This window comes from Adiantum capillus-veneris, chromosome 8, assembly GCF_014529385.1.
Source record: "Adiantum capillus-veneris isolate H3 chromosome 8, ASM1452938v2, whole genome shotgun sequence".
NCBI lineage: Eukaryota > Viridiplantae > Streptophyta > Polypodiopsida > Polypodiales > Pteridaceae > Adiantum > Adiantum capillus-veneris.
In genome coordinates, this window is record NC_140938.1 from 88,048,114 (window position 1) to 88,192,292 (window position 144,179).

General features: G+C 42.2%; 1 protein-coding gene across 2 annotated transcripts; it reads right to left on the reverse strand.

Moving 5' to 3' along the window:
• Positions 1 to 44,971: 44,971 nt before the first annotated feature.
• On the reverse strand, positions 44,972 to 87,447 carry RRF (ribosome recycling factor, chloroplast precursor). 2 transcript variants are annotated; one of them, XM_086518169.1, is made up of 11 exons: positions 87,256 to 87,447; positions 52,952 to 53,079; positions 52,826 to 52,880; positions 52,569 to 52,664; positions 52,181 to 52,278; positions 51,991 to 52,102; positions 51,680 to 51,721; positions 51,533 to 51,589; positions 50,937 to 50,987; positions 50,799 to 50,855; positions 44,972 to 45,463 (listed from the first exon to the last, which is right to left on the reverse strand). In XM_086518169.1, the coding sequence occupies exons 1-11, from the start codon at positions 87,430 to 87,432 to the stop codon at positions 45,446 to 45,448; spliced, it is 891 nt and encodes a 296-aa protein (XP_086374295.1). In that variant the 5' UTR covers positions 87,433 to 87,447; the 3' UTR covers positions 44,972 to 45,445. The 2 variants fall into 2 exon arrangements, with proteins under 2 accessions (XP_086374295.1, XP_086374296.1); XM_086518170.1 differs by having other exon boundaries at positions 52,952 to 53,019; positions 87,256 to 87,445.
• Between the last annotated feature and the right edge of the window lie 56,732 nt (positions 87,448 to 144,179).

Here is a 144,179-nt window from a genome sequence, read left to right on the forward strand (position 1 = left end):
GACATGTCAAAACAAAAAGGTCGTCCTTAAAAGCCTAGTTTTCATGCCTAGTATAAGTAATAAGGAAAAATGAAATAATAAAAATGCGAACTAGGTGGAAAATTTTGTTCTTTCCAAGCATAAACATCACTGATGAATATTATCTTAAGTATACTTAGATAGCATACATGTCTATAGAACCCGAAGCACCTAAGATCATATAAATTAAATATTATACATTGTGCACGAGAAGATGCACAAAACTTATTGGAAGATATTTACGTGATTTAATACATAAAGCTATATTATCAAGTAAAACCCATAGAGATATGTGATAATAGCATAATTAAGTAGTTTACATTTCTTCTCCTAGTCCTTATGGCTAAACTTAGGGTTGCAATTCTTTAGAAAAAAACACCCGTAGTTTTGTGAAGAATTCCTTATGGGCCCAAATCTTTTTCCTAGTAGCAGCAAGATCAAAAGTCTGATGAAATATTTTTTACAAAAAAAGTGTCTAAATAATTTTTTGAGATTATTTTATAGATGCACATTGCATTGCATTAAAATCCAAGAAAAAGGGACACGTATGTCTTAATTTGGTACATGATTGGTGCTAACAATGATACAATAAAGTCAAGTGAGAGAGCATTCACGGATGTTCTTACTCAAGTTGCTAAAGCCTTTGGCTAGCCATACTCCATTCAAATTTGATAATAAAAAACAATGCGTGCTATCATAGGGTAGATTGTGCAAAAGTAGGAGGAAAAATTGATTGACTCTTTCTTTTCTATCTAAGTTTGAAACCTCCATTGATATGTTGGCCACTACTCCAAGATTTGTGATTATACTCTCCCAATATTTTGGGTTTGTGACATTGTGCCTAGGCACAACAAAACGTTCACCCATAAAAATAAAACTTACTTTCTTTTTGACAAATCATCAATCTCACACAAAACCTCCACGGTGATGCTTGTCAAGTAGAGAATATAGCAATAGCATTGATGAACTCCTCAAAGGACTAGGCCTTAGGGGATGCAATGATAGGCACGTCCTTAATAACATTGATTACTATTCTCCGAAGTGCCCCTTTCTACTCTACATCCAGCCCGTAGCTTGAGCGTTCTAATGCTTGTCATCATAGCTTGCGAGTGTACTGCAATTGCATTGTAGAACAAACAACTTTGACAATTAAGACTCTTGCTTTCTTGCTTGAAGTTTGCAGTCAACGAGGACTCTTGAAACAACTTCGACCACTAGGACTCTTTTCTTTTAGTAGTTGTGTTGCTTGCACCTAACTTTAGCTAGAGTGCTTTAATAAGTTGGTGTGGATGCTTCAGGTGGATGGCCAAGATTCTCAAAAGTGATAGTGCAACAACCTTGAGATATAAATTGTTAATTTAGGTTGTCTCTACAAAGTCTCCATTGTAAAAGGGGCTATTGCTAAAATCTAGTGGGCTAAAATGGCTCTCAAGCATCTTGTTGTTGAATTCGCACAACAAGAGTTATGTAACAAAAGACTTTAGACTTCTAATTTATGTAAGAAGGTATGTAACCTATTTGGATGCTTCAAATTTTATTTTAGTCTTTTTAATGCTCTAACTAGAGAAGAGAAAGAGGGCCCTTGAATTACAAGGTGTGAATATTCTAATGCAAAAACCGCAAAAAAAGTATGCAATGCCACCTTAAAGACTGTTGTATCTTCTTGGCCATGTGGTTTCTTCATTTGTGCTCTAAGTTGAACTTGGATCAAACTTTTGATTTCCTTCAATTTTTTATGACGGATCATAGTGATTATTTGAAGAAGGTTTTTAAATTTGTCTAGTATATTATAAAATGATTGTTAAGCTATTGTGATCAAGGCACATTAAGAGCTGAAAACTTTTTTGGGGGCTTGAAAATATTGTAAATGGTTCATTTACTTCCATGCCATTGTTGCCATGCCATCATATGGTTTGACTATATGATGAATGCAAACAGTCTAATCAAATTCTCAAGGCATCACTCATTTACACTAATGTTGAAAGCTTTTGACTGGAACAAGATCTTCCATGTGCATGTGGATGCTTCCAGTTTTTCTATTGGATGTGGTATGACATTACTAAGGGATGGGAACATGAATTTTGCAATATGTTGTGTTAGTAGATACTTAAACACTACAAAAGATAATTCACTACCATCAAAAGGAAAGGGTTAGGAATGATTCACAGAGTGAAAAAATTTAGGCATTACTTGCTGGCTAAGAAGTTTACTTTCTTTAGGGATCATCAACCCTTATTGTACTTGATTAAAAAACTATGCACATATCAAGGAGGATAGCTAAATGATTCACCATTTTGTTTGAATTTGACTTCAGAACTATGTTAAAGAAGGGTAGAACTCATCAAAGAGTTGACAAACTATCCGAAATTCCTACTTGGGAAGAATGGGGAGGGGATGATGACCTGCCAAATCCCTATCTACTCTTAGCCAAAAAGATTGTAAAGTGGTCTCGAGAAGTTGTCACTTACGATAAATACTACTCAATTCAACATGAAGGTTTCATTGAATTAGAGCTAGAGGCTTCTTGAATAAGTTTCCACCTTGATGAACGCAGTTCAATTCAACAATTGAAGTTGGCATGATTGACTTATTTAAAAAATGGCTTTACCCATTTGTTAATAAGATCATGAAGAAGATCACTTGATGGAATCCGAATACTCCTTAAGCAAATGCACCCATGCATGCCCATAGTAACCACCAATAAAAGTCATGAAGCATAAACAATTCCCAAAAGATGGAGCATGCATCGGGTCACATATGCAGCGAACTAGCAAAATTCAAATGATCAAATTTTCATGTTAAAACGCATTTGATATAGCCATCAAAGCAAAAAATGTGCATGTTGAATCTTCCACATTTCTTATAATCATTGAGGTTATACAATCCAAGAAATGAAGTGGCAAATGCCACAATAGTATCACCAAAATTGAGATCATACATAATATGTATGTCATCCACAAACTCAAGTTCTACAAGTGTAGTTCAAAATAAAGTGTTCTTCTTGATCCTAGGTTCATACAAAGTATCCAAAAGTATGAAAGAACTACCACTTGCAGTGGTAAGGACATTCTTCCCAACTCCCTTAGCTAGATAAGAGGCATGGTTGGCACACATGACATTGGTCCCATTTATAAATACTCTAGTTGTAATACACTATGAAAGTACCACACATGATCCATATATTTTGCAATACATGCAACTTGAATAGATGGTTCATACTGACACTACCACAAAAAGTCCATTCTCCATCATGCACACCATTTGGTAAATTTTCATTTGAAGAAGCTTTTGCAATGGCTACATTTACCCCCTTTCTTATGAGCTTCTTCAGCCTTGAGCTTAGGACACTGCTTGATGGGTTGATCGTTTCCTTACAATAGTTACATTTCATATTTTGCCAGATTTCTAATACCATTTTTTGTTTCAACATTTGTAGGCTACATGCAAAAGCATTGGAGGTGGTAATAGTGGTATTCTTCTTTTGTTGTGGTACCATAAATGCCTATTCAACATCACTACTTATACTTTTTTTGGGGGATTGGGCCTCTTGAACAATATAGTGACAAGACCATCAGACTTCCCATCATCAAGTATATTGTTTTTCACAAGCCTAAATGTGGAGGTAAGAAGTTGATAAAGAATGTGGCAAAGCATCCAGAATGACCTCACAAAAATTAATGCTAATTGAGATCTTCAATCTCCCACAACAAACACATCCATATAAACCTCCTCATACATAATCTTCTTTAAGGAGTTGGACTCCAACTCCTTAAACAAGTAAAGAATTTTTGCCAAATTAAGACTCACATCAAAGGTGCTAGTCTATTCCATCCCTATTTTATTGTTCATTATGATAAAATCTATAGAGTAACGCAGTTCTTGATAGAAAGTGCAATCAATGCATGAGCTTGCGTGTTAGAATAAGACCTCTCTTGGTGAGAATGTTCTCCTAAGGTATGCACAATATGGAGGAAATCCATACACCGGGCAAACAAGCATGCGCATGTCATTCTTTTGAGCAAAAGCAAAGAGAATTGTAACACAAATTTCTTGTTTGATTAAGCACTGCCATATGTCAAGTGTAGGAAGTCCAACAAAATGGTCAATCCATAGAGGATTGAAAACTCCAACGCATATAAAGGTGATTGGTACAATATAATTTTGTATTTGATGAAGTAACATAAGCTATCAAAACTCCATGTACCCCTCTTGCAATGGCAATTGCAGGGAATCCAAAAAAACATCCAATCTAAAGATGTCTATAAACCTTAGCATGTAAAAGCCGATGCTATGATTAAACTTTGATCCCACCCAATCCCTAGAATAGATCCACTTTTGTCAGTGCGGCTTGATGCCCAAACTTATGATCTGAAGGTTCCAAACCAAGGACATGGAAATATACAAAGTACATGTTGCAAGGCACGTATGTGAGGCACTGATAGTCTCTTTTTGAAAATCATCACAAGTACATCAAAGGAATTCTACAAAGGTCACAACATACATCACCCCCTTTTGAGTAGAGCGAGGAGTGCTAACATGAAAAACATGTGATGCATTAGGCACCAATATAACCTCTCTCACTAGGTGTGCTTGAAGGCTTTTGACCAATGCTATCCTCTCATTGAAGTCTTTGGTTAATTCTGATATCCATCCACCATGCTTTCCCTCTCTAAATTTAGCATGAAAATAATTGGGATGTGTTCCACCATTCTGCCTTGGGCGAGTGTTCGTGGGTGAGTGTTTGGTTGTGCAGTTATATTATTGCCTTATAGCACAAATCCATTTTTTTGTAGCATCTCAACCTCCCATGAGAGAAGAGAGGTTCACTATTCCACAACCCATATCCCTGGGGATTGCCCAAGAGGTTTAATAATCATCTCATCAATATTCCAAGCATGGCTGTCAACTATCATTGCAAAACCATATGAACCCTTCCACAAGTCCTCCTGGTTTGGCACCCACAGCAAGATATTTTCTCCTTCCCCAAAGGCAAGGTGCAAGAACACCATTTTGCACATTATCTGAGTTGTTGTTTATAAACCTACCGCAACGTACTTTCTCTCTAGGAAGAACACCAAAACACGTCATTTTTTTATTGGCTTTGTGCATTTAATTGCCCAAACCATTTCAGGCACCTTCTTCTCTAGCCAAAACTCGGAGAGAAGGAAGCGTTGTGCTTGTTATGTGGCACACTGTAAATAGGTGTAGTGACATTAACAAACTATAATTTATGGTAGTCATCTTCAAGGGTTTTGTCAGACTCAATAAAGGGTGGCTGCGATTTTCGCACACTTTTTTTCCGTATTGTATTTCTATTCATCTCTAGACTCGGTATTTGCATTTCTAGAACTGTTGTTTGAGCTGCATCAACAACTTGATGCACAAACTAGTTGATTGCTCATAAATTTGGCTGTCATGTCTGCCATCATTGATCATGTTGAGGATTGCATGCCCTTTAAGTAGGCATTGTAATGCACACTTTGGAGAACTGCTAGTGACATATCTACAGATGTGACTTCATAAAGGCCAATGTTTCTTTTATAACCAATTGAAGCATGCATACTTGCATGTTTAACCTCAAAGGGATTTATTCTTGAGACAAAAGCACTTGATTCATCTTGAGCAACAAATTTGTCTCCCCAATGTGACACTCTAACATCCCACCATGACAAGCAAGTTTCCAATGTTGGTTGGAATCTCATCCACAACTGCATATCCCACTCTCCAGAACTGTTTGAGTTAGTCCTTGTGCAACTTGAGATGCATGTTCAGATAGTGCATGCAGCCATTTTGAAAGAGTATTTCATGCTCTTCTTGAAAAGAGGAATGAATACATTTAGCAATGTGCTACATGCTTTTTTCCCAGTGGAAAACATGGGATCTCTCTTTCTCATGCATCTTTTTTTTTTGCTCCACCAAAGTAGACAATGCAAATTGCAATCCACTATTCATTTGCCTCTTGTTCCATAAATCCTCAAAATTTGGGTTTATCAAGACTATGATCAATAACGCATTTAACACCATATTAGAGAGTCTCAAACTTTAGAGCCAATTTGGGAATCACCAGTATCTTGAAGATTTGGCCATATGGACAAATCTCAAAGTGTTTTTTAAGTCCAAAGCCTTCCACAAGGTAGTACTTGAGAATATTTTTCAATCCATGCACTCAAAACTTTGGCTAAGATTTGACCATGTGGTCAAATCTTAAGCTCTTTTTGAAAGTGGGAATTGGGAAAATCCCAAATTTATTAATATGATGTTATTATCCAAAACTCTACCTGAGCGTGCTTGTTAGTAGCTCTCTTACATATGGGTCGTAAACATGCGCCGACATAGTAGGCCAACCCTCTATATGATGCATATGATCAAAATGCACCCACATATCTTGCAAATTCCCTCTCAGGCGCATACGGTTCACCAAATCAACACCTATTTGTGGCCTCATTGTATACATCTTAAATATATGAAGATGTTGTCTAGGCCCGAGCTATCCAGGAAATAGTACACTATGAAGAAAAGGATATCTTGATTTTGCCCTTAAAGTCAAGACAGACTCCAAACCAACAGAGGTAGTTCCTTTTTATCTTTTAGTTGAATCCAAGGTCCTTTGTACATGTCACTTATCTAACAATGGGGTTACAAAATCAAGCAAACTAGAGAACTATCCATTTGTCATTGGTGAGTCAACAATAGTTGCATGAGACACAAGCTTATCGATAATGAGTTCTTCTTCTATTTTTCTTTCACATTGTTTGGCAGTTGATAGAGTGTCAATGGTAGCTCTATGCATTAGGGCATTAGAAATTGATGTGATTGCACTTTTTCTCTTCCCCTCGGCAATAGGGTGCTTGTGAAAACCCAAGTGCAATACACATATAGTGACACTGGTCTTCTCAGCAAAAAAACAATAATATATCACTTTCGGATAAGTGTTAATGCACCCTAGCATTTGGCGACAGTGAAAGCATGAAAGCCTTCCATTGTCCACATCCAAAGGTCCTTTACTTGGAGCACATGCTAGTTTGCCTTGCCACTCTTGGAAGTATGGACATTCCACATTTGCACATCTGAAATTACCTCCACACCGGCTAAAACAAATAGTACCCTAAAATAAATCATTGCTATAGGTAACATACTTTGTACAAACATGCCCATCAAATCTTTGCTCCATCCTGTACATAGCAGAGTTAACTTTTTGTGGAGGAAGGTTCAAATGCAACATAATCGTCATAGAAAGTAGGCATTTCCAAAACCTTAATCACATTCTCAATAGATGAAAGTGCAATAAATAGATTTGTTTGCAAAGAATGAGAAGGAATAACATCGAGTACACTTTTGATGCATACCAAGTCATCTTCAACTATGATTGATTAATTTTCAAGCCAACACATGCTGTGATGGTTTCTCATCGCAAAGAACTTTGTAAAATTGTGAATATTCCTGGTCAAGAAGGTAACTACTTGTTAGCATCATTGCATGCAGGTTGAAGTTTCACTTGATCACCTTGCAGTGGCAGAGGATGCAAAGAAAAGTTCATTTTCCAACTCAAATTCTCTCTCAAAGTTCATTTTCCAACTCAAATTCTCTCTCAAAACTTCTACAGTGATGGTATGATATCAATTATTGAACATCAACACAAGTTTTTGCTTATGCTTGGGATCAAATATAGTGATGTGATGACTCATAGCTCATATTTTACGACATGCGTCCATAAGCAAAACACAAACCACTTTCAACATGCAAGGAAATTTCTTGTAAAATACAATGTAAAAGTGCTTTTTTACTCGTGCTAGGAGTTCCCTTTTCGATGTCCAAAGTGAAAGACTGGACAATCTATTGGAAATACAATGTAGCACTGTTGTTTTACTTGTGCCAGGAGTTCTCTTTTGAATGTACAATGTGAAAACGTTCAAACCTAGGGCAAAAGGGCCTCTTTAAACAAAATTTGATATTTTTTCCCCTTTTGGATCTCAATGATCTCAATCTCGCATTGGGAACGGCTCTCATCCTAGTTTTCCTCCTCAATTCTAAAAAAAAATACATTTGTTAATTTTTCTTAAAACCAAAATTCCTCGTGTGATGGTCGTGCAACCCTTTCTATAAAGTCGTTCTCCAAAAAAACTTATGGGGTCATCATAGCAATAGAATGACAAAAGATTGATTAGCGCTGCAGTTGACGGCAACTTGCAAGTTAGGGATGGCTCTAAAACGACATTTGCCTACAAGGTATGCTCTTTTATTTGCTATATTTATGAGCATCTGACTAGGTTATCTGCTCTCGAATATTGTACCAAAATACACCATGCCGACGTGAGGTGTTTTAGAGTGAAAACAATGCCTGGATTTGAAGAAGAATTAGGTGTGCTATACTCAAAAATTCCCCAAAAACGAGGTGTGTTGTGTGCGGGCTGGTCTAGATGTGAAATCAAAATCGTCGAGATTGATCTTAAAATATTTGTCATCCTTGAGACACTCCCCAAATCGGGTCTCACATCGAGGCAGAAGGCTACATGCCATAACATTGCTCATTTCTTTGTGTAGGGTAGGTTATGCTTCAACCAAAATTTGTTGTTTGCCTTCACTTTGCTAGTCATGACCTATGTGATGGTTTGATTTCATCACTAGAAAACTTGGTGTAAAAAATACCACGCCAATGCAGTGTGCGGTAGGACCAAGTATGGTTTTTTTACCAATATCATGAGTTGAGAAGACTTTCGATGTTGCTCCTTGGCCTTCCACATCGGTCCGCTATGTTGAAGGTGCAAAAACAGTTGTAGAAGGATATATCAAAGAGAAGGGTGCATTCATAGTGTCACTATCTACATGTCAAAAGGAAATAACTTTGGTCACAGATATGCTTTCTTATTTTCATTTTTGTCATTTGTTTTGACTCCTACAGATACCATCATGTGACACTACTTGCCAAAGCCCGCTTACGCAATCATGGAGTATGGGCTTGCATGGCACGAATGCATTCAACATAGTTCTTCTTTCATTGCTAGTCTTGTGGAACTTTTATGTCACCGAAGGGCCTTTGGTTGGAGATTGGATGTGGGACTGCTCGAGTTCTTATAGCTTGTCTTGCTTTGGGGCTTGCTTGTGCAGCATTGGATAGTGTTGATTCTTTGATTTTGACATTTTTGTTGCCTCTTCTTTGTTCCTAGTCTAGGACAAGATAGACATGAGGCCTCGACTTCTACAGATGTGGTGGATGAGGAGAGTAGACCCCCCGCTGAGAACCCGTTCGATCATTTGTGAGCATTTCATATATTTTTCTCATGGACATGTTACTTTTTGAGTGCCTTCCCTTACTTACGTTTTGCTTTTGCAAACTATGTATGTTCATTGAAATACTTGAAAGGGCTTTTGTGATTGGCTATGCAAAAGCAGATTATGTAGGGCATGTAGACAACAAAAGATCTACTATAGGCTATGTTTGTGCATTCACTAGTGATGCATTTGCATTTACAATTATATTGTTTCCAAATTTATGAATAATCCTAGCAAGAAGAACTTAAAGGTAGTGAAAGGTATGATTACCTATTTGAATATACAAAAGAGTTGTGCATTTTCTCCAAATGCAAAGATGCTTGTGTAATCGGCTATACAAAAGCAAATTATGTAGGGCATGTGGACAACACAAGGCCTACTTTAGGCTATGTCAATGCATTCACTAGTGGTGAAATTCTCATGGAGACCTTGCTTGCAAGATTTTACATCTTAGCCTACCACCTGAGGATATTGTTGTGTCAAACAAGGAAGCTATATAGCTTACACATTTAATTTGAAATGAAAAATCAAAAGACTTTTGAGATCGAGTAGTTTGAGTTCTGAGTTATGCTATGGCAATGTAAGTAGGTCAAAAAACTTACTATTCTATCTATCTATAGTCTTTGAGAAGGCCATGGAGTTTCACTGCAAAAGGGCAGCTCTTCTCTGCATTTTGAATACCATAAAGAACTCCCTTCTATGTGTCGCCCAATAAACTTCCCTATGTACACATGCACGGACCTTCCATGTGTAAATGATCTCTGAACTTCGCGCTCGAAGCTCGATAGTTGTATGCTTGTGTGTGTGTGTGTGTGTGTGTGTGTGTGTGTGTGTGTGTGTGTGTGTGTGTGAGAGAGAGAGAGAGAGAGAGAGAGAGAGAGAGAGAGAGAGAGAGAGAGAGAGAGAGAGAGAGAGAGAGAGACCCGTTCTCTCTCTCTCTGTGTGTGTGTGTGTGTGTAGCTGTTTTAAATTTTAATAAATACACACCAAGGAACAAGACGTTCAAAAGACGACTAGCTTTAGATGACTAGGCAAAGATTTGTACAAAAATAACTCACTCTCCTAGTTGAATCATGAAGTATTTTCAAAGTGGGACTACAACAAGCTAAACCATTTTAAGTCAAGATAGAATTCTCACGTGCATCCATATAGTCAAGACAACATGTATGTTAGACTTGGCTACGTATGGTAGGCTTCAAAGAACCTATCATTTGTTATCCATGTCAAACTTAAAAATTATTAGACTAACTACTGTCCTAAATATTAAAGTAACCAAATCACAAGTATTTTCCGTATTTTGAGTACTCCTATCTAATTTGTATCAAAGAGTTATACCCTGTCAAAGCATCCCTGAGTTAAACCAAAAATATGTATGCACAACTTTGAAGTGTTTAGAGAAGCTTTGCAATGTAACTATACTCCTACTGTAAGGATCAAAGTTGAGCCCTTCAACTAGTAAAAAACCCTACTCTATTAGTGAGAGTCTTCTAAAGTCGGTTACTAGCAGTATTATAACCTTGCAACAAGAAGTAGAGACCAAAATAATTTAGGGTGCAGTCGAGGCAAGCTCAACAATCTGTTATTATGAACCACAAAAACTTAATTTTCCAAAAAAATCCATAACGGAATTCCTCCAAGGATCAACAACAAAATAGTAATATAACTTTAGTTAGGCAGAGCTAGAGAATAATGCTAGAATTTAAAAAGCATGTAGTGGTCTAAAAAGCAGGCTAGAATGACAAAACCCAGTAAGGTCAGCAAAATAGAAGTGAAAAGATCTTGCTAGGTTAGCATGACATTGATCAAAGCCATAATCAACTAGGATTATCACTAGACCATATTTAGGCCACATATCAAGAACTAGAAGTCACTGAGTAATCCAGTAGTCTGTAACAAGGTATGCACATTCATCATCACTACACATAATATCATAAAGAATTTCCTTTGAAATTAAAGTACTAGCTGAACAATCAGCCGAGAGAAGTACCAGCCAGACATCCCCAGTCAAAATTCAATCCTTACCCTTATGATTAACACCCCTACAATCATTATGTGGTTTATCATCCATCCTTGTTTACAAGACCAGTACTTGGCATGTGTCAGCATCAACATGAGCTAGGAACCTTTATTCATGAGGCAAGCAAAATTTCAGATTAAAAGGACCAGATTAAAGATAGTCAAACAAAAAGCCAAATATTAATCCAGTATTCAGCAGCATGCTGTATGTCAGATTTTGTGCAAGTCAAGGCCACCAAGGACCCTATGTTACAACATCATAACCTCCTCAGGTAGAATGTTATGCCAATTCTCAAGTAGTAAAACCAATTTTCCATAAGTTTTCATGATAGGCAATCAAAAATACTACAGAGATTGCATATATTAGATTAATAAATTCTCAAGCTCAGTAAAGTGAGTAGGACTGGAGTCCATCAAAACCAAATATTAGCTTTTTCTAGTAAAAAGACAAGCAGAAATCAGAAAAAATGCTTCTTATTTTGTGTCCAATCTTAGATTAGTTATCAACTTTTCCCAAAAAGATCTCCAACACAAAAGAGGGCAAGAGTTCAACTATAAAAGACCAGTGTTAGGAACTAGTCTCACCATTTTTTATGCCCAAGTCTTTCCCATTATAGGCATATAACAAATTCAAAGAGCAGGAATGTAGGATTTTAAGACCGGTACTTGGCATGTGTCAGCATCAACATGAGCTAGGCACCTTTATTCATGAGGCAAGCAAAATTTTAGATTAAAAGGACCAAATTAAAGGCAATCATCCAAGAACCAAAAGCCAAACATTAATCCAATATTTAGCAACATGAGTATTTTTGCAAGCCAAGGCCACCAGGATCCCCCATGTTACAATTATCATAACCTACTCAGCATGTTATGCCAATTATCAGGTAGTAAGTCCAATTTTCCATAAGTATCCATGATAGGCAACCAAAACTGCGATTATGCACCAAACAGGGACATAGATTTTCAAAAAAACCAAGATTATGAGTGAAATGTAGAACTTATGTAGCAGAAGCAATCGAAAAAAATCTCCAGAGTGTTAGGAAATAAGACGTAGCTAAATAGATAATTGAGTAGATTACTTAATGGAGAGAGACAGATTTATATACACGAGATTATAGAGTAGAGAGAGAGTACACACGATATACGTGGTTCACCCAATGTGGGCTACGTCCATGGGAAAGCAGCCACTCAATGGCTTTAGTACTTCAAAACAAGAAGTAGTTTACAAAGGGATTATACCCTTAATGGAGCTCCCGCCTTGCTTCACTCTCACCACCTCACACTCACCTTGTTGCATCAACTTCACACTATGAAATGTGTGTAGAAATGGCCCCCTTTTATAGGCCAAAAGGGCTGCCCTCTCTTATGAGAGACAGCCATGTGTAGCCGTCCTTGTGCGAATAAGTCCAAATCGGACCCTCCAATCCACCCATGTGTGGCCGCCCTTGAAAAGACAAGTCCGCTTTTGAGTTCAGCCACCGGCCATTGAATTCGGCCACCGGCCATCCAACCACCGGCCACCCGACCGGTTGTTTTCCGACCACTTTCCGGCCGCCGTCCGGCCATAATATTCCGGCAAAAAAATAAAGTCTCGGGGGCCTCCGCCCCCGAGGCCTTTAAAGTTGCCCTTGATTCTTGTCCGTGAAAATTTTGGTTTCCAGTGAGTGATTTTTCTTCACGCATGATGGCTTCTCCTCATAATGGGGGCCTTACAAATGTGCGCTTTTACCACAGAAAATTACGAGGGTAAATCAGGCTCCATACTTAACAATCTCCCACTTGGAGACTGATCTCCAAACCAAACCTGTGACTGCTTTCCATTCTGGCTTCTTATCCTTGAATGCCGATTGAAGATGAGCAAAAGCTCAACTTCTCCTTGTTGACCACCTTTGTAAACATGTCTGCAGGATTTTCACTTGTATGCACCTTTTCTAGCTTTAGTTGTCCCTCTTCCAAAAGAGTGCGTATGAAGTGATATCTCACCTCAATGTGCTTTGTCCTTGAATGAAAGGCTGAGTTCTTCGCAAGATGGATAGCGCTTTGGCTATCACTGTACAAGACACAATTGTCTTGTTTGAATCCAAGCTCTTCTAAGAATCTGTGAAGCCACAGAATTTCTTTGCTTGCCTCCGTCATTGCTACATACTCTGCTTCCGTGGTAGAAAGTGAAACCACTTTCTGCAGCTTTGAAGCCCAGCTTACTGCTGTGCCTCCAATCGTGAACACATAGTCAGTAGTGCTCCTTCGAGTATCTTTGTCACCTACCATATCTGCATCAGCATACCCTTCTAGAAAAATATCAGTTCCTCCAAAATACAAAGCATTTGTTGTTGTCCCTTTTAGATACCTAAGTATCCACTTCACAGCTTGCCAATGCTCTTTACCTGGGTTGTCCATGAACCTACTCACAACTCCCACTTCATGTGCAATGTCTGGCCTTGTCCAGACCATAGCATACATTAGAGAACCTACCGCTGCAGCATATGGAACTTTAGACATATAGGCTATCTCCTCTTGTGTCTTTGGACACATATCCTTCATTAGTTTAAAATGACCAGCCAAAGGTGTAGAAACTGGTTTTGCATTTTGCATTGCAAACCTTTCTAGTACCTTCTTGATGTAATCTTCTTGAGATAGCTTTATTGTCTTCTTCGTCCCGTCCCTTGATATTTTTATACCAAGTATCCTCTTTGCAGCACCTAAATCTTTCATTGAAAAAGATTTGGACAGCTCCTCTTTTAGGTCTTTGCATGATGTCCTGCATGTTAGCACTTGCAATCAACATGTCATCAACATACAACATTAGGATGATGAATTTCCCATCTCCCAAATTCTCCGTGTAGACGCAGTGATCCGAGTTGCATCTTGTGAATCCATGATCCAACATCCATCGATCAAACTTCAAGTACCATTGTCTTGATGCTTGCTTTAAACCATACAAGCTCTTCTTTAATCTGCAAACCATTTTCTCCTTACCTTTTACTTCATACCCCTTTGGTTGAAGCATGTAGATTTCCTCCTCTAAGTCACCGTGAGGGAATGCCGTATTTACATCCATTTGCTCGAGATTTAGATCATGAGCAGCCACAAGGCTTAAGACAAGCCTAATTGAGTTCATTTTTACAACAGGAGAAAATATTTCATTGAAGTCAATACCTTTCTTTTGAGAAAAACCTTTTACCACAAGCCTAGACTTGTACCTTTTCTTCCCACCTTCTTCTTCCTTTAGCTTGTACACCCATTTGTTTTGAAGTGCCCGCTTACCTTTAGGCAACTCAACCAACTCCCATGTTTGGTTGCGATGTAGTGAGTCCATCTCCACTTGCATGCTCTTTGTCCATTCTTCTTTGGATTCATGTTGCATAGCTTCTTCATATGATTCCGGCTCTCCAGAATCTGAGATCAAGAGATGGTTGAAGGAAGGAACAAACCTTTCTGGAGGTCTACTTGCTCTTGTAGATCTTTGGGGAATAGGTTGAGGCTCCTCATTTGGTTGACGTTGTTGCACATTGTCACCGTTTGCAGTCCTTGAGTCTTCACCGTCCTCAAGCTCCATGTACTCATCACCTGTTTCTTTTGTTTGTTTTCTTTCCAAATAATCTTTGTACATATTTTGTTCGTTAAAAATTACATCCCTACTCCTTAAGATTTTACCATCTTCAGGATTCCATAGGCGATACCCAAAGTCTCCTTCTCCATAGCCAATGAAGAAACACTTTTTGGACTTTGCATCTAACTTTGATCTTAGGCTTCTATCTATGTGCATGAAAGCCTCACACCCAAACACTTTGAGAAATGCATAATTCACTGGTTTACCTGTCCATGCCTCTTCTGGAACTCCCCCATCCAATGCCGTTGAGGGTGACCGATTGATTAAGTACACAGACGTGCTTACAGCTTCCGCCCAAAGCTCAAGCGGTAGGCCTGCATGTAGCCGCATGCTTCGTGCTCGTTCCATGATTGTCTTGTTCATCCTTTCCGAAATCCCATTTTGTTGAGGTGTCCTTGGGGTTGTCCTTTGCCTCCGAATGCCATTGTTAGCACAAAAGCTTTCAAAAGCTTGGCTGCAATATTCGCCTCCATTGTCGGATCTGAGGCATTTAACCTTGGTACCTGTTTCATTCTCCACAAAGGCTTTCCACCTTTGAAATATGGAAAATACATCCGATTTATTCTTCATGACATAAACCCATGTTTTTCTAGTCGCATCGTCTATTAATGTTACATAGTACAATGAGCCACCAAGTGATGGTGTACTTGCAGGACCCCAAACATCAGAATGAACCAACTCAAGTTTTTTATTTTTTCTTTCATTTCTTGATTTTTGAAATTTTACCCTCTTTTGTTTACCATAAACACAATCTTCACAGAACTCTAAGTCCACTTCTTTCAAACTTGGTAGAAGCTTCTTTGTTTGAAGGATTTGCATTCCTTTGGCACTCATATGTCCAAGTCGGTAGTGCCACACCGCACTGTCAACTTCTGTAGTTACTGCACAAGCTGAAGGTTGCGTGCTAACAGTACACAAGTAAAGTGTACCGACTTTTTCACCCTTGGCAACCACCAAAGATCCCTTTGAGATCTTCCACCGTTTGTTTCCGAATGCAATGTTGTGACCTTCATCGTCCAATTGTCCTGTAGAGATCAAATTTTTGCGAAGAGAAGGAACATGCCTAACATCTTTAAGCTTCCATTCATTTCCGTTAGCAGTTTTGACAGAAACTGTACCTTTGCCGACAATCTCACAAGCTTCATCATCTCCCAAGTATACATACCCAAAATTACCTTTTGTGTAGTCTTGGAAATGTTGCTTGTGTGGTGTCGCATGGAATGAAGCCCCGGAATCTACTATCCAAGAATTAGACACATTGTCTAATGAGAGAATTAGAGCATCTTGCTCTACTTTACCTGCCACATTGGCCTCCGATGTTGGCTTGTTGTCTTGAGACTCTGTCTCCTTCTTCTTCTTGGACCAGCAATCCTTCTTGACGTGGCCCTTCTTGCCGCAGTTCCAACATTCAAGAACTGACTTTGTGCGTGACTTGCTCCGCCTTGAGCGATCACGACCCTTTTGGTTTTTGAACCTCTCCTTAAGTCCTCCTCTTGTTTCCACTGATAGTGCAGCACTTAATGATTCTCCTGTGCTTCTCCTTTGCATTTCCTTGCTTAGGAGAACACCCACAACATCATCAAACTTAAGAGTATTTGTGTCAGAGATAGAATTACTTACAGCGATCACAAGGCTGTCCCAACTATCCGGTAGAGATGATAGTATAAGGAGAGATCCAACTTCGTCATCGAAATTGATTTTCACTGATCGAAGTTGACTTATGTTTGTGTTAAAGTCATTTAGGTGTTCTGCAACTGAACCATTCTCTGCCATCTTTAGATTGAACAAGCGCTTCATAAGAAATACCTTATTGGATGCCGATGGTTTCTCGTAGAAGTCGTCAAGTGACTTCATCAAGTCCTCCGTGGTCTTCATCTCCAAAACATTGAAGGCCACCGTTGACGCCAAGATTAACCGGATTGTTCCCAGTGCCTTTCGATCAAGGACAATCCATGCTTCATCTGCCATTGTTGCAGGCTTCTTCGCAAGATCGCCTAGTGGCAAATAGAGGTCCTTCTGGTAGAGATAGTGTTCAATCTGCATCTTCCAATGTTGGTAGTTTTTGCCGTTGAACTTCTCAATCTTGAGCTTCCCTTCCTCTGCCATAACTCCCACTCAATTCAAGGAATCCTTTCCTTGAGATAATTTAGCTACGAGCAAACCTTGCTCTGATACCAGTTGTTAGGAAATAAGACGTAGCTAAATAGATAATTGAGTAGATTACTTAATGGAGAGAGACAGATTTATATACACGAGATTATAGAGTAGAGAGAGAGTACACATGATATACGTGGTTCACCCAATGTGGGCTACGTCCATGGGAAAGCAGCCACTCAATGGCTTTAGTACTTCAAAACAAGAAGTAGTTTACAAAGGGATTATACCCTTAATGGAGCTCCCGCCTTGCTTCACTCTCACCACCTCACACTCACCTTGTTGCATCAACTTCACACTATGAAATGTGTGTAGAAATGGCCTCCTTTTATAGGCCAAAAGGGCTGCCCTCTCTTATGAGAGACAGCCATGTGTAGCCGCCCTTGTGTGAATAAGTCCAAATCGGACCCTCCAATCCACCCATGTGTGGCCGCCCTTGAGAAGACAAGTCCGCTTTTGAATTCGGCCACCGGCCACCGGCCATTGACTTCCGACCACCGGCCACCCGACCGGTTGTTTTCCGACCACTTTCCGGCCGCCGTCCGGCCATAATATTCCGGCGAAAAAAAAAGTCTCGGGGGCCTCCGCCCCTGAGCCTTTAAAGTTGCCCTTGATTCTTGTCCGTGAAAATTTTGGTTTCCGGTTAGTGATTTTCCTTCACGCACGATGGCTTCTCCTCATAATGGGGGCCTTACAAATGTGCGCTTTTACCACAGAAAATTACGAGGGTAAATCAGGCTCCATACTTAACACAGAGTGCCCAGGGACAGCCAAGCACATTTCTAATGTTTTCCTACTCTCCTTTTCCCCCTTAAAAAAATTCATACAACCAAGTCGACCATATCTGGTTGTTTTTGTAAGGGACAGTAAAGTAGAACCCACTACCCAAAACCTAAATAATAATCGCTTTTCCTAAATGCTAAAAGGCAAAAGACAGAAAAATACCAAGTCTAATTGAAGGGAGAAGAGCCCCTCACCTTTATAAAGAGTCGGTGGATGGGTATGTGGTAGCAAAGAAGCACGTATGCCTAAAATATGACAAGTATGGCCATACCATGCAGGCTCACCACTACGAGCAATCCCATCGAGATCGTGTACAACCCTAAAAACGAGGGGTTATCATGCAAAGGATGAGCTACATGCCGCGCCAAGCCGCCAACATCATCAGAAAGGGAAGCTTCAGTCGGGAATCCTCTTGAGTGAAAAGGGGGGAAGGGATCTGTGGCTACAGATATTGAAAAACCCTCGCATCGGTTTATGCCAAGAGGAGCCAAAATGGGAAGGGGGTTAACCATTTCTTTTCTAAGGGTTAAATCCACAAGGGATTGCTCCCACTGAGATTAGATTTTAGTGGTACTCATTCAACCATGCTAACCAAGATAGCATAGTAAGCCAGTAACAAGGAATCAAATCTCAATTCAGGGATTTCATACTCAAGGTGGGCAACCTTATGCTAAGAGTAGGCTACTTGTAATCATGTATCAATAGTGTCAAAGGCTTAGTCAACTGCCAAAAGTGTATGAGTATGTGTATGTTGGGTAAAGTATTAGCTACATACATAGTTTGGGGAGCAATATCAATAGGTTGAGTGAGTGTAACTAGAAATAGCTAGCATGGTTAGATGTTGTGACCAAGTGTGTGTGTGTGTGTGTGTGTGTGTGTGAGAGAGAGAGAGAGAGAGAGAGAGAGAGAGAGAGAGCGAGAGTCGTTGTGCAATTTGTTGAGGGGTTGAAGCATTGCATGGAGGCCTTCCTCGTTTGGATTGTATTAAAATGAAGTGTAGCAAGCTCAATGATTCAACGATGGGAGTCCAACAATTTTTTGTGGATGTCCTGCATGCATTGTGTGTGTGTGTGTGTGTGTGTGTGTGTGTGTGTGTGTGTGTGTGTGTGTGTGTGTGTGTGTGTGTGTGTGTGTACCCACATGCATGCACACTCTCTGTGTGTGTGCGTCACCACCACCGTGTGCAAGGATGCACAAAAGAATTTTGGTTTTCTTCAAGGAAATCTTGGAATCTAGCCACAATTTTGCGATTTTAGTTGGTTAAAAATACACTAAAATCCATTTTTTGCGAACACTACAAATAAATAAGGGAACAATAAAAAATCTTTTAAATTTTAGGTCAAATTTTGAATAATTGTGTGTATTTACATCAAGATTTCAACTTTTTTCGCTTTTCTTCAAGCCACTCTTGAAATCTAGCTCGGACTTTGTAATTTTATCCAATTAAAAATACATTAAACCTTGGTTTTTGTGAATATTGGTCTCAAATAGCCCCAAAATGGAATGGCATGACGGATGTAGAAGAGTTGAAGCTCAATAAATCCATAGTCACTCTCTTGCTACCCCAAGGATATGCTATGTAAAGAGAAGAGAGATGCCCATTTTATATTTGTTACACTTTCACTTGGGGCACTGAGACGAGGGTAGAGAGAGAGAGAGAGAGAGAGAGAGAGAGAGAGAGAGAGAGAGAGAGAGAGAGAGAGAGAGAGAGAGAGAGAGAGAGAGAGAGATGGATTGAATTATCGTCCACGGAGGTCAGATATGACTTATGGGATCGAAAATAAAAAAACATTACAACGGGTTCTATAAAATGAGGGGGGCTATGGGATACATCTCAGTTAAGGAGTGAGGGTCTAAAAAAGGGGGGGTAAGATAGGACGAACAAAACCTATGGAGACGGGGGTGAGGAGGAAGCCGGTTTGGGAGTTTGGAACTCTTGAATAATGGCTTTACCTCCACGATAGACAACCCATTTCCCTCTTACACATGCTTCTCACATCTTTTGGAGTTCTGCCTTCTTCTGCTTGAGTTGAGCGGGTGTGAGATCTTTTCCAAACCACATTTTGGTGTCTTTGAGAAGCCTCAATTGCTCGAGGAGTTTGATTCGGTATGCCTTGGTTTTGAAATTGAGGATTGCATGATTGGGAGCCTGCTAATGCAAACATTGAGGGCAATATCATCTTGTCATTGTCGTTCGCATAGCATAGATGCCACCCGATCTTCGACTTTGCGAGAGATTCCCTCCTTTAATTGGTTTTGGACCTCCTTTGTGAGGGTGATCTTGGCTTTCTCCTTTACCTTAGTGAAATTGACTTCCATCTATTTCATTTCCTCCTTGTAATTCTCTATTGTGGCAAGCCGGTCCTCGAGGGCTGCAGGGCCTCTATTTCAGCTCAGCATTCTCCTTGCAGAGTATTTCAACTTTGGCTTGAAAGCGGGTGATGTTGTCCCCCTTCGACGATGTTTCCACGACTCCGACAAAGCTGAGTTTACCGCGGGACGAGGCCCAGGTAGCCATGAGGACGCCCTTCTCAAGGGGAAAAACCATTCTTGGGAGGTTGCAATCTCCTTACTGTCGTTGCAGATGTTGCAGGGAAGCTATCGTGCAAACTCCTCACTGTCATTGTTGACGTTACTCCTTACTGTGCAGGTTACTATCGTAACAGAGGGCAGCATGTTGTCATGCTAGGCAGAGTTGTTGGGGCAGAACCATGTCCAAACCCATGAGCTAGGATTGTGCCAAAGCAAAGCCAAGGCTGTACCTTCAGGACAGGCTCGAACACGAGTGGAAGGTCGTCGTGCTAGGCAGAATTGTCGGGGCAGAACCAGGTCCCAACCCGTAGCTAGGGTTGTGCCAAAGCAAAATCAGGGCTCTAACTTGGCAGGATAGGGTCGAGGCCATGGCCATCCGTTTGTGGGTGATAGGCCGAAGAGAAATTTAATCTTGTTCTTAGATTTTCAAAGAGACCTTTCTAGAAGTTACTGATCATTCTAGTATCTCTATCTGACATGATGGATGTTGGTAATCCATGGTATTTGAAAATCTGAGATATGAAGCGAGTTGCCATTTGGTGTGCCTTAATAGTCTTTTTGACAGGAATAAAGTGTGCTTGCTTGCTAAACCTGTCGACTATTGTCCATATTCCCGTATTCCCATGGATAGATTTGGGCAATCCAAAGATGAAATCCATGGATATACTCTCCCATGTGAATTTGGGATAGGCAATGGCTGGAGTAATCCAGGTTGCTTCCCTCTATCATATTTGGTCTTTTGGCATACTACATATTTTGAAACATACTCTTGTATGTCCACTTTCATTGTAGCCCAATAGAAATACGTGTCTACTCCTCGAAGAGTAGGTTGAATTCCTCTATGCCCTGCATAGGGAGAAGAATGGGATTCATACATAACTTTCTCACAAAGGGAATGGGTAACACATAGCCTATTGCCGTGGAGAAGATAACCATCCTGCAAGGTGAATGGTTCCTCTTTCTTCCCCAAAGCAAGGGCTCATATTATGTCTCTAAAGTTAGGGTTAGTAGCATACTCATCTATCATAGAGAATAGATCATTGTGAGTAGCTATAGACACCGCATTAACTTTTGGTCGTCGTGAAAGTGCATCGGCCACTTGATTGTGCTTACCAGCAATGTGAGCAATATGGAAATCAAATTGTGAAATAAAATTTGCCCACCTCATTTGTTTGTCGGAAAGCTTTGTTTGCGTTATGAAATACTTGAGACTTTGGTGGTCGGTTTGTAGGATAAATGGAGTCCCCAATAGCTAGTGCTTCCATGTGTCTAGGGCATGTAGAACAACTAAAAGCTCTTTCTCATAAATGCCCAAGACTCGTTCATCCATATTGAGCCTTTGGCTCTCATATGCTATGGCATGCCCTTTATGAAGCAAAGCTGCTCCAAGGAAATCACTACAAGCATCACATTGGACCTCAAATAGCTTTGAGAGATCCGGAAGCATGAGGACTGGTTGGGAGGTTATCTTCTCATTGAGCTTATCAAAAGCATTTTTCTCCTTAGCAGTCCATACATACTTAACGTTCTTCTTAGTTAAGTCATGTAGTGGTCCTGCTATTTGAGAGAATTTAGCTATGAAGCGTCTATAGTATGCGCAATACCAATAAAGCTTCTTAGATCACGTAGATTCCTTGGATTAGGCCATGCTTTTATTACCTTTAGCTTTGATGGATCCATACGGATACCATCTTGAGAGATAATATGACCTAGGTATTGAATCTCTTGAAAGAAAATTTCGCTTTTCTTTTGGTTGAGAAGAAGCTTGTTCTTCCTCAATGCTTGAAAAATCACATGGAAATGTTGTTTATGTTCCTCCAAAGACTTGGAGTAGATGATGATATCATCAAAGAACACTCCAGTGAATTTGCGATAAGGTCTAAAAAATTTCTCCATTAGACGATTGAATGTGGCTGGTGCATTAGTCAAGCCAAAAGGCATGACTAGATATTCATAAAGACCAAACGTTTTGCGAAACGCGGTCTTTAAGATATCTTCATCCACTATCCTTATTTGATGATAGCCACTTTTAAGGTCAATCCTACTGAAGTAGGTAGAGCCTTGTAGCTTATCAAATAGATCTTCTACCTGGGGTACGGGAAATCTATTTTTGATAGTGATATGGTTTAGTGCTCGATAGTCCACACACATACGGTATGTACCATCTTTCTTTTGCACTAAAAGGACTGGAGAACAAAAGGGAGAGGAACTAGGCCTCACCATCCCTTTGTCTACCGATTCATGTACTTGCCCCATGATCTCCTCTTGTTGAGATTGAGGGACTCGATAAGGAGGCTTGTTAGGCGGTGAGCTTCCTGGAAGGAGCTCAATGTGATGGTCATCATCCCCTCGTTTTGGAGGTAAGTCCATAGGGTTATCATCGATGAACACATCTTGGAATCCTTGTAGAAAATTAGACAAGTCTAACTCTTCTTGATTCCTACCATTTACATTTGATGAAACATTAAGATCTTTTAGAGACTCTTTGACAAAAATCATGTACGCAGAAACTGAGCTCTTCATTGACTTATCAAAAGCAGGAGGATTTACAAGTAGAATAGTGCGACCACGCTCACTAGCATCGATATACATGTTCTTTTCCCTATAGGTGAAGTAGATTCTCCTTTCAGGGAACTTCATATTGGTAGCCATGCAATCAAACCTTGGTGCCCCTAGGATAGCATCCTCATGTTGCAAAGGAGAGATGAAAAAGTTTTCTTTGTCGACATAGCTTTGGACATGAAGCCTCAGCTTCCCAATCAATGGAGTAACTGAGACTTGTTGTCCCTTGAAAGCTGTGTCAACCATTACCATATCTCCCATCTTGAAAGCTTGAATGCCCAACTTGGTGGCCAACTCCGTCGATATGAAGTTGTGACTAGAGCCAGGGTCAAACAAGAGGAATGCTCTCTTACCTTTCCCCAAGCATAGGAAAGTGATGATCCTTTGCAATGAGCATCCTCTTTTGGAGCTTCGATGGTGGAAGCCCTAGGAGTCTCATTGCAAGCATTCTTCTTGGGGCAAGAACAATAACCATGTCCTTGCTCCCCACACTTGAAACACTTATGATCCTTGCGAAAAGCTTCAAGCTCTTCAGGAGAGAGTTTAAATTGCCTTTGTAAACTCCCTTCTCCTTGGATCGATTGTCGTTGTTTTTGTTGTTGTTGCAAGTGCCTTGGGAAGGATTTTGAGCATTGGTTTTTCCCTTTGCATCATTTTTATCTTTGTTTTCCATGGGCTTGACATTCCGTCTAGCCCCTTGATGGAAATTGATGCGTGAAGCAACCATGGTGTGATGGATTACTTCACTAATAGAACCAGGCCATTGAGAGTTGATGTATTTGGCCATCTCTTCAGGTAATCCCGCACAAAATTGTTGCCTTTGCTCAGCAAAGTCTATCGTTTGAAAGACAGTAGCCTTGAGATGTAAATCCCAAAACATGTCTACATACTTGTGGATAGACTCATGAGAGAGAAGCTTCAAGCTGTGCCATTCGGTAAGCCCTTTGTCCTTTGCATCGCTTGCAAGGAATTGCTTCATGATGGAAACTCATAGATTTTTCCATGTCTTTGGGGCTTCGCCATTGCCACGAAGACTGGCCCACCATTGACAAGTTGATTTATGGAAGTGCATTCGGCCATCTCTTTAGGTAATCCCGCACAGAATTGCTGCCTTTGCTCAACAAAGTCTATCTTTTGAAAGACAGTAGCCTTGAGATGAAATCCCAAAACTTGTCTACATACTTGTGGATAGACTCATGAGAGAGAAGCTTCAAGCTGCGCCATTGGGTAAGCACTTTGTCCTTTGCATCGCTTGCACGGAATTGCTTCATTATGGAAACTCGTAGATTTTTCCATGTCTTTGGGGCTTCATCGTTGCCACGAAGGCTAGCCCACCATTGACGAGCTGATTTTTGGAAGAGCATAGCTACATTGTGTAGCTTGGAGGACTCTGTGAAGCCCTCGTCTCCAAAGGCCGCATCAAATTGTTGGATGAAGGCCAACACTTTGTCGGTAGCACCAAAGGTGCCATCATAGGTGAGAAAAGAGATACTCTTTCCTCCCTCCTTGAACTTCTTTAGATTTTGTGACCTTCGCCATGCAAGATATGATTTGTGATGTCCTCCCCTCTTGTATTCTCTAGGAGAATAGCCATAGCTTTCGTCGGAAGAGGAGGAAGGTGAAGAAGAAGGAGAAGAGGGTGACCTCTTTCTAGACCTTTTCTTCCTTTGTTTCCTCTCTTCCCTTTTGGAATGACGAGGAGAAGGACTATGTGTTGATCTTTTCCTCTTGGGAGGAGTGGGCGATTGTCTAGACCACCGTCTTCGTGGAGCTACATCTTCAGAGGAACTTAAAGTTTCATTGCTTTCTTGCTCTTTGGATTCCTCCTCTCGTATGGGAGAGAGTCTTCTTTTGGGGGTCTCTTCAAGAGGCCTCCTAAGCTCTCTCTCCTCTTGGAGAGGAAGGGAAATTCCATAAGCACGAAGTTGTTGAGTAACTTCGGCTTGCAAAGCTAGGTTGCCCATAGCTTGCTGCAACCTAGTAACGAGATAATTCACAAACATGGGGGCATCATCATTAGCACCTTCATTATCATGGATGCTTGAGAGTCAGTCGTTGCCTGCATCATCGCCTACATCATCACTAGAAGGCTCTAGAAGAATCTAGAAGGATCTAGAAGATTCTAAAAACATGGAGAAGATTCTGAAAGAATCTAGAAGTTTCTCGAAAGCTCTAGAAAGTTGAAGAAGGATCCAGAAGGTTCTAGAAGAACTAGAAGGATCAAGAAGGTTCTAACCTCCTCAAGAAGAACCTAGAAAGTCCTAACCTCCTCAAGTAACCTCCTCAAGCACTAGTATAAATAGGGGTCTTGGTCCACAAGACCCTCAATCTTGCCAACACCAGTTGTGAGCCTCCTTTGAGGAAATCCCTCTTCTAGTTCTTGTCTTATGTTCAAGTCTTGTCCTTGCAATCAAGCCTTGTCTTGTACTCAAGTCATGTAATCCAAGTCTTGTACTCAAGTCATGTAATCCAAGCCTTGTCTTGTACTCAAGTCATGTAATCCAAGTCTTGTATCTAGCTCTCTTAATAAAGTATTAAGTCTTGTAATCAATATTAAGCTTATCATCAAATCCAAGTTCTTGTACATTGTGCGCGCCTTCTCTTGCTCTCTTCTAGCTCTATACGCGCTCATAACAGTTTGGCAAGACTACCATCTCTTAATCTTCTCAAGCCATCATGGAGCCGACGATGGAAGGTGTCATCAACGCATTGCAAAGCATCCAAGCTCAGTTACAAGAACTTCGCGAGAGTAACACTCAACTTCAAGCAGGGCAACCCCTAATCTTGGGACCGGCGTTGCAAAATCTTCAATGTCAAATTCAAGAGCTTCAAGAGACAAGCACACATCAAGCACAAGCTGCAAGATCTAGCTATTCTCAACAACATAAGAAAGAGCCGAACGTCAGCATGCCTAAAAAATTTGATGGGACTAGATCAGAGTTTAGAGGTTTTCTCCAACAAGTGCGCCTCTTCATTCGAATGCAACGAGAGCGTTATTCAGATGATGCCTCTTAAGTAGGCCTTATTGGAACCCTCCTCTTGGGTACGGCTCTCTCTTGGTTTGCTCCCCTACTTGAAAAAGAATCTCCTCTTCTTCATGACTTTGAAGCTTTTGTGCGGGAGTTCTTTGCAACCTTTGGGGATACTGATAGAGCAAGGGTTGCTAAAACCAAACTTAGAAATCTCCACCAAGGATCGAGACCTGCATCCGTCTATGCATCCGAATTTCAACAGTTCACTTGTGATCTGACTTGGCATGAGGATATTTCATTAGCCAATTTCGGTGGGGATTAAAGGATGACGTAAATGATCTTTTATTGACTATGCCAAAGGTTCACACACTAAGAGAGTTCATCTCTCAAGCAATAGAATGTGATAATCGACTATTTGAGAGGAAACAAGAGAGGCGTCTTGGGGCACCATTGCGACCCCAAACAAAAGTGACACATAATGGCTACACACCTCAACAGGGCCATGAATCAAGCATTGAGCCCATGCAAATTGATTCAGCACGATTTCAACCTCTCTCAGCCCAGGAGAAGCAAAGGTGATGCATTAATGGATTATGTATGTATTGTGGCGAGCAGGGGCACATGGCTCAACAGTGTCCAAGGAAGAGAAGGATGAAGGTTCATGGTGCAATGGCCTCAACGTGTTCGGAAAACATGGACGTCCATCCCCAATAGAGACCGACCGGTTGGACAAAAGACAAGCAAAAAAAGGTCTCTTTCTTCCCGCTGATTCCACTTCAAGTTTTATGCTACCAGTCAAGATCCATATGCCGGTTAGGCACATGGATTGTGAAGCATTACTAGATTCAGACGCAACGGTGTGCTTCATGGACAAAGAATTTGCAAAAGAACAAGGCATACCACTTGTGGAGAAGTCTAATCCAGCAACTGTAGAAGTCATTGATGGTCGTCCCCTAGCTTCAGGGGATGTCAGGTATGAAACTCGCCTCATAGAAGTAACATTGCAGGAGCATGTTTCAAGAATAGCGTTCAATATTATACAAAGCCCAAGCAGTCCAATTGTTATTGGGCTACCGTGGCTTGAATTACATAATCCTGACATCGATTGGAGGGTTCGGAGAATTGAACCATGAAAAGTCCAAAAGAAGAAGGGAAGGCATAATAGGCCTATATATCTTGGAGCCAAGGTCTTCATGCGTGCAGCCAAAAAGTATCCAACTTTCGTGATATTTGCAACACCAACCGACATGTCGACAACAAAAATCATGGAGGCATTGCCACGTCAATATCAAGATTACAATGATGTTTTTGAGAAGAAGAATGCAGACCTCTTACCGGAGCATCGACCCTATGATTGTGCTATAGAGCTTCAGGAGGGAACCCAACCCCCTTTTGGCCCAATATACAAGCTATCTCAAGATGAATTGGTAGAATTACGGAAAAATATTGATGAGAATCTTGCTAAGGGCTTCATACGACATTCAAAGTCCCCAACAGGAGCTCCAATACTCTTTGTAAAGAAGAAGGACGGAACTCTCCGGATGTGCATGGATTCGGGGCCTAAACAAGATCACCGTCAAGAATCGATATCCCCTTCCCTTGATCCCAGAGCTTCTTGAGCGCCTTGGCAAAGCAAGAATATTTACAAAAATAGATCTTCGTGGTGCTTACAACCTAGTCAAAATCAAAGAAGGTGATGAATGGAAAATAGCCTTTCGGACAAGGTATGGCCACTTTGAATATACCGTCATGCCATTTGGTCTCACAAATGCCCAAGCTGTTTTTCAACATTTAATGAACGATATCTTTCGGGAGTATTTGGATTATTTTGTGGTAATATATTTGGATGATATCTTGATATTTTCCAAGGATCAAGAAGAGCATGAGCACCATGTACGATTAGTGCTTGAAAAGCTTCGTGCATCAGGGTTATATGCAAAGTTGGAGAAGTGCTCTTTTCATCAATCTAAGGTGGAATTTCTTGGTTATGTAATTTTTGAAAAGGGAATCTCCATGGATCCAAAGAAGGTTCAAACCATCCTTGATTGGGAGACACCCACCTCGGTAAGACATGTTCAATGTTTCCTCAGATTTGTAAATTTTTATCGTATCTTTATACAGGGATACTCCAAGGTGGTTACAGCACTCACAAGGTTGATAGGCCATAATAAGTTTGTCTTGGACTCAGAGGCCATGAAAGCATTTCAGACTCTCAAGCAAGCTTTCACGACTGCATCCATTCTAATTCACGCAGATCCTACAAAGCCTTTCATCCTAGAAACAGACGCTTCAGATTTTGCCCTTGGCGCTATTCTATCCCAAGTAGGAGAGGATGGTCGAGTACATCCAGTGGCTTTTCATTCCTGCAAGTTCTCAACTGTAGAAATCTGATAAAGAGCTCTTAGCAATCATCCACTCCTTCGACACTTGGCGTCACCTACTTGAAGGAGCTCCTCATAAGATCACTGTCTATATAGATCACAAGAATTTGGTATACTTCATGACATCCCCCGTCTTGAATCATCGCCAAGCCGGGTGGAGTGGTATCCTATCAAGGTTTGATTTTCTTATCTCTTATAGACTTGGCCGTCAACAAGCTAAGCTAGATGCCTTATCAAGAAGATCCTACCTTGCACCTAGAGAAGGCGACACAGCATTTGATCAACAAGAGTCAGTGATGTTGAAACATGAGCAGCTTAAGCTAATTGCCACCATGAGCCAAGATCCTGAAGATTATACTTTTCTTTCTAAGGTGAAGATGCAAATTTCCAAAGACCCACTTGCTCATAATATTAGACAACAACTACAAGGACAAGAGGTTAATGAGGACTTTCAAGAAATTGATGGACTAATTTACTATAAGGGTCTTCTCTATATTCCGCCAGGACCAACACGCTTGGAGGTACTTCAGCAATGGCATGATCTTCCATCAGGCAGGGCATTTTGGGGTTAATAAGACAATTGAGCTTCTCTCCTGCGACTTTTGGTGGCCTCAAATGTGGAAGCTTGTCAAGGATTATGTAGGCACTTGTGACACTTGCAATAGATTAAAGGTCCCTTGTCATCATCCTCATGGGTTACTCCATCCCTTGCCCATTCCAACCAAACCATGGTCATCCATCTCCATGGATTTCATTGTAAAGCTACCCTTGTCACAAGGATTTGACTCCATTTTAGTAGTCGTGGATCGGTTTACAAAAATGGCACACTTCATTCCAACCACTAAAACCATCACCAACGAAGGTACAGCCAAACTCTTTCTACAACATATCTATCTTAATCACGGATTACCGGATGACATAGTTTCTGATCGAGGCCCACAATTCATCTCTAGCTTTTGGAAAAACTTATTCAAGCTACTCAGAGTACAAATCAACCTCTCCTCAGCCAATCACCCACAAAGTGATGGACAAACAGAGAGAGTAAATCAAGTTTTGGAACAGTATCTCCGCTATACTATCAATTATCACCAGGATAATTGGGTCGAGCTCCTACTACTAGCAGAATTCTCCTTGATGGGGAGGAGCTGGGAGCACAACGAAAGAAGAATACGCACGCACACACTCACGCACACACCACCATAGCCACACACAGGTTGAAGGGGGAGAGCCAACGTACTGTATGCCCCCTTTCTTTCTTCTCTTATCTTATGCACTAAGGCACAATACACATTGTACTTAGTGTTAGTGGCTCACACAAGTGTATAGCTGTACACTTAGGGTTAGCGGCAGTTAGTGATGGGCGGTCGGCCACATGGCCATTAAACCTAACATTCTCCCACTTGATGGCCAATGTGGGAGACTATAAAAATGGAAGAGCACCACTCTTCACCCAATGCCCATCAACTCACGATAGTGTCAAAATTGATGGCTGGAGAGACTCTTAGTGAGTGCATCCGCTGTGTTCTCTGGCGTAGGAATCTTCACTAAATCAAGGCTCTTGTTTGCAAGGCATTCACAACTGAAGTGATAGCGCACATCAATGTGTTTCGTTATGGAATGAAACACTGGATTGTTAGCCAAGGCAATAGCACTTTGACTGTCACAATGAAGAACTGGTGTACACTGCTCCAATCCAAGATCTTTCACTAGGCGAGCAAGCCAAATAGCTTCTTTGCATGCTTCACCCAATGCAACATACTCTGCCTCTGTGGTAGAAATGGATGCACAATCTTGCAGAACAGATCTCCAAGAAATAGCAAAACCAGCAAATGTGTAAATCCAACCTGTTGTTGATTTACGACTGTCAACACAACCTGCATAGTCACTGTCTACGAATCCCTGAATGGATGACTCTCCACGACCATAGCATAACTGTCTATCTGCAGTGCCGCTCAAGTATCTGAGAATCGACTTGACAGCATCCCAATGCTTTTTACCAGGGTTAGAGATAAATCTGCTGACAACTCCCACTACATCTGCAATGTCAGGTCTTGTAGCCACCATGGCATACATGAGACTACCACAAGCTGAAGCATAAGGAATTTTAGCCATCGCAGCTTTTCTCAGTAGATTTGGGACAATCGTTCTTGCTAAGTTTCAAATATGCAGGCAATGGAGTACTCAAAGCCTTCCCCTTCTGCATGTTGAAACGATCAAGAACCTTGTGCACATACTCTTTTTGAGAAAGGTACAACAACCTCTTCTTACGATCACGAGTAATGCGCATACCCAAAATGTGATTGGCTTCACCCAAATCTTTCATGTCGAATTGACTTTTCATCTTGGTTTTCAAGTCAGCAATGTCTTTCTTAGAATGACCAGCAATAAGCATGTCATCTACATAAAGGATAAGCATAATAAGCTGTCCAGTTGGTTGTCTTTTCATGTAAAGACATGGATCCTCATTACTGCGCTTATAGCCTAGGGAACGCATAAATGCATCAAACTTTTGATACCATTGTCTGGACGATTGCTTCAAGCCATAGAGACTTTTCAGAAGCTTACATACCAAATGTTCCTTGCCCTTGAGTACAAACCCTTCAGGTTGCTGGATATAAATCTCTTCCTCAAGATCACCATGTAAGAAAGTTGTAATGACATCCATTTGATCAAGCTCCATATCTTCAGTGGCAACCAAAGCAAGCAACATTCTTAGTGTTGTCATCTTGACCACTGGAGAAGATTTCCTGGAAATCTACACCATATTCTTGCTTGAAACCTTTGGCCACTAAACGAGCTTTGTAATTCTCAACATTGGATGCAATCTTCTTCTTGTAAACCCATTTACAAGGCAAAGCTTTCCTACCTTTTGGCAATGGAACAAGTTTCCATGTTTTGTTCTTTGCAATACTGGATAGCTCCCTCTTCATAGCATGTTCCCACTGAACCTTATCATTGGCTAGCATAGCCTCTTTGTAACAAGAAGGCTCACCACTATCTGTCAGCAACACAAAGTCCACGCCTGGAACAAACCGTTCTGGCGGATGTGAGACTCTTTCAGATCTCCTCGACTGTTCAGAGCTTGTACTAACCTGTGTAGTAATTGACTCTAGAGCTATCTGTACAGGAGGTGATATATCGGAAAACGTCACTTTCCAGAATTCAACCTCTTTTGTTGGCTGCCTATGCATCTTGGTCTCATTGAAGACAACATCACTGCTACGGATTACTGATCGACTTTCTGGATCCCATAAACGATAGCCAAATTGACCATCTACACCATAGCCAATAAAGATGCATTTCCTGGACTTAGGGTCAAGCTTAGCACGCAACTCCTTGGGTACATGTGCATAAGCTTCGCAGCCAAATGTACGGAGTTTTTCATAAGACAACTTATGTCCTGATCTCTATAGCCAATAAATGGACACTTCTTGGACTTTGCGTCTAGCTTTGACCTTAGACTTCTATCTATGTGCATAAAAGACTCACATCCAAACACTTCGAGAAATGCATAATTTACCAGTTTATCTATCCATGACTCTTCTGGAACTCCTCCATCCAATGCTGTTGAAGGTGATTGGTTGTCAAGTACATAGATGTACTTAATGCTTTTGCCTAAAGCTTAAGCACGTGTCAGGCTTGCATATGCTTTGTGTTCGATCCACAATTGCCCTGTTCATCCTTTTCAAAACTCTGCTTTGTTGAGGTGTCCTTTGGGTTGTCCTTTGCCTTCTTATGCCATTGCTAGCACAGAAGATTTCAAAAGCTTGTCTGCAATATTCGCCTCCATTATCAGATCTAAGGTATTTAAATTTGGTACATGCTTAATTTTCCACAAAGGCTTTCCACCTTTGAAATATGAAAAACACATTGGATATATTCGTCATTGCATAAACTCATGTTTTCCTAGTTGCATCGTCTATGAATGTTACATAGTACAACAAACCACCAATGGAAGGTGTAAAGTTTCTCTACTTTACCTGCCACATTGACCTTTGATATGGGCATGTTGTTTTGAGACTCCAAATCCTTCTTCTTCTTGAACCATCAATCCTTCTTGCCAGGTAGTTCCAGCATTCAAGAACTAACTTTGTGCGTGACTTGCTCCGCCTTGAGCGATCATGACCATTTTGATTTTTGAACCTCTCCTTCGGCCTTCCTCTTGCTTCCAGTCATAGTGTAGCACTTGATTGTTACCATATACACGGGTCCTAAGTGTGTGAACACACTTAGGATATGACAATCGAGGCATTTTTCCCTCACTAGGAGGTTTTCCCCCCTGTGCATTGTATATACGTCCATCACTCTAGGGCTATCTTATCTTTCCATTGCACATAAGTAAAACACTCTCTGTCATGTGCCTTGAGCTTCCTTCATCTTCTCCAAGATCTGTGTGTTTCCTTGCAACCCTAATTCTAACAATTGCTATCAAAACAGGTTGCGTCCTCTCGGGCTTAGTCATCAATGTCACCATCACACACTTGCTTACTTTCTTTGATTTCTGTGAGCTTTGGTTAGCGTCCGCATGTCAAAAAATACCTCGATAAGCTCATAGAGCTTAGTCTACTCATATATTTGATTCGAGCTCATTTCGGCCCCCGTTTCCACTACAGGCAGTGTTGTGCAAACAATTTGGTCATTCTGTATAGAATTTTTGTCAGTGTTGTTTTGTGCATAACATGTCTCTTACGGTCTTCTACGGGTTGTGCTATATAGCACGTGTTGGTCTCACTTCATTTGTCCTCTTTTCAAAAAAATTCACATCAAGTGCAGGCATTTGCCATGGCTGACAACAACACAAATGTGTTCAAGATGGGGACAATTACCCTATGTGGGCTTACATGATGCAACATGTCCTTGTGTCAAAGGGCGTTTAGAACATTGTGCAAGGCATTGATGTACGTCCTGGTTCTGTGGATACAGGCGATGTTGAGGATGCTCCAGGTTTTGTTGGCAGGATTCTTGTTGTTAGAACTGTTTTGCGTATTGTTGAGCAAGCTCGTTGGGATGTAAGAGATGTGCATGCTCATGCATTGATTGCATTGTCTGTGAAGTGCACTATTACTCCTCACATTCGTTCAACAAAATCTACAAAACAAGCTTGGGATATTTTGGTTGGTCTTTATGCAAGTTGCAAGGAGGCTAAAATTGCGTTGCTACGTAAAGAGCTAGAGTCGAAGATTATGCATGAGGAAGATGAGATGGACACTTTCTTTGCCGGTATTGTGACTAAAACTGCATTGCTACGTAAAGAGCTAGAGTTGAAGATTATGCATGAAGAAGATGAGATGGACACTTTCCTTGCTGATGTCAAGGATATCAATGAGTAACTTATTTTTGCGAAGTCAAATTTGACTATTCCCTTGTGCAAACTTTTCTCGATGCTTTGCCAGTTTCTTACCAAACTTTTGCTAGTACTTGGAGACTTATGACCCAAGGAAATCCTGAAATTGTCAATTTTGATGCATTATACACGTTGTTGTTGCAAGAGTCGCTTTCCAAAAAAAACAGGGCTAAACAACGCGTGTTGAACATGCCTGTACTGCTGCTCAAAGAAAAAGTGGTAATAGTATTGCAGCCACTTCTCATGGTTCTTCTACGGGTGCAAATTCACCTGTTTCTAATGCTTCTACGAGAAAAATTTCATCTGGAAATTTTGGTAAAAAGGGCAAAAAGAAGATGCGTTACCATTATTGTAAAGCTAATGATCACTTGATCAAGCAGTGTCCAAAATTGAAGGCAAAAGAGGCTAAGAAGAAAGAGGCTAGTTCTATTACAAATGTAGCTATTGTTGATTCTTTTGTGAAAGGAGATTGTGATGTTGATGTTGATGCAGAATGGGTTTTTAGTGTAGAGTACATTTATGATCCTTGGGTCCATGATGCATGTATGTCAGTTTTTGCAGATGCTCGTGTGATACTTTGACAATGGTGCTATAAAGCACATTACCTCTTATCGTGACTTGTTTACATCTCTCAAGGATGTCCCTCATGGGAATTCAATCACTTGTGCCAACAGTGCCTCTTATCTTGTTAAGAGAGTTGGAAAGATTGTTCTAATATTGCTGCTGCAACTAGAAGTTCTTTCACACTTGCTGATGCATTGTATGTACCTGGGATCAAGAAGAGTCTTTTTTTTGTATCTACACTTGCTAGACTTGGTCTTGTAGTCAAATTTATGGATGACAGATGTACAATACATGATCTCAGTTATGGTGATGAAATTGTTGCATCTGGCATTTTATGTCGTGGGCTCTATAAGCTCACTTTGTATAGCAAGTGTGGGTAGAATTTTGCAAATGATGTTGTGGATTCAAAGGCTGTTTAGATGCAAAACTTTGACATGCACGTTTTGGGCATCTGAATTTTTCCAATTTGCTGCGTTTGCAAAAATCTGACATGGTTGCTTCTTTGCCACCTCTTGAAGCACATGTCAAATATGTTTGTGAAGGCTGTATGCTGGGTAAGATGCAGCGTTCAAAGTTTCCAAAGGATGGTTCAGTTAGAGCCACATGCAAGTTGCAACTTGTGCATAGTGATGTTTGTAGACCCATGCAAACTCCGTCCTTGGGAAACTACGTTTACTTTGTGACTTTCATGGATGATTACTCCAAGCATGCATGGGTGTATCCACTTAAAGCAAAGTCCGAAGTGTTTATGAGCTTCAAACAATCTCTGGCTATGGCTAAAAATGTCTCGAAATGTACTATGGGCATCCTCCATTCAGATTGAGGGGGGGAGTATATGTCTCATGAATTTAATGCCTTTTTGGCTAGTTGTGGGATAAATCGCCAATGTACACTGGCGTGTATGCTTCAAAAAAATGGTGTTGTAGAGAGGAAAAACAGATCACTTACGAAAATAGCATGATGTATGGTCAAAAATCAAGCTTTGCCGCATTTTTTTTGACTTGAGGCCATCATGTGTGCCACTTATGTACTTAGCATGCATCCTACAAAAGCTTTGCAATCTACGACTCCTTATGAAGCATGGCATGATAGAAAGACTTCTATTGAGCACATGTTCATTTTTGGTCGTTTGGCTTATGCTTTGGTGCCACAAATGCAGTGCAAAAAAATGGATGATAAGGCTATCAAATGCATTTTTTTTGGCTATAGTGCTAAAAACAAAGGTTACATGTTGTACCATCCGCAAACAAAGTGTATCTTGGTCTCATGGGATGTTGTGTTTGTGGAAGATTCTGTTCAGCCCTTATTGTCATGTACTAGAGACAATAATGTAAGCTCACATGACATTTAGGACACTTTGTTGGTAGTGATGTGTGTGAACACACTTAGGACCGTCGGGGCATTTTTTCCCTCACTAGGAGGTTTTTTCCCCCGTGCATTGTATATACGCCCATCACTCTAGGGCTATCTTATCTTTCCATTGCATACTAAGTAAAAAACACTCTTTGTTGTGTGCCTTGAGCTTCCTTCGTCTTCTCCAACCTATGTGTGTTTTCCTGCAACCCTAATTCCAACATTGATGATTCACATGTGCTTCTCCTTAGCATTTCCTCACTTAGGAGAACACCCACAACATCATCAAACTTAATAGTACTTTGGCCAGAGATAGAGTTACTTATACCCATCACAAGGTTGTCCCAACTATTTGGGACAACCTTTTGATAGAGTTACTTTGGCCAGAGATAAAGTTACTTATAGCTATCACAAGGTTGTCCCAATTATTGGTAAAGACGATAGAATAAGGAGAGCTCGCACTTTGTTGTCGAAGTTGACTTATATTGGCGTTGAAGTCATTTAGGTGTTTTGTTACCGAATCACTTTCTGCCATTTGTAAATTGAACAAATTCTTCATGAGAAATACCTTATTGGATGCCGATGGTTTCTTGTAGAGAGCGTCTAACGACTTCATCAAGTCCTCCATGGTATTCATCTCCAAAATGTTGAAGGCCACCATTGACGCCAAGCATAGCCGGATTGTTCCCAATGCCTTTCGATCAAGGATGATCCAAGCTTCATTTTCCATTGTCGCGGTTTCTTTGCAAGACCGCCTTGTGAAAAATAAAGATCCTTTTGGTAGAGGTAGTTCTTAGTCTGCATCTTCCAATGTTGGTAGTCATTTCCATTGAGCTTCTTGATCTTGAGATTACCTTCCTCTGCCATTACTCCCACTTAATTCAAGGTATTCTTTCCCTAAGATATTTTATCTATGAGCAAACCTTGCTCTTATACCAGATGGTATGAATAAAGGCAAAAGTTTGCATTTCCTTGAACCACTCACCATGATTGGTCTTGTGATTTGATGCACGGGAATCCACATACCAGACATTATCACTGAATTTTGCTACATTTGCAGACATAGTGTTTAAGAAAATGTGTTGCACCACAAATAGCCTCTCAAGCTCATCCTCATTCTTGCTAGTGGTTGCATAATTGTTTTGATGCCTCTTGATTGGACAGTCACGTTCAAAGTCACCATGTCTTCCACAACCCCAATATACTATAATTTTGTGTTGACCTGCATTATCGCGTTGCCATTTCCACGACCTCTTGGACTCCTTGTGCCTCCCAATTGGCACAAAACTGGCCCACGTCAAAACTTTGACTGACCATATCTCTAGTATCTAGACTCTTATTGTCGATGTGAAAAGACCGACATCCACCTAAACTAAGCACTTCAAACCCATGCACTCACCTAATCTCTGATCATCCATCTGCACCTATTCAATGCGTCAAAATTGCAAACCACCTCTATCTTCATATTGCAATAACTTGCACATGATAGCTCTATTTGAGGAGCCGTATGGACAAGCTCGAAGATCATTTTGAAGACCACATCTTGCAGAATATTTCCAACACTTAGGACACCTTGAGGCATCAACTGGTTTGGCCCATTATGGAGCCTTTATGGCCTAAAAAACCACCATAGACATACATTTTCATATCTCCCTTGCCTACCTGAATCTTAAGGCCTACTCTAGCACCCTGCGATGCACCTGTAAGCACTCATGTCCTTGCTTGTGCCCACTCATAGCTTCAACCATCTTTGGCTACACCAGCGCTCGCAGTAATGTGTAGGTATCGTAGAGAAGTAAGACCCATCCATAGCACAATTAACATGTTAATCTTTTTGGAATCGATGGAGGCCGACTCGGATTTTCCTTATCTGCAGGAGGCATCTCTCGCATGAATTGCAATAATGGCACTGATGGCGTATTCCATGTAGCGGAATGAGAAGAGGAAAATAAAAAAGGGCTCTGATACCAATGTAAGGAAGTGGAACCCTATTCATGACCTCTTCCTCTCTGAGGGACTAGAGAAACAAAGGTAACTCCATCCAACAACCCTTATATAGGCACCCCTAATGCATATTAATGACCCATATACATTGTGTGCATTTCTAGAATAGGGAACTCCCTAGTCCCTATTCACATAGGCTCGTAGCCGGGGATCCTTATCCTTACAAATATGTTAGCCAAATGTGGTGTAATTTTAAAAGTATTGAGCATTTTTAATGAGCATCACGCTTGGGATGTGATCAACTACAACACAATACTACATGATTTGTTGATTTGTAGATTCAAAAGTGCGAAGGCTGGATGCAAGGTTTTCAGCTTCAATGTCTTTAAAAGTAGGAGGAGGTGAAATTTTGGTTGCATGCTAACATATTTTAGGAAATTCAAGGAATGGGAATTTTTTATGAGATTGGTTCAAATTCACACTAGCCATTTGACTTTAAGCCTATGATTCAGTTGGAAATTTGGAGAGCAATGCCACGAATGATGCTCACATAGCTACTAAGGTGATAATGCTTGACAAATTAGCGAATAAAATGTGGATATGCATTTATACAAGTCGAACGAAGGTCATGAGTCCTATAACCTTCACTATGGAATAAAATTAAGAAATTAGGAAACTATATGCTAAATTGAATGAGCTAGATGTAGCCCTTTGGGTGCAATGGCTTTGTCCAATGTAGCTCCACGGTATGGTCCTTGTAATGGTTGATGGGGTGGTTTATGGGAGAGAGCCGTAATGAAAGGTTAATAGATAGTCATCTTTGCAGTACCACTACATTACCTTTTAAGTTATCCAAGTTACAAAGCAATAGTTTTCTTAAGACAAGGCATCTTTTTTCAATTGTCACACATGTATTTGTATCTAAGGTTGCTTGCAATACGTTGCAATATCCTTTAGATGACTAGCTGTAACATTTAATGGCCTAAAATCTTATGTGTAGCGGAAATTAGCATGAACATAGTGAGCATTTCATTAGAGTTGATTCCTAATGAGAATTACAAGAGTGCTTGGGTGGAGAGAGCAACAAAAAGCATAACACCTAGTTAGATAGCATCGACAATACTTTCAAAAGAGAGAGCAATTAAGCTATTGACAACAGTTGAGGACCGGATTTGCATGGAGCCGGTCCCCCCTCCAAAAGGCTTTGTATTATGGTTTCTCCCATCAAGAGAGACATTGTACAATACAATTCTTTGTGTTCCTTCAAGACGAGCTAGTGCAATGAAGATGGAAGCTTCATACACCAAGCAAAACACTTAATCAAACACAACTTGAATTATCCCCGTTCTCAGACCCAAGACCTCACACACCTTCGAAGATGGTGAGAGCTAGCAGGGTATGAGAGTAGATTGAGAGGAAAAAGAAGTATCTTACGAGAAAGAAGTACATCTCCTCACATAATCACTCATATTAGCATAGCTTAGCTTAGTAATTAGCTTGGTAGAGAAGATGAGCATGCATTGAAGCTTGGCTCTTGGTTGGATTTGCATCCACATGCCAAGAGAGTGTTGATGTAGGCTTCTATCTCACAAGCTTGGAGTAGGTGATGAGCTCTCCATTAAAGCTTGGGAGGAGATAGAGTATTTTCCCTTCACACATGGTCAAGTGTGAGAGTGTGTGTGTCAATGCCAAGCAAAAATCAGCCCCCTCTCTCTCTTGGGCGAGCCCTAGCTGCTAAGTTAGTCTGGCTTTTGCCTCATTGGACCTCCCCAGGTCAAGCCAATAGGGATTAAGCAGCATAAGTGATAGCCTTCTGACATGTGTCCCCCTTTCCCCTTTTGTGAGAGCTTTAGATAATTAAATAATTAAACTAAACTCTCATTGGACCCCTTTGCCTCCTGGCCAATAGGAATCAGGCAAGCCATGGGGCTCCTGAATGCTCATTGGACCCCTTGGGAGACTGCCCAATAGTCTTCTAGGACACTTAATTCTTATTGGTTTCTTTTATTAAATGTTTTTAAATTAATTAAACTAGATTTACTCTAGCCTAATTCTCATTGGTCCACTTCAAGGGTCTTCCAATAGGAATTGGGCATACCTTGTGGGCATCTGGCCTAAGGAGCTGACATGTGTCCCTCATTCCCTTTGTGTAAAGGGAGCCTGTGTGTGTGTGTGTGTGGCTTTCTCTCTCATCCCCTAGCTTTGGGGCTCGCCCCCTCCCATGTAGGGATGTAGAAAGACTTTTTGGGCACACACTAAGCATCCAATTTTCCCTAAGGTTGACCTTTGGACACAACCTTTGAATTTTGGAACCTTAGCATTTTGGAAGTCTTAATGGGCTGAACCTTAGGGTCTTTTTAGCCCGTTGTTTCACATGGCTCTTTTGCAGATGGCCCCCCCTTTGGATCCCTATTTTCCCTCCTTTGGATCCCTACTGTGGCCGGTCTGCTAACTTAACCAATATTCTAGCTTTTTCTCCCTTGGCACTTCCCCACATTAAATGATCAGTTTAATATGAGAAAATCATTTAGGAGAATTAGATATTGATTATTATGACACTAGCCATTGCATGTTTGTCCACCTCACTATATTCACTCTACAAGGGATTCTTCATACGTGACGCTCGTATCAATACAAATGAACTTGGTTTTTTTCCTTCGGGTGTTGAATATTTGCATTGCAACCAAAACATCGATATTTGCATCAGTATGTTCATATATTGACGCGGATATCACGCCTCTATCGAGTATGGTATTAGTGCTGCATAACCATATATACCAACACGTATATTGACATTTGTAGGTACAAAAAGTTTTGTGGTGGCACGACCTCTAGGTCCTACCATCCAATTCTAAATTGACCAACACCAACTTTACCTGAAAACATTGAGGTGACACAAAATCTGAAGAGAATTTGTGTTTCATTGATACAAATGCGTTATATATAAGTGATTGTTAATGCCAAAGATAAAAAAGATTTGTTTATATTATGAAAGGTTATATACATTACAAAAATGGGTGAATAACTCAAATTGAAATGACATATAAACACTCAGTAGAATGTTTGGGTACAAAATGGGAGAAGTGTATAATCCCCAATAGATATAAGTACATAAAACTAAAAGATATGGTAGCACATGAGTTCACTACTCTGGATTGGAGGTTTCCTTATGCTGCAAGGATGATAGAGTCGGAATCTGCAAAAAAAGACTGAAAAAGTTTGAGTAATAATCATATATACAAACACATAGTTCAACATAAACGAAATTAGTGATAAAAGTTTGTATGTTTTACCTTGCCATGTCAAGTTCTCAAAATATCCATAAGCAGAGCAAGATCGTGGCTTGCTCGAACAAAGTCACCAATTCGCCATCGCCCATTTTTTAAAAGCATTAAAAGCAACACAAAAATTAAATTAAGAATTACTTTTAGAAATTAAATCATAATTACTTACAAAAATTAAATGCAACTGTACTTACAAAATCAAGAAGCTCGCCCATCCATCGCCTGGTAGCCAACATGTCGTGTATCACATGATAAAAGACTTCTATGTGTTTCGACTTGGAGTGAAACACGGGGTTCTTCACTAATGCAATCACACTACTCTAACTATCACAATGCAACATTGGAGCCTGATTAATGCCAAGATTTCCCCACTAGGCGAGCTAACCACACAACTTTCTTGCTAGCATCCACATCTTGTGCCTCTATGGTGGAAGATGGCGTACAATCCTGGAGGCATGATCTCCACCATGACACGGTTGCTCCAGCAAATAGCAAAACATAGCTAGACATGTATCTTCATCTATCCAGACAACCTACACAATCCGCATCTATGTAACCACAATGGATACATCACTATTCCCAAAGCGTAATCACTCTATAGTACCTTTTAGATATCTCAAGATGTGCTTCACTACTTCCCATTGCTTTCTGCCAGGATTTGCCATATATCTGCTAACCACTCCCACTGCAAAAGCAATGTCTGGTCTCGTGGCTACCATGGCATACGTGAGACTACCGACTGCAGAAGAATATGGCACCTTGGTAATTTCCGCTTTCTTAGCGTCAGACTTGAAAGTGTAATTCTTGCTAAGTTTTGCATGTGCTTGCATTGGGGTACTCAATGTAGCCTTCCCCCCTTGCATATTAGAACATTGCAAGACTTTGTGGATATACTTTTCCAATGACAACTCTAGTATTTCACCCTTTCTATCCATCTTGATACGCATACCAATAAAGTAGCTTGCATCTCCTTATAGCAAATTGTGTGCTAAGTGATTTTTTCAAGATGCCAATCTCATCTTTAGACATCTCGACAATTAGCATATCATCGACATAAAAACCATCGTTCAACTTTTCGATATACAAAGCAATGATCTTCTTGGCTCCTTCCATATCTTTGGGTTTGCATGTACTTGTTGAATTTCATGTACCTAAGCTTTGTCTTAGGCTACACAATACCTTATGCAATTTACACACCACGTATGCCCTTGTAGGCTTCTACGTTTGACTTCAAAACCCTCTAGCTATTTCATGTAGACATCCTCATTAACATCACTATGAAGAAATGTTGTCTTCACATTCATTTGGACCAATTCCATGTCCTCGGTTGCTGCTAGTCCAAGCACGAGATGCAGCGTACTCATCTTGACCACTGGAGAAAATATTTCATCAAAATTCCCGCCTTTCTTTTGCTTGAAACCCTTAGCAACCAATCTGGTCTTGTACTTAGAATCGAGATTCTCTATTGTGTACTTCTTGTTCACCCATTTGCAAAGCAAGGCTTGTTTGCCCTTTGGCAACTCTGTCAGCTCCCAAGTCTCATTTGTGTAATTGGACTTGAGGCTACGTCCTTAGATCTCACTTTCCAATACTCAACCTCTTTCACGGGCTATCTGTGCATCTTTGATTCATTAAAGATCACTTGTGAGCTATGAATGAATAACTCTCTGAGATTCCGGGTGCTAGAAACGATAACCCATCTCTCCATCTCCACCATAGCCAATGAACATACATTTGTGTGACTTGGGTCTAGCTTCTTTCTAAGGTCTTTAGGCATATGTGAGAATTCCTCACAACCAAACACACATTATATGTCATAATTAGGCTTCTTGCCTTAAGACGACCCAATGAAAAGCCAAGGTCGGCCAGCTTATAAAGCACACGAATGATCTACTTTACCTGTTCACGAATGAAAAGCCGAGGTCGGCCAGCTTATAAAGCACACGAATGATCTACTTTACATGTTCACAAAGCCTTGAAGATCCCCAAGGAACTAGCCAGAAAAGCCTGTTTAGAGCCCCAGTTTAGAGAAATGTTTGAAGTGCTCTTTGAGGCTCGCATAAAGAATAAATAGCCAGATCCATGTCGGTGAACACAAACCACTTCAATCTGCCATAAGTTGGTCAGAGCCAGGCTGACAAAGGGAAAGAATGACTAAGATACAAAGAAGTGGCATACATTGACACGCTATGAAGTTCAGATGCTCGACTATTGAATTATCATCAAAGAAAACACGACTTCCAACACTCCCAGCACCAGATGGTGGTCAGACCACCAGCTTGACTTATTCAAAGGCTTGAAGCAAAGAAGGCTCCTATTGAGAGAAAGCCCAAGCGAAAGAGACGAAACCATATCAAAGTAGGTGGTGGGAACTAGCCCTTACAGAGATGCCTTGCACGAAAGTTGTTTGTGTTACCTACCAGAGTTACCATCAATTACACTCTACTCTAAGACGGTACCGACCAATTAGAACCCACTGATGACTACTATAAATATGACCCATTAACTCATTTTGAGTCACGCTATGGTAGTCGCGCTATTACGCTACTCATTTGTAACTTGTACTTTGAGAGCTTAGGAACACTTGGTACCAATTATTGTATCCTCCTGTCAATCATTTCAGAGTTTTGAGTGTGAATCATTAAAAACTAAACCATAGTCTGAATCTGAATATATATTCTCAGTTTTCTCATTCTGTGTCTTGTAATCTGAGCTCTTTCCTTTCCATCCAGTTCTGTCGAAAGTCTCATACCGCATTATCTAAAGTCTGATTTTGTTAAGTCTAATCTGATCTAATATCTGACATCTGCCTCTAATCCTAACTCTCGAATAGCTGTCATGTGTCGAGCTCATTCCAGAAAGTGAAAGCTCTAAACTCCTCACATGCACCATTCAATTCAAACACATAATCAAATCAATCCCACAATGCAAGGCAGAGTAGCCGATTGCATGGAGGGGCCCAAAATTTATCTATGCCATGACTTTGCAAAACAATTGAGCTAGCCTCGATTACTATTCGAGCTTAGCTGACAAAAATCTATTGATGTGATCGATCATGATCTTTACTCAAAATCATTACTCAAAGCCAAACATTAAGTTCCTACAATTTCACCTTCCTTGAAGGCTCCGGATATCCGACATCCGGCGAGACAAAGTCGGTGTCAGAGAAGCCCACACACACAGTGGGGTAATGTCTCTCTCTCTCTCTCTCTCTCTCTCTCTCTCTCTCTCTCTCTCTCTCTCTCTCTCTCTCTCTCTCTCTCTCTCACACACACACACACACACACACATACACACACACTGGCTATGTAGCGCTGCAGAAAAGATGGCCAAAGATATGCTTTAATTATCTGTTGCGCTACCTGTTGAGGCCTTTAGGTACTGCAGCGTTGATAAATTTCAAACCTTTTGTTGCGCTATGCTGCCAGCATTATGTCGATTGCTGCTGTAGCGCTATCTACAGAGAGCTCTTAGCGTTAATCAAAATCAACGCTATATTGTTCCTTCTGTAGCGCTACCTTTGCAAATCCTCCAGCATTACGCATTGCTAATGGAGCTGAGTGCTCCAAAGAACTTCCTTCTCTGCAGACGACATCGTGCTTTTCCAGAACTGTGTAAATCCTGCTGTACAGCTTTGAGCCTTCGTTCAAAATGAGACTCGTGCACAGGCCGTTGTCGGACCCACCGCCGTGCTCTGATACCACTTGTGAGGCGGAGCGGATGTGTGCCAGTGCGGGTGAAGGAGAGTGAAATACACCACTGCTCCTTATTGCTTTATGTATCAAAGAATAAGGTTAGAGTTAGAGATGGGCAACGCCCAGCGCCCCATCAGTATGGCCTGCACCCTTACACCTGCAATGTAATCATACTTACACAAGCTGCCCTTCCCTTGTGTGCTTCATTGAGAAAAGTAGAGCCATATACCACAAACTCAACATTCTTCATTTTGAACGCAAGAAACACTTGAAGAAAAGCAACCAAGCCTTGACTCATCTAGCCCATGACCATTTCCCATAAACGTGAAAGACATCTTAATATACACCATACCACTAAATTACTTTCCGAAAAGAAAAGAGAGATTTGGGGGGTGGGGGGGGGGGGGAGGGGTTGGGCAAGGTTTAATTACACAAGTACTCTGCAGAAGAGGTCAATTTTCTTTTCTGCTTGTTCGACTCTTGAAGCCATCACAGAACTATCTTCCTTTTGGCATTAAACTTTGTGTGTCCCTTGTTACAAAAGAATCCACAATTGAATCGGAATTTCACGATGCCCAATAGGACCTAGTTGTTGCTTTTGCTAGCCATAAGTTTTCAAGAAGGCAAATATTTTTATATGCCTTCCATTTTCTTATCAATAGATTACATAACACTCTTACTTTTGTAGATCAGCTCATACTGGGTAAGCTCTCCTCTAGAAGCACACTATGACAAGTCTCTTTGAAAATATGCCCCACTACTCAAAAGCATCACAACCATCAACCAAACGAAGAATCGTAATAAGGTTCACTTTTGCATTGGCATTCTCATTATCCACCCAATTAACAAAGAAGAATAATTAGTTTCCATACATAGCAGGTAGCTCTGAGTATCACCAAGCTTTTTGTTGGTGACGACTTCCAAAATTTTTAAAGAAATCCCAATGAACGAGCAAAGCTGTAGCTACACCGTCAATAATTCCTGCAACATGAGTTTTGTAATTTACAAGAATGTTGTGTACTTAACATGGAGAAAGCAATACTGGATTATGTGAAGGCATGAAGAAACCGTGTCAACCTCAACATACTCATTCACACCCTTTAGTTACTAAGAGAACAAAAAAAATTCTACCAATTGTTGAGGCAATGACATTCTAAACCTTGGCATTGTTAAGTGTAGCTATGTTTGGAGAGCTCTAGTTATCCGTTGCCTTACAATTAGTCATTAGCCTCGATTTTCACGCACTTTTGGAAAAGCAACTTGCTTAGTACCATCTAATGATTTTTTATGACCACTGGTTGTGTTATGGATTTTCCTGGATCACGCATAGGGGCTTGAATGTGTTTTTTTGGTGGAAGTTATCAGGTTGTAGATCCTTCTATACCACTTGTATCGTGGTCAATGCTACGGAGTAGCATCTCCACCTATGCTACTTGACCATACATAGCCTCAACCACTAAATCATCGTCAAATCTTGCTTCTTAAGCAGTCCGTTGCAGCCTTTGGGTGTTTTGTGATCTAGGAAAATAGAGACCTAGACAAAGGGAATGCCCAGTTTCCAAGTGCTATAAAATTTTGTTTGCAGATGAGGCATTTTGTTCAATTCTTCCTTTTTTGTGTATCTAGTGAGCTAGCTGGCCAATGCCTAAGAGTACATACAATCTTGTAGTATAAGTTGTTAAGAGAATGTAGTTAAGAGTATAAGTTAACTCGCAAAGATAACTTGCAAACCCCACTGCTCAATGTGCGTCGTCGCTTTATGCATCATTACGCGTAAATGTTGGAAAGAGCTTGCTATATAAGTAGGACAGATAGTGAACTCATGTGGAAGCGTAATAAGATTATCTAGTATACTGAGCCATGAAGAGTTGTTTTTTTCAAGATTTAGCATTTGCTTTGTATGAATGGAGTTCTGCTCGGCGCCAAGGTTTAGAATGTCTTTGCCTCAACAATTGGCAAAAAAAAAAAAATCTCTTAGAATTGAATGAGTATGTTGAGGTTGGCACTGTTTCTTCATGCCTTGACGTAATCCGGCATTGCTTTCTTCCATGGTAAGTACACGGCATTGTTGTAAATTACAAAACTCATGTTGCAGGAATTATTAACGATGTAGCTGCAACTTTGCTCGTTCATTCAGATTTCTATACAAATGTTTGGAAGTCGTCACCAACAAAAAGCTTGGTGATGCTCAAAGCTACCTACTATGTATGGAAACCAATTAATCTTCTTTGTTAATTGAGTATCCTCTTTCATGGTGAGTGTTTGGATATAGAGAATGTCAATGCAAAAGTGAACCTTACTACAATTCTTCGATTGGTTGATGGTTGTGATGCTTCTGATTAGTGGGGCATATTTTCAAAGAGACTTGTCATAGTGTGCTTCTAGTACCCAGGATGAGCCGCTTTTCTTTCCCTTTGTTAGCCTTGGTTGATTGAAGCAGTTTGTATCCACCACTATGGATCTGGCTGATTATTCTTTATGCGAGCCTCAAAGAGCACTTCAAACATTTCTTTGAACTCGGGTTTTGAATTGGCTTTGCCGGCCAGTTCCTTCTTGGGGTTCATCAAGGCTTTGCAAACAGCTGAAGTACATCATTCTTGTGCTTTATCAGCTGGCTGACCTGGGCTTTTCATTGGGTCATCAAACCTCTCAAATTGATGAGACCATTCTTCAGCTATGAGACCGTGTCTTTCTTTTGAGTGTCATTGAGCATTGACTTCCATGCAACCCATAAAGCAGTGCTTTGCTCATACCAGTCTCTTATTTGGTCAACTATTTGAATGTACCTCATTTTATCTGCAGGTTCATTGTAGATTGGGTTGGGAGTTGGGTAGAATCTCGGGAGTTCATCTTCCATGATTGCATACATTAGAACCGGGGAATGTTGTACTACTATGTAATTCATGACGATCTCATTTCAGAAGTCATCATTTTCCTCAAGATTCTTACCGGATGGAATATTCGCTTGATGGAATATTTGCTTGAATGCCTGTTCCCGCTCTCTGATTGTCATTCTGGTTAGTCTTTCATTGCTGCTGGCTGCATTATTCTCTAGCATGGCAGCTACCCTGGGATCCAAGATCCTGCGAGCAATCTGTAGCTTCCGGAGTGTTCCCTTGACTTCAATTCTAATATCCTTCATACGCCTATAAGCTGTTGGATTGCCTAAGAACACTTCCAACTGAATGCCCAAACTCTGCACATTCATTATTGTCAGCTTTTTTAAACTTATCTGAGGGCTTCCGTCTATATTAGCTTGGGGAATCATGTATTCAAGAATTCATTTTAAAACTCGAAGTACATTTAAGTGAGAGGCAAAGGACATGCTCGTTGCCTGTGATAGCTCATAGCGTTCCATTGCTTTGCCATTCTTCTGGCCCCAACAAACAGCATCTCATATCTTTCGAGATCCAAATAAGCATCGTCGTCTACAAGATAAGTCCAAATCTCGAGTTGCTTTTTCCTCTGAAGCTGCTTATTTAGATTGAGACATTGATTTGAAAAGGCAGAGTTGGTGTTTGAATCAGTCTCCATTTGGATGGCTTTCCTCTTATTCCTATGTGTAAACACCATCTGATGATCAGTTTGTTGATGAGGGGTTTGGTCTGGTTGGTTGTCAGGTGTCTGGTCTGGCCGATCCTCCGGCGTCTCGTTAGGGGGTTGCTAGGATGCGTCCAATGTTGTCTGATCAGCCTGATCAGTGCTAGGGCTTTGATCTGGAGCATCTGGATTCTCATCATCGTCGTCTTCATCTTCATCATCTCATCTTGACTAGCCTATAGGTGCTCCAAAAGTGCCTAGTTAGCCAAAGCGCTTGTGTATTTGGTGGCTTTGCCCTCGAGGCCACATTTCTTAATTTTGACCAACATCTATAGCTCCTCCAGATTCAGAGAGATGTTGCCTTCTGAGTCGGTGATGTCGACCAATGATTGATATATGTACTTATCTAGAATGGACTGCTTGACTACACTATGTGCCGTCTTTAGACTATCAATAAGTTGGGTTATTTTTCAGGTTGATTGCTTCGGCTGCAAACTTGTACACTGATTTATTCTCCAGTGCTGAAATTGGAATACCTTGCCCTCCAAATTTACTTCAGGTTCTCTTATCAAGTGCCTCATTTAGGCTGTTAGAGACCTCGTCAGCTGTGCAAACCCTAGGCTTCTGATTATAGGGTAATCGGAAAATGTGGGAATTGACTAGAGTAGTTAACCGAATCTATCTTTTGTTGATGGCTACTGTAGTCGTTTCAGGAATGAAAGTATCCACCACCTGTTGTATTACCAACATGTCGATGGGGATTCCGGCTACTTTGAGTAACAGTGCCATATCCCAACTTCTAATCAATTCCTTTTCTTCATCCTTGAACACATATTTATCTATGGCTTGATAGGAGACGGCGGTCTGCCTTTTTGCTATTGTTGCATGTTCTTGGATTTTTGCGAGCTCCAATTGTTGTTCTTCTAACGCTGCCTTCATCGCTTTGGAAGTCCTTTTCCCCGTATCTGAAGTCTTGGAGGTGCCTTGGGTCGAGAATGAGAATTCGCTTGAGCTAGTTGGTGATGGAAAGAGAGTACGAACAGAGGCTATGTTTTCCTGAGGGTGTACAGATAATAGCGCTTGCGTAGAACGTTGTCTGTGTGAAGAGGGCAACAAAATGGACTCGCACTCTCCTTATGGCGATTCTAATTCGAACCATGAATGACACTACTTTCGCACCTTGACCATAGTGTCGTTTCTTCCCTGAAGAAATGGACCGGCCGTTTCGCACTGTTCCGTTTCCAGAGAAACCGTGTTTCTAACCCTTGTTTTTCTTGGGAGTAAAAAATGTTCATGTCACTCTTAATTCTCAATCAATTATCTTTTAGCCTTATTATCATTTTCATGCACTTGCATTTCTCTGTTTGTTATGCGTAATGCTTTCCCTCTCTGCCCAAGGTTTGTTGGGTACTTGAGAGGGAGTCTTGTGGCTTCATTACACACTTATGGTGGCTTTTAGGCATTTTGGGTGGCTCTATGTGTGTGTGTGTGTGTGTATGTTTAAGTCCTATCATAGTTTATACACTAAGTTAATATTTTTAATAGGAAGAAACGCCATTTCTTGACCGCTTAGACCTTGACCAAAACTCCGACACTCCAGTTTTTCCATTTTTGATTCTGTCGTTTCTGTTTCTTGTTGTGACTATGGCCTCAACAAAATAATAACCCCTATTGATGTGTCGCACATGCATTGGTTTATCGTTGGAATGATGATGATCTGATTTCTCAAAGAGATTTTATCATTAATGCTAGTAACCGTTGGTGACTTCAGATGCCAGCTGGATATCTGATTGGTTCTTCAGATTGTCTGTCTGGTGTCCTACTCATATGCCTCAGATCATCCGTTCTCTGAACGGTGTGTCTGGCTGGCTCCATGCCCTAATGTAGATCAGATCTAATTAGAAAGAGATCCAGTGTGTTATCTAGAATCAGATGTGTGCGACAATGCAATAGGCTAAATATTTTAAAAAAACCTCTTCATGGCTCAGTACACTAGATAATCTTATCACACTTCCATAGGAGTTCACTATCTGTCCTACTTATACAGTAAGCTCTTCCCCAACATTTACGCGTAATGATGCATAAAGCGACGATGCACACTGAGCAGGTGGGTTTGCATATGGAATGCAATCTAGTGTATTGTAGTTGTTTCTTATCTTTGTCGGTTATCTTATACTCTAACTACGTTCTCTTAATAGCTTATACTACAAGATTGTACGTACTCTTAGGCATTGGCCAGGCAGCTCACTGGATACACAGAAAAGGAGGAACTGAACAAAATGCCTCATCTGCAGACAAAATTTTACAGTACTTGGAAATTGGGCATTTCCTTTGTCTGGGTCTATATTTTCCATGAATCACAACACACCCAAAGGCTGCAATGGACTGCATAAGAAGTAAGGTTTGATGTTAATTTAGTGGCTGAGGTTATGTATGGTCGAATAGCGTAGATGGAGATGCTAGACTGTAGCATTGACCACGATACAAGTGGTATAGAAGGATCTAAAACTCGATAGCTTCAAGCCAACCCCATTTTCACCGAAAAACACATTCAAGACCCTATGCACGATCTAGGAAAATCCATAACATAACCAGTGATCATAAAAAATCATTTTTGGGTTAGACGGCACTAAGCAAGTTGCTCTTCCGAAAGTGCGTGAAAATCGAGGCTAATGACTACTTTGTAAGGCGACGGATAACTAGAGCTCCCCAGACATAGCTACACTTAACAATCCTTGAATGTAATTCTGAAATTCAAGCCAATAAATTATGTTACCTTCTCTTTCTGTTTGAGCAAAGTCTCTATTTTCTTCACATAATCATCTGTTAGCTTCTGCAGTCACTCCCACAAGGAAGAAATAAGTGAGGAAGTTAGCATTTATAAGCTAATTCTAAATCGTAGTGCTTACGCTACCTGCATTGACACAGAGAGATCCTTTGCATTGTCTGTGGAAAGTTTCTTCTCCTGTATTCAAGGAAAACAAGTGAGACTTTGCAGATATCAGTAGCAGCAAATTAGAGGAGTGTACTCTAAGATGCAGCGGCAAGTCGATCAATCAACATGCAGTAGAAATGTGCAATACTTTTCTGAGACACATGCAATAATTACAAGAAAAGGATCTTACACCACAAACATATTGAAGACCAGTGTTGATCGACCCATGGCAAGAATGCTAAAAGGCCAGTGAATTGTCAACCCCTTTCCAAACCTTAAGTTTCCCACACTCCAATGCATTTCTACACCTAAACTACAAGCCCTGGCCAACACATACTCTAGTCCTGTGAACAGGTATTTACATTGTTTAGCCACACCTGAAACTCAGAAATTAAGGACATAACCACCTAGACAAGCAAGAACGATTAGCACAACTGGAGAATACTCAATGAACATGAGACACTTCCCCACTCTGCTAAAAAAGAAGAAAAATAGCTTGTGCCAAAGATATGCTGACATTCCTAATATTCTGACTCTGACTTTTTAAACCATGAAAAAAGCTGCACAAAGCGCACCTTCTCTAGCTTTTCGTATGATTTTATGGCATCCCTTCGTATATTTCGTATTGCAATCTATGATGTATATGGAACAAAATGATATAAGCCGCATTTTCAAAGAGAGAAGCAGCAGCCAACAATTATACATCAACAGCCATAACACACCTTGCCTTCCTCTGATAGTTTGGAGACGTTCTTTAGCAATTCCTAAATCAAAGCCACCAGCAGTTGTAAGTAAATTCAAATGCTACAAGAAAGAGTTTTGAGCAATTCTGCAAAAAAGACTAGCAAGGCACAGGTCCTCACTTTGGTATAATAACCAATATAAAAGAAAAACTCTGCGAAAGTTAAATACTGAAGTGCTCTAAAAGGGTGGATAGCATTGTGATTATTCCAAAAAATTCATGAAGAACAAAAACTGTACCCAATGAAATGCCAATAACAGATGCGAGCAATGTCTCAGACTGGTAACTTACTTTTCTTCTTTCTTCGGTCAAAGGTGGAATATAGAGTCTGATTGCATTTCCATCATTACTTGGAGTTAATCCGACGTCTGACTTCGAGATAGCCTTCTCAACAGAGCTCAGACTGTTATCTCAAACAACATCAGCACTGATCATATGCTACCCAAATAAACTCTGAAAACAGCACTCAAATAATAAGTACCTTGACTTATCAAATGGTTGTATCAGAAGAGTACTGCCATCAGGTGTGCTTACTTGAGCAATGCTTTTCAGGGTTACCAAGCTACCATAGTACTCCACCTGAATACATAAAAAGCATCGACTATTTTTTCGCGAATGGATTTGCACCAAGCATGTAGAGATATGCATAGTGCACAATTTTGACGTGCTAATGGACTAAAAACATGCATCAGAGAGAAATAATGCTTCACCTGCATGTTTCTATGGGTGTCAATCTATATGTATATCTATATCTATGTCTCTCTCTATATGTGTGTAAGGTGCAGACTGCGTGAATTTACATAAGTTTAGGTAGAATCAAACGCACAGATAGAACAAGACAAATCAGCTGATTTAAAGACGGCTCGAACCTCAATCCGATCTAGCAAAGCTGGGCTGGCCCGCCCAGTTCGAACAGTATTGAAGTTGTTCTTGACAGACTCCAAGGTCTTCTCCATTCGTTCCAACTGAGCCCCAAATAAAATAGAGTAAGTACTTGCAGGAGACAAGAAAAACTTGAATAGCTTGGGACAATGCTAGCCAAATTAACCTAGATGGCCCTATGAAGTTAATAAATCTTGAGCTTGCATAAGCATACACAAATGAGCAATGCTAAGATAAAACTTACAGCATCTTCCTCAATAAGCTCTTTCTCAGCCTCAATATCTTCAGTGGTGGCCGCTCTGCAGGTGACACAACACCATTATGCTATAACAGTGATATACAAAGTTGAAATGGCATATGACAGCTCTACCTCACAACATGATATTGTTTCTTGATGGTGGGGACCACTATTATCTGCTTCCTCATCCTCCATCCATGCTGCAATGTTAATTTATGAGCACTTTGGTCAAAACAAGACCCCACTTTAACTCGCCCTACCTGTTTCAAGATATTCTCCTAGTCAAAGTAAAGCCAAAACACTCATCTTAAGCGCTATTGTACACAACTAGCAAGAAACTGATGTTGTTTCCTGGAGATTGTACAGACCAAGATTCCCAAAATCAAAAACAAAATCTAACGGTGATTTATAAATTCATGAAGCCAATAAAACTAACTCACAAGTACAACTCTTTATCTGTATTTATAATTCTATGATCAATGATTGTGCAACTATAATGTACTATAAACTATTGACTTACGCTTCTGTGTTTCTTTTGCTTGTTCAAGTGGCCTGTGTCATTTTTTGTGATGCTGCGTCATACATGTGAAGAAGATAATTTAGTCTAGCTCAAGGTAGAGACTTTGTGAGAATATCTGCAAGATTGTCAATGTGGACCAATACTCCAACTTATATGAATATCCTCAATGGAATCACGATCAAAATCGTAATGGAAGCTTGGTTCGTCCACGAACAGCAGGATTATGTACTAGAGCAATAGCACTTCCAGAAAGTGAATGAATAGTAGTAGGATAAGGATGATCCAAAATCTATGAATCCATAAAGCTTGAATTCTAGTGTCAAGATAAGACCAATACTCAGCTCCAGTGGAAGAGGCAGTGACGTTTTGCTTCTGACAACTCTGTGATATAAGAGCATTACCACAGAGAAAGCAATAACCAATATTGGATGTCTATATGTCAACACAACTAGCCCAATCGGAATCACTGTATCCAACAAGAATATCACTGCCAAGATAGTTAATACCATAGTAAAGTGCCACCATCGGACCAAAGAACTCAATAACCTCTTTGCCAATGTGAGAGACGAGGCTGACTATCTAGATACTCCTGCCATATCAAACATAAGGCTGAGTGGTAACCAAGAACAAGAGAACACCCTTAGTATACACCAAAGGAATAACTTGGAATTCAGACCCAGAAGACAAGAATGGGCAGCAAATTCCCATACAATTTTTCTGAACAAAAGTGGCCTCAAAAGACATAACTACTTCCAAAACACGAAAATTATGCAACAAACCCAATATGGACGCCTAGAAACAGCACTTGGAAACACGGAAGCCTACGGATGGGCCCAAAATCTTGAAAAAGCCTCATGGGCGCCTGTTTTTGCATTCGATTGCTTTCGAGAGCACAGCTTTTCAGAGCAGTTGCTTTTCAAGGCAAGGCGCCTTTAAATACAAGCTTTGGAGGGTCACTCTACTATCTAGTATTCTCGCATGTGTGGAAGCAGAGGCAAAGCTCCCCGTTAATTATACCTTTTGTCAAGCAATATAAAAGAAATACCGCAAGGGGTGCATTGCTTTGGGGCCAATAATCTGGGAGTGGGACTCTAGTACTCCGTGTTCACCATGTGGATCTTCTCTCTCTCTCTCTCTCTCTCTCTCTCTCTCTCTCTCTCTCTCTCTCTCTCTCTCTCTCTCTCTCTCTCTCTCTGTGTGTGTGTGTGTGTGTGTGTGTGTGTGTGTGTGTGTGAAGAAAATCTAAGCGCTCGACCTTGCAGGCCAGCCGCAACGAGCTTGAGGAACAACGCCTCATGCGGTACTGTGTCATATGCCTTCTTGAAATCAATGTAGGTCGCATAGGTTGGTTTCCCATCCTTATGATGGAGTTTCACGATTTCCTTCAAGCATGCAACTTGCCCTATGCATTTCTCATTAGCACAAAATCCTGCTTGGCCGGGATTGAAGAAGTTTCTCTTTTCAAGTATCTTAGTGATCTGCCTAATCACGACCGTGGTGAGGATTTTTATGGCGGCCGAGATTAAAGCGATCCTACGATAGATATCAGTGTTGGTCAAATCACCCTTTTTGCGGATTGACACAATCACTACGTCGCTAGCGCCGACCGGGATATCTCCAGTGTCATAAATACCCTCAATCATGTACAAGTATGCCTTGCCCATTCCATTCGTGGCTTACGCGAATCCGCTCTTAGACCCCTACCTTTAGCAAGCAGGTTAAAGAATTCAGGTGGTAAACCATCTCCACCCGTTGCCTTGTGCCTCTTCAATCGCCGACGGGCCTCCCGTACTTCGTATCAGTTCAACGGCTCACATACCTCACGCATACCAAGCCAGATACGCACGTGTTTGTCATACCATGCAAGCGGATCCTTGCTGGTACCGTCCGTATCGGCAAATACCTTCGAGTAGTGACCCTCCCATACTTGTAATTGCCTCTCTGGTTCCGTCACTAGCTCCCCATTTGCGTTCAAAGGTTGATTGGCAATAGTTCCTTGCCCCTTCCCAACTGTTTTCTTGAGGTGGGTAAAGAATTTCTTCATTTGTCCCTCCCTCAGGAGCTCATTCCCTTTTCCCACGAAGCGCTCGAAGGATCTTTTATTACTGTCTCGAACAACGGCCTTCACACGTAGTGCTATTGCCTTGTACTTTGTAACTGCTTGCCAGCCAGCCCTAGTGTTCGTACATTTATTCCTCACCTTATTCCAAGCTTTCCGACGTGAGTCTCCGAGCTCGAGGTTCTAGTCGACAACCTGACCTAGGCCTCGGCGGGGGCTACGTGGCAAGAGCTCCAACGTCTTTGGCTATAGCAGTGGCAACGGAAATAAACTTGTCATAGCATTGTTGGGTCGCACGCCCGTCCTCATGTTCGAGGTGAAACAGAGTGTTCCGTCAATTGTCATCGAGGAACAGCCTACAGTTCACTTCCATTTTACATGAATCCAATTTGGGTACAGACGGCATAGTAGCTTTGGCTGCTACTCCCGAGTCCACACAGTGCAGGTGGCACACTAGTGGCCAATGATCTGACAAGTCTATCCCCCTCTGTACTGAATTGTTGAGAAGTTAGTCTCGCGGCGGACTCATTCACGATAAAGTGCTTGATGTCCGACTTTCCCTTCCCCCACATGGAATGATACGTGAGGTTCAAGCCTCCAGACCTATGGGACCAACCTTAAAATGGCAGCATGGAATTGTAATGGATCAATGAAGCTAGATGTAGGCGCATTTGAGTATAGATTTAAGGAAAAAGACATTAATTTTTACTCGGAAACGCATCAGACTCCTTGTGGAACATTACCTAGAAGTAACAGGATACCATTGGGAGACTACTTGTAGGTAGGATGTGAGATCAACGAATAGAGGACAAGGGTCAGGAGGGTGGCGTCCTATTCAGGGAGGACCTTCAACCCCTCATTCGTATTGTTCGGAGAGATGAGCAGGCCAGATATATGTGCGTCAGAGTGAGAGCGGAGACAGGGAGGCCACTCTACATTGCAATATGCTATTTTGCCCCCAACACATCTCATTATGCATCGCCCAAGGGATAGTCACTCTACATGATATCAGAGAGGACATAGAAGAGTTCTCTAGGGATGGAGATGTCATTCTTCCGGGAGACTTTAATGCCAGGATGGGCCAGTCTCAAACAGCTTTCTACAATACCTCAAAGGAAATGTTGAGAGAATTGGATGTCAATGATATGGGATTGGCCAGGTTTTGCAAGATGTAGAGCACATTGGATATGGGCGATATCTGATAGATTTGGGGACTGCACATGGACTGGCCATCTTGAATGGCCTCCAGAGATTTCCAACGTCAAGTGGGTTCACTTGTTTTCCTCAAAGACATGGGTGTTTTGGCTCAACACAGTTTCATACCCTCTATTCAAGACTTACAGTTGGGCCCAGGCCTATTGGGGTAGAAGTAGATCATGCCCTCCTCACGTTTACCGTCTCATTCTAGTTCTGCACATCTCGACTGGCACAGACATCTACGCATGCCCAATACACTTTTACTTCGGAGACTGATTCTGTCTACATAGATGGTATCTAAATGCGCTTATGCAAAGAGGATCTAGGGACACCTCTAGGGGAGCTCACTTATATATTGACAGAGACACTACAAGATGCAACAGCAGAGGCATACCCACACACTGAGCCTGGGCAACGACGACGTTCTGGGAGCATACCCCAGGATAGCTGGTATGATGAGCAGTGCAGAGAGATCGGAGCCCGACTTCAGAGGGAGGTACTTCTAGGAGTCATTACTCACAGGCAATCACGGATTGCTTCTCAGCGTTTGGTATTACGGATTCTAGCTCGACTAGAGCAAGATTTATATCAATTGTTTTTTAGCCAGGATTCAGGCGAGGCATGGCGACTCTTTCATGAACACTCTCCCACCAGTCATCACTTCTACAGAGGTATGGGATCAATATGCATCATCTCTGTACATAGTCTCAGGGCAGCCATCTCTTCCAAATCTGCCAGAGTCATGTCCACACACATGTGCTTTCTTTACCGCCGAATCCATTGACAGGATAGAGACCAAGAGAGCATATGAGCACAATGGCCCAGTAGCAAAGCATTTTATACGTGCCAAAGATCTGCTTGCAGAGCTTCTAGCAGTGATGTTCAACCGTGCCATGTGCGAGGGCCTACCTCATACTTGAAGTTTGTCTACTATCGTACCTATCTTCAAGTCACGGGACCCTACGGAGCCTGGGAACTGCCGCACTATCATGATTGGACACACAATGGCACAGTTGTACGCATCCATCCTTGAGCAGCAGTTGAGTAGATGGGCAGAGAGAGAGAGAGAGAGAGAGAAATGAAATGAAATGAAATGTTATATTAACGTCTTCAAAAGGCCAAAGTGACCTATGAGACCAGAAAGTTATAATGTGGTGGATATGATACAAAGTTAGAGTAACAAGATGACAAAAATGAAATGACAAATGTCAAGATAAAATACTATGGAATCCTAAACTGCTAGGTGTGAACTAAGCAGCTAGCTGGGATAGCTAGATCACAAGAGATCCAGCATCGGTCGCTGGCGGATCTCATCAATCTCCTCCATGGTACGCGCAATAGGACAGGCGGGTTCAAGAGAGATTTCTCTACTCTTGATCATATTCTGACACTCAAAGAAATTATTGAGGAGGGGAGATCACGTGGGAGATGGCTCTATTGTTGCTTTGTGGATTTCTGTAAAGCCGTCAATACAGTGCCCAGAGCTAGATTGATGCGCAGACTGCAGGAGATGGGGGTACACAAAGAGTTGATTTGGGGAATCATGGCTCTATACAAGTCAATAGTGGGGCATGTACGCGGTCCATAGGGGATTTCCGATTTGGTTCACTCCACTATCATGGTGAAACAGGGCTGCCCGCTATCTCCTACACCATTTGGCATGTATGTGGATGAGGTTGTTGACTACATTCAGAGAGATGGTGATAGAGGAGCACATTTGGCGGGGACATGGATCCCACTACTGTTATATGCTGATGATATTGTGTTGATTTCCGACTCCCCGGAGGAGGGGTTGCACCATCATTTAGATGCTTTGTACATTGGCCCATGATAGTGGATTGTCTGTTAACCTGGGGAAAACCAATGTTATGGTGTTTAACACCACACCACTGTGGGTCAGGAGGTCAGCACCCACTTTTACATATATGATATGGCCATAAGACGGTGGAGTATACAGATGCATACACCTGTCTTGGGGTAGTCTTCAGTGGACCGGTGTTTTCATTGAGGAGAGCAGCAGAGACTAGATTGACGAGAGCTTATGCAGCCTTGAGAGGATTGGAGAAGATGTGTTCGTAGGTTCAGTTTCAGGAACCCCGAACAACGCTTTGGCTTTGTGATACTCTAGTGGCTTCAGCTATGCTTTATGGGGTTCAGATTTGGGGACCCCCAATGGACCACCATGGCAGATCTGGTAGCACTGATGGATGGAGATGTATGGAGAGGCCTCTAGTCTCTATGATCTCTCAATTGATTCGGGCTAAGGCCTCAGTGCTACATGAGATTATTCGAGCCAAACTAGCTGGCCCCCCTCTCGTAGTCAAGGCCCATAGTAGATCAGTTTTCTTCATGGTAATTTATGGGACCTCCCCAGAGACAGATATGCTCAGCTAGCCCTTGAGTCATCCCCACAGCTAGCGCTACACGAGGACACAGCATGCTCGTATGGGTAATCGATCAATCACGAAGAACCGATCTTGGCTCTCGAGTTAAGTCCCAATGAACCCCCACAGGAAGTATTATGTGTTCGAATGATTAGTCAGCACGCATTGTTCGAGTGTTTTATTCGTGATGCTTTCCTGTATTTTAGTCACCGTCCTTATGTGATCCCTTTTCACAGGCATGCCATATTGCACGATGAACACGTTTCACTCATGAATGAGCACGGATGTATGCGGATTAATCATGAAAAGATAAAATGTTTGCACCCAAGGAATTCACATTCCATGTCTCTTCCTTGGCATGACACAGTATTAGAAAGAGCACAAGAAAGATTGAGCATCAAGCATCGGCATTTCCATTGTGATTTGCCAAAGCTGATTGATTTAGATCAGAAAGACAAGTTTCGATTCCATTGTTTGCATGTGTTTGATGAACGGTTTGGCACTCCGTCTTTATGTTCATCTACATTGCATGCACAATCTTTAAAGAAGACTAGAATTTTTCCAGTCACTTTACATGGAATGGATATGTTCATGTTTTTGTGTTGGAAGTGGTTTCAGGAATTTTTATTCTCGGAGATTCTTGAAGGAGGTAGACGCATGACTATCGATGAAGTTGAAGCATTGAAGGAGCCACATGACTTTGTGTCGCATTCGAGGCGGCCCAAAGAAGCAAGCGTTGCAGACCTTTATGAAGTTCAAGTATCGCACGACCCACACATCAGAGTAGGCCGGTGAAGAGTCCTTTCCAGGATTCCAGACGCTGTTGGCGATCTCCCTCGACGCCATACAATTCGGTACCAGTACCTCACTTTGAAAAGGAGGGGATGTCACGTGCACATTAACCCTATGTGTATGTGGACAAGCTACTTCATGACATGGGTTTAGTCCAGTTCAGTCAACCTAGATTAGGAACTGTTCTGGCACTTTTGTGAGTCTGTTTGCAGACCGTGCAGGTCCAGGCACTTAGAGTAGATGCATATCCTCTCGTTGCACACAGCATGATCATCAGATTACCATCCGAACCCATCAGGAGCATTTTTACAATGCATAGACCTATTTTCCTTATTTTAGCCATTTTTCACTTATTATTTTAAAGTGACTTTTATTGGGAACTAGGTAGGGCAAACTTTGCAAGTAAATATAAAAGAAACCCTAGCGCTACCACTTCTAACAGAAGAGGCAGCAAGGACCTGACATCCAACATTGCACCTTCTCAGCAAGACCCCCCCGGGCAAGAGACATAGCGTTTTCAACCAAGGAACAAGCCAACGTTTTCAGCTTTGCAAGATCTCCTAGCGTTTTGCAACTTGCAACAGCCTGGCAACAATAGAACAGCAGATCAGTCCTAGCGTTAGCAGAACAGCACAGATTCAGCCCTAGCGTTTTTGGTTTACAAGCTGTCCCACTTTTATCAGGCTGAAATTCCCCTACTCTCGCCCAATTTTGGAGGCATAACCGCAATCAAGTTTCCACCAATTTGCACCAAAACACCTGTTTGGGTGATTCCCTAGCTTCTCCGAAGCTCTTGGGACCTGTAAGTATCAAAATTGAATTACAGCAAGCTGTAATTCTTTGTTTTGCGCTCAAATTCACATGCCGATCAAGGCCGATCAATCCTATGGGTAGCCCTCGAGCTCCCGCACCTGCAGGGTCACTAGCCCTTTGAATTAGACGAGATTCCTCGTGGGAAATCTCTCCAAATCGTCTTGTACAAGCACCCAAGGCTCCCTTGGCGTTACCTTGCAGTTTAGGTGCGAAACCCTAAACCTGAAGAAAAACACAACAGGCTGTAATTTTCTGTTTCGCATCATTTTGAACAGAATAAACGCATCTACGCGTGTTGCAAAAGCTCCCGCACGCAATGGGACAGTTTCCCTTTAAATTGGGAGAGTTTTCACGCGAGAAAACTCTCCGTTTTCGCAATCCTTCGCGATGGCACTGTGTACCTGTGGGGTATTTGTTGGCACTTTCTTTCACGATATCATTGTTTTCTCCAAGAATGAGGCAGAACATAGAGATCATCTGCTTCAAGTCTTTCAGGCATTATGAGATCACAAGTTAGTGATTAATGCGAAGAAAAGTGATACACTTTTTGGGACACATTGTGTCAGCAGCAAGAGTGCAGATGGATCCGTGATAGAGACTATCCGTGATTGGCCTGATTTGAAGAATGTCCATGAAGTTAGAAGCTTCTTGGGATTGTGTTCGTACTATAGGCAGTTCATTCGAAAGTTTGCAGAGGTTGCTTCCCCTTTGCATGTTTTGACTCAGAAAGGAGTCCCTTTCTCGTGGGGACCACAGAGGTGACTGCCTTTCAGACTTTGAAAGAGAAATTGACTACGGGACTAGTTTTGACTTTGCCGGACTTGCAGAAGTCATTTGAAGTATATTGTGATGCTTGTGGTCGTAGTCTGGGTGCGGTCTTAATGTAAGAAGGCCATGTCATTGCTTATGAGAGTTGATTGTTCTCAAGGCCGAAATTGACAGCGCAGATTTATAAGAAAGAGCTTTTCGCGGTTATCCATGCTCTTACTCAATGGCAACACTACCTACTCAGAGCGGATTTTACTGTCTTTACAAACCATCAAAGTTTGTGGTCGTAGTATGGGTGCGGTCTTAATGCAAGAAGGCCATGTCATTGCTTATGAGAGCCGAATGTTCTCAAGGCCGAAATTGACAACACAGATTTATGAGAAAGAGCTTTTGGCGGTTATCCATGCTCTTACTCAGTGGCGACACTACCTACTCGGAGCGGATTTTACTGTCTTTACAAACCATCAAAGTTTACGCTACTTCTTGTCACCGAAGCAGCTATCGGAAAAGCTGTCACAAAAATATGGAAGCGTAAACTAACTTTTAATTGTACTTCAAATACTCAAGAAAATTAGAGAGAGAGAGAGAGAGAGAGAGAGAGAGAGAGAGAGAGAGAGAGAAAGCTTGACACGTCATTGGGGACCAGATAATGGGCTGGTCCCCCCCCATAAAGAGATTATCTTTATTACTAAGGGAGAATCTTTACAAGCACAAGAGCGGGACAATAGCCCGTCCTCTATTCTTTCTTTTCTGCTTCTGACTGAGAGAGTGCGAAAGCTACTCTCTGAATACTAAGAGGATTTACCCTCTGCTATGAGATTTTGGGGAAGCTCTCGAAAACGAGAGTCTATCTTCCACAAAACTCAACAGAAGCTCTCGAAAATGAGAGTCTACCTTCCGCTAACTGAGTCCCTTTATGCATAATCATTCCTACAACAAAAACAAGGGAGAAACACGCAAAATGCACGCACACATGCTTGCTGTAATTTTTTGCACATAACCTGAAAATGTTACCTGATCACCTTCCAAAGCCGAAATAGAGACCTTTTCCGCGATGGAATTGCACGAAACTTCGTGTGTACACGTAGTGTAGGTAGAGAAGAACTAGATTCTATATGTATTTTGCTGAAATTCAACCTAAAGGAGGTGATTAAGGGCTGAAAACAGAGAATTTACAACCACCACACTCTACGAAGAAGTGCCTGCTACAACTTCTCGCGATGAAACCTCACCAAAAGCTGGCTATGGCTATGAGAGCCCTTGTTCTAAACAATGGGAGCACGAGGCCACCACATATGTCACAAGGGGATGCTCTCAAGCTTCCATGGAGGGCTCCAATGCGTAGAGCATACTCACAATAGGGGGGGTAGGAGCATTGCCAACACTGAAAAGGGGGGGAGGGGGCTCCTAAATAGCCATCAGGGAGAGGGGGCGCTAGGAAGAGAGAGAGGGTGAGAGTGAGTGAGAGAGAGTTAGTTTGCATTGGTAAGTGTGCCACTTGGCACACTTACTTAATAACTTTAAAAACCCTTCAACTTTCACTTTTAAAAATCCCTAGGCTATTAATGAGATGTGCAAATTAACTCACAATTGCACACACAGATGCGACTAATGAAATTGTTACTGCTCCCCAACGCAGTGCCGTACCGACACTGCTCTGGCATTAGCTGTTCGCACTTGTCCGGTCATTTGGTCCGGCATAGACAATTTAAAAGTACATTAACTGACTTATCCTAAGGCCGTAAAATGATTCACGCCTTAGGGTTATTATTCTAAGGACCCCATCTCATTCATGTGCTTGCACTAGCGCGCATAATTTTCTCAGCCTGAAATCTGAGGCTACTATCTACCCCTTCATTGAAGACCCGGTTTCCCAATCACTAGGGCTTCAGGGTATTTTTCTGCTAGGGTCTCCCTGAGGTGCTCTGGCCCAAACTTGGGCGCACCTGAGGCCCCAGAAACTGCTAGATCTATTCTGATGTGCACACACTAATTAGATAATTCTTTTCTCGTAAATAAATTAATTATTTACAAAATCTGACATAGTTACATCCCTCTTGGTTCTAAACAGTTGACCTCAACTGTAGAGAGTCAACATAATTGTGCAAGATGTCTGAGTAGTCCTTAAGATCGGGCTCATCCACTTTGCATCTAAAGGGGTGTAATTCTTGAACTTGACTAAATACTTTCGATGTAGGCTCCCCGACTTGAGTTGTCTCTCCGAGTGGTGTATTATCTGTTCAGGTTGAAGGATTTCCTGAGTCTCTTCGACTTCTGGAGGATCTTCTTGTACTGGCGCCACTGGAGGAGGTCCAACATATGGTCGGAGGAGACTGACATGAAAAGCATTATGGATACGCCAGTGAGAAGCCAAATCCAATCTGAAAGTCACGTCATTGACTTTATCTGTAATTTTGAAAGGGCCGTAAAATCTATGGGAAAGTTTGACAACTTTCCTTTTCCCGACCCGCTTTTTCAATCTAGCTTTCTCAAACCGAAGCAGGACATATTGTCCTTTTTCAAGATTGAGATTCCTCCTGTGCTTGTCTGCTTTTCTCTTCTGTTGCTCTTGAGTACGAAGAATCGCTTGCTTTGCTTGTTGATGGGCAATATCAATATTGAGCACAAATTCATCTGCGGCGAAGATGTTTTCTTTTGTAACCATAATAGGAAGTAAGAGTGGCTTCCCATAAATAATTTCGAAGGGAGCTTTACCAGTTAAGGAATGTATGGTATTATTATACGCAAACTCAACTATTGGTAAGTATTGTTCCCATTCGGATTGTCGTTCCGAAACATAGCACTTGAGGAGATCTAAAACAGTGGCATTAGCGATTTCGCTTTGACCATCTGTTTGAGGATGATAAGCTGATGAAAAATCAAGCTTAGTTCCCAAGTTTTCGAACAATGCCTGCCAAAATAGACTAGTCATGTGGGGATCTCTATCGCTGACAATAGTCTTTGGCAATCCATGGTGTTTAAAAATCTGAGCTAGAAATATTCTAGCCATGTGATCAGCTTTGATCGTCTTCTTTACTGGAAGGAAATGTGCTTGCTTACTGAATCTGTCTACTATAGTCCAGATTGCATCATTTCCATTCTTGGATCTAGGAAGATCCGTAATAAAATCCATGGCAATACTTTCCCATGGCGTGTTAGGCACAGGGAGTGGCTGAAGCTTGCCATAAACTTTATGTCTGTCATATTTTACTTTTGGCATACTAAACACTCATGTACATGTTTTTCAATGTCCGCACGGAGTGTTGGCCAAAAGAAATACCTCTCAAGGGCACTAGTGGTAGCAGCAATTCCCTGATACCCAGCATAGGGAGAATTATGTGCTTCATCCATCACCTTCTATCGTAAGGGCTGAGCTATGCATATTGCTTGTTGACGATAGAGCGTATTATTCCTAATGGAATAAGGTGGCCTTGAGTGACCCCCTTGAAGATCTGCCCAAATTGTGGCGAAGTCTGGATCTTGAGGATACATCTCGCTGAGAGATTCTAGTTCCTCATGATAAATTGTTGTTAGTGCATTGATCTTTGGACGCCTGGAGAGAGCATCTGCAATTGCATTCTTCAGGCCAGAAGAATGTAAAATCTGAAAATGGAACATTGAAAGAAAGTTGGCCCATCTCATCTGCTTTTCTGATAACTTTCTCTGTGTAAGAAAGTAGCGAAGACTTTGATGATCTGTCTTGATAATAAAATCAGCTCCTAACAGATAGTGTTTCCAAATGGAAAGAGCATGAATTACTTCCATTAGCTCTTTCTCATATATGGAAACATGCAACTCTGCATCTTTAAGGCACCGACTTTCGTAAGCTAAAGCGTGACCCTCTTGGTTCAAGACTGCTCCTACACAATCTCCAGATGCATCGCAGTATACCTCGAAAGGTTTGCGAAGATCAGGGACGTTAAGAACAGGTCCGTGACTAAGTAGATACTTAAGCTTTTCAAAAGCTTGTTTTTGTCCAAACCCCCAATGGAATGGAATCCACTTCTTTGTCAGGTCATGAAGGGGACCTGCTATAGCGGCAAAGGCTCGAATAAAACGCCGATAATAAGAACAGAGGCCAAGGAAACTTCGTACATCATGTACTGTAGTTGGCGTAGGCCATTCTACAACTGCTTGAATCTTATCCGGGTCCATTCTCACCTGGTTGTGAGATACTATATAGCCCAAATAGTGGATTTCTTTTAGAAAGAACTCACTCTTCTTAGCATTCACAAATAATTTGTGTTTGCGTAATTCTTCAAACACTAAGACGAGATGCTTATAGTGTTAGTCTTCCGTCTCTGAGAAGATTAAGACGTCATCAAAGAAAACACCTATGAAGCTTCTATATGAGTGGAAGATTCTATCCATCATTCTACTGAATGTGGCTGGTGCATTAGTGAGTCCAAAAGGCATCACTAGAAATTCATACATCCCGAAGGTTGTTCTAAATGAAGTCTTATGCACATCCTGAGGAGCTATGCGGATTTGATGATAACCGCTCTTCAAGTCTATACAACTAAAGATACTTGCTCCTTGTAACTTGTCAAGAATGTCGTCAATCCGAGGGATTGGAAATCGATTCTTGATTGTGATCTTGTTTAGAGATCTATAGTCTATGCACATGCGGAAAGTGCCATCCTTTTTCTGTACTAGCAAGACAGGTGAACAATATGGAGAAGTACTAGGCCTTATTAAGCCCTTCTCCAAAAGTTCGTTAATCTGCTTGAGAATTTCCTCTTGTTGCATTAGACTAACTCGATAAGGGGGCTGATTTGGAGAACTTCTTGGGCTCAAATCAATTGTATGATCTTCAGGTCGAGGAGGTGGGAGTTCATTTGGAAGTTCATCTGCAAAACAATCTTTATAACTTTCTAATAACTTAAGTCTTTTTTGCTCTAAATAGGAAGAAAGTTGTGAAGCAGACACATCTCTCTCTCTCTTGCAAAACTCAAGTACGCTGAAACACACTTTTTCATTACTTTCTTGATGGCAATGTGATTGGCGATAGGGATACGCCAATCACCTGCATCTGCAAGTACAAGATACTCCTTTCCTTTATGAGGAAAGGATAAGGTTTTCTGAACATAGTCAGGAATGGGATGCATCTTGTAGTGCCAAGGCATTCCCAAGATAACATCGCATCCTTCAAGTGAAGCTAGTAAGAAAGACTCTTGATCTTTGTAGTTGTCGACCTTTAGATTCAACTTCCCTATGATTGGAGTAGAGTTTGAGTTCTGCCCTTTGAAAGCAGATTGTGCTTGAATAGAAACTCCAAAACGATTGGGCTGCAAGTTCAAGTCATCAGCTAGCTTGGTAGAGATGAAGTTGTCTGTACTGCCAGGGTCAAACAGAATAAGAGCCCGTTGGTTGTTGATGCTACCCCATGCTTTGAGAAGAGCTCTTTCTTTTCCATCCTTGGTTGTATTTCCTTGTACATCTGGGACTGCATTGGAAGAGGGTGGTTGCGGAGGTTTGGTAGGACAATCACCCTTCATATGACCAACTTGTCCACACTTGAAGCATCTTCCTTCACTAGTTCGCAACTCAGTAGGAGAGAGATATCTCCCTTTCTTGGGCTGATTTGGCTTTGCTTCTACTTCGGAGGCGGTTCTTTTCTTCTTTTGCGAAGAAGAAGTAGAGGTAGGCTGCTCATGGAGAGCCTTCTGCTTGGCATGGTAAGTGCTTTGCTCCATCTTCCGGGGAGTACCCTCGTCATGTATTCCATCAGCTATGCGGGCTGATTCCATAAGTATCTGCAAGTTACCCCGAGGGTAAAGCTTCATAGCCTTTTGCAAGGCTTCATGCAATCCTGCTTCAAACTTGCGCATCTTTTCCGAATCGTCGATCTTCTTGAATGGAATGACTTTCAAGAGAACGTCCCAAAACCTATCCACATAGCATGGAACAGTTTCGTTCTCCCACTGTGAAAGTCGATCCCATTCTTTCTTTACATCTTCCTCATACTCTAGAGGAAGGAACTGTGCATAGAACTCCTTAAAAGTAGTCCAATCTTGGGGTTTGCGATCTTCCAGGATAAGGGTTAACCACCAACTGCTGGCGGTGTTTTTCAGGTACATACTGACATGGCGAAGCTTGGATCTTTCTTTAAAATTCCCTTCAGCAAATGCAACTTCGAATTGGCGGATGAAAGCCAAAGCTTTGTCATTATCACGCCGTCCATTGTAGGTGTCGAATTTCACATCTTTGTCTCCCGACTTGAATGTTTTCTGCCTGTGGTGCTTCTTCTTATGGTGCTCCTTCTTTCTATGCTTAGACTCCTTAAGTACAGGAGTCCTTTCCCTTGAATGCACTTCTTGCTACAACGGGTCGTCCAGAAACATGTCTTCCGGAGCAACTATGTCATCCATATCCTTCATGAAAGAGAACTGAGGGGAATCAGGGAGATCCTGCACTTGAACCTTTGGATTAAACCGCACATGACGTTCTCGAAATTTCCTCTGCCTCTCGTGCATGCGGGAGGTTCCAATCAAAGGATCTTTCCTTGGTTCTAGCGCCTTTGGGTTCTGCGGAATTTCTCCCGACCCCATCGGCACTTTCTCCTTCCCTTTCTCAAGAGTATGGAGAATCTTTTGGACTTCTAGATGGGAGAGAGCTTTTTGCAACTCTTCCACCTATTGAAGGAGAGAACTCTATCTCGCGTCCTCCCATTTCTGCAGTCTGCCAAGAGTCGTCAATCCCTTAAGGAAGAGAGAGATGACCTTGCTCTGATACCACTGTCACAAAAATACAGAAGTGTAAACTGACTTTTAATTGTACTTCAAATACTCAAGAGAATTAGAGAGAGAGAGAGAGAGAGAGAGAGAGAGAGCTTGACACTTCATTGGAGACCAGAAGATGGGCTGGTCCGGGCCCCATAAAGAGATTATCTTTATTACTAAGGGAGAATCTTTACAAGCACAAGAAAACGGGGCAATAGCCCGTCCTCTATTCTTTCTTTTCTGCTTCTGACTGAGAGAGTGCGAAAGCTACTCTCTGAATACTGAGAGGATTTACCCTCTGCTATGAGATTTTGGGAAGCTCTCGAAAACGAGAGTCTATCTTCCACAAAACTCAACGGAAGCTCTCGAAAATGAGAGTCTACCTTCCGCTAACTGAGTCCCTTTATGCATAATCATTCCTACAACAAAAACAAGGGAGAAACACGCAAAATGCACGCACACATGCTTGCTGTAATTTTCTGCACATAACCTGAAAATGTTACCTGAGCACCTTCCAAAGCCGAAATAGAGACCTTTTCCGCGAAGGAATTGCACGAAACTTTGTGTACGCGTAGTGTAGGTAGAGAAGAACTAGATTCTATATGTATTTTGCTGAAATTCAACCTAAAGGAGGTGATTAAGGGCTGAAAACAGAGAATTTACAGCCACCACACTCTACGAAGAGAGTGCCTGCTGCAACTTCTCGCAATGAAACCTCACCAAAAGCTGGCTATGGCTATGAGAGCCCTTGTTCTAGACAATGGGAGCACGAGGCCACCACATATGTCACAAGGGACTGCTCTCTAATAACTTTAAAAACCCTTCAACTTTCACTTTTAAAAATCCCTAGGCTATTAATGAGATGTGCAAATTAACTCACAATTGCACACACAGATGCTACTAATGAAATTGTGCTGCTCCCCAACGCAATGCCATACCGACACTGCTATGGCATTAGCTGTTCGCACTTGTCTGGTCATTTGGTCCGGCATAGACAATTTAAAAATACATTAACTAACTTATCCTAAGGCCGTAAAATGATTCACGCCTTAGGGTTATTATTCTAAGGACCCCATCTCATTCATGTGCTTGCACTAGCGCGCGTAATATTCTGAGCCTGAAATCTGAGGCTACTATCTACCCCTTCATTGAAGACCCGGTTTCCCAATCACTAGGGCTTCAGGGTATTTTTCTGCTAGGGTCTCCCTGAGGTGCTTTGGCCCAAACTTGGGCGCACCTGAGGCCCCAGAAACTGCTAGATCTATTCTGATGTGCACACACTAATTAGATAATTCTTTTCTCGTAAATAAATTAATTATTTACAAAATCTGACATAGTTACAAAAGCAGATGCGGTGGGCGAACATCTTGTCACGGTTTCAGCTTCGAGGATATGGTCGACCAGTATTCCACAGATCCGGATTTTGCAGACGCTTTCACACGGATACATGATGGGGAGACAGTAGCGGGATATTCCATTCAGGATGGCTACTTGATGAGGAAAACCATGTTGTGCGTTATACAGCCGTGGAGGGAAAAGGTTATGACTGAATGCCATTGTCCACCTTTTACGGGTCATCGCGGCATTGCTACCACCATGAAAGGGGTAGAGAGATACTTCTTTTGGCCGAGACTCAAGAAGGATGAGGACGAGTTTGTGCGCAGGTGCTTGGTTTGCCAGAAGGTCAAGTTTGACAGGCATAAAGCACAGGGATTGTTACAGCCTTTGCCCATACCCACCCGCCCATGGGAAAGTATTGCAATGGATTTCATTTTTGATCTCCCGCGAACACAGAGTAAGTAAGAAGGTGGTTCTTGGTTAAATTCAAGAACTATCCTGCATTGGATGCGAAGTGGATGGAGGAGGAGGACCTAGCAGATACTCCTCAGATTGTGAACGTACCTTTACCTTGAAGCTTTTGGTTTAGCATAGTCTATTCCAAATGGAACCCAAAATTCAGCTTGGCCGCAGATCTGGTGTAGTGGGATGCACAAGAGGGGAGTTACTCCGCTCCTTTGTCAACGGATGCCTTGATTTTTAGAATACTAGTCACTGATGTCTCTTTGAGCTTCAGGGATACTGAGAGCTGACATTATTCTGCTGTATGACTTTATAAAATGGATTTCCTGAATATCAAGCTGATTTGTTCTTGACTTGTTTTAAGTGCAGGAACTGATAGACGAAATGACTGCAGCATTTTGTTCTGAATGACCTCGAATAGACATGGTTGCAATAGGGGTTAGTCAATCGGGCATTTGTAAGGTCCCGATTGGATCTAGATGCGATTGCTAACTGCATTGCCGATAAATCATGGTCTAAGATCCGAATGAATGTTGAATGTGATTTGTCATGTGATTTGTCATGTGATGTCCTCTGATGTCGTGTGATGTGACTGTCGATTGGTACATCTGCTAGATGTGTGTTCCTAGTGCATAGGTACTAACAGTCACTGTCTGCTAAGACAGTTTATGGCTTCTATCTGTTTTGCAAGCGTAATCGGGGGCGATTACAATGCTTTCAAGAGGGGGGTATGTCACAAAATGGTGACGTGGCAAACCCTAACACACACATTCTCTGTTGGCCGATGATGACGTGGCTGTCCAGCACACAGATGGTGACGTGGCTGGTTGGCTGCAGAGAACCCGCATGCTGACACGTGGCAAGCTGTACGGACGCAAGCGCAAAACGTAGTGTAGATTGCGGAGTTCTGTACTGCTGACGTGGCAACGTTGTACGGCAGTGTTTGGCAGCTTTTGGGCGATGCTTTTCCTACGCAAAGGATGCAAGAGAGATACTTATTTTTGCTTTATTTTATTAAAGCATAAAGAGAGAGAAGCTTTTGCTTTATTTTACTAAAGCATAAAAGAGAAAGAGAGAGAAAAAGCTTTTGCTTTATTTTCCACAGAGCTTTTGATTTTCAACTTTTAAAGCTCTGCTTTTGGCATCCCTTGTAATTTTTAAATATGTGAGCAGGCCACTCACAACTCAGAGCATCTGGACGCAGAGTCTTGAGTGTGGGCGCCTGCCCACACTCTTGTAGTTTGAACACATATTAATATAAAAAGAAATACCAAAAGAGGCGCCAGACTTTGGGGCCAATATCTCTAGGCACGGAACTCCGCCAGGCCAGTGTCAAATTAATTGTGAATTGTTATCTGTTTTAAAGAAGTGGTTATCTGTGCTGTCGCGGTAGATTCTCGACTTGGAGTGTCCAAGTCTGTTACAGCGGGTGGGAATGGGTAAAGGCTGTAACAATCCTTGTGCTTTATGCTTGTCAAACTTGACCTTCTAGCATACCAAGCAACTGCGTATAAAGTCGTTCACATCCTTCTTGAGTCTCAGCCAAAAGAAATAACGCTCCACACCTTTCAAGGTGGTGTCAATGCCGCAGTGACCCGTAAAAGGTGGACAATGGCATTCAGTTAGAACCTTTTCCCTCAACGGCTGTGTAACGCACAACATCGTTTTCTTCATCAAGTAGCCATCCCGTATGGAATATCCCGCTACTACCTCCCCATTCTGTATTCAAGTGAATACATCAAAAATTTTGGATCCGTGGCGTACTAATAGACCATGTTCTCGAAGCTTCTATGGTTAATCGCGCAGAAATAGCCAAGACTAATGGCTTCCGAGACAAAGCATCTGCCACCAAGTTCTTCTGTTCCTGTACATGGACAATCTGGAAGTGAAACTGCGACAAGATGTTAGCCCACCGCATCTGCTTTCCCGAAAGCTGCTTCTGTGACAAAAAGTAGCATAAATTCTGATGATCAGTGAAGACCGTAAAATTGGCTCCAAGTAGGTAATGTCGCCACTGAGTAAGAGCATGGATAACCGCCAAAAGCTCTTTCTCATAAATCTGTGTTGTCTATACTGGCGTTGAAACCAATCGGCTCTCATAGGCAATGACATGGCCTTCTTGCATTAACACCGCACCAAGACTGCACCACAAGCATCACAATATACTTCGAATGACTTTTGCAAATCCGGCAAAGTCAATACTGGTCACGTCGTCAATTTCTCTTTCAATGTTTGAAAGGCGATCACCTCTGTGGGTGGGGAAAGGGACTCCTTTCTATGTCAAAATGTGCATAGGGGAAGCGACCTCTGCAAACTTTCTAATGACCAGCCGGTAGTAAGAACATAAGCCCAAGAAGCTTCTAACTACATGAACATTCTTCAAATCGAGCCAATCATGTATAGTGTCAATCTTGGCCGGGTCCATCTGTACTCCTGCTGCTCAGACTGTCCCCCAAAAAGTATATCTCCGACAAGAAAAATTCTCTCTTCTTAGCATTGATAACTAGTTTGTGATCTCGCAATGCCTGAAAGACCTGTAGTAGCAGATAGTGTCTATGTTCTGCCTCATCCTTAGAGAAGACAATAATGTCATCAAAGAAAGTGCCAACAAAAGATCTGTACTCTCTGAAAATCCTATCCATCATTCGGTTGAAAGTCGCTCTCTGAAAATCCTATCCATCATTCGGTTGAAAGTCGCTGGAGGATTGGTAAGGCCAAAAGACATCACCAAAAATTCATATAAACCGAAGCTTGTTCGAAAAGCTGTCTTGTAGACATCTCCAGGCACGATTCAGATCTGATGATATCCGCTTTTTAAATCGATCCTGCTGAAACAAGAGGATCCCTGCAGTCAGTCAAGAATATCATCGATCCTCAGAATCGGAAATCTGTTCTTGATGGTGATTTTATTGAGAGCTCTATAATCAATGCACATTCTCCAAGATCCGTTTTTCTTTGAAACCAACAACACCGGAGAGCAGTAGGGTGAAGTACTCCGCTGGATAAGACCCTTTTCCAAAAACGAGACCTTCTTAAATGAAGAGGTTGGTATAAAAGAGTTCCAAAATTTCTCGCAATAAGCGTCCAAAGAATCTCCCTTGGTCTTCTGAAGATGATTCCAAGCAGTTCGTATATCTCGTTCATACTCCCGAGTCAGCCAAGAAGAAATGAAGAGCATTTTGAATTTCAACCATTTAACTGGAGCTCCTTCCTCAAAAGAAGAGTGGAACACCATGTTCGAGCATTTCCCTTGAAGAAAGAAGTAGCCCTCCTAATCTTGGAGTGCTCTGAGTAATGCCCTCCAGAGAAAGCTATGTTAAACTGTTCGACTTGGACGTCACATACTGGCAGCACGAAGAGAGGCTAGTCCTGTTGCAGCACCTCATTGGCAAGAGGAGGGTCTGACAGCTGAGTTCTTGTCAGCTTTTTGGGCGAGGTTGTCGGACTCCAGACAGCCACGGCGAGTCACTTTGTTCGAGCAGCTGGTTGCACATCGAGCTACAGCACTTGGGAGTTGGCTTGTATATAGTGGTCTCTCGGCGACATGCACAGCTTGTGACCATCCTGTGGAGAGTCAGCGCCATTGTCTTTGGGAATGCCCTTGATAGAATAGGTTTGGCTTCGTTTCCTCCTGCTGATGCCAGCTCTTTCCACGCACGGCAGTACACTTGGGGGGCAACTGCTTGGTCCACTCTCACGGGCCTGGCACTTTAGATTGGGCTATCCTCCACCAGCAGGATGATAGTGATGCAGGGGGGTCGACCTACACTCGAGCCTGCTACAGAGCTTACTCCACAGGAGTGGTGCAGTGAGAGAGAGGAGTGTTTGGAGCTCATCTAGGACCTGAAACTCTGGTTCATTTGGCGGGCCCGCTGCTTCCGCATCTTTGAGGCTCGCCCTATACCACCAGCAGAGACTGTTCGTGATCTTTGGCTAGAGCTGGTCCATACTCTCAGAGGACAGTTCCAGAGACTCCAAGGCAGCTCCGACCGCATGCGGGAGACTCTGGTGCCCTGGGCCTTTCTTCACCATGGTCCAAGGTGTGCTGAGATGGCACTACCGTCCACCTGTGTGGCTTTCCCCTCCTCCCATCTCTTGATTTAGCCTCATTGTACATATGTTGTTTTTCATTGGGAGAGTCTCCCCTTTATGATTGTTGTAGCCCTCTCTAGTAGAGGTGGTTGTAGCCCTATGGGCAGGTTCATTAACTAATAGAAGGATCTTTTTCTCGAAACAATAGAACTGCTAAATGAAGGCCAAAGCCCTCGGAGCACCTCGGAACCCAGAAAAGGATTCAAACTTAATCAACTGTCCACCTTCTTTGAATTCTTATACTTTCTTGCTTTTATCTTTGAAAAAGTCATATTGGTTGGCTCTGTAAAAATGCTTCTTCTTTGCATAAAACATGTGTCCGAACTGTCTGAGGATGACTCCTTTGTAGAACTATCAAAAACTGGGCAAAATCTGGGCTTCATTGCCTTTTTCTTGCCCTTTCCGAAGTTTTTCTTTTTGCTTCGCTTTTTGCCTTTTCTTTCTTCCTCCCTCGAGTCAGAAGAGCTAGAAGAATTGTAAGAAGAAGAAGAAGAAGAAGAGCTGGGTAGTCCTTCAAATCGTACACGCTTCTTCTTTCTTTTGAATTTGTTGTTTGCGTCCAAAAGCCGGCTGATATGTGTCTGAACCACCTATTGTAATTTTTGCTCTGTAAACATCCTCAAAGAAGGAGGTTTCTTGATTGCCTGTTTCATGGGTGGTTCTTTGGCTTTCTGCCACTCAGTGTGCACTTCTGCGATGGATTGCTGAGACAAAATTTGCAAATTTCGGATCCTACACAATTTTAATCATCTGCTTTGTTGCCTCGTCAACCTGCTGTCGACGTTCCATCTCTTCAATTTCGAACTGAGTAAACCGAGGTGGGCCGTACTCTTCCTCTATTTGATTATGAGAATCTTCTTCGTGACCTCCTCCCGCATTCACAGATGCAGAAGAAGCCGACTGATTCTTGTTGAAATCCATCAGTGCCACGAGAAAAGGATCGGATTTCCCAGTAGAAGAGAAATCGGTCGTGCTCTGATACCACTGTAACAAACTTGGACACCCCAAGTCAAGATTCTACCGCGACACAAGAGAGATTCACTTCAAAACAATTCACAAAGACGACACACCCCAGCGTAGTTCCGTGCCCAGAGGTATTGGCCCCAAAGACTAGCGCCCCTTTCGGTATTTCTTTTTATATTAATCTGTGGGCAAAGTACAAAGAGGGCCCGTAGATCTCACTTTCAGACTCTGCGTCCAAATGCTCTGAGAAGTGAGCCCCAAAGGCCACTGATAAAGGTTACATAGGGTTGCTAAAAGCAAAGCCCCCCAAGCTTCTCAAACTCAAAAGCAGTAGTCTCCAAAAGCTTTAATGCTAAAAACAGCCAACGTAATTCGCGGAATTCCGTATTGTAAGGCCACGTCAACAGTCAGCAGTCGGCACTTTTTTGCGGCAACCCGTACAGTCAGCGCAATTTTTGGAAATCGTACGACAGCCATGTTAGCATAATTCAACGCATTATTTTTGTCTTCTTGTGTCCCCGGGATCCCCTCGTCACTTGGCCATAAGTTGGGACAACTTGTAGGGTTGCCATGTCACCAGTTTGTGACAGACTACGGTAGGTTGCTCTCTTACTGCCACGTGTCCAGTTTGCTCCTATTGGTTTAATTCCTAGTACCCACCAACTTATACAATCTTGCCGAAAGCCCTAAATGATTTTAATTGAGCCTAGCCACTTCTTTACTAGTCGGATCCCAATGCCGATCGGCCTTGACTCTTGCGGGTGAAACTCTCAGTCAACGGTCATTTCACACTGACCATGCAATGTCCGTGCATTTGTGATTTCAACAAGAGGGCCCCAAAAATTAAATCAAGGGAAAGAAACTAGTAAATATATATAGTGGTTGTCACAGTCTCGTGACAAACTCACTCTCTTGCTCCCCTTGAACAATGCCTACTGTGAGAGACACCTACGACTAAATCTCCAAGAGATCAAAGTTTGCTTGACTTGCCTACCCTAGGGCAACTCAAGCTACTCCTAGACTTCGTTCGATTGTTGGTCCTCCTCTATCCCTCTGTCCAACTGCCTTGGTACCTCCTCTCGGTCCTGACATGGTATCCTCTACTCTAGAGGTCTGTCTGGGGACTACTTGTCACAAACTTATGACGTGGCATGCTATAGGGTGTCCCAACTTATGGGCACCTGCCGACAAGGCCCTGGGGACACCTAGGAATAAGGAAAAAGAAAAGCAAAGGCGCTGCAAGAATTTCCAGCGATTCCCACTGCTGACATGGCTGACCGTATTGACTTTCGTAGAGCGCGATGGGCTCTTGACGTGGCTGGTCGTACGGATTTCCGTGAATTGCGCTGGCTACAGCTATTGGGAGACCATGCTTTTGAGTTTAAAAGCTTTTTATGTAACTGGTTTTCCATGGCCAAGGGCCTTTAAATAAGTCCTTTGGGTCCTCTCTAGCTCATTGTGTGCTGACGAGTCGGTGAGGAGAGGTGACCCAAGGGCAATTGTACTTTGCTCAATTTTTAATACAAAAAGAAATACCAATTTGTGAAGTGTTTAAAGTGAATCTCTCTCTCGTGTCGCGACAGATTTCAAACTTGGGGTGTCCAAGTTTGTTATAGTGGTATCAAAGCTCAGCCAATTTCTCTTCTACTGGGAAATGCGATCCCTTTTCTCGCGACACACATGGATTCAGGCAAGAATCAAACGACAACTCCTGCCACCTCGAGAACGGGAGGTAGTACGGAGAATTCGAGTGGATTAGCAGATCACGAGTACGGGCCACCTCGGCCTACACAGTATTATCTTATGGAGATGCAACGTCAACAACAAGTTGACGAGTGCGCAAAGCAGATGCTCCAGTTTGCAAAGGATCCACAGTATGCCAAATTTTTGACCCAGCACCCAATTGACAAAGTGCATACACATTGGCAGAAAGCCATCGATTCACCGATAAAATCGGCCCTCAAGAAACCTCCTACCCCAAGGATGTTCATTGCAAAAGAACTTAATGACGTCGTCGAAAAACGAATCAATCAATTTTTGGAAGCGAAGAAGCCATCGAAGAAACAATTGAAGAAGCGAACAAGGGGGCTAACTACCCCAGTTATTTGGGCCTTCAATCTTCTTTTGCAAATGCACGAAAACAGCAGAAGCATGTACGTTTCAAAGGACTACCCAGTTCTTCTTCTTCTTACAGTTCGCATAGCTCCTCCTCTTCCTATTCGAGCAAGGAGGACAGAAAGGGCAAGAAGCGAAGCAAGAATCAAAGTTTTGGAAAGAACAAGAAGAAGGCAAAGAAGAGCAGATCCTGACCCGTTTCTGACAGTTCTACTGAGGATTCATCCTCCTCTGACAGTTCGGACTCCAATGATCACATGTTTCATTCAAAGAAGAAAGACTTTTATAGAGCCAATCATTATGATTTTCTCGAGGACAAGGGCAAAAAGACCAAGGAATTTAAGGAAGGTGGACATTCAGTAAAGTTTGAATCCTTTTCAAGATTCCGATATGCTCCCAAGGCTTTAGCCTTTATTTAGCAGTTTGATATAGCATTCTCAGGAGGGCGCTATTCAGAGCACTCCAAGATCAGGAGGACAGCATCATTTTTGAAAGGAAATGCACATACACGGTGGTCCACTCTTCTTTTACGAAAAGAAGCCCCTACCAAGGTTAAAGTTCAAACCGCTCTTTATTTCTTCTTGGCTAACTCAGGAGTACGAACGCGATGTGATGACCGCTTGGAACCATCTCTGGATCACCAAGGCTAACACTTTGGATGCTTATTGTGGGAGGTTTGGGATGCTTTTCTACCGGCCTCTTCTTTCAAAAAGGTCACTTTTAAGCAGCAAATCGAGCGGTTTTGCTCTGGACTTCCGAAAGAAATCCGAGATTACTCTTGAGCAGAAGTCCGAGTCCATACAACAATTGATGGGCCATGCTAAGCGGGGATTCGCTATGCATTCGGCTAACTTGACTTACCCCACTGATCAAGTTTCGACCTCGAGGACCAGACAGAACTCAATAAATGACAATAGAAGAAAGAGGAAGTTCCAGAAAAAGAAGGATGCACGACCCCGATTGACCGAGGAACAGAGAGCAGATTATCTCAAAGAGGGGAAGTACTTTGATTGCGGGGAACAAGGACACATCTCTGCAAGGTGCCCCAAAAAGGCACAACGAGGACAATCAGAAGATAGGCCAGAGAGCTCCAAAGCAGCGGAAGAACGTGGCAGAAAAGAAAAGATGAAAGCAGGACGGGTACCTGATTGTATGGGGACTGACCTAAATCAGATGGACGAAAGCACAAAGCTTTGCCGCGCATGGGGCAAAGTAAGAGATCAAGAAGCCCTCATTTTCTTTGATGAAGGAGCCAAGGCCAACTTCATTTCACCTAAATTGGCGGCTTGACACAAGATAGGGCCACACGCGGAGGCAGTTCTAGCGGCACCCGGATGAGATGTTGCCATTACACCTATCATTGGCAAACTTCATTTACATTGTAGGGGGTATTTAGGGCATGAGGACTTTTACATCATGCCTTTGGAAGGGTGTGACGTTCTCCTAGGAATCCCTTGGTGCCACGAACAACGTCGTGGTTGACTATTGGGCCAAGAAAGTGAGTTTGACAAATGAGAAGGGCAAGAAAATTGTGCTTGATGTAAAATTGAAGGAAGAGTCCATCCCTATTCTATCGGCTTCGGCCATTTCGAAATTAATAAAATCCAGTCTTTTTGTTTATTCGATCTACTAGAAAGAATTGAATGATGAACAAAGAACCAATATGTCTGAATTGGATAAAGAACGACGCGAATTTCTACACACACATGCTGATTGCTTCTCTGAAGGCCTACCCGGCGAGTTGCCTCCACCTCGTCCTGAGGACCACACAATTGATTTGATTCCTGCAAGTACACCACCAAACCGGCCACCTTATCGAGTTAGCCGAGCCCAGAATGAAGAAATAATGAACCAAGTAAAAGAGCTTCTAGAAAAGGGTCTCATCCAACCTAGCACATCACCTTATTGTTCTCCGGTTTTGCTAGTACTAAAGAAAGACGGATCTTAGAGAATGTGCATTGATTATAGAGCTCTCAATAAAATCACCATCAAGAACAGATTCCCTATCCCCAAGGATCGATGAAATTCTCGACAAACTTCAAGAATCCTCTTGTTTCAGCAGGATTGATTTGAAAAGCGGATATCATCAGATCAGAATCGCTCCGGGGTATGTCTGTAAGACGGCCTTTCCGACAACTTTTGGTTTATATGAATATTTGGTGATGCCTTTTGGACTCACAAATGCTCCATCAACTTAACTTTTAACCGAATGATGGATAGGATTTTCAAAGAGTATCGATTTTGTTGGCACTTTCTTTGACGACATTATTGTTCTCTCCAAGAATGAAGCAGAACATAGACATCATCTGCTACAGGTCTTTCAGGCATTACGCAAGCATAAATTGGTTATCAATGCCAAAAAGAGTGAGTTTTTTTTACCCAAGATACATTTCTTGGGGCACATTGTCTCAGCAAAAGGAGTACAGATGGAACCGGCCAAAATCAAGACTATCCGCGATTGGCTTGACCTAAAGAATGTTCACGAAGTTCGAAGCTGTGGGCTTGTGCTCTTATTATCGGCGGTTCATTCAGAAGTTTGCAAAGATAGCTTCACCTTTGCATTTACTGACTCAAAAAGGAGTCCCTTTCATGTGGGGACCAACAAAGATGACTGCTTTTCGGACACTTAGAGAAAAATTGACTTTGACTATCGGACCACTGTTGGCGTTGCCTAACTTGCAAAAGCCATTCGAAGTTTATTGTGATGCTTGTGGTCGTAGTCTGGGAGTAGCTCTGATGCAAGAAGGCCATGTGATTGGTTACGAAAGCAGGATGTTTTCACGGTCAAATTTGGTAGCACAAATTTATGAGAGAGAGCTATTGGCAGTGATCCATGCTCTTACGTAGTGGCAACACTATTTAATCATAGCCGATTTTACAGTCTTTACAGATCACTAGAGTTTACGCTACTTGTCACAGAAGCAGCTTTCGGAAAAGCAGACGCATTTTCAGCCCATCAGGGGCAGTGACTTTGATTCCCCACCCTCCTTACACCCTCTGCACCGCTCCAGACCATGCCGGGAGCATACGAGCATGCTGAAAATCGCTGGACAGCAGCGTTTTCATCACCTCGCAGTTGAGTTTTTGGGTGGACAGCAGCCACATGGTTTGAGTTTTTTACGAAGGATGAAGTTAATTACTGCCAAGACACCATCCGGTGGTGGTCCGTGCAATCTCTCAATGACTGCTGCAGTACACGATATCTTCCACATCGGCTTGATCATCTACAGGTGTACGATCCTTGGGAGATCCATTTATTCCAGCCATCATTCGGCGGTTGCAGACTCCAGAGGGGTGGTGACTTGTGGTTTGCTATGGACACATCTATGCACTCATCATAGGAGTTCACACGAGATATGGCCATGCTCATGGCATATGGGATCACGACATTCATAGAGAAGACACCACCATCTTTGGTGCAAACACTTACCACTTGACCTCGACGCGTCAGATTGCTTGCTGACACAGGAGCATCTACATGGACTTAGGGAGAGAATCTTGGATCTCTTCTTGAACAAGTTCATTGTTTGGATGGAGTGCGACTTGAGTGCTTTGGACTCTCGTGGAGAGTTTACCTGCGAGATGAGGGAGATCAGGCATCCCGCGACTACATCCAGAGTCACCCAGAGCTTGGCTTGGATGGTAGTGCAGTTGCTCTTCTACACTCCTGATCATTTAATTTGCTACATTCAGAGTTGCTTACACTCACCCTCGGTACCTTACAGCAGACTTATCCCCCGACCTGACAATAGGCCACTCCCAGCTCATTCACATTGAGAGCCACACCGAGTTGCGGTTTGGTGGCGTTGTTGGCACGGATTCTGTTTTAATTGACACCGAAGGATTGGAGACAGGAGATACAGGCAAGATGGCGCAGACAGATTGGTCTGGCCTTTCGTCTTCTCAGAGGATCTTCATAGTGCGGACTCCCCAGTCTGGCTTCCCTTCTTCTACAGGATGATTACAGTGCAGACAGCTTGGTCTGACCACACTTCTTCTCAGAGGCCCTTCATGGCAGAGACTGTTGAGTCTGGCTTTCCCCTCATCTTGGATTACCTACCTACTGACAGGACACCATCCGGTGGTGGTCCATGCAGTCTCTCGGAGACTGCTACAGCTTACGATAGCTTCTACAGTGCAGACTGTTAGTCTAGCTTTTTTTGTTTCGGAGTGAGTTTACGGCGCAGATTGCTACATTTGGCCTTCCTGGAGTTTTACATAGCTTAGCCACCTGGCCACCTTGGGTTACAGGTCCATGCATTGACAGGCTTCCGATCATTCTCATGACGGTTCCTGGGCTTCCCCATTTTCTCCAGACGGTTTGACTGTAGACACCAGAGATCCTATTGGGCAGGACACTTGCAGGTGTATTGGCACTTCTTTCACGACAAGGAGTTGTTTTCACACTCAGTTCGAGACCTTCACGCAGTACCTTCACACTGTATCGGCGGAGTACAGCAGTTTGCTACACTGCTCGTGACGGCACTTTACCATGGAGATTTCTTGGCGGTCGCGACAGTGGACACCCCCAAACTGCTGCTACACTCGCGGAGTTCGCCGGAGTATTGTCCTTCAGTGGACGTTGCAGCATATATCTTCAACATTTGCCTAACATCTTCGGCTTCATGCGGTTTGTTCAACATCAGGTGCTGAGAGGGGGTGTTAGATTTACACCACTCAGCTGCTTCACACGTCTAGGGCATATTTGTATGGCTAGTGTGTCCCCAATTTTTACCATACTACCTATATACACCCGGGCTGGCCACCCTTTGCATACGCATGCAGACAACATTGTCCGGCCGCCCACTTCTAGGCCGGGCGCCCTCATGTTTTATTTATTTCTTGCTGGGTCTGGGGGATTTTATCTGGCATTGCCCTACCTCACCTTGGGCACCTATTTATGGGGCCCGGGGAGTACCCACTTCCATACTATTTGACATTGTACTAGTCTTATGCTCTCGTAGTCATGGGGGGCGATCATGACAGCGTTTGTTGTGTCTATTGTCTCTCTCTCTCTTCTCTCTCACGCTTCTGCACGCGCGCACTCTCACATATGTGAGGGATTAGCAGTTAGCTAATCCGGTTCCTGTACAAAAGGGTCTTGCCTTGGCAAACGTGCATAAAACCCCTGGAACTGTACATGGTCATCTAAGAAGCCCAACTAGTGGCGCATTACCATATGTGCAAAAGGGGGGAAAGAGATGCGCGAGAGAAAATTGTCACGCTACATGAGACAAGGGAGAAGGCAAGCTTTCCATTAAAGCTGTAAAACCTGCACCCACTACTCACACACACACTGTATGATCACATGAGCCAAAAATCAGCCTCCTCTCTCAATATTGGGCGCCCCCAGCTGAGAGTAGTCTGGAAATTTGCTATGGAGCTGCCATGTGTCCCCTATGCCCTTTTGAGTTAAATTCCTAGTACCCACCAACTTATAAGTGTCGTGTAGAGATGAGATGACTAGATATTATTGTGAGCGAGGCTGCACAAGGATCTAGGTGCATTTGACATCAAGAGTTCTGGACAGATGAGATGACTAGATTGAATGATTGAAACACAGTGTTTACTATGAACTAAGAGTGTGATTTGTGTTAGATTTACACCACTCTACTACTTCACAGGTCTAGGGCATGCATGTATGGCTAGTGTGCCTCCGGGCTGACCACCCATAGCATATGCATATAGGCTGCACTTTGTCCGGCCGCCGGCCCAGTATGGGCTCCCTTGGGCACCTATATATGGAGCCAAGGGTACCCATTTTATACGTTGTATTTGCAAGTCTTGTGGTTGATGGTAGTCATGGGGGGCTGATCGCCCCCTCCTCTCACACCTTGCATTTCTCTCTCTCTCTCTCTCTCTCTCTCTCTCTCTCTCTCTCTCTCTCTCTCGCGCACACGTGCACACTCACATGGTATCAATCGCCAGCATTGAGGGCGCACCTTCAGCAACAGGTTCTCCTCCCAAGATCACAACAGCCAGCGTTTTTTGGAGAATCATCATCGATTTCACTGTGGAGGCCTAGCGCTAGCACTTCTACAGGTTTTCATCGCGAGAACTACAATTTTCAGCCTAGCGTTTTTCAGCAGATCAGCGTTTTTCAATCAGGCCAGCGTTTTTGGCTTTGAAGACATCGATCTGCTGCTCCCTCTCTTGGCGCCCCCTCCTTGCAAAGAAAAGCACCCTAAGGCATCACATCAGCCCTGTGTTTCCTGGAACAGATATGCGTTTTCAAAACCGAAGAAGACACCACCATCTTGGGTGGACAGACACTTACCACTTGACCTCGACATGTCAGATCACTTGCTTACACAGGAACAACTACATGGACTTAAGGAGAGGATCTTGGATCTCTTCTCGGACAAGTTCATTGCTTGGATCTACAGACTGGAGTGGGACTTCACTGCTTTGGACTCTCTTGGAGAGTTTACCCGCAAGATGCGAGAGATCAGGCATCCCGCGACTACATCCGGAGTCACCCAGAGCTTGGCTTGGATGGTAGTGCAGTTGCTCTTCTACACTCCTGATCATTTAATTTGCTACATTCAAAGTTGCTTACATTCACCCTCGGTAACCTTCCAGCAGACTTATCCTCCGACCTGACAGTAGGCCACTCCCAGCTCATTCACATTGAGAGCCACACCGAGTTGCGGTTTGGTGGCGTTGTTGGCGCAGATTCTGTTTTGGTTGACACCGGAGGATTGGAGGCAGGAGATACAAAGCAAGACGGCACAGACAGATTGGTATGGCCTTTCCTCTTCTCACAGGTTCTTCACAGCACAGACTTGATTCCCTACTGCTACAAGATAATTACGGTGCAGACAGCTTAGTCTGACCACACCTCTTCTCAGAGGCCCTTCACAGCGCAGACTGTTGAGTTTGGCTTTCCCCTCATCTTGGATTACCCTACCTACTACGAAACCATCCAGTGGTGGTCCGTGCGGTCTATCGGTGACTGTTGCAGCTTACGGTAGCTTCTATAGTGCAGACTGTTTAGTCTGGCTTCGGAGGACATTTACGGCACAGATTGCTACATCTGGCCTTCCTGGAGTTTTACACAGCTTAGCCACCTGGCCACCTTGGGTTGTAGGTTCATGCATTGACAAGCTTCCGGTCATTCTCATGACGGTTCCTGGGCTTCCCCATTTTCTCCACACAGATTGACTACAGACACCACAGATCCTATTGGGAAAGACACTTGCAGGTCTATTGGCACTTCTTTTACAACAAGGAGTTGTTTTTACACTCAATTTGGGACCTTCACACAGTATCTTCACCCTGTATCGATGGAGTACAGCAGTTTGCTACACTATACGTGACAGCACTTTACCATGGAGATCTCTTGGCGGTCGGGACACCCAGACTACTACTACAGTTGCGAAGTTCGCCGAAGTATTGTCCTTTTGTGGACATCGCAGCAGACACCTTCATCATTTGCTTCACATCTTCAGCTTCATGCGGTTTGTTCAGCATCAGGTGCTGAGAGGGGGGTGTTAGATTTACACCACTCTACTACTTCGTAGGTCTAGGGCATGCATGTACAGCTAGTGTGCCTCCAGGCTGGCCACCCATAGCATATGCATATAGGCTGCACTTTGTCAGGCCGCCTGCCCAGTATGGGCTTCCTTGGGCACCTATATATGGAGCCAGGGGGTACCCATTTTATATGTTGTATTTGTACGTTTTGTGGTTGATGTGTACGTTTTGTGGTTGATGGTAGTCATGGGGGGCTGATTGCCCCCTCCTCTCACACCTTGCATCTCTCTCTCTCTCTCTCTCTCTCTCTCTCTCTCTCTCTCTCTCTCTCTCTCTCTCTTCCGCGTACACCACTCTCACAATTTGTGAACTACACGTTCTGTAAAGGTACTGTCTTGTGGACTCTAGTACATGGGTACATAGAGTCAGTGAGTGCTAAAAAAGTTTTTGTCCTTTAGTTGTTTTGCAAGTGTAATCAAGGACGATAACTTTTCTTTGAGAGAGAGGTATGTGACAAGTTAGTAACGCGGCACCACCAAGTTCCAACAAATGACATAGATCCCTACCAAGGGCCTAAACCCTAGCAGCAGCAGCTGGAGAAGAAGAAGAAGAAGAAGCTCTACCAACTTACTAGAGACCGGCCAAGAGGACTGAAAGACAAAGTGGGTTAGGATTCTTACGAAACCTTGGCCAAGGGGCTTAAACAATAAATAACGCATATGCTTTTGATACTCAATGCTTTTGGACTAGAGCTTTTGGGGCTCTTCTTTTTGGCATCCCTTGTATTGTTTATAAGTGTCCCAAGAGCTACTCTTTTGGGGTATCTGGACGCAAAATCTCGGAGTGTTGGGACCCTAGAGAAATTGTACCTTTACGAAGCAATAATAAAGAAATACAGAAAGGGGCACCAGTCTTTGGGGCTATTGCCGTCTTGGAGTGGAACTCCACCACTTCATATCTCTCGCGTGGATTCTCTCTCTCCCTTTTACAGTTATTTAAGTTTTTTTGAGGTACTGAAAGTGTTGCTAAGTGTGTAAATTGCAATCATCTCTATGCTTCTATCCGATCTGACCTCAAAAGTGATTACAGGGAAGGGGGGGGGGGGGAAGGGGGGTTTGTTTGTATCCATGACCTTCAAGGCCAAAGTCAACCTAGAGGACAAATCATATACATCCTTATTAGGACATTCAACTTCAAGATACCATAAACCACATATTATAAGGAAAAATAAAACTACTTCAAAAGAAAATGCTCTCCATAAGGATGAGCTAGAATTATGATGTGACACACCTAAACACTATATAATACACTATTTGATGTCCTTGTTGGTTGACCGGAATGAAGAATCCTTCAATCATTGCTCTACCTCTTTCAATAGACTATCCATTTCCCTTGTTTCCTAGTCTCATACACCTTCGCACGTTCTTGTTTTCATATTGTTTAGCCACGGTGAGCACATCCACCATTCATATCTTAGTTCCTTGCAAACCACCACTTTCATCTAGTCATGTAGTTTGACATAATAAAGATGTACATGTTTTCCTTTGAGAGTGATCAATGGGTCTCCAATACCCACAAATTGGTCAATCGTGAAGCTCGCCGCAAATCCTGTGCATCTCCCGTATTCCAGTATATAAGCATCCTTTCCTATCTCGTATGCCGGTGTATAAGCATCCTTTTCTTGGTCCATTCCCTCTACTTCTTCTTGCCATCCTCCCAGCCGGATGAAGTTTGCCTTGTCTTCTTAGAGTTGTGCCTCTTTGATCTTTCCAATAACCTCCAAAAGAGTGTGGTCATTTGAATAAATGGGCCTACTACCTCATTTGTTTGGTAGATATTGTGCTTTTGATGAGAGAAAGAGAGAGGGAACAAGCCTTACCGAGACCTCTCTACAAGCGAGTTCCACAGACAGTCACCCCTCAAGTCTTTCTAGCATTGAATAAAAGCAGTGGTTGAAGGTCCATCTTTTCACCACTGATTGAAGGCATATTATCAGTGAGTACCTTCAAGTACTACCTAGTTTCCATTAAAAACCAAGATGTCATCATATGCTCTTGAAAGATGTGCTCAATCATTCTGATGGATGTTTTGTCGATCCAACTCGAACGAGCAAAAACTTGAACAAACCAAATGTATTGTTGAAGTATCTGTACACATGCTGCAGGAAGACTCTGACTTGAATATGGCCATCCTTCCAATGAATGCTTTGTAGATCCTATGCAACCCAATCCTAATAATAAAGAAATCTATTCTTCACTCTAACCGTATGACGTCACCTCTCACAAAGCATACAATGCTTTATGAGACCGCTAGATAAGTTGCAATCCTTAATTAAAAGATGAAAATCCTTTAGTTAAGTCGATCCGCAAGTCTTAAGAAGGATCAAGAATAAGGGCCAGCTAATCATACTAAATACATCGTTACCGCAAACTATGTGTAGTGTACACATCGCTCTCTTTTTTTTCTCCCTAAAGAGAGCATTTTCTTATTGAAATAAACATCTCAAGCGCACAGCATCAAGATAAATATACAAAGCTGATCACCATCTCAAAATGTCCAATAATGACCAAGACCTTTTCTTGATTTTCAATCTCTCAGACCTCAAACATTTTTATCGTGTCCAAGAGGTGGAAATCTCTCTCTCTCTCTCTCTCTCTCTCTCTCTCTCTCTCTCTCTCTCAAGCTAGAGTGATACCTCCCGGACATCATTGGAGTCAATAGACCATGGGCCATACCTCATTGGAGTGGAAGGCCCTCTGTAGAGACACACTTCTATATCTGATCCTCAAGCCCCCAAAGTCGCCTCTGCTACAGCTTAAGCTGCGAACAGCACGCAAGCTTTGCCCCCGCAGCCTTTGCAGAGCCTCTGAAAATCGGCAGTCCGTGCGTGGTAAGAGCGGGGCACTTGCCATGTTCGTTTAGTTTACGTCATTCAATGAAGATATCGACGCCTATATATTTTTGCTACCCAATATTTTTTTTTTCCAATGAAGTACCTCTTGTCCGTCCTTTGGTTTGGCTGTGGTTACTTGCTTGGCCTAAACAAGAAGAAGCAGCCACTTGGCACTATACAAGGCGTTGATGAGCCCATGATCCAACGTACAGCAGCTTCAGCTTTTCACGTCAAGCAATACCTCGCGATTACCAGCTTTTCAGCTTTTCAGAAGTGTTAGAAAAAAACCGGAGTCCAATGTATTTTAACCGGTTGAAATTGTACAATCCCGGTTAGATTTTGAGCTTGCCTTTATGAAGACCGGGAAATTTACACAAGTTTTGGAGTAATTATCGGCAAAAGCTTCAAATTTTGACCTGGTAACTGAGAGATTTTCAAGTTCGCCCTTATTTTCACCAGCTAGAGAAAATGTACCTTGCTAGCCCCTCGTCGTATATCATTCAACAATTTAACAAGCTGTTACTAATCAGACAGCGAAAGACAAACAAGCACTACGACAAAAGCACCGCCAACTAGCCAACTTCTCTCAGCTTTCAACTTCACATGCTTGTGCAGGTACTGATCTCTCTCTCTCTCTCTCTCTCTCTCTCTCTCTCTCTCTCTCTCTCTCTGAGCTTTCTAATTAACAAGCCTACACATATTGTCTCCTCTTACTTGATAATCTCGTTTAGGGAGCAGATCATGGCCTAAGATCTTTTTGAAAGTTAACTCCTATTGGCAAATGTTGATGCTGCAACCTGATGATCTCGTCTAGAGAGCAGATCATGGCCCTAACATCTTTGTGAATCACAACTCGTATAAGCGTGCGTTGATATTGTAACCTACATTTTCAATGCAATAATTCATACTATGTTGCAAAATCTCTTGGATGCGAAAGATGTAGCAAGATATTGATAGTCTCACTCTCCGTCTGTGGTGCTCCCCGATCCCCTTCAATTGGTATCAGAGCCAAGTTCAATGCGTTTTTTGCGTAATCGCGCGCGCGCACTTTTCAGGCAGATTCTGGATCGGAGCTTGGAAATTCACACTCGGCGTTTCGGGAGTATTTCCATCAGGTGATACGGGTAAAGGTGACCTGGGGTTTTACCCCCCTTTCGAAGTTGTTTATGCCCTCAGAATTTCGTTATGAGCACTACATCATAAGATAGGTTTCAGTCACAAAGAAACCCGTCTTGTGTAGATTGGCAAGTAGGAGGTGGATTGGTTTGATTTGCTCGATTGTGAGCATTTGCAGGTGTTACAAGATCGGGTTTGACTTCCAGGTACAGGTTGAGTCTAGTACTCCCACAGGTGTTGCCAATTGCAGTTGAGTGGTTCTTCTGCAGTGTTGTGGCTTGCATACATGGTCTTTGAGCGGGTAATGCTCTATGTATGCTTATGTGGTGAGCAGTAGATCTTGTGAGCAAGTGCAGAGGTTGGTTGTGGATGGTCTGTATGGTCACTTGTGGTACTCTTTGTGAGCATTTGTTGGACACAGGTTTGTAGAGCTTATGCATGTATGTTGAGTGTAGTTTGATGCGCATTGATTGCTCATCATATTGAGCTTGCTGGACAATGGTTATTTTGTGTTGATAGCCATTGTGCGTCGAAACTCTGGCGAAATTTTCTTAGGAGTTTTATGCGCATAAGTTGATGCGATCAAGGTTGTGATTGCGATTGCACTCAGTGATTACATGCGGTGTTCTCTGCAGGTGGGAGCTTAGTGCATGTATGCAACGATACTGCACAGTGTGGGCTTGGTGATTAGCTCACGGTTTGACACGCGTACAATTATCTTGGCACACTCACAAGAGTGAATATTGTGATGTATGCTTGTGTGGCTTTGAGCTAGGTAGCCGGATTTGAGCACTAATGGCTTGAGGTTTTTCAGCAGGTTACAAGTTTACAGGCTGGTTTGAGGGCTTATTTGGGCGCTGAATTTTCAGCCATTGTTTCCTCTTTGCAGGTGTCCATGTATGGCTCAATTGTAGGCTGATCTGGGACACGTTTGTGACTTGTTTATGCAGTTGTTTAAGAGCTGAATTTTGGGGCTGAGTTGCAGCCATATTTTACAGCCATACAGGAGCTTGGTTTACTCTACAAGAGCCTCGTACACTTGGCATTTGGGATTTGCATCATTGCCATTTGTGGGAGCTTTATGCTCACAGATTGTCTCACAGATTTTGCATCGTGACTTTGCCATATTCTTGGACAGTTGGCAGGTGCTGAGACATTGATTTTGCTTTCTAGTTTGCTACATTGTGCTCATGGCAAAGACAGGTGATCGCTCAGATTATGATCTCTCCGAAATGCGCATGTTTGATGGGTTAGACTTTGCAGCAAGGAGAGATTGTATGCTTGATGCACTGACATAGCGAGGGTTGCATCGACCATTGAGTGGTGATGCAGGTAGACCTTCAAACATGTCTGACGATCAGTGGCAGGAGCTATAGGAGATGGCACTATCTACGCTCTCTTTGCACCTTGCGGAATCTGTATATGCTCTTGTTATGTATGAGACTACTTCGAGAGTACGTTGGTAGAGATTGCATGAGATGTATGACAGATCTAAGTCATCTGAGACTCTTGTGAGACAACGGCATTCACATATGCGCCAACGGGTTACGTGTTGGCATTGTGGTCGTTCAGGGCACATTAGACGGTGATGCTTTTGTTGTATGAGACAACACAAGAGACAGGCTAGTCTCGAGGATGCAGTCGATGCTATAGGCTCCGTTGACTCGACAGTTACAGGATCAGATACAGTGTCTGAGTACCCTAGTGACAGTGAGGTCACATTTGCTTCCTGTATTACTCTTGATTTTTTGACGTCTGAGGATAGTGCACTTCTTTTGCAGTGGGTGCTAGACAGGGACGCTACTTTTCATGTCACTCCGTATCGTGACTGGTTCAGTAGCTATTCTAGCAGAGTGCATGGTAGTGTGCGATTGGCAGATGGGTCACTGCATGAGATTGTTGGTTCAGGAGATGTGAGACTGTCATTACCGAGCGGTGCAATGTACATGCTCAGAGATGTGCGTCATGTGCCAGATTTGACGATGAGTTTGATCTCCGTTGGTCAGCTCAGGGATAGTGGATGTCGGGTATCGCTGCTTGAGCAATCTTTTGCGTTGCATTTGGGTTCGTTGGTGATTGCAAGAGGTGCTAGAGTTTTCACATGGTACCCATTGCACGTAGTACTGGTGCGAGATGGTCGAGTCTCAATCTTGTTATTACAGCCATGCAGAGAGCGAGAGACCCGGACAGTCTCTTTTGCTCATGGGTTGCAGGGTGCTTTGCATGGAGTGCAGAGTAGTGAGCTCGTTGTGCACACAATTGGGGCACGACTTGAGCAGTCACATAGAGAGGTGACAGAGTCAGACATGCATGCTTTTCTAGTGACTGAGCAAAGCAGAGAGTCAATTGTGCGAGATACTTCTATGCAAGATAGACAGGTAGAGCGGTCTTGCTCTAGTGAGTCATGACAAGAGGAAGTTGTGCAAGAGTCGATGCATAAGGAGTTAGAGCATGAGAGCTCTAGTGAGTCACAACAGATTGAGTGGTCATGTTTGCAGTGGATGATTGCAGAGGAGGTTGAGACGTCAGCGATTATGCAATCATTCCTTTCTATGCTCGACAGTGAGCATGGGGATATAGTTGTGCACGATATGTCTTCCAGTAGACACCTAGAGCAGCTGGTTTGCTCTGAGGTTGCACGACAGGTTGATGCGTCTTTTGCGAATAGTCAGGAGATAAATGTGGCTGACACGCCTTGTCAGTCAAAGATGCCTATTGCTAGGGATATATATGTTGATGCATGCTCCGTAGAGCTAGCAGGGCCCGCTAGCATTGCATCGGCATTCGGTGGTCTCATGTATGAGATGTTGATCTTGAGATCGGATATCGCAGCTGCAGTGGGAGAATTTGCAGTTGGGGTTGTCAGTCGTTTGTTGACTGATGATGGCATAGTGCACGAGGGAGATATGGAGGTATTGCGTACATACTTGCAGTACGTGTGAAGTACGTCTGGTGGTGTATGGACTTACACGGGAGCAGGACAGCCCGATGCACACGATCACAGCTAGCCAGTGGGCATCGGTTGAGAGCGATTTTCTCTCGCCTTTTGTAGTCTTTAGACTAGGTTCCCTTGCTTAAAGGCACAGTCGCTTTTAAGTGGGAGGTTGTTGGGGTATAGGCGCCTGTGCCTTGTCCGGCCACCCAAAGTCTGGGCACCCACTGACTTGTATACCTTATACATAGCATAAATGTATAGGGGGCTGCTCACTGATTGAGTCTCCCCACCCATATCTCTGTGTTGTGTGCTCTTCTCCTTCCTCTTCACTCCTGCACAGTTCCTTCAGAAGTTGAACCAGTTTGATAGTTATCGTCCTAGCAATACGTAGAGGCTGTTGGTCAAAGGCTATATTAGGTGCCTTCATGCCCATGCTTATTGCATGTTCGCAAACCCTTGTGGGTGATCGACCCGATTAGCTCTACCCAGCAACAGATCTCACAATTTTCAATCTCATGTTGCCAATTAGACTAGTTTTTAGTAAATTCTAAGCATACTTTTTCCTTCTTGCTCTCCCCTCCTCTCCTTTTGTTAATTGGCTTAAGTATCCCGTGACTTTCAAAATCAAACCTAGCAAACATCATTATTGCAAAAAAAGTCTCGCTATGGTCTCTAACAATATAAAATATCCAATACAAACTTTAAAATCTCCCTCTCTCTCTCTCTCTCTCTCTCTCTCTCTCTCTCTCTCTCTCTCTCTCTGAGCCCATGCTTATCGCATGTCCGCAGACCCCTCTAGGTGGGAAAGGGGGTCAATTCGTTAGTTCTACCCAGTAATAAGCATCACAACTTTCAATCTCTACTCAGCCAATGAGTATCACAACTTCCAATCACATTTTGCATTATTTTAACTATTTTCTACTAAAATCTAAGTAGAATCTTTCTCCCTCGCTCTCCTATCCTCTTCCTATTAATCGACTTGAGTATCCCGTGATTTTCAAAATGAAACCAAGTAAACACTATTGTCACAAAAACTGTCTCGCTATGGTCCCTATTAATATAAAAGATCCAATATAAACTAAAAAATACTCTCTCTCTCTCTCTCTCTCTCTCTCTCTCTCTCTCTCTCTCTCTCTCTCTCTCTCTCTCTCTCTCTCTCTCTCTCTCTCTCTCTCTCTCTCTCTCTCAGACACACACACACACACTCACTCACTCACTCACACACACACACATTATTTTTTAGCGATACATTGATTTTTACAATTGGAATGAGTTGCTCATCATATTGATTTTATTGTATTTGTTTTAACCTCTTACAGTGCATGCCACAACAAGCATATATATTCATTCGTAGATGTTTCGTACAGGCAAACATGACTCCTTATTGAAAACAATACTATAAGGTTCATCATCTATATCCAAACCTCCATGAATATATGTTTTCTTGGCTAACACAATCAGACTACGAGACAAGGTACAACTCTCGTTTCTTATAAGATTCTCCACCATACTTTTGTATGGCACTTATGTGTGACATGCATGAGAATACAAATATGGAGTTTCACTCTATGACTAATTACATGCCAAAAAGTTTAACTATTCGTATTGTTTTCTTGTAGCTTAACAAAAGCAACGTCCTCTTCCTTACATAGTCGAGAAGGACCCATACTCCATTATCAAGCCAATTTTGAACTCCCATTATTGTATTTTTCCATTGCCTTCAGTTTTTTCAATTCACCATTGAATGCCATATTAATTAAAATGGGAAAATCTCAATTCCCACTTTAGAATTTGTGAGTTTCATAACAAAAAACTTCTATAATTTTTATAAGTTGAGAAAAACATATTCTATGTTTAGGGTCCATGTGCTACACTTTGAGGCGGGTAAATAGTTTTTATGCACACTTCAATCTCAACAGCCAAAGAGATCATTATTCTCATACCTGATTGATGGTGCTAATAAACACCAAGATGTGTTCCAAGTAAGGAGACGAGCATAAAGTCCTAGAACCTTAAAAAACATGACCTTATTCGTCTAACTAGAGATTCTATGGTTTTTGAATGTGGGAAAAAAAGATCTCCCATGCGTGTTACACCTAAGTCAAGACGAAATAAGTTTCATGCGCATTACAGTCCCAACAAGTAGGATTGATGGTGTTGATAAACACTGAGATGCAAACCAAACAAGGAAGAAAGCACAAATTGAGTTAGCCATGAGACCACTTCGTTCATGATGCCAACATACAAATCACTAGAACTATTCTCACATACAATTTAACTTCCATCTTGGGTGTAGCAAACCTCCAAGTTGGAAATAGCACACTTGTTGGAAAGATAGTCTTTGAAATTTGGGTTTGGGATTTGGACAGTTGTTCAAATATAGCTTTGGATTAATGTTCTGATCATTTTTCAAATCAATCTTTCCTTCTTTCTTGAAGCACAAGATCCCTTGCGTTTTCTATTCTCTTTTTGAACACTTTTGAGTGGAAAAATATAGATAAAAGGTTTTCAAAGTTATCAAGAGTTTCATAATACAAAATCTCTTGGTCTAGATCTTTGGGTTCAAAATGGAGATATGAACCAAACAAAAGAGAAAGTACAAAATTCATTAAACCACGAAACCATGTCCTTCATGATGTGAACATAGAAATTACTTGAAGTATTCTCACACACAACTTTACTTTTCAATTTGGTTTTACACAAATATCTATCTGCGAATAAAGCAAAGTCATTCAGAACAATGAACATTGCATATAACACAACAAACACGAGGCCTTTGAATTATGAGATATTATAGCACCTCATAAGGCGTTTCAAGTAATTCTTTGCAACATGAGGTTGAAGTGTTCTTCCGTTATATCCGAGTTGTGTGGCATAATATACTATAGTAGGGCCATCTAGTCTAGAGTTTGGTGGGACTTTCCTTAGATGTTCTATTTGCTCTTTATCTAGCTCTTTATTTGCTCTTTATTTAGCTCTTTATTCCTTAGATGTTCTATTTGCTCTTTATTTAGCTCTTTATTCCTTAGATGTTCTATTTGCTCTTTATTTAGCTCAAACAATGGCTTTCTCGCATAGGGCACAATCAGATTTTGTGTATGGATTATGTCCTCCATGTTAACAGTGAAGTTCTCACCAATTTCTTCATGAGTAGCATTGTTGGCATGTATTTGTGCCACCCAGGCATTAATTTTAGTAGAGCTCTCCTTGACTAGATCCTTTTATTTTCACATACCATGGATCCCTAGCATCAAGCATGCTTTGTCCATAACATTGATTCTTTACAAATGGCTGGATTTCAGCCTCAGGATCCAATGACATTAAATATGGAAGCGATTTTTGTAATAGAATATTATCTCCTTGCAACAACTAAAAAGTTGGTGGATATACAGTTCTCTTGAGTGTTCAAACAACTCTTGTATAGGTATGTCATCAATGAGAAATGTACGCCTAGGGTCCAAGAGGAATGCTCTTCCAACTTTTGAGAGGGGCTTAAGCATGGCCTCAACTCCAAGCTTATCCGGGTGGTATATTCCTAGGGCGTTCATTGTGTGAAATTTTCCTATATCACGTGCGTGCATCAAAATGAATTAAAACCATCCCTTATAGTTCCCTTCTGTTGAACATACGTGCTATGTTACATATACTTTAGTGAACTCCCCGGGGGTATATTTTATTATGAGGATGTGTCTCACATTCCTCCTGTTTCCAAAAGATAAAAAACTCCTCTTTACATCCCTTGAATGATATTGCAAGGCTTTCACAATTAGATCAACATTAGGTTTCATAGCTATTGAGCATATTCCAATATTGAATATTTCCCATAGTTTTGACAAAAACTCCAAGAATCCCAGTTGCAACGCAATCCAACATCTCTCATACTTGATGCTTGTTTGGTCTTGTAACACATCGCTCAAGAAGTAACCCATTAAGATCTAAGATGGTAACTTTTCTCTCCTGTTGTAAGTATTTGATCCGATGTGCATGTGTAATGCATTTGGGATTTCTGTCAGACAAAAAATAAATTGTTACTCTCATGATGCTAAATAGAGGTATCGTACGTGTATTCTAAATTGATGAAACACATGAAAATGTTATAGATAGAACACGTATCATATGATATATTTATGAAATAGATCCATAAGGAGTAATCGGGGGGGGGATAGATAGATAGATAGATTCCATTATCATCCTCGGAGGTCAAATATGACCTATGGGACCAACAAAACATGTACAATAGAGGCTCCTCTATCTAAGAGGGTACAATGTCAACGATGACACAAATAGATGTGGTGGTGGGAGGGGCTAGGGGGGTGATACAACAAAATTGCAACAAATGTTGCTTATGGGGGTAGGGGTGGCTAAGGGGGAGGAGAGGGATGTCTGGTGGATTTTTGTGTTCGAAAATCCTCAATGATGGCTCTACCACCACAATAGACGACGTACTTACCTGCGGCTCGTGCATCTCGTATCTTCTGCAGCTCTTGCTTCATTATCTTGAGCTGGGCGGGGGTTAGAACCTCGCTAATCCATATGGTTGTGCCTTGAGAAGATGCATTTGCTTTAAGAGTGCCATGCGGTCCTCTTTGGTCTTGAAAACAAGGCTCCCTTGGTTGATTTGGGGATCCCCATCGACGAATTTGATGGCGGGAATGTCAAACTTGATTGGTTCGATAGCTTTGTTGAGCTTGGTTAGGGTAGTAGGAAATCGTCATTCTCCTCCCACGAGGAGGAGGGCTGTCATAAAATCTAATATCTAACCAACCCAAATGATTTTCTCATATTAAACCGATCATTTAATGTGGGAGAATAAACGGGAACAAGGGTTAAGATATAGACATGTGCTTATAGATCTATCTCAACACGAGGCCAATGGTAAAGGGGCCCAAATGAGAGATGGTATATCCAAGAGCAAGGTTAACCAATGGATCATAAGACCTTAGGGTTAGCTTCATTGAAGACCTCCAATAGTTAGTGTAAAATTCCTTTGACCTTAGGTACGCTAGGGCTGAGCTTGAGGTGGGAACCCGGCCCAAGCTTGAGGTGCTTGATGTGGGAACCCTGCCCAAGCTTAAGGTGCTTGATGACTGAGGTGCTTGAGATGCTTGAGGTTCTTGATGATTGACATGCTAGAGGTTCTTGACATGATTGAGATGCTAGGGTTGTACTTGAAGTGAGAACCCAGCCCAAGCTTAAAGTGCTTAAGGGCCAAGCTTGTAGTGGGAACTGGGCCTAAGCTTGAGGGGCTTGAGGTGTCAAAAGTCAAAGATTTAATCCCTACAAGGAGGGGGTGAGCCCTATATGAGGGGGGATGAGAGAGAACACCCACACACTCACACAAGGCATACTTGGTACAAAGAAAGCATAAGGGACACTTGTCAAGCTCCTCCTCATGTTGTCGTCATGGTGTGCCTGAAGCCTATTGGTTGGCCACCCAAGAGGTCCAATGATAATTTAGGAGATTTAATTAATTTTCTTTGCATTTATCAAGTTCTCTCTCTCAAAGGGGAAAGGGAGACACTTGTACCAAGGCTACCCTTGTTGCTTGTAATGCCTCCTGCTTGTGATTGGCTAGGCCTAGAGAGGTCCAATGAGCTTCAAGCATGAGCTACAAGGGAGGGTCGACCAAAGCAAGCTAGGGGGTTTCTTAGGGGGTATACTTCCCACACACACACTCACACACACTCGCATTGTGCATTATGCAAAGTGCAAGAGCTCCCTCTCCTTCTCCAAGCAAGTAGAGGTTGAGAGCCAACACCAACACTCTTGGCTATGGAGTGCAAATCCAACCAAGAGCCATGCTTCAATGCTTAAGCTTGCCATCTTCTCCATCTTTGTTACTATGCTATTACGTATGCTAGCAAGAAGAGTGATGATAAGTGAGGAACTAATTCTTTTTCCTATGAAATGTTTCTTCTTCCTCTTCCCTACCCTCATTCCCTGCTAGCTCTCTCCACCTTCGAAGGTGTTTGAGGTCTTGGGACTAAGGCTTGGGATAGTTAAAGCTTTCCACAAAGTTTATGTTATACTTGTGATGCATGAAGCTTTCCATCTTCATTGCATCACCTAGGTAGCAAGGAACACAAAGATTGTATTGTAACAAGTCTCTCTTAATGGGAGAAATCATAATACAAATGCCTATTGGAGGGGGGACCGGCTCCACATAAATCCGGTCCTCAACTGTTGTCATGTTCTCTAAATTCTCTCTCTCTCTCTTGAAAAAGTATTGTTCATGCCAAGTTAACTAATTGCTATGTTTATGTTGCTATCTTCAATTATGTTTACCCGCTATATTGACAAAGTAATTTCTCAAAAGTACTCTCATTAATTTCCGCTACTCTCAAGGTAATAGGCCAATTCCATTACATTGTTATCAGCGCATTTGGTTTCTCTTTTCTTGCTTAAGAAGAGAGGTCCTTAAGTAGCCTATAAATGGTTGATGTTGTTAGTTATTTAGGGTAAGTGGAACTCGGATCTATTATCAGTTTTGTTGAGCCCACTATGTGAGATATGGTGCACACCTGGGGAGCTTTGGACTTAATAATGGAGTCTTTTTAGACTTGCCTACAACTTTACCATTATTGAGCCATAAGAAGTCTGAAAGGAGCTAGCCCTTGGCAACTCTGCTATGCTAGACCTACTCCACTACTCTCTATAGCTAACCACTTTGAGCCGTGGGTGTAGATGCTTAAGAGCCAATTTTCAAAGGCTAAGAGGAGTGGCAACTAAGGTTTTGATTTGCCAAAGCATACAATAAGTACATACATAAATTTTGTTAACATGGCTGACAATAATCAAGAGAGTAGAATAAACATTGATAGCTTTGATTTTGCACATGAATGTTATGAGCGCGTATAGAGCTAGAAGAGAGCAAGGGGAGGCGCTCACAATGTACAAGAACTTGGATTTGATGATAAGCTTAATATTGATTACAAGACTTAATACTTTATTAAGAGAGCTAGATACAAGACTTGGATTACATGACTTGAGTACAAGACAAGGCTTGATTGCAAGGACAAGACTTGAACATAAGACAAGAACTAGAAGAGGGATTTCCTCATAGGAGGCTCACAACTGGTGTTGGCAAGACTGAGGATCTTGTGGCCCAAGACCCCTATTTCTAGTGCTTGAGGAGGTTACTTGAGGAGGTTAGGACTTTCTAGGTTCTTCTTGAGGAGGTTAGAATCTTCTAGAACCTTCTTGATCCTTCTAGTTCTTCTAGAACCTTCTGGATCCTTCTTCAACTTTCTAGAGCTTTTCAAAAACTTCTAGATTCTTTCGAAATCTTCTCCATGTTTCTAGAAACTTCTAGAATCTTCTAGATCCTTCTAGATTCTTCTAGAGCCTTCTAGTGATGATGTAGACGATGACATAGGCGATGATGCAGGCAGCGACTGACTCTCAAGCATCCATGACATTACCCCCTCCTTTAGCGACAAGTTCCACGAGGAGCTGTGATGTTCCTTGAGTTGGGCTTCCATGGATGTTGTTGATGGAACTCTTGGACTTTGAGAGATGCATGCTGTAGATTGTGTGCTGGTTCCGAGGTTTGTTCACTAACATCATAGCCTTTCCAATGCACCAAGTACTGTAACCTGCCACGTGAAAATCGAGAATCTAGGACTTTCTCGACCTCATATTCGTCATGTCCTTGAATCTCAACCGGAGGAGGTGGTTGTAGGGCTCTTCTTGGGATCTTAGATGTGTGACAAGGTTCTAGGACTGAGACATGAAAGACCGGATGGATTTTCATGGATGAGGCCAATCGGAGTCGATAGGTGACTGGATTGACTTGACGGATAATTTTAAACGGGCCAAGCCTTCGATAATCAAGCTTTTGACAGGGACAAGATGAACGTAGATCACGTCGGAGAAGCCACACTTTATCCCCTTCTTTGTATTTTGGATGCTGCATGCGATGGAGATCTGCACTTTCCATATACTTGGATTGAGCTTCTTTGATATGAATTGTAAGTTCTTTATGAATTGTAGATAATTTTTGTGTAAGATGAATAGCAGCTGGATTCTTGACTTGATAGTGTCTGTGGATATCATGTTTGGGATGTTGACCATAATTAGCAAAGAATGGAGTGTGACGGGTGGAGGCATGAAAATTGTTATTATAGGAGTGTTAGGTTTAATGGCCATGTGGCCGACCGCCCATCACTAACTGCCGCTAACCCTAAGTGTACAGCTATACACTTGTGTGAGCCACTAACACTAAGTACAATGTGTATTATGCCTTAGTGCATAAGATAAGAGAAGAAAGAAAGGGGGCATACAGTACGTTCGCTCTCCCCCTTCAACCTGTGTGTGGCTATGGTGGTGTGTGTGTGTGTGTGTGTGTGCATATTCTTCTTCCGTTGTGCTCCCAGCTCCTCCCCATCATCTGGTATCAGAGTGGTTTCATTCTCGAAATTGTTTCCGCGCGCGCGCACATTCAAGAGTGCAAATAGGATTCCGATTTTGCCATTGGCAAGTTCAGCTTCCCGAGAGCATTTCCACCAGCCATTCGAGCCATCAGAAACCCCATTCGAGCTACGGTTCAGGAGCTGAATTTTTCAGCCCTCTTGTGGTAGTTTGTGCTGCAGTGCTTCCATAGCCAGTTATTACAGGTACCATTGTTGCAGTCTCTTCCATCTACGAGAGCCCACAGCTCATTCAGGAGTGTGTAGCCTCTTTCGGAGTGGCCTCATACACACACATAGAGTGGGAGCTTGACAGCATTGTCTTCTTCGACCAAGTACAGGTACAGGCTACAGGTTTCAGTACTTGCGATATTATGGTTCCAGTGGGAGAAGTTGTTTATGCGTACATGCATATGTTGACACTTTTGACAGTTTTTGAGCTCTTTTGAGAGCGGATTGACTCCCCGTAGGGATGTTTAGTTGCAGGCACATGCTTTTGACGCCTGTTTGAGCGTCTTGACAGACTTGTACGTCTTTGTGGATACTGCCATTGTACGCTTTTGTGGAGCCATCTTTTGGCTAGTACGGCAGTCCCGGCCATTTCTGAGACTTTGTCTAGAAGATAGCCATTTCTGAGACTTGGCTATACGTTTTTTGCTACATAACCTACGTTGTTGAGGGTCGATAGCGTGAGGTTTTCATTGAGCTGGGGTATTCTCAAATGTGGAGATACCTTCGGTGATACAGGTAGCTGGAGCATCCCTTACGAGGCCTCTCCATAGGATATGTATAGAGTGGTATAGGTGCTTTTGACGCCGAGTTGGCAGTCTATGGTCAGTTTGACTGTTTATGCGCTTCAGTTGATCTCTATACAGTGTGCTTTTGAGAGGCATTTATCTCTTTTATGCTTTGTGAGTGACATACTTGGTCATTTTGTCTTGTATTTTGGTTGGCATAGTCCCAAATACAAAGGAGACTCTGCCGAAATTTTCCCAGAATCTTTTGGTAGTTTTGTCACCATGTCTACTAGCAAAGACCGTGACATTTATGACATAAAGAAGTTTGATGGTACTAATTTTCAGCTTTGGAAGAATCAGATGCAAGATGTGCTTGTCCAAAAGAAACAGAAATTGCCTATTATTTATGCGACACGGATTGAAGAGATGAATTTGACTCAGTTTCAGTGGGAGGAGCTTGATGAGCTATGCAGATCTACTATTAGATTGCACCTTGCTGAGTCAGTGTAATTTTCAGTGCTAGAATGTGAATCTGCCTATGCTTTATGGCAAAAGTTATGCAACGCTTATGAAAAAGATACGGCAAGTAATAAGGTTTTCATGATGCGAAAACTGTTTAACCTTCGCATGAAGGAGTCAGCCAGTGTTTCCAGTCATATTAATGACTTTGATTCTCTATTTGCCCAGATTCGTGCACAATGAATCAATATTGATGACGAGATGAAAGCAATCTTCTTACTTTGTTCGTTGCCACCCTCATGGGATATCTTTTGCACTGTTGTCAGTAACTCTGCTCCTAATGGTACGCTAGTGTACATTGATGTCACTAGTTCTCTTTTGTTAGAGGAAATGCGTCGCAAGGCTATGGATAGCTCGCATCATGGTGAAGCTCATTATGTGCAAAATGATGGAAAACAACGTAAAGGTCGTTCTTGGAATCGTGAATCCAAGAAAGAGGGAAATAGAGATGCTTCAAAGGGTAGATCAAAGTCTCATGGTCATCACAATGTTCAATGCCATTATTGTGATAAGTTTGGTTACATAAAGAAGGATTGTTATGCTTGGAAGCGTGACAAAGGTAAAGGCAAAGGCAAAGGCAAAGACAATGATGATAAAGAGGAGAAACCAAAGAGTTCGGTTAAAATTGAAGAACTGAACATAATGCAAGATGATTGTGATGCACAAGACATCAATATGTTGACTGAAAATAATGATGTATTTTATGATGCACAAGAAACTCTATCTTTGCAGAGTTCTATGCCAGCAGAGCTACTTGTTAGTGGTGAAGTGTCCCATACATGGATTCTTGATTCGGGTGCTTCGTTGCATGTCACACCTCATAGGCATTGGTTTACTACATATGAGGAAACCATTGGCACTGTTACGCTAGGTGACAGCTACTCTTGTGACATTGTGGGCATAGGTGATATTGCTATGATTATGGAAAATGGGATGAGGTTTACCATACATAATGTGCATCATGTTCCAGCTTTGACACGAAATTTGATTTCGGTTGGACGTCTTGATGACTTGGGTTACAAAGTCACTTTTCATCAGCAGTTTTGGCGTATTGCGAAAGGTCATCTTATTTTAGCCCATGGTTCTAAAGTTGGTACACTTTATCCTCTTTATGTATCTGAAAAGAACAATGTTCTTTCTGTACTGAGCTACCAACTGTTGCTTTGTGGCATAGCCGGTTAGGTCATATGTCAAAGAAGGGAATGGAAACTCTTTCTTGTTTGGGCTACGTACCGTCTTTATCATTTTCTTATTTTCCCTTTTGTGAACACTGTCAATATGGTAAGCAAACACGAGCACATCGTACACAATCTTTTGACAAAGAAAGAAAGCCCTTAGAGCTTGTGCATAATGATTTATGTGGGCCTATGCCTTCGAAATCCCATGGTGGTGCGTCTTATTATGTTACATCCATTGATGATGCAACACGACATGTTTGGGTTTATGCCATGAAGTCTAAAGATGAGACTTTTTCTTGTTTCAAAAAGTTTTTATCTAGTGTGGAAACTCAGTCTGAACATAAGTTGAAAGCTTTACGCTCAGACAATGGTGGAGAATATGTCTCCAAAGAGTTTGCAGACTTCTGTTCAAGTAGGGGAATTAAGCGCGAGTTTACAACTCCTTATACCCCTGCACAAAATGGTGTTGCCGAACGAATGAATAGGACCATCCAAGAGAGGATTATGTCTATGCTATCACAGTCTAATTTACCGCAAGCTTTTTGGGCTGAAGCATTATACACTGCTGTGTATTTGATCAATAGATCACCAATTTTGGGTATCACCTATGGAATCTCAAAGATGGTAAAATATTTAGAGTAGGGATGTAATTTTTAACGAACAAAATATGTACAAAGATTACTTGGAAAAAAAACAAACAAAAGGTACAGGTGATGAGTACATGGAGATTGAGGCCAATGAACACTCAAGGATTGCAAGTAGTGTCAACTTGTGACAATGTCAACTAGATGAGAAACCTCAACCCATGCCCCAAAGATCTACAAGAGTAAGTAGACCTCCAGAAAGGTATTTTCCTTCCTTCAACCATCTCTTGGTCTTAGATTTTGGAGTGTCAAAGTCATACGAAGAAGCTATGCAACACGAATCCAAAGAAGAATGGATGAAGAGCATGCAAGCAAAGATGGCCTCGTTACATTCTAACCAAACATGCAAATTGGTTGATTTACCTAAAGGTAAGCAAGCACTACAAATTAAATGGGTATACAAGGTGAAGAAAAAGGCGAGAAGAAGAGGTACAAGTCAAGGCTTGTGATAAAAGGGTTTTCTCAAAAGAAAGGTATTGACTTCAACAAAATATTTTCTCCTATTGTAAAATTGAATTCCATTATGCTTTCCTTAAGCCTTGTGGTTTCTCATGACTTAAATCTTGAGTAAGTGGATGTAAACACGACATTCCCTCATGGCAACTTGGTGGAGGAGATTTACATGTTTCAACCAAAAGGGTAAGAAGAAAATGGTTTCATGTTAATGAAGAGCTTGTATGGCCTACAACAAACATCAAGACAATGGTACCTAAAGTTTGACCGATGGATGTTGGATCACGGATTCAAAAGATGCAACTTGGATTACTGTGTGTACACAAAGAATTTGGGAGATGGCAATTTTATCATCCTAATGTTATATGTTGATGACATGCCGATTGCAAGTGCTACCATGCAAGATATCAAAGACCTTAAAGAGGAGTTATCTTAACCTTTCTCAATGAAAGATTTAGGTATTGCAAAGCGGATACTTGGTATGAAGATATCAAGGGACAGGATAAAGAAGACACTAAAGCTATCTCAAGAGGATTACATCAACAAGATACTAGAAAGGTTTGAAATGCAAGATGCAAAACAAGTTTCTACATCTTTGGCTAGTCACTTTGTATTAACCAAAGATTTGTGTCCAAAGACACAAGAGGAGATAGTGTATCCTTGAATTCCAGTTAACGATGAGCAAAAGCTCAACTTATCCTTGTTAACCACCTTTGTTAACATGTCTGCAGGATTCTCGCTTGTGTGCACCTTTCCTATGCTTTAGCCTTATCTCTTTCAAAAGAATAGGTATGAAGTGGTATCTCACCTCTATATGCTTTGTCCTTGAGTGAAAGGCTAAATTCTTCACAAGATGATTGGTACTTTGATTGTTACAATAAAAGACACAATTGTCTTGTTTATATCCAAGCTCCTCCAAGAACCTATGAAGCCACAAAATCTCTTTGCTTGCCTCTGTAAGAGCTACATATTCTGCTTCTATGGTAGAAAGTGAGACCACCTTGTGTATCTTTGAAGCCCAACTTACTGTTGTGCCTCCAATCGTGAAGATATAACCAGTAGTGCTCCTTCAAGTATCTTTGTCACCTGCCATATCTACATCAACATACCCTTGTAAGAAAAGTCAATGCCTCACAAATATAAAGCATTTTTTGTTGTCCCTTTTAGATATCTTAATATCCACTTCATAGCTTGCCAATGCTCTTTACCTAGATTATCCATGAGTCTACAACTCCCAACTCCCACTGCATGTGAAATATCTGGCCTTTTCCAGACCATAACATATACTAAAGAACCCACCGCTATAGCATATGGAACTTTAGGAAAGTAGTTGCAAGTTTGGTATAGAGTTTAGTCTTGAAGTGGGAGATTATTAAGCATGTAACCTGACTCACCCTTTGTAAAAAAAAATTACTAGAAAATGCACATTTGTAAGGCCCCCATTATGATGGAATATTTCTTTTTGTTGAAATATTATGGCCGAATGGCGGCCAAAAAATGATTGGTTGGTTGGTCAGTGGTGGTTGGTAGTCAATGGCCAATGGCGGGTGGTCGGAATTCTTTGGCCAATGGCTGAATTCAATGACCGGTGGACGAGTTTCAAATGAACTTGGCTACAGCTACACATGGGTGAATGTCCAATTTCTATGCCAACTTGTCTACCCAAGGGCGGCTACACATGAGCGCATGGAGGAGCTCTACTTGGATTTCTCTACACAAGGGTGACTACACACACGGGTGTCTCTCATGAAAGAGGGTAGCCCTTTTGGCCTATAAAAGTAGGCCTCTTCTACACACATTACACAATTAAGGTGCATTGAAAGGTGTGTGAGTTGATGAAGGTGTGTGAGGTGGTGAGAGTGAAGCAAGGCGGGAGTTCCATCAAGGGTTGTTAATCCCTTTGTAACCTACTTTTAGTTTGAAGTGCAAAATCCATTGAGTGTTTGCTTTCCTGTGGACATAACCCACATTGGGTGAGCCACGTATATCGTGTCTCTCTCTCTCTCTCTCTCTCTCTCTCTCTCTCTCTCTCTCTCTCTCTCTCTCTCTCTCTCTCTCTCTCTCTCTGTCCTTGATTTACTCTCTTGTGTGTGATTATCTCTCTCCATTAATACAACACTCTAATCTCTATTTTTCTACGCCATTATTCCTAACAAGCAGGTATGCCTCCGAGCCATTTTGTGTGTGCAGAGAGAGCGTGAGAGAGGTGTTGTGTGTGATAGTGTTCTATGGATTGAAAGGAGCTGTGAAATGCATGTATGTGGGTGATCTCGGCAAGTGTGAGTGAGTGGTGTTGACAGTGTGCAATTCAGTGCAAGTTTTCTCATGGTGAGAGTGTATGTGCATTGGTTTGTGTCCAAGTGATGGTTTGTTGTTGGGAAGTGTGTAGTTTTGAAGGTGATTTTGAGAGGACAAGGGTGTTGTGAATGCTCCAACCTATAGAGAGGTAATTGTGTTCTGGGCGTGTTCCCCATCCCCCCTCTCTTGGGCCATGGGAGACTTTGAGTTCATATATTTAGACGACACTTTCAAGTGGGCGCTCTATTTAGGACATCCCTTAATATAAGAGGCTTTCTCACATTCCTATCTAGTTTAAGATTCTTTTGAGCTTCATTCAAAATATAAAAAACATTACTAAACTCTCTTAAATTAAAGAATCTTAATTAAGTTTAATTAAGATAACTTAATTAAGATTCTTTTGAGCATCAGCTGAAAAATAATAAGCATTACTAAACTTTGTGAAAATAGGTCACGAGGTGTTTTTGTTGGGATTTTGAAGAGCAAAAATTGTGAGGTTTTTCGAGACTACTTTCCATCTTTAAGAAAGCATGCAAACATATGAGCACATGTTGGCAAGGCCATGAACTCACCATGAGTAGCACTACGTGTGTGTTCAAAGCACTACAAGTTTTGATGGGGGTCAGTTATGTGCCAGTTGGCTTCCCTCAGTAGGCATGCCATCAAGAGTTTCTTGAGCTTGCCAAGAATCTCACAGGTAGTGTGCAATATATGACGATGCATCAATTGGAGTTATGAGCACAAAGATATGCCTAGTTAAAGTTGGCAGGCAACAACAATGGTGAGGAGCCAGTTCACTCTTGGGGCTCACCATTTGAAGGCATAGGAGATCCGAAAAGGGGAGCCAATGATTGCAAGTTGAATCTGACGATGTGGACTTTCACAAAGATTTTATAGGGTAGGCATCTAATGCCAGGGCAGGAAATGGGAGCTCTTCAATGTTGGGGGGGAAAGTTGGCTTTTTGTGAAGCTTACGGGAGTGATTTTTCACCTCACAAGGAGGGGACGACCACAGTGCTGCCATGTGGCAGGCCAAAATCCCACATGTGAAGGACTGAGCCAGGTTCGTGGGATTTTTATATGGGAGTGAGCCCATTTGGAGGGTGTGCAAGGAGAAGAGAGAGCTCTCATGGAGCTCCCTCACCCCCCCAATGGTGGGCACTATGCCGGCGTGCAGTGCTACATGTGTAGGTGTTGGTTGTTGGTGGTGGCAACGGCCGTCCATCGTTGTCTATGGTGGTTTGTGTTGCGCTGCTACCGACCACTGGCATCTCAAATTTGGTGCTCACTTGGGCATGTTCACATGTGGAGTCTACAAAAAGGGCCCCCCTTTTTAAAGTTGAAGGCAAAGCTAACCCACCACGACCACCACCACCACCAACTAGCGATATCGCTAGTGCTTGGGACGAGGGAGAGCAAGTTCAAGGGTGACTTTATGAGAGAGAGAGAGAGAGAGAGAGAGAGAGAGAGAGAGAGAGAGAGAGAGAGAGAGAGAGAGAGAGAGAGAGAGAGAGAGAGATGAAATCAAGGTTGGCCAAAGGGACACCGCCCTACCTAGAGGTGGTTCACAAAACATTAAAAAGGGTGGACACGTATCCGACTGAGAGAATACTTGCTACAATTGAGATTCCTCCTATAAGGAGAAATTTTGTACCATTTTAGGTGCTTTTGCCTGATGAAGCAAGGCCAAGGAGAGAGAGTGAGGTTTTTTTGGCAGACGTGTGTGCCTACGGAGCACGAAAGAGAGAGAGAGAGAGAGAGAGAGGTTTTGGCCCTGCCACCAAGTGGGTGTGCCGTCAAGTGTGAGAGTATGTGTAGTGTTTTTGAATGTAATTTAGCTTCCATAGCTATTTCCCTAGTGTCATTTCCCATGTTCCCTTCTCTACTTCTTCTACTTTCGTGTCATGGTGTCTGTGTGAGCAGGTGTGCCCCCGAGGTCATTTTTGGTGTTCAAAGAGAGAGTGCTCGAGAGTGAGAGAGAGGTGTTGTATGTGGTAGGTCTGTGGATTGAATGATTTGTAAAATGCATGTGGGTGGCTGATCTTGGCAAGTGTGAATTTGTGGTGTTGACGATGTGCAATTGATTGTGTGTTTGCTCATGGTGAGAGTGTATGTGCATCGGTTTATGTGCAAACGGTGGTTTGCTTTTGGGAAGGGTGTATTTTTAAGGTGATTTCAAGAGGACATGGATGTTGTCAATGCCCTAAGCTGTAGAGAGGCAGTTGTGTTGTGTTTTGGGTGTGTTCCCCATTCCCCCTCTCCATCTTATGGTGTCCCCATAGGGGAGCATCTGATTACTCCTGGTTAAAGCTAAAAAGAGAGTTCGAAGCCAACGGATGAAATGTTCAATAGTCAAATTGTGAGATGACAAAGATGGTGGAGCCAAACATTGACCATTTTACAGGAATCAAAGACCCGGAGGATTGGGTAGTAGGCTTTGAGCTATGGATGTTGTCGACGCGCATGGTGACAAACACAAAGAAGTTGCAGACGGTGCTGCTATTGATACGCGGACGTGCAAAAGTCTAGCTTGATAGTCTAAGGGATGGCCATCAAAGCACCTGGCAGGAATTGCGGTCTCAATTTCTGAGACAAAGATTGTTTCTCCTGGGGAAGTGGATGCAAAGCTAAGGGCGTGCGTCAAGATTTAAGTCGAGATTTTTCATTTTTTGTTGATCAATTGGAAGCTTGTTGGAAGTAGTTGGAGGTTGCTATGGGGTTCCTAAATTGTTTGCATCCACCAAGGATTAGAGAAAAGGTGGAGTTTGGTGCAGATATCTATGAAGATATGGTCTTTTTGGCCAAGGTGAAGAGCAAAAAGCTGAAGTCGAAGCTGGAGTTGGGCTTGCTAAAGCGTACAGATTATGTGCATATTGCAGCGGCAATGTGTTCTACGGTTTGGTCAAAGGTGGTTTCAGTTGTTCGAAGTGTAGAGCCTATTGAAGTAAAGCCAATTGTCAATTCTGCTCCTTTGAAGTTTCCTTCTTGCTGTATGCCCATCCTAATGGTGGACAAGCTTAATAACAAGGATGAGCATTCCATGGAAGAGAACCTGTGTGCAAAAGTGCTAGCCGATACAAAGTCTCAAGAGCAGAGTGAAGAGGCAAAAGAGCCCGTTTCATGAAATTTATGAATGAAAAGGTACCAGAATGTAGCCAAGTTGTAGATGCCAAGGGCATGGAGGTGGATGAAGAGTGTGAGGGAAGCCAAGATAGTGGTCAAGCTTTTGTGGATCAGCAAGAGGACAATGATGCAGATACTGAGTTGAAATATGGTGGTGATGAGGAAGATGAAGGAGTACGAGCGGAAGTGCGACGCGAGAGAGAGTGCGAGAAGAAGAGCACGACGATATGGTGAACTCGCTCTACTGTAATGTGTAGAGCATAGTGAGTTCTTATTAGGTTTTTACAAAAGAATATGTGTACATACCTGGCGGCCCGCCCACTTCCCTGGGCAACCACATTGGGCTTTATACCCCAACAACCTCCCACTTAAAGTCCAATGTGGTACTTTAAGTGTGAGAGAAGCTACTATACAAGCTAATATACAAGAGATGTAGAGAAGTGATGTACTACCCTACACCTAATTGCTTGCGAAAATGCGCAAAGCTCTCTGAGGGAAGTCCTTTTGTAAGTAGATCAGCAGGATTTTCTGTGGTGTGAACTTTGACAAGATGAAGTTGCTTATCCTCGAGCATTTCCCTGATGAAATGATACTTCACATCCACATGCTTTGTCTTTGAGTGATAAACTGGATTGCGAGCCAATTGTATAGCACTTTGACTATCACAATATAACACAGGCATCTCTTCTTTGATTCCCAAATCTGTTACTAGTCGATTAAGCCAAATTGATTCTTTGCATGCCTCTGATGCTGCAACATATTCAGCCTCTGTAGTAGACTGAGTAACAAAATCTTGTAATCTAGAACGCCATGATACTCCTCCACCAGCCAATGTAAAGACATACCCTGACGTAGACCTTCGGTTGTCTAAGTCACCTGCATAATCTGAGTCTGTAAAACCCTTTACACTTAGCTCTTAACTCCCATAGCATATACGCATACTCTTTGTAGCTTTCAGGTATCTCAATATTCCTTTCACTGCCTCCCAATGTTTCTTGCCTGGGTTTGACATGTATCGACTTACTACTCCCACTGCAAATGCAATGTCTGGGCGAGTAGCAATCATTGCATACATCAAACTACCCACTGCAGACGCATATGGAATCTTATCCATTTCAGCCTGTTCTTCCTCAGACACAGGACAATCTTGTTTGCTAAGTTTCACATATGGTGGCAATGGAACACTCAGTGCCTTTCCCTTATCCATATTGAAACGGTGCAAACCTTGTCAATATACTCTGTTTGAGATAACCAAATCGCCTTCTTTGATCTGTCTCTCTCAATGCGTATACCAAGTATATGACTTGCCTCACCCATGTCTTTCATGTCAAACGATTTTGCCATCTTTGACTTCAAAGCTGAAATTTCTTCCAAGTGCTTGCCAGCAATCAACATGTCATCCACATACAAAATAAGGATCAGCCAACTACCATCCTTAGCCTTCTTTGTATATAGACAGTGATCGAACTCACTACGTTTGTAGCCTTGAGAAAGCATAAACTTGTGGAATTTATGGTACCATGCCCTCGGTGATTGTTTTAAGCCATAAAGACTCTTTAAGAACTGGCATACCCAATCTTCCTTGCCTTTCTCAACAAACCCTTCTGGCTGCTGCATGTAAATTTCCACATCTAAATCACCATGCAAGAACGCTGTCTTGACATCCATTTGGTGCAACACCAAATCTAATATGGTAGCCAATGCAAGAAAGCATCTCAATGTAGTCATCTTGACCACCGGAGAGAAGACTTCATCAAAGTCAATGCCTTGTTCTTGCTTAAAGCCCTTGGCAACAAGCCTTGCTTTGTACTTTGGCTGACTATCATGAGCGGTGATCTGATACCTGTAAACCCATTTACAAGGTAGAGCCTTTTTGCCCTATGGTAATTTAACTAGCTTCCATGTCTTGTTTTTATGCAGAGCTGTCATCTCTGACTGCATGGCCAATTGCCAATTCCCGAAGTCCTTCATTTGCATTGCTTCCTTGTAACATGAATGCTCATTGCAATCAGTCAACATGACATAGTTCATAGATGGAACAAACCTATCAGGAGGTCGCGTGACACGTCCAGATCTACGCACAATAGGTGGCTCAGGCTCAGCCACAACCTGTGGTTCCACTCTATCCTGTCCTTGCTCCTCTTGAGCCCTGACATTTTGTCTTGCACGTGCAGGTCCATCTTCTTGGAAGACAACTCTTCTAATCTCCTCAACCCTCTCTGGTTTAGAATGATATTTGGATTCATTAAAGTGAACATCATTGCTGCGGACAACCTTTCTGGATTCGGGATCCCAAAGTCTGTACCCCATCTCACCAGAATTACCATAGCCTAGAAAGATGCACTTTCTACTCTTTGGCTCAAGTTTGTTCCTAAATTCCTTTGGAACGTGAGTATATGCCTCACAGCCAAAGACTCTGAGATGCTTGTATGAGGGCATTTTGCCTGACCATACCATCTCTGGCACTGAATCCTTCTGCAAAACCTTGCTAGGAGATCTATTTACAAGATGAATAGCTGTTGATACAGCTTCAGCCCAAAACCCATTTGGCAGTTGTGCATTAGACAACATACTTCTGACCTTCTCTTGTATGGTCCTATTCATCCTCTCAGCAACACCATTTTGAGGAGGATTGTAAGGAGCAGTAAGTTCACGTTTTATACCTTTTGACTCACAAAAGTCCTGAAAGGCCTTTGAAACATACTCTCCACCATTGTCAGTGCGTAAGCATTTAAGCTTCTTGCCACTCTGATTCTCCACAAGTGTCACAAACGTTTTGAAAACACTAAACGCTTCATCCTTGTGCTTGAGAAAGTAAACCCATACTTTCCTCCAGTAATCGTCTATAAATGTCATAAAGTAAGAAGCTCCCGCTAGAGATAGGTTAGGCATAGGTCCACACAAATCACTATGAACAAGTGCCAAATGTGTATCTCTTCTACTGCTTATATGCTTATGTGGCTGCTGTGTTTGCTTACCATACAGACAATGTTCACACAAATTCAAAATCATTAAATGAAAGGCCAGGCAAATAACCAGAACGAGACAAGATTTCCATTCCCTTCTTGGACATATGTCCTAACCGGCTATGCCACAAAGAAACGTTCGGCTGCTCGGTTACATTGATTACATTTTTAGAGACATTTGATACATAAATCATGTAAAGTCCTCCAGACTTTACTCCATGTGCTACTGTCATAGAACCCTTGGATATCTTCCACATGTTCTGTCCAAAAGTGGTGACGTAGCCAGCATCATCAAGTAAACCTGTGCTGATCAAGCTCTTTGTAGTTGCGGGAACATGTCTCACATTCTTCAACGTGAAAGAAGAGCCATTCTGAAACTTCAATTGAACATCTCCAACACCTAAGATCTCACATGTCTGCCCATTGCCTAGCCGAAGATGATCTTTAGTGGTCACATAAGAGGTAAACCACTCCTTGTTTGGAGACACATGAAGTGATGCCCCTGAGTCTATAATCCAGTCACTCAGTTTATTTCCATCAGATGCTGTAAGAAGAGCTGATTCCATTGTATTCTTCAAGAAGTAGATGTCTCCTGACACTAGACTGTCATCCTCTGCAACAGTGTTTGTCACATTTATTTCTTGAATCTTCACTGAGGACTTGTTCTTCTCACCATGGTCTTCAGCTTTCTCTTTGCCTTTTTCTGCTTTCCATTCTCTGCAGTCTCTTTTCATGTGACCCTTCTTGCCACAATGGTAGCATTCTATATCACTCTTGCCTTTAGCACTGCAGGACTTGCTACAAGACTGATTCCTCTTTCCACCTTTGTACTTTTCTTTGGTCCTTCCCCTGACAACTAAGGCTGTTCCTTTGCCTTTGTCCATTGTCTTTCTATTGGTTTCTTCAGTAAGCAGACTTCCTTCTACACCTGCTATGTTCAAACCATCTGGAGGTGCAGAATTACTCAAAGCTGTGCGAAAAGTGTCCCAACTTTCCAACAATGTTATCAACAGGAACATAGCTCTAACAGGTTCATCAAACTTGACACCTTGAGCTGACAACTGACTGTAAATTGTGTTGAATTCATTCAGATGATTGGACATAGGTGTCCCTTCTTTCATCTTCAAGTCAACAAGCTTCTTAAGCCAGTATACCTGTGAAGCTGCACTCTGCTTCTCATAAAGATCACTCAGCTTTAACCATGCTTGATAAGTCGACATCTCGTCCGCTACATTGAAGTAAACGCTTTCTGCCAAAGTCAGCATAATGGTAGAAAGTGCCAATTCATCCATTTTGCTCCATTCATCTTCGTCCATATCTTCTGGTTTTATCCCCTTGAGCTTTATAGGTTTTATCTGCTTCTTTTGTACCAACACGTGCCAAATCTGCTTCTTCCACAATGGGAAATTGGTTCCATCCAGCTTCTTGATATTGTAAAGAGCAGTGTCCTGTGATCCAGCCATAGCTACGCTTCACAGTAGTTTACTTTCCTGGGAAAAATTCGGCAGAGTTTCCCCTGTAAACTGACCTCTGAACCAATATCAACCTGTCAAATGAACCAAGAAAGCTTCAGATTCTGCAGAAATTTTGACAGAGTCTCCTTTGTAAAATGGCTCTGGTGTACTAAAAACAGACCAAAAAACAACTCAAAAAACCACTGTCTCTCTAACACTGTAAGATGTGGGTAAACCTGTCGTGCACATGTACTGTCTCTGACTGTCCTGTAAGCATAGACTGCGACAATGCCTCAACGGCAGTAAAGCAAAGATGCAATCCCAACTGTCTAACTCACAGTCAATACATCCTAGCTGCCTATCTAAGGGTGCTCGAGGGATCGCTCCAAGACCTGTATCACCGAAAGGATCTCAACATTCGAGAATCCCCCAGCTCAATAAAACCTCACTCGACCCTCAACAAAGGCTGCAGTAAATCTGACAGTACATAGACTTCCCACAAAGTCATACATCCACAAATTTCCCACTGTATGTTGTAACCGCTGCGGCGGTTGTTTGCTGCGTGACTCACAGCCAGCAAACCCTCAACAGACATACATCATCTCTGACAATACATCCCATGTGGAAGTACCTGCAATGTCAGGATGAAATCTGGAATATCAAGCAACAAACACAAGCTACCTGATGAACTAGTGGATGCCGCCTACAGTCTGTGTGTAGATACGCCCGTGTCGTATGTGACACGTCTCCAAGAACTGTGAGCCGTCCTTCGATGTGTAGACAGCCACAAATCAACACTCTGGGAGTGTCGATATCCTCAACACCTGCAGTCGTAGGCCAAAAACCTCAAATTTGCAGAGTCGGATCTGCACCCGCTGAGACCACGTAGTCGAAAATGGCATGCGCAGAACTTTGTCAAAGCCGAACGGTGACCGAGATGACCTCAAAATGAAATTCTGAGCACACCAAGCCCTACGGGCTTGCCCACAAGATTTGGGGCCGTGTCTTTGCCTGTCGAATTTCACTCCAATCTGAGCTGGCGACTCTAGCCTCCTGCAGTGCTGCCCCGAGCCTCGATCTGAGCTCTGATACCAGTTGAAGGAGTACGAGCGGAAGTGCAACGCGAGAGAGAGTGCAAGAAGAAGAGCACGACGATATGGTGAACTCGCTCTACTGTAATGTGTAGAGCATAGTGAGTTCTTATTAGGTTTTTACAAAAGAATATGTGTACATACCTGGTGGCCCGCCCACTTACCTGGGAGACCACATTGGGCTTTATACCCCAACAAAAGATATGGGCTCAAGCTTTTGGGAGACAAGCAAAGAGGATAGCTCAGAAGATATATCCACATCCTATGGCGAGCAAACAAATTCCAATGAATCGATGCTGGTAAGAGTGAAGCTACCCTTTTGTGTGTATAATAATATGGTGGCCGACAATGTGAATGAAGAGTAGGGGAAAACATCAAAGCCTGTGAGTGAAGATATTCATGTGAGGGTGCTTTGTGGTACCATGTTGATGGATATGTTCATGAGGGTTGCAATGCTACAGTGGTGCAACAGATATGAAGCTCTGTCAAGAAGGATAAAGCGACCTCGATTGTGGGGAGGACAAGCATATAGATAATATAGTGCGGAATGATTTTATTTCTTCTTTATTTGAGGATGTAGCAATAGAACATGTTCTTGAACAGCAAGGAGCTTGACAGGCAAGAGGTGCAGGTTGGTCCTTATGAGTCGGGTGATGCGAAAGAGCTTGATGATGCTGGGATTGAGCATCCTACATGTACATAGGCAAGCATGGAGTTGGTGATGGTGGAGAGGTTTCCAATACGGTAGGTGTGTTCTATGGGGCATAAGGAGGAATGTCGGGGTATGTCCTCGTCCAAGCTTTCTGAAGGGATATGTGCATCATAGTTGAAGGGTATGCTTGTGGGTGCAACTATGCAGTGGGTTACCCATCAGTTGCAGGGTTGTCTTGAGGATGGCTCTACTTTACATGGTTGGGAGTGAGGGTGAGGTATGTATGTAGAGCAAGATGGTGTGCATGGTGGTACTTGGTTTGAAGAAGGTTCGATGCAAGGTGATGCTTGGAGCGGTGAAGGCAGACTATGGGCATTTCATATGCATGGTTGGCTACGTACTTGGGTGCAACACCATATGCAAGGTATTTGACCCAGGTGGAAGCCATGCTATGATAAAGGGGGTTGGGCAACCCACTTGAGTAGTTGCGGTGTAGCAAGAATAAAGTTTTGTACATATGGTAGCAAGTTTTTGTGTTTGCTCAGTTTTGCATTACTAATAAGCAGGCTTGTGGTTGAATATAAATGTTCAACAAGGGGGTTGTGATATGATGGTGCAACCAAATACAGACGAAGGTATGAGTGTGCACAAGCATAGGGCAGGCAAGGGAGGTCTGCAAATGTATGTCAATGGTGGTTTTTTAGGCCAAAAAGGCTCCATAATGGGCCAAACAAGTTGATGGATCAAGGTGTCCTAAATGTTGGAAATATGTAGCAAGATTTAGTCTTTGAAGTGCTCTCTGAACTGGTCTAGATGGCTTCTCAAATGGAGCTATGGTGTGCAGTTATTGCAATATGAAGGTAGTGGTTGTTTGCAAATCCTCGACAGATTGAACTGTGTAGATTGATGATCAAAGATGAGGTGAGTTCATGGGTTAAAAGTGCTTACTTTTTGGTGCATTTTGTTCTTTTCAAATCTAAAATCGAAGTACAGATGACCAAGATATGGTCAATTAATTGGCTCAGCTATGTGTCAGTTGGATCACCTTATTAGGTGTGTTGTTAGGGGTTTTCTTGATCTTGCCAAGATTCTCAAAGATAATGTGCAGTATAGAAGCCCAATGGAAGTGACCATGCATCAATTGGGGTTATGAGGGCAAAGATACACCCAGTTCAAATTGGCAGGCAACAACGACGGTGAGGAGCCAAATGGTTTTCTTCACTCTTGGGGCTCACTGTTTGAAGGCATGGGAAATCCAAAAGGGGGAGCCGATTATGCAAGTCAAAGCCGAAAAAGTGGACTTTCACTAGGATTTTACATGGTAGGAATCTGACATCGAGGCAAGAAATGGGAGCTCTTTAAAGTTGGGGGGAAAGTTGGTTTTTTGTGAAGCTTTATGGAGTGTTTTTTTACCTCACAAGGAGGGGATGACCATAGTACTGCCACGTAGTGGGCCAAAATCCCACATGCAAAGGGTTGAGCCAAGTGCATGGGGTATATATATGGGAGTGAGTCCATTTGGAGGGTACACAAAGAGGAGAGAGATCTCTCATGGAGCTCCCCCCCTCGGATAGTGGGCGATGTGATGATGCTAGGCTAGGCACTGCGTGCGGCGGTGCTGATTGTTGGTGGTGGAAGCTATCCGTCGTTGTCTGTGGTGGTTGGCGTGGCACTATTGTCAAGAGTTGGTGGCTCAGATTTGGTGCCCGCTTGGGCATGTTCACATGTGGGGTCCGCAAGGGACCCCCTTTTTAAATTTGAAGGCAAAGCTACCCTCCCCCCCCCCCCCCCCCACACACACACACACACACACACACCCCACAAACTAGCAATATCGCTAGTGCTCAGAAGGAGGGAGGGTGAGTTCATGAATGAGAGAGAGAGAGAGAGAGAGAGAGAGAGATGAAACCAAGGTCGGCGAAAGGGGCACCACCCTATCAAGACATGGTTCACAAAATACTAAAAAGGGTGGACAAGTGTGCGATTGAGGGAATACCTACTAAAATTGTGATTTCCCCCGCTATAAGGGGCATTTTTGTACCATTTTTTGTACTTTTGCGCCAGGAAGTAAGGCCAAGGGGAGAGAGTGAGGCTTTTTCGATAGAGGTGTGTGCTTGTAGAGCCCGGAGGAGAGAGCGATAAGTTATTTTCTCGGCCGCCAAGTGGGTGTGTTGTCACGTATGAGAGTGTGTGTAGTGTTTTTGAATGTGATCGAGCTTCCACATCCATTTCTCGAGTGTCATTTCCCTTGCCCCCTTTTGTGGTGTTGGTGTGTGTGAGCAAGTGTGCCCCCCGTGCCATTTTTGTGTGCAGAGAGAGAGGTGTTGTGTGTGGCGGTGGTCTATGGATTGAAATAAGTTGTAGGTGGCTGATCTTGGCAAGTTTGAGTGTGTGGTGTTAACGGTGTGCAACTGAGTGCGGGTCTGCTCATGGTGAGAGTGTATGTGCATTGGTTTGTGTACAAACATTGGTTTGCTACTGGGAATGGTGTAGTTTAGAAGGTGATTTTGAAAGGATAGGGTGTTCTGAATGCCCTGAGTTGTAGAGAAGCATTTGTGTTATGTTTCAGGTGTGTTCACCATTCCCCCTCTTCACCAACGCCATAAAAGACTTTTGAGTTTATATATTTAGAAGACACTTTCAAGTGGGCATTGGCACCCTATTTAAGGCACCCCCCCTATAGGAGGCTTTCTCACATTCCTATTTAATTTAAGATTCTTTATTTTAATAGAGTTTAGTAATCGTTTTTGTTTTTTGATTGAAGCTTAAATTCAAATGGTTTTTATTTTTTGGTTGAAGCTCAAAAGAATCTTAATTTAATTGAGATTCTTTTGAGTTTCAGTTGGAAAAAAAAAACATTACTAAACTCTGTAAAAATAGGTTACGAGGTGTTTTTGTTGGGATTTTGAAGTGCAAAAATTGTGAAGTTTTCGAGACTATTTTCCATCTTTAAGAAAGCATGCAAACATATGAGCACTAGTGTGTGTTCAAAGCACTGCAAGATACAAATGCTTTGCTTTGAGATTGAGACTCAAATGTTCCTGACCTCATTAGTTTCGTACTTGAGGCTTGATGAGGTTAAGCTTCAAGATCAAGCATACAATTTTTCAGTTCTACAACAAGAAGTTTTGAACAAATTCTATTCCCGCATTACGACTTACCTCAAGATCATGAGCTTTTGTGAGGGAGGCACCCCATACCTAGTTAGGTATGATTGGGGGCAGGGGACCACCGGCCCTGTGGGGAGGGCCGGTGTGTTAAAGTTTAGGCATCTCAAGTGAACTGCCCAATGTGATCCCATTATTTAGTTTGGCTTTTAGGTATTTATTTTACTTATTTGTCAAAGTCTTGGGTAGGGCAATTTACTGGGACTGCTATATAAGCAACCCCTTGCCTCCATTGTATACACATTTAGTTATTCATTGCTAAGGTTGATTGGTTCAGGAGACTCTCTCTCTCTCTCTCTCTCTCTCTCTCTCTCTCTCTCTCTCTCCCCTTGGTCTCTACTCTTTCGCATCGTCGACTTTGACATGGTATCAGAGCCAAGGATGTGGAGCACATGAGGAGTCTTCCACATCATCGTCGTCGTCATCTCCAACTACTGATGTTGCCTAGTCATTGGTGCACAGGAGCTCCCAACCCTAGCATTTTGATAGGCAGTGTCTGGCGGCGCTCTCAAGCCTTCCTTGTTGCCAACCTTACTGCTAGCGTTAACCCTAGCGTTTGCTAGCGTTTATGAGGCGCAAGTGGCCACCACATCATCGCACAGAAACCCCTAGGCCCCCTATCCGACTGCGTTTTGAAATGCAGGTCGTGCATCTCCCTTGCCAAGCGACCAATGCCACACCTTTTTCCTTGACTTTCTGAGACGCCTAGCGACAGTGCTCCTCAACGAGCCCCCCCCCCCCCCCCCCCCTCTTATGCATCAGCGTTTTGAAACGCTTCAAGCAAGCCTTTCGCTTTGAGGTTTGAGAGAGGGAGTGCCAAGCAAGTTGAAGGTAAAGCCAGGCATTGAAATGGAAGATTAAGGCATTTTTTTGGCTTGGCTTGAGTTTTAGAACGGGCATCTGGGAGTCATCCAACGAAGCGGCTTTGACGAGGTTTGAAGTGCTTTTAAGCGACTTCGACAAGAGCTTTGCGGAGCGGTTTTGGAGGATTGGAATTCTTGTGGCTTGGTTCGTGCAACCACCTTTGGAGTGCGAGAAGATACCAGATTACCAGTTTTTGCAACTTCAACAATGGCCTCCCCTTGCTCGAGCACCCGCGACGACATCGACCAAAGACAACCAAAATCTATGGATAACGGATCGTCAACCATCCATTTAGCGGCCTATGCATCGACACAGTTCTCAAGGAACCCGAAAAATTGTTTGGCTCGAGTTTGTGAAGTCAAAAGCAAATGAAGGAGTTCGCTAGAGGACAGCGGCAAAGGTCAACTGGACAAGGATGGCATTACCAGTACTCAGTTATCTGCCTCAATACCCGAGAGATACGATCACATTTATGATTGTGATTCAACGCTTTGTTTGGCTTGGGTGTTGGAAGCCAAAGGCAAAAGCAGGAATTCACTTGAATAAAAAGACAGGCAAGCTGGACAGAGATTATGGTAATAAAGATTTGGCAGAGGAGATTGACATGGCACACGTGGCGGTGGCCACAATGGCCTCGACGTTAGATTTCTAGTCAAATGACAGGTGTCACCACTAGCTTCAGCCAGAGAGAGGCTTGTGAGTGGCAGAGAGGGGCAACCACTGCTCCCTATAATTTACTTCGACCCTTGTGTGGGAGTTCAAGTTATTGGTGTTTAGACCCGTAGGTCGGAGTTCAACGCACATGCATCTGGCAAGGAACCAATCAGATGTCTAAAACACTATGGATGGGCTAGCCAATTCATTGTTGTTGGTTAAATTATGGACAAGATGTGTTCCAAGAGTTCATTATCTTGGAGCTTTATATTTTGGACGTGATGTGTTCATAGTTCACGAATGGGGATTATTGGACGTAGTGTGGTCTACAGTTCAAAGATCTACAAAGTCAACAGATGCTCAAGATGGCATTACTTTCAGGTACAAAGTTGAGAAGAGCAACACCGAGGTATATCCATTATCCCGGCCAGTGTTGGGGTGTCCATGGTAGCTTCTTCATCGACTTGGTCTCACTATTGATGTCCACTATGAGCTGCAAAGAGGGTGTTAAAGTTTAGGCATCTCAAGTGAACTGCCCAATGTGATCCCATTATTTAGTTTTGCTTTTTGGTATTTATTTTACTTATTTGTCATAGTCTTGGGTAGGGCAATTTCCTGGGATTGCTATATAAGCAATCCCTTGTCTCCATTGTATACACATTCAGTTATTCATTGCCAAGGTTGATTGGTTCAGGAGACTCTCTCTCTCTCTCTCTCTCTCTCTCTCTCTCTCTCTCTCTCCCCCCTTGGTCTCTATGCTTCCGCATCATCGACTTTGACACGGTGGTCCCCTGCCCCCAATCGTACCTAGCTAGGTATGCGGTGCCTCTTTGGTGGGGTACAAATCACTATTATGTAACCACTACTTATATATATTCATAGTCTATTACATCAACAAGACATCACCATGTAGTGCTTGCATTACCAAATTACGTGTGTGCTAGTTGGGATGTGGTTTTCCAAGAGAGTTCCACCTGGATGTTTCACATGTCAAGACATTTTGAACTAAGGTAATTTCAGATTATAGCTATCAAATCCTCATGACTTGAATTTTGTGATCAACCGTTTAAGCATTTTTGGTCCCATGAGACACCAAGAATCTCTCAACTGGTTAGATCTCAGATTTGTTAGTTTAAGCATTCACATGAAGATTTAGAAATTTTCTAATGTAGGAAAACGGAGTCTTTTCCAGTGTTTTTCATACAATGAATAACATCATGAGCTTCTGTTCGAGACGCACCGCATACCTAGTCGGGCCGGCGGTCCCCTGCCCCAAATCGTACCTAGCTAGGTATGCAGTGCCTCCCTCAGAGAAGCTCATGATGTTGAGGTAAGTCATAATGTGGGAATTATTGTGAGAATTTGTCCAAAACTTCTTGTGATTTTTGGTGGTGTGGCGCATCAAACGTGTGTGAGCTTGTTGGGTGTTTCTTGTTGGCTACGTATGGGATACGAAATGTGTTCTAGTCAAGTGGTGCTTTTCTAAACTCTCCGGGTCGTTTTATGAAATCCACAGATATAGTCTCAATGCAAGCATATAGCATGTACTTCTAAACCAACCCCCCCCCCCCCCCCCCCCCCCCCCCCCCAAACCACAAAAAACCAACACCAACACCAACACCAAAGCATTTTATGAAATCTAGAGATATAGTCTCAATGCAATGCAAGTATGACATCTACTTCTAATTTTAAGTTTGGTGTAAATGGAAGTTTTAAAGAGGATTTTATCAATATCTTTATGAGGAGGTAGGTTGTGAGTTGTAAGTGTAATTCCTTGGCCAAAGTTCAAACCAAAATCCATTTTTACTACATTACAAGACTATGGGTGTGCAATTTAGGTTAACCCTATTGGGCCAAGGGTCTTAGTAGCTACAAGCTTATGGGAACACAGACTTGGGAGTTCTCTTTTCTAGAAATGGACATTGTGTATACGGATCCTCAATATAAGTTTGGTTGGGTGGAGCATTAGGTGTGTTTTTCTATTCCCTCAAAGATGCAAAGGTCATAGACAGGGTTCCACTTACAATGTTCACCAACATATTGCCATCATAATGGTTTTATTCAACATCCCTTGTCTATCATAAAAGAGGCGCTTTTCCCCGAGGAAACAAGACCAAGGGGATAGAGTGAGGCTTTTTTGGCAATTGTGTGTGCCTGTAGAGCCCAAAGGAGAGAGAGAGAGATAGAGATTTTTGCCCGGCCACCAATCGGATGTGTTGTCAAGTGTAAGAGTGTGCGTATTGTTTCTAAATGTGATCCACCTTCCACAGCCATTTCTCGAGTGTGATTTCCCTTGCCCCCTTCTCTATTTCTTTTTCTTTTATGGTGTGGTGCCGGTGTGTGTGAGAAAGTGTTTCCCATGGGCCATTTTTTGTGTGCATAGAGAGAGAGATGTTCTATGTGACAGTGGTCTGTGGATTGAAATGAGCTATGAAATGAGTGTGGGTAGCTAATCTCAACAAGTGTGAGTGTGTGGTGATGACGATGTGCAATCGAGTGCAGGTTTGCTCATGGTGATAGTATATGTGCTTTGGTTTGCATGCAAACAATGGTTTTCTATTGGGGACTGTGTAGTTTTGAAGGTGATTTTGAGAGGACATGGGTGCAATGAATGCCTTGAGCTGAAGAGAGGTAGTTGTGTTATATTTGTGGTGAGTTCCCCATTCCCCCTCTCGAGCGGCATGGGAGACTTTGAATTCATATATTTAGAAGACACTTTCAATTGGGCGCCCTATTTAGGGCACCCCCCAATTGTTAGCACATAGCTAACATTGGGAGCCTACATACATCCTTTGGTGTAATTTTTCACTATTTTGATCATTCTAGACACCCAAACCCGTAAGCCATCGTAATTCTTTTGATTCCAGAATTATTTTGTAACTATTATATGATCTTGAGCCAGACAGAGGGGGTTCGTGCTTCCAAATTGTATCAAGCAATCCTAGGCTGTTGAGACTTAGAAATATTTGCTCATTTTTTAACCTTGAATCTTTGCCTAAGGTATAAGCTATAGACTACACCCTCCATAGCTTGATAGCTCACCATTGAAGCTTAGAGAGCGTGATCCGGACCTTTTCAATTGGTATCAAAGAACCAATATGGTACTCTCCATTACTTATCTCTCTCTTTCTAATCTCTAGAGTCATTGGTTAAGTTTGGGCACGCTCTTGGCAATACCAATGAGCCACTACCCTTTTCAATTAATGACATTGTGATTAGTGGCATCCTAATAGTGCATGTGTATGTAATTAGTGTGTGTTGCATTTCATTACACTCATTTTCAACAAACTTTGCATGATCATATCTCTCATGCAAGTGCTCATTTCGTTTTGCAATTTATGTGTGCACATAATACTCATCAAGATCTTTCAATAGAGCCCGTAATTGCATATTTTGCAAATCAATTGAGCCCTCAATTCTGCAGTCTACATGCTCTCTTTTAGCTTTCAAACTGCTACTTAATCAAAGGATTTGGGTTTCATTACATATCTAGGTGTGTATGTGTGTGTGCCTTCGTGGTCAGAGCCACACCTTGCAAAAGTCAAGGAAGTTGTTGCTATTTTCATCCTTCACATGTGGTTTCTTTGCTATTGTTGAGCATATTCAACTAAGATCTGTTTGTACTCTACCCAATTGTTCAACACCATCACATGCTCACCCTCGCTCTACAGGACCACACCCTCACTACTCACTCTCTGCAGCCCTCGCATGCCTACTTGTGCTCGCCTCATCATTCATGTCCCTCGATGTCATCTGACCCTATCATTGTGTTGCTTGACTTGACCTCCCCTTCAAACTTAGAGTGGCGTACTCATTATCCACTACTCTTTGCATGCTTGTCTTGCTATTATCCCTGCCACAACTAGGGTTTGACCATCAACATCACCAGCTCGTCATATCCACTATGGCTACAACTCGGCCCCTTGTTATCGATTGTTCCCGATTGAAGCAATCTTCAATACATATGGCCACCAGCTGAGCTTCGCCATTCCCTCCTACCTATTGGCCCTAACCATCGCCACCAAGCCGTCACGCTATTGAAATCAACTACCTGCAAACGAGGCTATCGCTCCTCATCATCAAACTCTTCGTTGGTGTTCAAGATGCACACATTTTTGCTTGATGCGGCATCGTAGCCACCTTTGTAAGCGCCCAAGATTTCTCTCAATACTTAGCTACCCCTGTCAACATCCTTTCTTGAATTTCACTAAAGCTTAGAGAGCGTGATCTGCTCCTTTTCACCTCAGTCACACGAATTCAAACGTGCAACTCCCATCCATGATTGTCCCACCCATGTTTTTTGTCAAAGGATTGGTGTTTCAATTTCTAATACATTCCCTCCTAGAGTGATTAAATTTAGAGGACAAAAAAGGTTCCCTCCAAAACAACCTGGACATATGTCAACTACGTAGAAATAAAAAAGGTCTTTTTTTTGTACCCCCAATGCATGCTTTTAGCCAAGTAGGAATTGAGGATCTATCTCATTCTCTAAATTAACATCACTGAAGTGTTTGCGAAAAATTTCGGAGTTTTCAAGTTCGGCACTCATAAGGTGAGTTCAAAGCATCAAAATAGCATTTCTCGTCAACATTGATCTTGGAAAAGCTACGGCAACCCACAGGCGTTCGAAAAAAAATTCAAAGTTCCACCAAAATTCAACTTATTATCTCCCTAGTGATGGATACATACAAAACTGAGTTTAATTGGCTAAAAGTGTGTGTAATAGCTTGCATAAGACGTGAATAAAAACAAACTTCCAAAAGAGTGTAGATTCTTTCTTGTACATAATAAGCGTTTTTTGGCCTGCCCAAAGGGCAAAGGCTATAGAGATCACTTCTCTTGTTGTTGATTAAAATAGGAAAAAGGTTGAGTTGTATTTTTAAGCATTTTTTGACATGTCAAAAATGTTGATTGGTTGAAATAAGATAGTGGATACTCATTGAAATGAATTGTGTAAATCTAATGATAGGTATCTCTTTAGTTTTGAAATATGAAATGAACTCTAGTATATCAAGGAAAAGATTTTGGGTTGCCCAATGCCTTTGGAAGCATGAAACGTTCACAGCCTTACATGTTAAATGATAAAGCCTTAGAAGCTCCACAAATCCCAAGAGTCACCTTTTTGAGGTAATAGACTAAAGTTGTCATTTTTGTTAGTTAAAACTTTATGGAAGGAATTTATCATTTCGGGCTTTAACCTTTAAAGATTTTTTATTTTTATTTTTAAAGATTTTAAAGCTAAGTTTAGAACTTAAAGATGTAGAACTTTTAAAGTAAGGTCTCCAATGATCCAATGAGTACCTAGAGTTTTTTTTATTATTAGAAGGTAAAACTTTGAATTAAAGAAAGTGAAAATGTTACATGGATCCACAAGTAGGGGGAGGGTCACCCCGAGACACTAGAGTCTTAGGACTTAGAACTTTAAAGCTTTTAAAGTGGGATTTACAACTCAGGGATCTACAGTTTTAAATTTGTAAAAAGGGCTCTAGAGCTTAAAAACGTAGAGTTTTTAAAGTGGGATGTAGAGCATAGGGATCTAAAGCTTAGGCTGTAGAGCTTAAGGGTGCTCTTTTAATTCAATTCTATGTGCACGCTTATGTTTTTTTTTTTCAAAAGCTTAGAGATGTAATAATTTTAAAGTGGGATCTACCCTCAGATCAAGGCCTAAAATTGACGCCTACTTTTTTTCTCAAGGGCTATTTTTCCTATCAAAACAATCTCAAAATTGCCTGTCATTTTTTGTATTTATATCTTTAAGTTAACGTTATATATGGCCAATTATATAAGTTGATTGCATTACACAAAGCATATGAAAGGGGGCTTGAAAAATTGGATGTCAAAAAAGAAATTTTTATCATGCCTGGCAGGCCTTGTGATTTTATCACTTGTTTTTTCTCAAGCTTAAAACTGAACTTTTTTCAAAGAACAACTTGTTTAAATGATCAATGAAGACTTTAGTGAAGGCACACGTGGGTATCACTCCATTTGGATACCAAATTGGGCCAAACAGTTCATTCTCTGAACTGAACAAACAGACAACTAGAAGTGAAAACACTCAAAATTAAACAAAACTTGGCCAAATTGGGCCAAAACAATCCATTCTCTAAACAAACAGACAATTGGGAGATATGAAAATTAGAAGGGTAAGTGGCAAGTAAAACAATAAAATACGAGATTGAAGATGCTACTAGGTCCTGCCAATTTTGGCTTTGGATTGAATTAAAGGGAATCAGTGGAGATTCCTTCCATGGCTTTTAAGGGAAAAGGAGAACCAATGGGACGTGGAGAAGGGAGTGAGTGAGAACGGAGAGATATTTTTTGACGTGGAAAGGTCTGTGACACATGGAGGAGAGACATGAAGAGAGAGGTCATGAAGGGCAAATTACTTGTTGATGGCATTGAGCAGATCATGGACCTGCAACGCAGGCCCCGAGTGCAACAAGAGGACGTGTGTTTGGAGAGTTAGTGAGCACTACATAGTAGTGAGGCGGAACATCTCTCTCTCTCTCTCTCTCTCTCTCTCTCTCTCTCTCTCTCTCTCTCTCCCCCCCCCCCCCCCCCCCCCCCCCCCCCCCTTCTCCTTCTCCTTGACGGATTGCTTGGTGGTAGGGACGAAAGCATAGCATGCGCAGGAACAACGACCCCAAGATGCCATGTGGCTGGAGGACACGAGCAAAGAGAGACGCCCAGTCGACGCCTAGAGCAGGCATACAAGCTAGATGGTGCGAGCAGATAGAAGGATGTGATGTGAATTTTGATTTTTTAGTATGAGGCTTGGCGCAGATGCATGCATGTCAGTGTTGGAGCTTGAGGTTGGCAGGTGCATGCGTCGGGTTCAAGGCCGCAAGCTGTTTATTGGTGCAGGACAAGCTGACGCAATAGCTGTGAGCTTGGGGCAAGGTGGAGTGCCGCCTGAGGGAGGCTATGTAAGCGAGGCACGATTGAGACACACCATGGCTCCCCTGGCCGTGTGATTGTCGTGGGTAGAGGTGAGGTCGCCATGGTGCGAGGAGAGATTTTGTGGCAGGCATGAAGCCGGGGCGAGGGGGGACTCGGAGGGACTCGAGATCTTTGTGAGCGCGGGAACCGGGGTGAAAGGGGACGTTATAACTTTAGCAAGTTTTTTTTTTTTTTGCAAAACTCACAATTGTGAGTGAATTATATGTGACAATTGGTTCTACTGGGTCTATGCTCTCATTAGCGAGAATCTCGCTAGATCCCCCCCCCCCCCCCCAAAAAAAGGCGCAAAATGGCCCCTCTCTCTCCTCTCTCTTCCCCGTGTGGTTTGCCATCACTCTGCATCTAAGGACCCTCCTAGATGGCAACCTCTGCCCTGCAGCTCCGATGGAAAACCCCCCTCCGCGATGCGCCCAACTGTGCGAGAAACCAGACAGCTACTCGCGCGGATTTGCAGTTGTTGATAGGCCAACGGAGCACACACCATTCCTTGCATAATGCCTTGCGCTATGAGACAGAGAGACACAGCCGTTAGGCTCAACGCGCGTACACACAAACAGACCCCGATACTGTCTGGATTTTGCAAACAGAGAGACACGGCTGAATCTGATGCACAAGCAAATCTCCCACTCTCTCTCTCTCTCTCTCTCTCTCTCTCTCTCTCTCTCTGCTGCTCTCAACATTTGGCACCTTGACGCTCAATTCGTGCCACCTGGCCACCGTCACGTCACCTTTTCCTTGCCTTTTCTCTCGCCTCACTCCAGAGTCGAGGAATCTTGCTTGATTCCTTTTAATGAGACCTGCTTGCAAAATTGGGCACGCCTACTGAGCAGCCCAAAAAAATTACAAGGTCATGCTCTTGTTGAGCCATGACATCATCCAGAGACTATAATTACATGAGGGCAGCCACCCCCACCAACCCGCCGCCTCTTCCTCGATACACATGGTCCAAAAAATTGTCCTTTTGAGATCTTTACACCGTCCTAGGCATTCCATCTGCTGACAACAGTGCACAAGTAGTCCTAAACCAATCCTCCGAGTGTTGCTTGCGCCCGAGCGTCCATATTAGCACTTTGCTTTCTTCAGTAATTTGTGTGAAGCTTGCCACCTCAGAACCTCCTTCAAACACACGGCGGTTCCTTGTCTGCCATACATTATGTAAAAAGAAATATCTGACTATTTGAGTGCTGACGAGGAGGGCGGGACTTCTTGAATTCTTGCCTCCAAGGAATAGGTCAGTCTTGAAGAACCTAATTTTCCATGTTCTTTGGACCCACTTGCATCTTTTCCCTGCGAGGCCTTTAATAGTTGGGCAGTCCATGAATAGGTGGGCCAGATCTTCTCTAGCCATCATGCACCCCAAGCATCAATCTGACCCAATCCCTCTCTCCTGATAACTTTAGCAAGTTAATCATAGGGAATCTTCAGGACAAATTAATGAATGAGTTCAAAGTGGAGCCATTTTAGTCTAGCCAGATTGAGCTAGAGATGCTATTGTAGATTAGTATTATAGAAATCCGATTTCAAATTTAGATACCAAGTGAGGGATATATTTGAGTATTATGCTTGGTTTTTAGATGGGTAATGGTCTGCAATGGCCTTTTGATTAGAAAATATATATTCATCTTATGCAAATGGAGAATCGCTCTCAAAGCCATCTTTTACGTGTTCATCTTCTTCTTTTTTCTTTTTTTCCCCTGCAAAACTCACAATTGTGAGTGAATGTATTATAAAGTCACCAACAGAAATACAAGACCGCCTCAAGCTCAGGCCGAGCCTTGAGGGACCACGGGTTCCACCCTAGCAAAGTTACAAGAATCGAGAAACGTACTATTGTGCAGGGCACGATCGGATGGCGAGGGATGTCCAAAGCCAATCATAGGAGCTATAGCTTTTACTTACCACATAAATTAACTCCTTTCTTTCTTGCACAATCTCTGAGAAGCTAGCCGCAGAAAGGACGTTATCGAAGACATAAGTGTTTTTGACCTTCCAAATATTGCTAAAGAAATAGTATCTGACAATCTGCATACAAATTAGCGGTGTAGAACTCTGGAACTGCTTGCCACCAAGGCACAAATCCTATCTTCCACGTCCTTTGTATCCATTTGCACACCTTTCCTGCAAGGCCTCTAATAGCTAGGCATTCCATGAAAAGATGGCCGAGGTCTTTGCTGGCAAATCTGCACCCTGAGCATCTATCGGGTCCGATACCGTGCACCTTAATCCTAACACCTGTCGGCAAGGTCCCCCAAAGAACCTTCCACTGAAAAATCTTCATATATTGTGGCCATTGTGGATTCCAAATGATCTTAAGGACGTCTACCTCATCTTCTCCTCATTTGTAGGTATAGTATGCAAGTAGAAAATTAGTTGCACCATTCAACCCTCCCCATTATCCAGGCACAATCTATACTATATATGAAGCAGCTTAAATTTTTCAAGGATAGAGAGACCCTCCATGTGTCACTCACTCCTTCACTTAAGAGAAAACCTTAAAAAGTAAAGTCAATAGACTTTCTACTTTGCATAGAATAAATGTTTTAGTACATAATAAACAAGTGAAAGAATCACCGTGGCTTTCTAAGATATTTAGAACATGATAAAATCATTAGGTTGAGTTTAAGTAGAATCGGTTTTCAAGAAAGGGTTGCCTCAGCTTAGCCTTGAGTCGGTTGAAAATGGAGACTATCTGATTGCAAACCATGGTAAAGGAAAGAAAATTGATAAAATATGTGAGAAAATAGTTCAAAAATCTTGCAAATTTTAAATTTATGCTAGTATTTTCGGTTCGCTTTTTTGTAGGAAGGAAGAAACTCAGTTGACGGCTACTTAATAAAAGAAGCTTTCCTGAATCTTGACAAGAATTAAGTTATAGAATGTAAGAAAAGTCAAGCCACGTGAGGCTGTGAAATGAAATGTGAAACTAAAAAAACTCATTTATATACGTGTGTGTGTGTGTGTGTCCATAGAATTTACAAGAATTATGCAAGTGACGTTTCATTTTAACATTCTAAAACAATAGAATGTAGAAAAAGTCAAGACATGTCACGATATGAAATGAAAGTGAAATAAACATTTAAAGTAAGTCTCCATCATATACGGAAAACAATGAAAGTCTCCCTAATCCAGCACAACAATAAGGTTTCTTTTAGAAAGCAAAAAGGAATAAGTTTAATGAAGATTTTATTATTTAATAAGAATCTAATTTTTGAATATATATATTTGGCTATATCTTTTCAAGGGTTTTTTTTCATACCAATATTGATATTTTTTAGAGATTTCTAAATTTTTATCTTTTTTGAAGAGATCGAGAAAAAAAAAGCTCGCCTCATGTTGACTTGCTTTGAGGACATGCATGCAAATAAAGAGGTTGATCCACGTTATTGGCTATGAGAGAGAGAGAGAGAGAGAGAGAGAGAGAGAGAGGTGTTTGTATGTGTATTCACACATGCACATGCATGAGAGAGAGAGAGAGAGAGAGAGAGAGAGAGAAGATTTTATCGTTGAGCTCCTATGCAATATATCTCACCAAGGGCATCCTTCAAGCCCTTCCAATTTCCAAAATATTATGGTTTTCTTTGCATTATAGTGTAATTTTAAAAGGATGGCTAATGGTTTTCACCGGTAGAAAATGGATGAAATGTCTAATAAAAACCAACCCTCACATTAGCACCCCAAACGAGGAGAGAAATTGCCACTTCTCGGATATTTTATCCTTTTTATTTTTAAGAGTTAAAATATGGGTCATGCTTAAAAACCTATAAATTCTTTAAATTTTGACACGCAAGGGTGCCTATTAAAAATCAACCCCAGAAGAAGAAGAAAAGAGTTTTAACGTTGTAGAAAACTATCCCAAGAGACCTTGAAAATCTAGTCGACGAGGAGTTGAACTCAAGACCTGTTATGAGAGAGAGAGAGAGAGAGAGAGAGAGAGAGAGAGAGAGAAATTTCTTAATGAATGATGCGGCAAGGAGAAGTAGGGAGAGAGAAAGACATAGAAAAATGTTCAAGGGTGTAGGAACAATTTAAAAAGACACTAAAAGTTGCACGAGTCTTCAACAAAAGTGAATATCTATGGGTGGATAGAGAGAGAGAGAGAGAGAGAGAGAGAGAGAGGGAGCAATCATAGTCCATGCAAACTAGTATCCACCCAACATGTGTGTGTGTGTGTGTGTGTGTGTTAGAGAGAGAGAGAGGTTTTGTTGCGGGAAGGGGGGGGGGGCATAGAAATTTTGAATTTCATAATTACTGTACTAGAACAATAGCAGGAGGCCCTCAAGACCTATGTGGCAAATCTTTAATTCAATCACACACACACACACACACACACACACACATATATATACATATATGTATTTATTTATTCATTCATTTATTTATTTACATACACACATATATACATAAATTTATTTATTTATTCATTCATGTATACATATGCATGTGTCTTTGTGTGTGTGTGTGTATATTTGTATTTATTTATATATACACACACACACATAGACACATGCATATGTACATGTGTGTGTGTGTGTGTGTGTGTGTGTGTAGGGAAAACTACCAAAATACCCCTCTAATTTGTGGAAATTTCCAAAATATCCCTCAATTTTCAAAAACCCAAAAATACCCAAATATTTTGTCATAAATTCCCAACATTCCCTTCAAATTTTTCAAAATTCCTTGGTTGTGAGATTAAATTTCTCTAACGATAAAAAACTTTGTAGCTTTTCATAAAAAGACTAGTTATCTTTGAATAGAAGAAGCTGAAACTAGAATTTGAGTTGGTTATGTAGGCTTTGGAGATGAATTGCTTTATTATTTTATATGTATATATGCATATATACATGTATACATATGTATGTATGTATGTATGTACACACACACACAGCTTTACGTCTTAAAAACAACCATAATTTCAATGAAATATTTATTCATAGAGTCTTGAACTCAAGCACACGTTTTGTGTGTGTGTGTGTGTGTGTGAGTGAGAGAGAGAGAGAGAGAGAGAGAGAGAGAGAGAGACTCTTATGCGTGTGTGTGTGTGTGTGTGTGTGTGTGTGTGTGTGTGTGTGTGAGAGAGAGAGAGAGAGAGAGAGAGAGAGAGAGACTTATGTGTAACATTTCTATATCATTCCAATTTTATTAGATACTTCAAATCTTTGAAATAATTTAATGTACTATTTTCTATGTTAGAATATTCTATAACTTCTTTATTGATATCAATGGTGGTATCTTTAAAGTTTCCATAAAGAAGATGCTCCCCTACTATGGATATAATGGTGGCAACTAACAAATTGAATCCATGAAGTTTCTGGGAGAAAAATAAATGTAGGCCGTGATCCAGGCTACAATGTAAGAAAATAAATTTGAGGTGATCAAAAGTTGAACACTAAAGTAGGGTATGATATTTGTACTCTCAAATTTTCAAATAATATAATGTGCATACAAAAAGACACTCTCCTACATTGCCTCAATGTTCTGTCTCACATGTAAGGGAGCACGATCTAAGGAGCTAAGCCAAATGGTTGATATGATATAGATTGTGCATAACGGAATAGTCTCAAGCATGTAAATGTTTGAATACAAGATGCTCTCACAAAGAGGAACAAAGAGAAAGATCAATGGCATGCATGATTTCAAGTCATCTACGTCATTTTACACCACATCCTTTAGTTTAACATAATGGCCAAAACTCTTATAAAAAACAACAACTAAGCAACCTTATTTTACTTTCAGTTCTATCACATTTAACGATGAAAATGATGTGAAAGTGTAAATGAACAAATAGTGTGAACCTTATTGTATTGAGTTGCTTATGCATTATTGTGATTAGGCGATGATTTAAACCATTACTATGGTTGTGCAAAAAACACAGATAGAGATGTAAGCCAGTCATCTAGAGAGAAACATAGATGGAAGGGTCAATCATATTCTTAATGTTAATAGAAAGCTAGCTCATCTCTCTAAAACTTGAAACTTTCTTGGTACATTGGAAACTATGAGCCCTAATCTTTTCTTACACAATGTAGCAGTCGTTGGTCCTCATCTTTAACAACTTGCTAGCTAACCCAGTTTGTACTTCTTGACTTGGTAGCACTTTTGTCAACCTTAGGTAGACTAAAGAAAAGACATCTTTCTTATTATATAGGATGTTATGATGTGCACTACTACCATGTCTTTCTTATGTCTTTCTCATAAGAAAGACGCAAGGATAGAAGCAAGTAAAGAGAGTGGAGTAGAGACATTGAATCCAATTGTGCTTCTATAAAAGTTTTATTCACATTGAATTCTCTTAGCATTCATCCCTTCACACTATGCTAAACTAAATAATCTCTATCATCATGTTTGGTAGCATTGCTAGATCAAGATAGACCAAAAGGAGGGCTCTCTCTCTCTCTCTACCCAATAGAAGGAGAGCACTCCTAAGTTTGTTAAGAAAAGGTTAGCACCTCATGAAATATAATGTTTATGAGAAGCTCCCAAGCTTGGTTTTAAAGTATTCTTTGCATCATCTTACATATAGACCAAAAGGAGGACTCTCCCTCTCTCTCTCTACCCACCCCAATAGAAGGAGAGCACTCCTAAGTTTGATGAACAAAAGCTAGCACCTCTTGAGAGATAATGTTTATGAGAAGCTCCCAAGCTTGGTTTTAAAGAATGCTTTGTAGCATCTCACATATATTCATGTTTGTTAAAATCTATCAAGAGTTGTGTCATGCATCATTTTTAGAAATACAATAGACTATACATGTAGAAAGAGAGTATTTATAGTGTTCTAATTGGAACATAAGATAGCCCTATGAGAATACATGCCATGTTTCCTTGACCGCAGCAATGCACGGGTCACATACTAGTACTTATAGATATGCAGGGTCTCCATTACACTTTCTTGCTTGCAAAATTGTTTTGTGCCAATGAAAATGGGTGTTGTGCGTAGGACATGGTGAGCTCAAGGGAGAAGGCCCTAGAAGTGAGGGAAACATATTTTTAGTTTCAAAGTTATGTCATGTTTCCAATATTGAATATTTTTAGCCTAGAGTTAATGGCAAAAAGAGTTACTAACAAGTGTGATGTGTGTGTTTAAATATTAAGTGTGAAAGTGTGATGTGTGTGTTTAAAGAGTTACTAACAAGTGTGATGTGTGTGTGATGGCACTCAAACAAAGTATGCCACTTAAACTCACGAACTTGTTGGGGGTCATAAAGTGCATAGTCGATGAGACTCCTCGTGGGTGCCCCAACACCGTGTCTTGTATCATAGAGAATGAGAGTTGAGTGGGGTGGAGGTGATAATGTGCATCACACTAAGGGGATGGACTTGAAGAAGAAGGGGGGGGGGGGGGGGGGGGGGGGGGGGGGGGGGGGGGGGGGGGGGGAGAGAGAGAGAGAGAAGCGAAGAAGAAGAAGAGAAGATAAAGCAAATGAGGCAAGGTTGGGATGCAGTCTTGCATTCATAATAGCTTCCCACTATCCTACATGCTTCTTCTGGGGGCCTCCATCTTGAAATATGTAAGTTTACCATCATAATTCATTAAGAGGGGATTTTTATCTAAAATATGCCACAAAAGAAATTTTTTTAGAATATTTTTTTTTGAAAAGAGTATTAAGTTGTGAAGAAAAGGTGCCACTTAAATAAAATAATCACTATGTGCAAATGAGGAGGGATTTAATCCAAAACTTCATGGTTAAACAATTCAGCGAAAGTCGAATGCTTGAAATATTATTGGAAATATCTTCGTATTCTTTTCCTCATTCTTGATAAAGGGATTATGTAGCTCCATCAAATAAAGATGTGTGTGTGCAACCGCAGAGCACCTTTGTTTGTATTCATGTATCGTTCCCTCCCTATTCCTCTCTATTCACAAACTAGTCTTGCTTGGTTGCCCTGGCAGAGAAGCTTCTCGAGAACATTAACTTAATGTATAATGGACTATAGTGTAGGGACATGGTCACTATTTTTTAAAAAAAATAGATATGATCGAGTGGATATGAAAATGTAAAAGATATACAATGTCAAAGTAGATAATGACATCAATAATCTGTGAGAGGATATTAATAATTATCACTAGATTGGTAATGAGACACTTTTATGTCCTCTTAAGTGGCCAATTTCTTTGAATTATTTTATAACTTACAAAATGAAGTTTTGAGTGCTCTACATTCACAAAGTTGTCTCATGAGTTTTTTTAAAAATGACATTTATTTGGGCCATCATTTTCATTGTTAGCCTTATTCTTGCAAATTGTTTCTCTACCTCAATTCTGGCCAGAAAAAAAAGTGTGTTTTTTTCACTATTTCTTATTTTTTGCAATTATACCATTCTAAAGGTCCTCTACTTGAGGTTTAGATTGTTAAATGACTAGCTTTAGTAGTTCTCAACATGATTCCATGCTCTTTAGAAGAAAAAAGGGTTCACATTGAAAGTTAATGTCTATTTATGAAAATCTGTCGATGATGTTTTTTGGATAAATATGCCTTTTTCATGATTTTTTTTATCATTTTAACACAATCCAAAGGCATGTTTGATTGTGCGTGGAATCCAAAGACAAGTTTGATAATGTACATAGAATCCAAAGGCAAGTTTGTTTGTGTTCGGGCATTATTTTGGGAGTTTTCGGGCACCTAATACCCCATATAGATAACAATGCGTTTTTTATTCAACTCGAATCGCATTCATTTTGAGTTGGAAATAATGCATTCCTTTACATTTCCACTTTGATAAAACAATCACATTAACTTTGTATCTTATATCAATATTAACTTTGTATCTTATATCAATATTTAATCATACCTTTTAGATTTACCTATATATTGGGGTCTTCTAATGGATTGTGAAGGCTATGACGTGACACCCAGTTTTTTCATGTGTGCTTCTTTATTACTTTCTTATTGTGCCTACCATTCTCATAGGTGGAAGATTTGCTATTTTTTATTCTCAATGGTTACCTATGAATGTAAAGACCCCAAGAAATCTATGAAAAGACACATTTAGTGGCAATAATAAGCGTGGCTTTATAAAGTTTGGTGATAGGTTGGTTAGCATAATGAAACAAAAACCATTATTTTGTGTTTTTTTTATTTCAAAAAAAAAAAGAGTGGACCTAAAACAATCATATAGCATGATCAAAACCCCATTGAAGTTATTGGAAAAAGTTATCTCATGGTATCATCATTTGATCTAAAAAAATTGTTGTTTTTGACAAAATACAAGGTTTCATCAACTTTGGAGGCTTATCATGACCAAGTGGTTATGAATTTGGAAGGTAACTTTTTTGTTTAAAGTAGTGGTCACTTAACTACATGCTCAAAGTGAGCCATGTGAAAGAGTAGGTGTTCAAAACGAGTTTTTCATTTCTTTCATATAGAATCTTAGAAGATGCTCTTTATTTTTTAGTAGAAAAGAGGAAGGTGGGGAGGCACGTGGAGAGAGAGACAGAGAAGAAGAATAAGAAGAGAGTTTTAACGTTGTACGAAACTATCCCAAGAGGCCTTAAAAATCTAGTGCCCAAGAATGCAGGCGAACTAGCATGCGGGAGGGCGAGGTTGGAGACAGATAGAAACGTGTCTCTCTCTCTCTCTCTCTCTCCCCCATCCGGAGATCTCTCTCTGTTGGAGGTGTACACGGAGCATGCAGAATAGAGGCGAGAGAGGTAGACGGGCTGGCTCTAGGACAGGGGGCTCATAAAGGACCAGACCCAGCGAGGGAGGAGGTGAAAGCGGAGATACAAAAGGGCGATGGCGAGAGACGTTGCTAGCGTTCGGTAAAAGGGAGAGAGGGAGAATGTCGTATGTAGAGATGGCGTCTATGAAGGCATGGTGTCCGACTGTGTGATGCCACGGCACAGCGAGGACGGAGTGTGTCGATAGGGCACGTGGCCGTCCTGTTGGCAGCAGGCAATTGCAAAGAAGAACCTTGCTGTTTTGTTGGTAGCAGGCAGCCGTAGAGCAGGATCTGGCTTCGAGTTGAGGCTAGCGCAGAGCGTCTCGGGGGGGGGGGGGTGGTTTGATGGCGACAGGAGGGATTGCTTTTCCTTCAGAATTGTGAGATTCAGACCGAATCTTGGGAAGAAATTAATTAATAGATTGTAATATAGAACCAAATAGTAATAGTAGGTCCAACAAATTTTGCGAAGTGGTGTATCAAATTTTGCGAAGTGGTGTATCAAATAGAATTGAAGGAGATTCCTTTTGTGGCTTTGAGGGGGAAGTGGAGGTTTTGGCACGTGGAAGAGAGAGGGAGACAGGGGAAAGAGCGAGAGAGTGAGTGTGTGATGTTGTGCGTAAGCACAAGAACGCATACAAACAAAGATTTTTATGATGAGTGGGACACGTAGCAGGACAAGCTGGGGAGATAGCAAAAACAAATTTGCGTCGCGATGCTCTCACAATCTCTACTCTGCACTGGAGGATCATGATGTGCGCAGTCATTGGTCTTCCACTCCATGCACACTGCGATAGTCCTTTGGTGGGGTGGGGTTTGGGGAAGGGGGATAAAACAGAGGTGGACCCATTAGAGTGCAGTGTTGTAGCCGAGAAGGGAGATGGCTGGAAGGAGAGAGAGAGAGAGAGAGAGAGAGAGAGAGAGAGAGAGAGAGAGAGAGAGAGATAATGATGGTCACAACACCTGCATGGGCGGACACAGAGAGAGGGAGATGCTCCTGAGACCTCTTGAGGACAAAAAAGGCCTTTGATGGCACATGGAGGAGGGAGAGACAGAGAGTGTCGATTGATGTGCATCAGTACAAGCGCGGGTAAGCTGAGCTTGCATGCTGTGATGATATATGGTAGGCTTGTGCTGCAAAACGAAGAGCATGCATGCTGCTAGAACTGATAGCACAAAGGTGGAGATAGAGCATGAACGGGCAAAGAGAGGGAGGGATCACACGCGGGGAGAGAGAGAGAGAGAGGAGGGAGCACTAGTGTTCCTCTCTCAGTTCGCTTATGTGCAAGAATTTCAAATCCTGACATTACAAGTCAGGAGCTAGAGAGGTGGCTGAGCGCAGGTGATCGATTATGTCCGTCGGCTCGCCGAAGAGGTTGTTGGTTGCCTGCTCCCTTGTGTGTCTAACGGCGGATCCACGGAGGGCTGCAGACTGCAATGGAGGGGAGCACTGCAAGGAAGCGGAAAGGGGTTGGGGGGGGGGTTGGGGGGGATGATGATGACGACATGCTCCTCACATTTGCCTTCGAATTCTAGATTCTTTAGGAATCTTTGTCACAAATTAACGGGCTTTCTGAAAGTGGACCCAGTAGGTAGTGAGTAGAAACATGTTTTGATTTATTTTGGATGAAATAACATGTTATTGATAAAGCATTAACTTATCAAACATTTAAAGACATTGTAAAGACTAGTAATCCACGTGCTATAGCATGTGTAGTTTTTGACACACTTATTGAGATGTCGACGACACTGAGCAATCGTACATAGAAAGAAGTTGTTGTATGTAGTCTAGGCATGGACACCCACGTAGGTTGCATGGGAGGTCATTTTTTGCAAGAAATGTTGGTTATCCACATCAATATTTGACTTGTGCATGTTCTAGAGCATCTAGCAAATAACACTAAAGTGAGGCCACTAGGAGTTTCTATCTCAATCATTTGATGTTGTCATTTTATCTTGGTATGTGAAATCTCGTTGCACAAGACGGGCACATTTCTAGATTGTAAGCAAGAATGTTATTGTCTTTTTCAATCTCTATGGAGTGCATTAATTTCAAACCATGCCCTAGCATATGGATGTTTAGTCAATTTTAATTTGGTTAGAGTTCGATCCTTAGCTTTATAATGCATTGATCGTAGTGTCATGCCCCTTGAGATTCTCATTATGCCTTAGGATAGCTCATAGATTCACCTGAAGCAATTCATCTCCATAGCCTACAAACCAACTCAAATTTTAGTTTTAGCATCTTATATTATATACAATCAGCCTTCTTATGAAAAGCTACAAAAAATTGATTTGTGGAGAGATTTACTCTCACAAGCAGGGTATTTTGGGAATTTTGACAAATTTGAAGGGCATTTTGGAAATTTGCGACAAACTATTGGGGGGTATTTTGGGAATGATGCCACCGATGGAGAGATTTTAGATTGGTGGAAATGTTGGGTGGCAGGCAGGATAGGTTTGGGGGAACAGAAGCGATTCGCTTTTTTATTGCACACAGAAACGTGGACGAGCAATGGGCGGTGCGCAGACATGGCAAGAGAAATGGGCGGTGCAGGGGAGCAGTGCCCGCAAGTGGACGTTAGATGCATGCTCTCTCTCTCTCTCTCTCTCTCTCTCTCACTCTCTCACGTAATGAGGAGGGGAAGGGGAGGTGGGGAGGTGTTGTAACCGCAGGATGTGGAGGAAGAAGGTAGAACGCATGCATGAACCTCACGACGAGGTGGAGACGAAAAGTATTCTCTCTCATGCATGACATATCTTTGAACCCTGTTTGGATTATTGAGCAGGGGAATGCAAGACCAGGGGAGGATGGTAATTGGAGCATGGAAGGAAATGTGGGGAAATGGGGGCATTGGGGGAGGTGATGAGGAGGGTTGCCTGCATCTGAGGGTGACTGCACAGGAGGAGGGATGGAAATGGGCCAGGGGATGCACGGAGCAAAAGCCCGCAGGAGGGCCAGTCAATCGAGCGTGTGCATCAGATCCAAAATTTAATAGCTAAGGTGCAAGGGTTAAGAAATTAATTAATGAAATCATTATGCTTTTTTATAAAGGAAATTTGAGTCATTTTCTTATATTTTTACACTACTCTTTCCACTCTCTCTCTCTCTCTCTCTCTCTCTCTTACATGGTACATTGGTTATCCTAGTTCTCGCTTTAGTATGAGATCTCGAGTTCACTGGTCATACGATATTTGAGGTCAATTGGGTGTTAAAACCTCTCTCTCTCTCTCCCCCCCCCCCCCCCCCCCCCCCCCCCCCCCCCCCCCCCAAAACCCGTCGTCTACATTTGTTTAACATTAAAGAGAAACCCTTATGCCTCCTAATATATATATAGCTCTCCTTCAAAAACAAGGTAAAGAGGCAAGAAGGCCTACAAAATTAAGAGGGGACGACGAAAAATAACTTTAAATAAGTGCCTCCAATCGTAAAGAATTTTTGTTGTATTTTAATATTAAATTGTACGATCTATCTTCGAAAAGTGGCTCCTATTGGTTCCTTAATATATATAAAAAAAAAATTCTTTGAAAACATATTAAGTGCCTAAGTGAAGGAGGGGTTTAAGAAATGAAAAGATAGATGAAGGTGGACTATCAATTTTATCTTTATTTTTAGAGATTGGGGAGACCTAATTCGTGAATATCATTTTTTGGCTATTTGAGCCTAGAATCGGCCACGTTTTCCACTTCTCTGGCGTCATATCTTGCAGACTCATCCTACGGTCAATAGATTGTTATTTACTCATGCGCTCTCTTTTCATATGACCCGCTTTATGGAGTCTATTTAATTGGACGCAACTTCGTACCCTGCGAACCTACGTTTCCATCTTCGACCAAAAAAAGAGAGCATTGCAGTGATCATGTGCCATTATCATCTCCAATAAAAATTGTGCGACATGCTCCAACTCACTACGAGCACGCATGTGTTTTTCAATGAAATGCATAGATTGACATCGAGCATTTACAATGAGAGAAAAACATGTGGCCAAAGTAAACAAAGGATACAATGGTGAATTGAAAAAACTAACGGCAATTGGAAATACAAAAATAGGAGTTCAAACTTGACCTAATAATAATGGAGTATGGGTCCTTCTTGACTTTGTAAGGAAGAGAGCGTTGCTTTTGTTAAGCTGTCGTCTACGCTCTTCTTCTTCGTTTAAAGCTCGTTACATCCCATTGTAGATACTAAGTGATTACTACCACTATTCTTGCTAGCCCCGAGTCCTCTCTCTCTCTCTCTCTCTCCATATTTGTATTATCTAATGCATGCCACACATAAGTGTCATATAAAAGTGTTGAGATGTCGAGCTCTACATCTTGAGCTGGTATCCACTACGGGTCTTGGCCGCTTACGATATTTACTCACTGGTGCGTTAGGTGACCGACACGGAGGATCTCTGCCAGTGATTCTACAGCTGGACTACACTTATAGTGCCAGCCTAGCGGTTTTTCGTACAAGTTTCTGAACAGGTCTCCAAAGTGCAGTATACAGAGATTTACTGTACAAGTACAGTGGTTGTATGTACGCTTTATTGTGGACACTCGTTGAGTGTAGAAAGCTTTACAGGTACCACGATAGCAGGTTCAGCAGATTTGCAAGTTTTTGCAGATTGCAGCTATTTTGTCTTAGTGCTTCAAGATGTCTGACGGTTTCAGTCAGATTGTTACTGAGAAGCTTGAGAAAAATAACTACCCTGCATGGAAGTTCATAATAACAAATTTCCTAAAAGGAAAAGGTTATTGGGACTATGTAGAAGGAGACAATGAAAAGGAACCAGAGATTCCCGAGGCAAATGCTACAGCAGAACAAAGAAAAGCTTTGAGGGACTGGCAACAAGGCCAGAGCAAAGTGATGTATTGGCTTTCTATGAGTATCACAGATGGCATGATGGGCTATATACAGGATGCTGAAACCCCCGCCACTGCATGGAAAAACTTAGGTAGAGTGTTCGAGGTGAACACCAAGGCCAGGAAGCTTCAACTAAAGTCGGAGCTAAATCAGGTTAAGAGGAACAACCTCTTCATCAATGATTATGCTTTGAAGATCAAGAGTATCATCGAGGCTCTTGGATCTATTAAAGTCTCAGTGGAAGACGATGACATTGTCCGTGCATGCTTGGATGGTCTAGGAGATGAGTATGTACATTTCAGGTCTTCCATGAATACAAGAGACAACATCCCCGTGTTCCAAGATTTGATTTCTATGCTTATTCTTGAGGAGAAGAACCTTGACACATCTTCTTCTCATGGCAGAAATAATTCTGAACAGGCCTTCTATTCTAACTCCAACAGAGGTAGAGGTAGAGGTCGTGGTCGAGGCCCAAGGGGTTGCAGGGGCCAATTTCAAGAAGGGCAATCAAATCAAAACAATACAGGTGGCAGGGGAAACCAGTCTCAAGGCAGGGGGAGTCAAAGAGGTCGTGGTGCAGGATCAAGCAGGCAGCAACATACTGCAGATAGCAGAGAATGTTGGACTTGTGGTGAAAGAGGTCACATGTCATGTGACTGTCCAAAGGGAAAAGCAAGTGGAAAGAGAGAACAGGGCAACTATGCATCTACTAGCAGAGATGCAGATGACAACAAAAACGAGCGCATGTTTGTTATGCAGCATGTAATGAATACAATGACTGCAGAGAATTCCACCCAAGATGATGTTTGGTATGTGGATTCAGGTGCCTCTAATCACATGACGTCTCGTGGAGAGTGGTTTAGAGATATGCGCAAACTAGATGTGTCAGGCTATGTGCAAACAGGAGATGACACAGCTCACCCCATTGCTCATGTAGGGGACATACCTCTAAATACGAAAAGTGGGAAATCAAAGTACTTAGCAGATGTACTTCATGTCCCAAACATTACAAAGAATCTTGTTTCTGTTGGACAAATGGTTGAGCAGGGTTTGCAGGTTCGCTTCAATCCCAATGGCTGTTATGTAAAAGATTTCCAGAATGGCTGTACGCTGATCACAGAGGGCAAATGTGTGGGCAGAATGTTTACGCTGAATGTAGACATGCCTGAGGTAAAAGCTGCATTATTTGCACAGGGCACAGATGTTGTGGCTGATGTTGACATTTGGCACAAACGCATTGGCCATGTCAATGAGCAGAGATTGCACAGCATGCAATCAAAACAGATTGTAAAAGGTTTGCCCAAATTCAAGGTGGATGGTATGCATAAAGTGTGTGCAGCATGCCAGTTTGGAAAACAGTCAAAGGGCTCATTTCCACATGAGCGCAATGTATCTAAAAATCCACTTGAGGTGGTGCACACAGATGTTTGGGGTCCAACCGATACTGCAAGTATACATGGTTGCAGGTATTATGTCTCTTTCATTGATGACCATACAAGGAAAGTATGGGTCTACTTCATGCATAACAAAAGTGAAGTGTTTGGTCACTTTCAGGACTTCAAAGTCATGATTGAGAAGGAGACAGATATGCAAATCAAGACATTGAGGTCAGATGGAGGGGGAGAGTACTTCTCCAATGATTTTTCAAATTTTCTGTGAAAGCATGGTATACGCAGGCAGTTTACATGCAGATATACTCCACAACAGAATGGGGTCGCAAAAAGAAAAAACAGGCACATTGCTGAGGTTGCACGTGCATTAATGAATGAGAAGAACATGTCTCATCATTACTGGGTTGAAGCTGTAAATACAGCTGTGTACATTATGAACAGGACACCTACAGCTGCGGTGCATGATGTAACGCCTGAGGAAAAGTTTATAGGTACAAAGCCTGATTTGGCACACTTGAAAGTGTTTGGCTGCATAGCTTACGTGCATGTACCAGATGAGTTGCGTAGGAAATTGGATCCTAAAGCAGAGAAATGTATTCTTGTGGGATATTCCCTTGAACAAAAGGAGTACAGGTGCTACAATCCTACTACACGAGAATTACGAGTGAGCAGAGATGTAGTCTTTGATGAGATGAGCAGCTGGTACAGTAATGCACATGGCACTATTGGGGCTGATGTAAAAGATGATGTGGTTGTACAAAATGTAAGGCCACAGTCACAGGTTTTGAGTGGACCACAAGAGTCGTCTTCTCGTGGCTCTGTTGAGAAGCCATGGAATGGTAGACTACGTACGTAGGTTACTCCACCAGCAGGTACAGGGAATGTATCACAGAAAGGAAAGGAAAGGAAAAGGTTGATGAACCTCTCTTTATGGCTGATGCATCATCAGGTTTTTCACATGTAGACATGGATTCAGATGGTTCTGAACAAAGTCTTGATGAGGAATTTGGAATTCCGGCTGTCAGGACACCTCGTGTAAGGAAAGTACAAGAAGATGCTAGAGGGCAAAGGAGTGACCCAGGACTGCGCAGATCTAACAGAGTCAGAAATCCAGTTCAGAAATTGACTTATGATGGGTATCTAGCGCATCACCAAGCCTACATGGCCAAGGTGATAGAGTATGTGGAGCCCACATGTTTTGAGGATGCAGTTGGAAATGTGCATTGGCATGATGCAATGAATGAAGAGATGGCTGCATTGGAAGCAAACGACACATGGGAGTTGGTGCCATTGCGAAGTGGCAAGAAAGCTATTGGCTGTAAATGGGTGTATAAAACTAAGCATAAGGCTAATGGTAACATTGAGCGTCACAAGGCAAGGCTGGTCGCAAAGGGTTATGCACAGACGTATGGCATAGACTATGAGGAGACCTTTGCTCTAGTGGCAAAGATGATGATTGTGAGAGCTGTCATAGCAGTGGCTGCATCTAGAGGATGGATTATGCATCAAATGGATGTAAAGAATGCATTCTTGAATGGTGAGTTGCAAGAGGAAGTGTATATGGATCAGCCACCTGGTTATGTCGATCCAGGTTACCCAGATTATGTATGCAGACTTCTCAAAGCTTTGTATGGTTTGAAGCAGGGCTCT

What these genes read in the sequence shown, in the direction of transcription:
- RRF (XM_086518169.1), bottom strand. Translation starts at nt 87,432, where the DNA reads ATGGCAAGTGCCCCGCTCTTACCACGCACGGACTGCCGATTTTCAGAG. An exon ending in TGACCGAAGAAAGAAGAAAA is followed by an intron (nt 51,722 to 51,990) that starts GTAAGTTACCAG and finishes GCTTTGATTTAG; the next exon opens with GAATTGCTAAAGAACGTCTC. An exon ending in AACTATCAGAGGAAGGCAAG is followed by an intron (nt 51,590 to 51,679) that starts GTGTGTTATGGC and finishes TATACATCATAG; the next exon opens with ATTGCAATACGAAATATACG.